At 45.5% G+C, this 144,179-nt stretch overlaps 1 long non-coding RNA gene across 2 annotated transcripts; it reads right to left on the bottom strand.

Moving 5' to 3' along the window:
* Positions 1 to 31,415: 31,415 nt before the first annotated feature.
* On the bottom strand, positions 31,416 to 123,412 carry LOC138448323 (uncharacterized). 2 transcript variants are annotated; one of them, XR_011260149.1, is made up of 5 exons: positions 123,225 to 123,412; positions 49,963 to 50,069; positions 48,574 to 48,637; positions 40,092 to 40,312; positions 31,416 to 35,123 (listed from the first exon to the last, which is right to left on the bottom strand). It is a non-coding gene; the product is annotated as an uncharacterized lncRNA (long non-coding RNA). The 2 variants fall into 2 exon arrangements; XR_011260152.1 differs by lacking the exon at positions 49,963 to 50,069.
* Between the last annotated feature and the right edge of the window lie 20,767 nt (positions 123,413 to 144,179).

Raw genomic sequence — 144,179 nt, 5'->3', positions numbered from 1 at the left:
TCTACTCGCTGTGCCACTTCACTGTAGCCGGTCAAGTGGCACAGCGAGTAGAGCGCTCGCTTTGACATCCGTGCACAGTTTGCTAACGCAGGTTCGAATCCCGGCACGGGCAAACTCAGCCTTTCATCCTTCCGTGGTCAATAAATGAGCACCACACACCGTGGGTAATAATAAGCAGCGCTGAGATACCTGACGGTTCTTAGCGCTATATAAATGCGAAAATATTATTATTTTATTATTAACATACTCCGTTGCACTATCTTTGCTAGCAAATAGTTTCACGCCCTAATAAATAAAATGAATATTTTTGATAAAGATCGGCTGGTGAGACTAATTTATGTTTTTTAAAACAGGTATGTTACCCCATTTTGCCAATGTCACGATTTTCAGACTCCAGCGGATGGATTTTTCAACTGCTAGGTGCAGCTCCATGTAAGCAACTTCATGACCCTCACCATTTTATGGGACAATCGCCAAGGACCAATATGCCCTTACGCAGTACTAGCGGCTAGAAGCAACATACCAACCATTATGGTGGTCTAATGCCTCGTTGTTGGAGCAACCTTCTGATTATCAGTGCAACCATTTACTGCTTTTATCATAAACCAACAGCCTATCTACCGCAAAGGAACAGCGCGTGGCTCAAAATAAACTTTTGCTGATCGACAGCAGAGACAATTGCAAATCCCTGAATATTCACTAAACATTTCATGTGAAATAAATGTACAATCCTGCTGTTTACTTTTAAACCACAGTTTCATATTCCGAATTGTGGCACACTGTGTTCTAAGCTGATCTAACACCCTCTGTACCGCAAAGGAACATCGCGTGACTCAACATGAACTTTTGCGGAGCGACAACAAAGACAAATGCAAATCGCTGAATATTCTCTAAACATTTGATGTCAAATAAATGTACTTTACAAAATTTACAATCTTGCTGTTTGCTTTTAAATCACAGTTTCATATTCCGAATTGTGGCGCGCTGTGTTGTGACATAATGTGTGTTGTCTTCCGGGTTCTGTGTAAAGTTGCGTAGGACTGGAGATGACTGGGCGCGTTTGATGACGCACCCTGTAACGTCACGGAGAGAGGCGGGGAATATGAATGCTTTCATAATGTCAGGTTTAGGGGCGGGAGATATGATTTAGTGTCGCAAAAGCAAGTCAGCCAGGTCAATAGCGCCAGTCATAGGATTATCACATAATGTCGGCGCACACCAGCCTGATTTATCGTTTCTTTAGTGGACAAAAAGTCGGGTGAGGCCCATAGGAAATTGACCTATCAGCGGACAAAAGGAGGGTTCGTAGAACACTTTCAACCTGACAACGAACAACACGAACAACGTTCTCAGAACACCCCCATTTTGTGTAATTGCAACCATTTCGGGACACCGCGAGTGTTCTTAGAACACATTCAACTTGACAGATTACAATACGGACAGCGTCCTCAGGACACCCCCAGTTTGTGTATTTACAAACATTAAAAACACTGCGAGTGTTTTTAGCTCAATTTTACCTTCCTTGCGAACAAAAAGGACACATACTCCGTCCTCTGAACACCCCACCATTTAGTTTATTTACAAAATGTCAGAACAGCCGTGTTCTCCGAGGACAGATCGAACACAACAAAAGCGTATAGCACATAAAAAAACAAAACATTGAACCTATCTCATACTCCCCCACCCTCCCCAAACACTCTTACACCACTAAATACAATTTTTAATCCAGGTTTCACCGCGCTGTACGCGGTCGACAGCGAATACAAGATGGCGGGCGCCACAGAAAATCTGATGCGCTCCACGCCCCACGCCCCACGCCATCAAATCAGCGAACACGTTGCATGTCTGCGGACATGACGCAAGCCCATGGGCCAATTGGGGCGCTGTCCGCGGAGCGAACAGGGAAATCCGTCCGCGAAGCAAACACAGATATCACTAATTTTTTTGCCTTACATTTTGGTCATTTAAAAAAAAAAACTACTGGACGGATTTACACCAAATACGCAAAAGCACGCTTTCGGGACCAAGCCGCCGCTCCTGCAGCGGTTCGGGCTGTAGCCGTGCGCAAAGTTTTTTCCCATTATGTCTATAGGAAAAAACAAAAGTTTTGGGACCCCCCCTATAACTTTGCCCCCCCTGTACCAAATTTCTCCAAACTTTGCAAAAAAATTCAGACTGGTCCATATACTTCTTTTGCAAAGGTTGGTGAGGATTCGTCCAGAGGGAGCTAAGTTATAAGCCACCCAAAAAGTGCTCTTCCTATGGAAACACCAACTTAACCATAACTACATGGACGCTACGGCGTCCATGTAATACCTCGGCGGCACCGCCTGCACTATTCACTACATATAGCTAGCCTTATGATTACTTTGTCTACTTGTGTTACTGCATCTGTACAATTGTAAAATGGTTTTCAGTTTCTTCCATGCTCTTTACATGTGTGATCTTTCGTTCTGCACGTAAAGAGTCCCTCGATTCTTTATTTCGTCATCAGGTTCTATATGATCTATTAATCTTCTTTCTTGTCATCCCTTCTGAGGTGTGTCACTTTCTTCATGTGACGCCACCAGTCTCTTCTTTCATCCGTCTTCACATGCTCTTCAGGGATTCTTCCCAAGAGACTGTCAGCACTTTGTGGCTACATAAAGAATGGTCTCCTTAATGGATACCTTGCTTTGAAGGCTGCTTGTGTTATAGGCATCCTTACAGGTGTCGCCTTTGTCGTTATTTCCGGTTCCCAACAGATTGGCAATTTAGGGGCGTGTCTTCGGGTAGAGGCTTTTGGCTCTTCCTCTACACTGGCAATACTGGCTTGCTGTAAGGTCTCTAATGCCTACTGCAGCAGGCGGAACAAAACACATTTTTTCCCTGCCTACAGCCCGATCCAGTGCAACTGCCCAGAGGCTCCGTGCTGATTGTGGGTTTAGCCGGCATCTTAGAAAAAAAACATGGCTACCGCTGCTTGTCCAAGCAACCAGGCTCCGTGCAGAGCCAGGTTGCGTTCTTGTTTGTGAGGCCACCTGCATTTTGCCTCTTATTTATCCACCAGAAAATGCACTAGGTGATAGCTTTCAGGGCACCAGGCTGACTGCTGTGCCTGTGGTGCCCTCTCTTCCCGGGTGGCCTTCCCCATTGATGTCCCACGTGTGGTGCCATGTCACGTCACTCGGTCTGCCCTGGCGCCACGGAACTCGCCTATGTTACAAAAGATGAGCGCCTACAGGGGCATTGTCTTGCTATTGGGGGAGGAGTGTGCCTTCCTGGTGCCCTCCTGAAGACACCTGCCCATCTCCGAGCGCTTAATGCCTGGGCCCTCTAACTTCCTGCCCTGTGGCCTCCAGGGTCCCAGGACCTTTGCAGTCTTTGCAGTTGAATAACATTCCTCTCACAGTGCTTCCTTTTCCACATGCGCTTATTTTATTGACGCATATTTGAAAAGATGAGCTATGAAAAGGGCCTAGCACAGTAACATTATTTCCTAATCAAGGGAACAGAGGATAGCACAGGGGCAACGCACTGGTCTTGGAAGCAAGATCATGCAGACCAACAGAGGTTCGAATCCCGTATCCGTGCTTAGAAACCGAATTCAGGTACAGTATTAGGCTCATTATAAAAAAATAAATAAATAAATAAAATCAGGGGGAAATATATAGCCTTGTAGTTTCGTCCATGTCGTGACATCAGTGGCCTGTACCCCTCTCCAGTCCTGCCCTAGTTTTGTCACCATTGCTGGGGATGTGGCAGGCTAATTAATGGAGCACAATCCGTGGTGGGCTGACCTAATGAAAGTCTGGATATGTCCCTGTAGGCATCATGGGCCTCTTTTCTGTGGACACTCAATGGGCCTCATTACAAGTATGGCGGTACGGTAACAGCGGTGCCGGTAAGCTATCAGCACCGTTGCTACCGTACCACCATACTACGAGTTGTATGCACCAGCGCATCTGAGCTCCATTCCCATTGAGCCCTATCGGGCTCAAATGGGAATGGGGAGTTCCACATTACCGGCACCCGCGAAAGGGCAATTACTGGGTCCGCCAAGGTCGGCATGACCCGGTAATTGCCCATTCACGGGTGCCGGTAAAAACACAGGTTTGGCGGCAGCCGTGCCTGTTTTACAGGCACGGCCCCCGCCAAACTCCTAATTAGGCCCAATGTCTTATATTGCTGCATACAGCAGACACACTTTGATTATTTTTTTGCTTGAATGCTGTCAAAGGGGGCCACTTAGAAGAACAAAAAAATCTTGGGCCTCTATCCACAGCCCGGTCCACTCCAAGTGCTTTTTCACAGTACAAATAGGAACAATTGGGTAAAAGTGCCTGATGCCTGCGGCCTTTTGGCTCTTAATAAATAAATAAATAAAATTCCATAGAATTTACAAGCAGTTCTTAAAAAGAACACACAGGTAAATGAGCGGCACAGGGTGCTAGCCAGCTCTTGAAAGAGTGCACATGCCTTGCAGTTATGCGCCCTTGCCCCAGCGCATGCCCAGCAAAACAAAAAGGTGATGACTGAAGGTTTTGAATTAATAATAACTGCTGGCGCAGGTCTGGGCAACCATCCAGACCATTGTTTTTCAGTCTGCCAGGCCATTATAGAAGGGGAAAGACCATATGCATATCAGGCTTGGTCCCACCCCAAAAGGGGCAGTCCAGCCCAAACTGCAAGGTCACATCCTTTCTGCACGAGACCACAAGCATCCCCAGACATGTTTCGGCCTTGATGGGTGTCATCAGTGAGGAGTAGCTTGGGTCTCTATACCAGCAGGCTCGGGACAAATGTCTGGGCACTGCCATCCCACTCGGGTGACATAAGCAAAACAAAAAGGTGACGGCTGAAAGGTTTTTCATTAATAATAACAGCTGGCGCAGGTCTGGGCAACCCTCCAGACCATTGTTTTTCAGCTTGCCAAGCCATTACAGAAGGGGAAATACCATATGCAAATCAAGCTTGGTGCCACCCCAGAAGAGGTCTAAGCATGTCTGGGGATGCTTGTGGTCTCATGCAGAAGGGATGTGACAAAGCAGTTCGGGCTGGACTGCCCCTTTTGGGGTGGGACCAAGCCTTGTTTGCATATGGTCTTTCAGCAAAGAACAATGGTCTGGAGGGTTGCCCAGAGCAATGCCAGAGGCTAAGATTCTAAACCTTCCAGCTATCACTCCTTTTGTTTTGCCCTAGCTCATGCCCAGGCAGTTTTTACACAAAAAAGTTGCCCAGGACAAAACAAAAGAACACACCGGCATCTTGCAAACATGCATGTCTACGTGAACCATTCCATTCTAGACATGTGTGTCAAGATCAGCTTTTGTTTGCATTCTGGGACTTGTAGTCCTGGATGTATAATGACACATCCTGGCCCAAAGTCCCACCAGGCAAGGTAAATACTATGACTGGGTTACAATCTCTAAAATGGAATTGGGTATGTATGCTGCGCATGTGGAAATCCTGAACGTAAATCTCTCCTCAACCGCATGCAATTCTTCTGATGTAATTGATTTTTAAGTGAAAGTTGTCAGTAGGCAACAATATAGACCCTGATATTACATTCAGGAATTCGTTTCCATTATCTCATGTTTATGTAAATATCTAAATGAAGGGCACTTGTGTTGATTTGGCTGCCATTGAAGCGTCCATTACTGCTGTGTAATCTTTTTCCAACCATTAGAAACGTTTTTTTGTTGCCATATTAGGTGAGTACTTGGGCAAATGATAATATGTTAACTTGTCCAATACAGCGCACCGTTACCTTTGACAATGTCTCCAGGCACTCAGGTGGCTCTGTAATGAAGAGGGCGGGTGGGATAGTCGGGGAAGAGGGATAGGATAGAAGTTGTGCTCTTCCGTTGATGCTTGATGAACCAGGAGGAACTGGCGTCCTGTGCGAGTAGGTTTTCTAAGTGAGTTGCACTGGCTTGTATGCAGAGGGTTTAAGGCCCATTGTCGGGGATTGTTTGTTGTTTGCAAATGTTTGTTATGTTGGATGTGTGTTTTGCGTGTAGTTTGGCTGGTCCGTATGGTGTGTGTGTGGTACTGGGAGGTACAGAGGAGCAAGGGGTGGTTAGTTCATTGGCTACTCTCAGTGTTTCTGAAGTCTGATGCCTTGGTTACCTTCACAATGCTTCTGAGTTCTTATACCTAGGCTACCTGCCATGACTCTTCTAAGTGGAATACATTGGCTAATTTTCACATATCAAATTGCAATACGTTGGCTACCTCTGCAACTTCCCTTAGGCGCAATACATAGGCTGGTTTCACAGCTCTTCTAAGTGCTACACATTGGCTACCCTCAAAAAGTCTTCTGAGTATAATACATCAGCTGCCCTCAGATTACATCTAAGTCCGGTGTATATGCTGTCCTCATGAATCTATCGTGTGCGATGCATGGGCTGGACTTCACCATTCTTCAGGTGCAACACATTGGCCACCCTCAACCACCTCCAATTGCAATACATTGGCGATCCTCAAATTTTCATCTAAGTGAGGTGTCTGTGCTATCCTAACTCTATTCTGTGCGACACAAGGGCTAACCTTTTACTTCTGAATGCAATACATTGGCTAACCTTCACATTATTGCTAAATGTAATACATGGGCTAACCTTCACATTACTTCGGAATGCAATACATGGGCTAACCTTCACATTACTTCTAAATGCAATACAGCAGCAAATCCAAGAGCACAGTGTAGGACAACATAATTTTAAGAGTAGGTGGTAGTAATGCAGGAGTGGTTGGGTTTTATCAGCGGAAATAATGGCTGTGCTCCCCCTGTACCACTTACCTGAGTTGTTGCTGTAGGATGTTCCATCAAGCTTCCATGTGCGAACAGGGACACACTGGATGGCTGCTGCCCTAGGAGCTGCCCTTTGCCTTTGGCCCTTGGCTGCCTGCAATGGGGGAGCCGTAGAAGAGTTCTTCCTGGTCACATGGGAGAGGCCCCAGCCAATCCCAAACAGGCTGGGCGGGAGGAGGGGAGGCAGGACCAAGGAAGCCTATGTGTGCCGGTGCACCGAAGCTCTGTTCAAGAAAAGAAAATACAAGAATGCACCAGAAGTGCTCTCTTTCTTACCAATGTTCTTGCGCCAGCGGATGCTGCAGGCCGAATGGGCTTGAAGGTTCGGAGTGCAGGGGTAAGGCTCCGGGCCTTCCGAGTTCTTTCTGGTCATATGGGAGTGGCCCCAACCAATCTTTACCAGGCTGGGCAGTAGCAGGGGAGGCGGGAAGAAGGAAGCCTTTGTGTGCCGTGCACTGAGGCTCTGTTTCTTTTTGTAATACTTGGGTGTGAGTATATGGAGTTATAAGGGCAACCTTGGCATATGGTGAGAATACCAAAGTACAGGGTGCCTATATCTGGAAAGTGGGAGGAGTACCTGGGCCTATGCTGGACATAGGGGTCTAATGGAGGAAGTACCTGGGCATATCATTTCAACATCTAGCAAATAGTGCCCATTGCTGGAATAACATGAAAGTACATGGGCACATTTTAACATTAGGTGGTGAAAATCTGAGGCCTGTCTGATTTAGAAATCATGTTTTAGAGGGCATTCCGAAGACTGGAACATGTAGTGGTCTGCCAAGGAACTCACCTGGGAACAAAAATAATGCATATTATGAAAAGACTGATGTCCACTAATCTGTGTATGGTGCAATACATCCTCAAGAGTGACATCTTGACATGGCCATGCCTCAACCTGACCTTGTGGGCAAAGCTTCACAGTTGATCCCCAACATCCTTTATCTTCTGCACGCACTACCAATGTCCCTCATGAAGGGAGACTTGGAGTGAGCAGAACATGTTGCATGAGCTTTCTAAGGAGCGAGGGGGAATGGCCTGACTGGGTATTAAAGAACATGATCCAGGATGGAGGGTTCAGTATGCCTAGCCTGTGGGGCTGCATCAGGCATTCGCCCTGGCATTGGCTGACTGTAGTGAAGAGTCCGATACAAGGTTTAAGTTTAACTTGAAGTTTTACCCAAACTACCCCTGCAGCGCCAGACCTCGCATCTAGCTCAATGGACAGGAGGATCCAACTGAATGGACTTTTAAGAGATACATTTGGTCTCACCACAGCTCCAGAATTTCCCAGGACTCTGTGCTACGATCAAGGCACCCATCACCATTGCCATTTGAGAAACAATTATCAACTTGATTACTCCTTCTGCCTCTGCTCCTTTCTGCCCTCTGTTTCTGTATCTCTGGCTCTTCTTTTTTGTTCTGTCTGTCCTGTTTGCTCTCTATGTCCGCGCTCCGAGGCCTTCGGGCATGTGGTGCGGTTTATACGCATTTTTAATAAATGCATGCATAAATAAATTAAAGAGACAATGAAAAAAAGAGAGGATGGGAGAGGGGCTGACAAAAACATAAGATATGATATGATATGGTATTTACATCCTTAGCGAACAAAAGCTCCAAATTCAGAAGGCAGACTCTGTCTTGTGCTTCTCTATAATCCACCCACTATATAGGGATACCATCCATCAAATTAAAAAAGGGGTGTGGTTTGCATAATGTGACTGGTGGCCATACCCCCTTTTGACCTGCCATTCATCAGAGGTCCAGGTCATGTGCCATTTGCCCCGCCCCTTTCTTTAAGGCAATTTTTTAAGGACGTGTTCAAGCTTGTGCCACACCCCTGATATTTAGGTCATGCGACTACGGGTATCAAGGTCACACATCTCCTTCTCTCCAAGCCTGCGGTAGGCAGGGCAATAGCCTATCAGCAGCCAGGCTGGGGCCAGGTCTGGGGAAAGACAAGGAATCCGATAAGAAGGGGTTATGGAGAGTATTAGCCACACGGACCAATCATTGTCTGGGACATGCCTGGGCATCATGCATACCCATTATCAACAGGGCACTCTGAAAAATATATTCCGTGTGTGCGAAAATGAACATTTAAAGCCAGCGTATTATGATAAAAAAATACATGGAGCCTGCTTAGCATCAAAACAATAAACATTAACTGGCCACCTTTCCAATCCCGCTGTTTGTCTGATTGGATTCGTTGGGTTAGAAAAGTCATATTGCGAGAGAAAAAAAAACATGAAATAGCCACAATCACTCTATCTGATTGGATTAGTTTACTAAACAGAGGCTAGGTCAGAGCAGTTTCTAAAACTCAGTAACACTAAAAGGTCAGCAACATGAGATGTGAACATTTTTAAGAAGACTCTCAGTGCCATCTAGTGGACATTGGGAGAAATGCAATAAAGCATACAGCGTCCCAACTGTGTTATTTAACCAGACATTCCTTTCAGGAACTCCTAGCTCTCCGTGCTGTAATCTTTTCACCACCTTCTTATGCCTCACTGAGAGGGGCCACCTCTCTGCACTTAACCTAGGCCTCTATTGGATGTGGCGCTCTTGTCCCCCTTCCCGGCACCCCCTGTTCTACGCACTTGCACGACCTTGACCTGAATGTTCTAGGCCTTGCAAGTCGATCTGTCAGGTCCTCCCTCCCTCTGTGTCCCCTCCCCATCTTGGTCGTGCTTGAAATACTCATGCATAGGCTCATTTATTGGATGACCAACCACCAAGCAATCTGAAATGTCACCAAGCCAGGGCTGTCGTTTATTGATCTGTATGCCCCCCCCCCATAAGGCGACCAGACGTCCTGGTTTTCCCGGGACAGTCTGGGGAAATCACCCTCAGTCCCGGGTCCCGGGAGTTTTTTCATTTTAGAAACCCCGTCTGGGGATGGCATGGCTGGGTGGCTACTTTCCGTATTTTGAAGTTGGGGGTTGGCAAGAACCCCCAACCTTTCAGGTTCAAGTCCCAACACTTATTGACTGTGCCACAGAGACTTGCTTGTACATGATTGTACAGCAAGCCATGTAATAGCAATCAGAGAAAACACTTGTTTTGAATTAGCATGCCAAGATTCACAGACAAAACTGCACAAATGAGATCATATACAGTTTATAGAAAGGAGAAGTGCTGGCTATTGTTTGATCATTTGGAATCTGCAAGGCCTAAGAATGACGACTGTATTCCCTTGTTCCCTTCCCGCTTTGAAGCGCTTTGAATCCCTTCACTTGTGTATAAGCACTTTACAAATAAACACAATTACAATGGTTATAGTCCTTTAGGCAGGAGATGGCCACAACTTCCTTTGCGTCTGTATCGTTTACTGTACACTGCTCTGTCATACGCTTAAATTGGTATCCTTGAGTAAACCCACCTCCCAATTCAGAGATCCTCACTGGATCACCTTTTTAAACATTTTAGGTTTCTTTTTTTTTACGAAAACCTTGAAAGGGTTTGCCACGCAATTAATGCACGATCAGTTGCCTCATTAGGAGCCATTTTGGTACTTGCCGTTATACGTCATGCATCTGTGAAAATCTCAGTATTGGTTAGTATTGCAACCACTAAAATAACACCATAATGTACTTTTTGAACGATGAAAACGCTTTACTATACATGTCTACCGTCGGTATGCAAAACGAAATACTAAATGTTGAAATTTTTTAGGCACGTTCTGTATGACTTGTTTAAAAACGCCTAACTTTATCAATCAAAGGCGGACACTAGTATCACCTTGATCAATGGCTTACTCCATGCTTGCATTTCCAGCAAATTCCTAATGTTTTTGGCCCATCGGTTCCACTTCGGCATGTCGTCGCCATTGAAGGGTTATGCAAAGATTCATTTCGGATCCTCCATGCCCTCTTCGATAGTGCTATTGTTCTCAGCTGCTTTCACACCCTCTGTGTGTAGGGAGGTGGGGGGGCTTCGGGGTTCTCCTGAGAAACCTCTACCTCTGCTTTATTGGTAGTCACATCTGTTTCCTCGTTTCCCATATCCTGATCCCAATAGCACATTTCGAAGGCACTGGAGGACTTCTATCACCCTGTTTCTAGCATCATGTTATACATCTATGGGACTCGACGGTGGATGGCAACCTGGCTCTGCTTTTTTCCTCTGGGACTCCTTTAGTTTCTGTGAAATGCGCTTCTGAAACATCGTGTTTTGTTTTAAAGACCTATGTTAGCATTAAAACTATGCTGGACAAACGTACTTTCTATACATTATTTATTTTAATTCTTGATGTAGCTGCAGCTCACCCGGAGGCCTCAAGGCGCACACAAAACAAACAAGACAGTGTTGTACGTGATTAAGAGGGACATAGCCCCTTTAAGAAGAGAGACACAGGGAGACGCGGGAAGAGGGCGGAATGGGAGGGGCGAGGGGGAAAACATCAGTTACCACGCAGGAGTGAATAAAGTTAGTTCACAGCAGACAAGGCTCCGTTTCGTGATTCGTATGAATGCATACGTATGACTGAGAGCCCAACACTGGCAACGAGGCCGACACAAACCTTCGTGTGACGGCAGAAGGGGAGGGCTGTGAGCCCAGCAGGTCTGAAGGGCCTGTGTGCCCTAATAGCGAGCAGAGGCCCGTGCGCCCTGCCGGTGGGCCCGTGTGCCTTGCAGCAGTCCAGGTGGGCCCATGCGCCTGACAGTAAGCAGAGGCCCGTGTGCCCTGCCGGTGGGCCCATGTGCCCCGCGAGTGTGTAGAGGTCCGTGTGCCCTACGGCTGTGCAGCGACCCGAAGTGGACCGCCTGCGGGCCTGTGCGCCCGACACCTTCTGTGCGGCTCGTGTGCCCCGTGAAGGGAGACCCAGCGCCTGCAGAGTCGCCAGAGAGGGAGAGGAGAAGACTGCGTCTGCGACGCCTATGACCACGCTGCAGGCCCAGCTGCCCAGTTGATCCATCCCGCCCACCCGCAGAGGACAGAAGAAATCACCCGACCGCCGCAGTCGCAACACGTCAAGTAAGGAGTTTAGGCGGGGGCTAGGAGTGAAAGAAACCCTGTGTCTCCCCAACGTGACAATCCAAAGTATACCAACAAAACTGAGTGAGGTTAACCCCGCGCCTCCCACCCAGTGACACTCAAAATAAAAGGAGGGAAACCCTGTGTCTCCCACAACGTGACATTTCAAAGTAATGAAATACTGGCCTACCACGATTAACCCCACGTCTCCCACCCAGTGAAACCTACTGAAAAAGAAAAAGCAAAGTGGGTGCACAAGAAACGTTGCCGGAACGCCACTGATAAAGGCCAAGACAAACTTCAAAGCATCCCACCCTACCAAACCAGCTAGTTGAAGCTGCCTAGGAGGAGGGCCACATCCTGGCACACTAAACAAGCGACCACAGCGCCCAAGTCACAGTTAATACCAGCGCCCACGTGCCAGCTACGCCACTGAAACACACCCGGCGGCGCCACCATATCGGCTCCAGATGCAGCAGACCCCAATGCCCAACCACCGTCACCAGGAGCACCCTCCTCTCACGCTAGCCTAATGAGGAGACCCGCGCCATTCACACTGAACCCACACCATGTCCAAGGTCAGCGATGGGAAGAGTGGGTGGAAGAATTAGAGGACTTTGTAGGTGCCATCGGCACACAAGAACCACCCAACATACTCAGCATTTTCGCCAACGTGGCAGGGAGAGAAATTAAAAACATCATACGCACGATTCCCCTACAGGACCGCACCACGTATGCGAAACTCCTACAGGCCATCAATGAAAAAATTGTCATCTCACCCAATCGCGACTTTGAGCGATACACTTTTAATCAATGTGGTCAACTCCCTCATGAATCGATAGGAGAATTCGTCATTCGCCTTCAAAGAAAGATAACGAAGTGCGACTTTGCCAACTTTAACGATGACGAAGCCATCAGGTTACGCATACTTGAAGGATGCATATCCTCGATGTTCTGGAAACACCTCCTAAAAAGCCCCTGTCCCTAAAAGAAGTACTGGACTTGGCCAGAGATTACGAAAGAGTGGATATCCGGGCAGCAGCCATTGAAAACCTTAAGAAGGGCGACATCATCGCAGCTGTGAACCCCTATGCCCGATACCCAGCCTCACAAAACAGAACAAACGCAAGATTCCCGACTCTACGGACACAAAGTGACCGCCAATGCTACCGCTGTGGATTCGAGTACCCACACAGAGGGCCATGCCCTGCCATCGGCCAACGCTGCCTGAGATGCGGAATGGAAAACCACTTCCAAGTGATGTGCAAGGAACAACTCCCCCAAGGAAGTTCAACACGCCAAAGGTCGGCCAACCGCACAATAGAGTCACACATAGAACAACACCGCCCTGCAGACAGGAATGCAACATCCCCCATGAACGCCTATCAACGCCCAAACACTGTAAGGGCTCTTGAAGGACTCCAGATCGAACCAGACAGGAAAGATCACGAACTATACGACATCTGCCAACGAAAATTAATGCAAATACTGAAACAAGGAGCGATATACAGGAGGGAGACCCTGTCCCCCCACAAACAGGACGTGGACCCGTATCCCAACTCCCCACCAAGATATCAGTTAGGGGAAAGCGAATATACCCAGTACCTACAAGGCGGCTACGACAGGGAGTACGTCCCCCTCCTTAGTGTTGACGTGGAAGACACTTGAGCTCCCAGAGTAACAATTCAAATGGGGAACACCAGAAACAAATTTGTCATTGACACAGGAGTGACGGTAAACGTCATGAATGAAGACCTATACCGTGATATCGCCCTCTCATACCCCCTACAAAAATCCAGGACACACATTTTCCAATGGGGAGCAGCCCTACCCATGACATCCAGAGGGTAATTTCAATGTGACCTACGACATCGTGACCTCATGGTAACCTCCACGATACATGTCATAAAGAGCCCATCCATCGGCCGCTGCCTCCTCAGTTACCGAACAGCTAGTGCCCTAGCACTGATTGACTTACGCTACGACCAATCGAAAATATTAGAGGGACACCCATCAACAAGAGGATCCATCATGGCGATAACAGACCGACCCCTCGTGAAAGGAGACCTCAAAGGCCAGTTCCCCAAATTATTTGAGGGAGTGGGAATGCTTAAGAACTCACCCATCAAACTGCACATCAACAACAACATCACACCGGTACCACAGCACCCCCGCAAAGTGGGTTTCCACCTTCAGGAACAAGTGTCAAAGGAGATCCAGCTCCTCCTCCTCAACGACATCATAGAGAAAGCAGAAGGACCAACACCATGGGTATCCCCAATAGTAATAGTGCCCAAAGACAACGGCCGCCTCCGCATATGTGTCGATATGCGCATCCCAAGCTAGTCTCGAAAAGAACATCCAGAGGATACAGTTTGAAATTCTCGTATTAAGGATTTTATTAAACCTAATACATTTCTTATTATGTGAGTTTAATCACAGTTTTATTTTTCACTCAAACAATTATTTATTTAACATAGCAGCAAAATTGTTTGGACTTGGACTCCTCACGTGATGTATTGCGCGTTACGCCGTATCTTTTTTTGGCGTCCTTACGTACCTTCCAGAGCGTGTCAAAATGAACACGTTAGCGCTCGATGTGTGCTCTTCACCCATCATCGGTAAAAAAGGAGCGTGACACTTAACGCCTGCGCGAGCTACACTGCAATATCAAAATTGACGGGAGAGCGCGGAAAAGGAGGGGGAACGAAAAAGAGAAATTTGGATCTAAATGGATCCTTATACTTCAGGGTATTTGGAAGAGAAAACTGGGGAGGATTAGTAATGAACCTCAGCTTACCCATAAAGCTAGATGTAATAGCTATAGGCAAAGAACCATTACCAAAGATTCAGGGAGTTTTAGCCAGATGTCTTTTTAAACACAGATCTTAAATGCTTAAACAATCATGTATGGTGATAGTATACCACCAATCTACATGATGGGAGCCCAGAATATGGGCATGTTAACTACCTGAATGCCAGGGTTCGATAGTATTAAGCCCCTCTGTCAATGTTTTTAAATTGAAAATCCATAATTGCTCTTTATAAGATAGATTTTTAGCAAACTGTGTCGAATTTTGACCAAATACCTTTTCTACACAAAACCATTCCATCTGGTCTGCTTTGTGGCCCATTTCCACATAGTGGATGACCATTGGAGCATTTAAGTTCCGTGTTTTTATCTTTGAGCGGTGTTCATTGATACGGGTGCTTAATTCCCGAGCGGTTTTTCCTATGTACATTTTTTTACAAGGACAGATAATTGCATAAATTACATTTTTACTTTTACATGTAGTAAAAGTACGAAGATCCCAATTTTTATTTGCCATGAAAAAATAAGTAGTCTTTTTAGAAAATTTGCACGCTACACAAGTGGTGCATGGAAAATGGCCGATAACTGGATTTTGATTGAAATCCCGAACATTAGGTGATTTCAAATGACTTCTGCTGGCCCGAGTAATTTGTTGTTTTAAATTCTTACTCTTTTTGAATGCAAAAAGAGGTTTTTGCAGTGTAGTGCCAGATACATTTAGGATGCGCCAGTTTTTTAATATAATGCCTTTAATGGTTTCACTGTGTTGGCAAAAAGTTGATACACAAACTAGTTCCTCTTTTTTCTTGACTTCGGTTTGGGTTGCAATAATGCCCCTTGATTTGTAAAACAAGCTCTTTTTCTGGATTGCTTTATAAGCCTTCTTGGATATCCCTGTTCCAAAAGTCTTTTCTCTAAGATCAAAGCATGTTTAGTAAAGTTATGAATGTCTGTACAGTTACGACAAAGCCGCAGAAACATACCATGCGGTAGGTTCCGCAAGAGACTAGCCGGGTGTTGGCTCTCATATTTTAGAGTAGTATTTCTTTCTGTTGCCTTTCTGTGTAATTCCGTATGGAGGAACCCCCCTTCGGAAAAGATGGACAAATCCAGAAAGGCAATTCTTGAGGTGGAATATTCGAAAGTAAAGTGAATGTCCACATCTACTTGATTTAGCCATTCTACAAAAGACAGCAGTGACTGCAATGATCCTTCCCAAATCATAAATATATCGTCGATGTATCGCCGATATATCATGATTTTTTCTTTGTATGGATTGGAAATATGTAGGATTTTCTCTTCCTCGAGTAAGGCCATAAAAATTATAGCCACGTTGGGAGCAAAGGTGCAACCCATGGCCGTACCCTTGCTTTTCAGGAAGAAGTCTTCCTTAAATTTGAAGAAGCTGTTGTTGAGAACCAATTGAGCTGCTTTACATAGAAATTCTGTTGGAACAGAGTGTGGAGGTGGTCGCTTGTCCAAAATCGTCATAAGACTTAAAATGGCCCTGTCTTGTGGTATATTAGTATATAGAGCCTCTATATCCAAGGAGACCAGTATTTGTGTAGATGGATCAAAGGGTTTTAGTTCAACAAGGTTGATTACATCCCGTGAGTCCAATAGGAATGTGGGGGTTGCCATGGCCAAAGGTTTTATAAAAAAATCAATATATTTGGATATGGGCTCCAATAGCGAACCACAACCGGAAACTATTGGCCGACCAGGAGGGTTTTCCATATTTTAATGAATTTTTGGCATAATGTAGAAAAGGGGCGTTCGTTCTTCTGAAGAGTTGATATACTCAGTTTCCTTTATTGAAAGGAACCCTGCATGATTACCTTCATCAGTAAGAGCCAAAATCTTTGCCTTAACTAATTTGGAAGGATCATTAGTGATTTTGGTATAGTGGCCTGGGATGGACAAGAGTCTCAACACTTCTTGATCGTATTTGGAGGCATCTCAGACCACTATCCCCCCTCCCTTGTCTGCAGCTTTTATCACTATCGAGCGATCCTCAGCTAATGTCTGAATTGCTTGAAATTCCTACAATTTCAGGTTGGGGCCCGATTGTGTCCTTGAGTAACGAATTACTTGTTCAATTTCTTTAAGGACCATTTTTTCAAAAATAATCACCTCTGGGGGAAGGTCATTAGAGTTGGGGGTAAAGGTAGAAGGTCTAGACAGCCCAGAAATATTCGGTTCTCTAGGAATCTCATTATTCAAAAAGTAGAAACGCAATCTCAGTTTTCTTAAAAAACCTTTTATTTCATTTATTATAGACATGGCACTAGGGTTCTGAGTTGGGACGAAGGAAAGCCCGCGTTCCAAAATAGAGATTTCTGCCGATGTTAAAACCCGTTAAGAAAGATTGAAAATGGGCAAAATATGGCTAGAGGTACTCTGTGGTTGGTTTTGATTTACCACCTGTATGCACGGTTGCGAGTCTGAAAGTCACGGTGCATCATACCCTGTCCTGGGGTGTTCTGCAAGGGCATATTGTGATTCATTCGGCCTCGGGGGGCATTTCTGCGGCCTCTCCGGCCGCCCCTTCCTCGAAAAGGGTTCTCACCCAGGGATTGGTTGTTGGAGTCATCATTACCTGAATTGCTGGATGATGTATCTGAAAAAGTCACCCATCTTTTTTTATTATTATTCCCATTGGCCCCCCCCCATTCCAATTAGCATTGCTCTTCCATACAGTTTGGCGATTAAAATCATCCGCCAAGTATGGATAGACTTGTTCCTTCTTAAAGAGGGAGACATCTTTCTTTAATTTTGCAGTCTTTTTTTCAATAGTTAAAGTTTTAAACTCTTGGAAGGATTTTTCTATCTGTTCCAATTTTTGTTTAGCCTCTGTAATTAAAGTGTTTGTTTGCCAGAAAGGTTTTTTCTTGTTCAGATAATGTTTCCAAAATTGTGGAGCTAACTCTTTGGGCAGTCGTGATAGTTAGGACTAGTAAGTCGCGGCTGCACTTTGTGGCCACCTGACTGAATGCTATTTTGTAGTCTTTGTCATCTAGGAAGAGACATGGAATGATTTTCACTTGCAGTCCCTGGGGGAATAATGCTAGATCTTAAATATTCTTTTAATATATGCCCATGCATTTCAGTGCGAAACTGTTTCTTTTTTAGCCTCAAAAGTGCCTCGCCCGAAGACCCTTGACTCTGTGTGGGTAGTTGTAGATTATCAAAAAAAGGAAGGACCTTCTGTGAGTTCTGAAATTTGGGCTTCCGTAAAGGAAATGGTATCTATTTTTGCCATGATCTAGAGCCACCAGCCTGAAATCCACCAAAAGACACCCAAAGTGCAATAAATGGAAAAAAAAAGAGACAAAATAAATTACAAATATTAATAACAGTACCCGAAATAGGGTATGGGCATAGTCATAAAAATAACCTGCACAGCCAAGGGCTGAATTAATATTTCTCTGAAAGGCACAGGAAACCCCACTCTCTGGAGGAGGGTATTAGCAACAGAAGCTAGTCTCGAAAAGAACATCCAGAGGATACAGTTTGAAATTCTCGTATTAAGGATTTTATTAAACCTAATACATTTCTTGTTATGTGAGTTTAATCACAGTTTTATTTTGCACTCAAACAATTATTTATTTAACATAGCAGCAAAATTGTTTAAAAACACATCATAATTCCATAAAATTCATACTCTTGAATCATTCACACATTTGTCCTCAGCCATACACCATACATCAGCCCATTCATACACAACATCAATAAGTACAAAGTAAAAACACATGAGAAACATCACAATTCATTCACAATCCAATTATTGTACAAAAAATTATTATATGTTGTAAAAAAACAACAACAAACAGAATGACCACAGTGATTCTTGTGGGTGGTCAGCAGTTCGGATAGGCAAAGAATGGAAGATCTTCACAAATAGCCTTATCCACACTTTCTCTACCGGTTTCGACTTTTTAACGTTTTTTGTGTTACGTCTTCATCAGGAGATAGTAATATATTTTCTAAAAATAAAACAAATATAAGAAACATAAATTTCCCTAAAGAAATATATGGACAGTGACAAAAGAAATGTAAAGAAGCGCAAATGTGTGAATACACCGTGCTTAAGTTTAAAGTAGAAAAATCTACTCCTATCCTGCTTATGGCCCCGAATGTATATATGCATCCGGGGTAAACAGAGGGCCTCATATAAGGAGTGCTACCAACCGAAATCGGTGTCCCCAGGCAAGGCAGGACTAGATCAGGACTCAAAACCCACCAAATGTGAATCATCAATTACTGCGTGCAAACAGTGGCATCCCATGTTGGAGAGTCCATCTAATTATGAGACAACCACAACTACTGACCTTGACCTATGCGCATCCCAAACACCGCCATCTAGAGGGAGAGGCACCCAGGCCCAAGCCTGGAAGACATGCTGATCAGGCTAAATCAGGCGAGATTCTTCTCGAAACTAGACCTCAATCACGGCTACCACCAGCTCGTCCTGGACCCAGAATCAAGACCCATCACCACCTTTGCAACCCATGATGGGCTATTTAGATACAAAAGACTACATTTTGGCATATCATCTGCTGCAGAGATTTTGCAAGAGACAATCAGACGCCTGATAGCGTCTGAAATGAATGCACTAAACTACAGTGATGACATTTTAATCTTCGGGAAGGATCAAGAACAGCATGACAAGGCCCTAATAGCCATCTGTAACATCCTCCAAGAAGCAGGATTGACGCTAAATGAACCCAAATGTGACATCAACAAGACCAGCCTCAAATTCTCCGGGCACATATTCTCCAACAAAGGAATAACCGCCGACCCAGACAAGATAAAGGCCATTACTGACCTCCACGCCCCCACGACGGCAGCAGAACTGCGCTCCTTCTTGGGCATGGCAGGATATTGCGCACGCTACCTTCCGAACTATGCCACAATAACTGACTCACTCTGCACCCTCCTGAAGAAGGATCAACCTTTCACCTGGCACGCACCTTGCCAAGCAGCATTCATGACCATAAAAGACAGCCTCACTAACAACCACCAGCTGGCATACTTTCATCCAGAGTGGCACACCATCATTACGGTTGATGCCAGTCCAGTAGGGCTCGGGGCAATCCTTGCCAAGACCGACGCCAAAGACAACGCCCACCATGCCGTGGTGGCATACATCAGCCGTGCCCTATTCCACACAGAAAGGGCCTACTCACAAGCGGAGAGGGAAAGCCTAGCTGCGGTATGGGCCTTCGAGAAGTATCACCACTTTATCATCGGCCGGATGTTCACCCTAGTGACAGATCATCAGGCACTCCTTTCAATATTTGGCAACCCCAAAACCAAGATGCCACCCCTCATAGAGCGATGGGGAATAAGACTACAAGAATACAACTACGTGATCATTCATAAACCTGGGGGAGACGCCAACCCAGCGGACTACCTGTCCAGACACCCCGCGAGGGACAAGGATGACACCCTGGCCCACGAGGCCACTAACTACATTTCTTACCTGTCCTCAAACTCCATGCCATCATTGATCTCAACTGCAACGTTGGAAGAAAGGAGCAAAGCTGACCCAATGATCAGAGCCGCTGTGTCTCTCACCCACTCTAACAAATGGAGAGAGCGCCAGAAAAGAGATAACGAGGGGGAGGAAGCAGACAAGAAGGAACTTGATCGGCTAGCCAAAGTACACGATGAACTAATAGCCACAGACCAAGGGATATTACTACGCCGCAAGAGACTAGTAGCCCCGAGAGACCTGAGGAAGACCCTGGTAACACTAGCACATGAGGGCCACAGGGGAATTGACAACACGAAACAAATCCTCAGGAACTACGTCTGGTTTCCATACATGGACGTGATAGTAGAAGACATGCTCATGCACTGCAGACCCTGCCAATTGGCAGCAAAGGGGCCAACCCCGAACCCCCTCCACATAACTACACTACCAACAAGACCCTGCAAAAGGTTGCAATGGACTTCTATGGACCCCTAGAAAAGGGGGGATACCTACTGGTGATAATAGATGAATATTCAAGGTTTCCTTTCATCAAGCAAATTCCTTCAACATCGTTCAAGGAAACAGCACCCATTGTAGACAAACTATTCAGCGAGTGGGGCATCCCAAACGTTGTCAAAACAGATAACGGATCCCCATTCCAAGGATGAGAATTTGCGAAGCTTGCAAACCACCAAGGATTCCACCACCAGAAGATTACATCACTCTGGCTCCAAGCCAACGGGATGGTGGAACGGTTCATGGCCACCATCAAACTGACCAGACAGAAAGCAGCAGCAGAGCAGACGCCCCACCCGCAGGCCATCTGCAGTATGCTCAGAAGCTACCGGAACACTCAACATGACGCAACGGGAAAGCGACCAGCTGAACTCATGGTGAAATACCAACCCCGAACACGCATTCCCCGATGGGAAGACTACACACCAGAAGAAGATACAGCCATCAGAGAACGAGACGCAGAAAAGAAGAGAAAAGCCAAACAGTGGGCCGACAAAAAGAGGAGAGCGAAGGAACACCAACTAGAAGTAGGGCAAACTGTTCTGGTCCAACAAACACAGCGCAAGAAAACAGACACGCGCTACAGCCCAGAACCTCGGGTCATCACAGCCATCAAAGGACCCATGGTCACAGTGACCGGAGAACCAGGAGACATCACCCGAAACTTCTCATTCTTCAAGAGACTATATCTCGAAGAACCAGAGGCAGAGGAGATTGCAGCGGAAAGTCCAAGTGAGGAAGAGGAAACAGAGCCCCCAGTGGAAGCTACTGGCGAAAGTAGGGAATCCCCAGGGAGACCTCCCAGAACAATAAAGAAACCAGTGAGACTCATTGAACAGATGTAACTGGACTTTTGTGTTAAGCACGGGGGAGGTGTTGTACGTGATTAAGAGGGACATAGCCCCTTTAAGAAGAGAGACACAGGGAGAAGCGGGAAGAGGGCGGAAGGGGAGGGGCGAGGCGGGAAAACGCATGTTACCACACAGGAGTGAATAAAGTTAGTTCACAGCAGACAAGGCTCCGTCTCGTGTTTTGTATGAATGCATACGTATGACTGAAAGCCCAACAGACAGTATACAGGTATGTCCTAGACGCTGGTTGCTCCGTCTGCCCAATCTTCCCACACCCACCATTTGTCAGAGTCCTCATCTTTCCCCCCAACATGCCTCCCAGCGCGGCTGCTAATTGATTGGACACACAGAGGAGGAGGAGGGGCATGACGTTGATATGAAGGGTAGCATAGCCATAATATCAATGGTGTGATACCACCTTGATCACGTCATTAACATTTAAAAAAAGACATTTTAGAAGGGGCATGGGGGACTAATGACGTATAACCTTGACCTTCGGTGTAGGTGAGGTCAGAACTGGTCATGACCACCCGTCACATTACGCAAACCACGCCTCTTTGTGAATTTGATGGAGGGTATATTTATATACTACCTATGTGGATGAGAGAAATTTTATGAAATTTCAGATGGTAATATTTCTCGTCCTCACACACCATTCCACCCACTTAGAAGTATAGTCAGCCAGTACTCTCATGCATATGTTGTATGTTCCAAGTGCTTCAAATGGCCTGACAATATCCATGGCCGCCTTGGGCCATAATGTTTTGGTGCTTTAACTATTTGAAGGGGCCGATATATGATTTGTTTGGTCTTGTTGCTCAAATCACAGGGACCATAATCTTACAAACTCTTCGGTGTCAGAACACTTGCCTGACCTCCAGTAATTATCTTGGTCCTGCTGTTATCTAGAGAAGGGTCTGAGAGCGAATTTTAGTCTGCAACTCTGTTGTCACAATTCTGCAGCACTGTGTGAAAAGATCTCTTTGTGCCCCATATCTGGCCGATCAACTGTCTCTATGGATAAGCTGCCAAAGCATCCTTTTCTCCATACATGTGCTGCTATGCCATCAGGCAATTTCTATTTTATTGCCACAGCAGAGCAACACCATACATTTCTATTTTGTATTGGCACAGACAAGTCACAAACAATTCGTAAATTGATGGCTGCAGGTGACTTATCAGAAATTACATTTCTCACCAGACGATTTTTTCAACATATTTGAGAAAGGCGGCCACACTACACTGATATTGAAAGCGATCTTCCCTTGAGACATACATATAAATATATATTCCCAACAATGCAAGTATATATTTCAATGGTAATTTTATAAGAGCTCTTACCCCTTCAACCCAATGATACACCTATATGTTCTTTTGTTATAGGCACTCTGTACTTTCAACATACTGCAGCCCCTGAAGAAAATCCCAGCAATCATACAGGGGACTGAAACGTGCCAGGCAGCTTTATAGGAATCTCCATCATACTCACCAGTGTTGGAATTATATACTATAGACCCTAAAATATTTTAAAGAACTTAGATTTATTTGTGCAGAAATTTTGTTTTTTCGGTTCAAGGTTGACACAGGGTGTTTGTGTAATTTTCAGATTTGTAATCATTTATTGGTGACATGTATTTGTGACTGTTGATGTCTATAACAATTAATAATTTGTCAGATATTACATAGTTACATGTATTTATTAAAATTATGTTGTAATCAGTATTATTGGGTAGAATTCCAATACTTACATGTCCTAAGGTATATTTTCTTTTCTCTAGGACATTTCTCAAAAGAAAGGGTAATCAACAGCAGGAGCTCTGTAATTACTAGGGTCGTCTGTTCATGATATTTAAGCTGCCTAAGCATGCCAGCCCCTTACCAGTTGTGCCCTGAACAGTTCAAACCTAACAGGAGAGGCTCAGGCCGATGGATTCGAATCTTTATTTTCACAGCGAGGCCTCTACTTGGGGGCAACACAGTATTAAGGGGCAGAAGCCAGAGACTTTGATGGCGGATCTTGATAAATGATATGATTCTTTGGGTCTGCAATGTTTAAAAGAGACCGAGAATGAAAGATTTTAAGTGTCTCTGCTTTACATGTAAATTGGCTGACAGGGAGAGAGAGGTAGGTACATGCAGCTTCATCTTCTTGAGGGTAGGTTGTAGTTGAACATTGGAAAAGTTGTTGGAATAACCGATCTTACCAAGCGCTTGCAGGCTTTCCCCTATCTCAGCCCTGTCTTTGGTCCCCTAACCAGGCTGTCTGTGCAGATGGTGGTTAGTGACTGAAAGAAGAGGGAAAGTCGGTGTGCAGAACTGGGTTTGGATGCAACTGACTCCCAGTGGAGGAAGATATCGGCTTCTGGCCAGAGGGCACATCTAGATCTATGACTGAAATGCACTAAACAGTGCACAGTTCATATTGGGCTCCTGTTAGAAAGCACCAGGCAGGGGTGGCTCATCCACAATGGGCGAGGGGGTGCCGACCTGCTCATACCTTCGCTCATTATGGAGGAGCAGCGGCTTACATTGTCAAAGGGAAATATAGTTTCCCTTTGGCAGTTTATGTTCTCCAGCACGCATGTTCAATGGACCATTCAAGGATGGGGGTCTTTTGCATGACCATTTATCAATGCAGGCTTGGGCACTGCATGTTTGAATGTGTGATGGGGCAGTGCTACACCTCCCCACACATTGAAATGGATCTGGGTGCTGACAATGTGGCGCTCCAGCTCCTGCACTAATGTTTGAACCAGCAAGCGCTCTATGCATCCTGTTTCCTGTTACTGTGCCCGTTGTGAAGGGGCCCGAGGAACAGGCCTTGTCAGGGGAAGGAAATCGCTTGACACGAGAAACCCCAGCGGGTGCTAGAGTGTGTGTGTGTGGTCGGCCACCGCCCAGCCCTCTTTACCTGTCCGGAGTGTGGCATGACAGCAAGCAGCTGGACGCCGAAGCCGCGGGCCCAGCAGAAGAAACCATTACAACAAGGGTGAACCGTCAAGAGCGCTGGTGTGGCTAGGAAACACGCTGGAGCCCGTGCTTACAAGAAGGAAGTCCACTAGCCCACCAGGGATTGTATTGTTAAAGAAAGACCTACAAGAAGGCAGCCCCCCTGCAGCCAAAGGTAATTGTTGTGCCATAACATAATTCTTCTGTTTGCAGGGCTTTTTCAATATTTTTGTAGAGCAAAAAAATCTACTAACTTTATAATTCAAAAGGGGACATTAGTAAATGGCTTAATGAATAGGTTACTCCCTACTTGCATCTCCAGCAAACTCAGAACCTTTCTGGTCCATAGTTTCCACATCAGGCATGTCATCACCATTAAGGGGTATGCAAAGATTTCTTCTAGCTCCTCCATTGTGAAAGGTGACAGGAACTTTAGTCTTGGTTCTGGTTCTGGAATTGTAATTCTCATGTCGCACATACGATTCTGTTGCCTTGTTGGTGACACTGATTGCTTACTTTCGTGAACAAAACCTAACAACGAAAAAGAAGTGTTCACTCAAGAATTTGCATCCACAACGTTTTGGTTTTTTAGAGGCAGCGACGTGTCCCGCTGTGGACCTTGGCTGATTATTCAGTGTGCACTGCCAGGCCACTCAGCGTGCAGTGATCCAACCAAGCTAGACCCATGGGCTGGACTCTTGCTCGCCTCTTACTATGAGTCCTCCGGCTCCCGCACATGTAAACATATCAACAGACAACCTGCAAACTGATTCAACAACATCTTTACAGATTGCATAACAGGTGAAGGAACTACAGTCCACACTGCAACTTTTCACAAAGCTGGCAAGATTTGGTGTTTTGTTACATACACATGTATCAATATACCAGGCATGTTTATGTGTGCTTGAGGGCTGTGGCAAGGAGGCCTGCAGCAATTTGAGTTGGGTGGGATGTCTCAGTCAACGTCCCGAATTTGAGGTTCCCAACTAAGAGCATGTGTGATGTGGCTACTTAAACATTGTGGCCCTGCGGTGTTCTCTCAGGGACGGCCTCCACAGCTCCTGTCTTTTTTACAGGACCATCAAGAGGGGGGGACAGCTGGGGCCAATCAAGCCCAGCCTTTCATATCAAAGGAGGCTTCAGGGGGGTTGGGAGGGCATGAGCATGCTTTGTTTCTTGTGCTTTGGTGGCCCGGTCGCCCCGGGACGGCTTTAGCATCCACACCACTGCCTCCCATTCTGTGTTGGTTTCGTCTTCTGGGCTGTTCTCACCTTATGAGCATCAAACTGGGCAGCACAATTCAATGTTTCACAGCCATCGTCTGGTTTTGCACTGTTCCATAACTTCAGTTTCAGAATGATGCTGAAACCCTACCTGGGGCTTCTTCATGGTGAAATGAGCGGCAGGAAAAATAAAAGGCGGAGTCCGGATTCCTCAAAGTGCCCCGTGAATCTGTGAGCGCCATCCCTTCAGCCTAATGGGCTGCAGGAAGGTAAAGGGAAGCACATTAACACTCAAAGTCACCACTACAACATTCCTCAAAGCGGTTCAGGAGATGTACAAGGTGTTATTAACCCTTACATGAAGTGACATGGTAACTTGCATGTGTATCTCTGTGTGAAGCCCTGTGGTGCGTGTATAAAATGTGTGGGTTGCTAAATGTAAAATGTCGGTCACGTTGGCAGTAGTGATGTATAGTTGGGACTGGCTAATTTGCAATAAGTCTGTAACATTAATGTGATACTGCATCCAAGAACGTTATCCAACTACAGGGTGTATTCCCGGGATCTGGCAGAGTTCATATTTATTCCCACAAATCTCAAAACGTAACTGTGTGCAGTAGAATTCTGACTCTATCCACTCACCATGTATTTGTGGCACTCCATCATGTTACATTCAATCTCAATTGAAGCAACACAAGATGACCCACACGTTACACGTAGTACAGGGTACGGCCTCATTTTAAAACATCCTTCTAGCATGCCATTATGACAACTAAACAAAAGGCGATTAGCCCATATGCTTTGGGGGCAAACTGAGTTCTGTTGCCAATGTTTTGCCTATAACCTTTCCCATTCCATTTGAAAGGACAATATCTGCTAATTAATCAAAGACTACCATAACATCCACCTGGCAGCAATGGCCATGGCGGTAGCATTTGAAAGCACTTCAAAAATACTCTCATAGGTGAAAGTCTTCCATCTTCAATCATTCCCAGCCCCTTTTGATCAATCTTTCAGGGTGGTCCCTAGTGATCCAACATCTTAACCAAGGCTCTTACTTCAGATCCCAATTCAAATAACTTGCTACAAATAGCTTCTATAACAAGAGCCAGTAATTAGCCGCACTGCCCTGGATGCCACTGAGCCCATGTTTCTAGCAGAGGCGCAGTTTGGGAACAGGCCACCCCATTTGACTCCAGACAAGGCAAGCAGGCTGATATTGGGGTACATTTCCTTTGGCTAGTTTAATATGTTTGCCTCTTGATGGATAAAGGAAGCATACAGTGACGTGCCACAGCATGACCGTTGCCATGCCATACAGATCCCCCATTTTGTTTGACTTGACACATGGCATGGTGTGATTATAGACCTCTGGCAGATATGTAGCGTTAGGTGTGGTGCATGTCAGGTGAAGGGCCCAGGTAACATCATAATCAATTCCTTTCTGTATGGCGAACACACAGCCTTCAAACATGTAGGAAGGCCCACAGGATAATTAAGCCTCACCGGATGACTCTCATCATGGACAGGCGTGCGTGCCTGATGGCATAAAAATAAACCTACACACACATGTCAGAATCCTGTGAGAAAAAAAAACTCTTCTTACCCTTGTCACTAAAACCTTCCATCAGTACGTGTCCTTCCTGTTTCCAATCATTTAACTTAATCCATCTTTCCACTATTATGTCATCATGCCCGGGATAAGGAAACATCACGAATCCAAGATCATTTGAATCTATCACACTGACCTCTGTGGCAGGTCGGAAGAAGCAGGCAGACCCTTAAAGCATATTTTTATAGGCGTTGCTTAAAATAATAGAGATAAGGCCCATCTTTCCCTATTGCTAGAGGGTTACCCCAGCCCATATAAATAACTAAAGGTGTTTGTCAGTCGTCAGAACATCTAAACATCAATATGCCCACAGTCCAAAACTAGTTCTAACTGACCCCACCACTACTTTAACTTAAATTATAATACGAGAATATCTGCCCTCGCTGGGTATTCTCCTAAGGACAAGCCTCTTCTTCAGTCAAAAGTTCTCTTGAGTAACATACCTTTAGTCTCTTGCCACCTTATGGGCAAGGTCTTGTAATTCTTTTACAATGCACTTGGGGTTCGGCTCCCCTCTTGGGACAGTTGCTTGCCATTTCTTTTTATCACTCTTTCTCGTAGTGTGATGCAAGCATATATGCCTTTCTGCTTCTTGTGACACAGGCCTTTTTCGGTTGGGTATCCTTTGTAGGGACCTGGCCTTCCCCCTCTCCTGTGATTGTTCAGTTAGATTATCTCTCCTCTTATTTGGTTCCCTAGACTTCATTTTCCATTCATATTAATGAACTTCTTCCTCTTCCCAGGGTGTTTGTGTCAAGTTCTTTATAACCCCTCTTTCAGGCTTATTCATTATTATATTTGTCACAGTCACAGATTTCCACTTCAATGGCTTTGTTTTTAGTATCTTCTCAATTTCACTGGGACCCATTTCTCCTGCTCCATAAGGATGCCCCGACGGCCTCCCGGTTCTCCCTGTTATCTCTGTATCTGCAGCAGAATGCTATTGTGCTCGGCACACACTTGGCTTCTCTACCTCTGGGTTTCGTGATTCTCCTTGTTCTCGCTGTCCAACCCTCGGTCCTCTCTCCTGTTGCGACTGGGTCTGGATGCGGGTCATGGAGTGTCTCCTGTGCTTCCCTACTAGGCTGTTTTGCCAGTGTTCGATGGGCATACGGCCCACCACAAAGTTGTCAGGATTACACCACAACTGGGATAGGAATGCCCTTCTCCTCACGCCCCTTCTGTTCAGAAATGTTGGGTCTCCAGCATTTCCCTCTGCTGCGTAGGACTCTTCTGAAAGTCTCTGGCTCCTTCGCTTCCCCTCCTCCAGGTGTCACGTTGTTAGGGGGCTTCCCCCAGTTTACGCTCTTCTCTCTGGCTCGGTGCTTCGCCTCTCCTTATCGTGTGCTCCTCGTTCAGCCTCCTCGTCTCTGTTAAATGAACATCTCATCTTAAAGAGACATATCCTCCGTCTTGGTCATAACGGGGCATTTTAGTTGTGTCTTCAGCCAAGTCTCTGGATCCTATAATATTCTTCAGATCTGATAGCCCCATATGTGCTACCATGGCAGATGGTCTAGGGAGTCCTTGTCCCCTAAGAGGGAGTCTCACCCAGTGAGGTCCCATTTGCCTAGACCCCCAGGGAGGGTCTTGTGGAGCAGGCTCACCGCCCTAGCCTCAATTGGCGATGCTCTCCCTTGGGTTGAAGGGATGAATACACTTGATTCGTCACACCTCACAAAGGCTCGTTCTCCAGTTCAATTGCAACAAAGTACAATATTTTCTATTTTTTTCCCCTTCAAGTTCCATGAGACAGTGGTTCTGAACCCCCCAATGGGAGAGAAAGCAAACGCCATTTTTCTTGTCCAGTGCTATTTCAGCACCAAATATATAAAATATCAAGTCCAGTCCTTTCCTCTTACAGAGCATAATGGCAGCCTTTGTTTTGTTTTCGGTCTTCACTCACTCAAACAGCCTTCACATGCTGCCCATGGGTTGGCTTCTCAAATCCAACCAGGCTTGCTATGGTTGTTTCAATCACACCTCAACGTGACCTGGTGTGAAATCATTGAATTCTTTCACTTGCTGTTTGAAGGGTCCATCCATTTTGCTTAATGGGCCCAGCATGTGGCCATATCTGGGATGAAATGTTCAGCTCATTGCTCAAACTAGCACCAAGTCTTTGTGCTTTACATTGCTCTGCTTAGGTCTTTTTTTCGGCAACGACTCTGATCATTTCTGGCACTGGGTTCGGTTGAGACAACCTTGCTGCTCTTTCATACATTCAAGCGGCACAGCTCTATGGGAGGAGGGCATACTTTGCTCACTGCAACCACCCCATGCTTCATTATCATCTCATGATGTACAATAAAAAGGTTTTAACCAGAGCCCAATTATTTGCAGCAGGCCCCTTTCCTGGTGAGATCCAATCTGATCAGACCGCTCCACAAGCCAGATACATGACACCACTTGATTTCCTAATTTTTGCCACGGGGCAAAGCAGCTGTTCGGCACAAATATTTCCGAAGGTCTCCACCTCCCCACCCCCGACTCAAAGGCCAGTTCTCCATTCCAACAATGTCAAAAGCAACAAAACACTCCCATCCATTCAGATCCAATGTTAGTTCATTTTGAGCCGTATGTTACTTGGCCAACTAACTTCAAAGTCAGTCTCAAATTGGGGGTGATCACCCAAAAGCCAATTCACCCAAAAAAACCTCTGGGCTTCAACTCTATAAAGCAGAGTGAACTGACCATCGCAATGACTTCATATGAACTTCTCCCTAAACCCAAACAAAAAGCACCTATTGTGTCTTGAACCATTTAACACTTTATAGTATTGGGGTGCTTCGCTCCAGTCACTATGAGTGAATTCCCTTTTATCTACAGAAATTAATAGCGGTCACTCTGACTTCTCCAAAACCCTTCGCAAACCCCACTCCATTGAAGAAAGCCGGACTCATTGACACATGCACACTCAAAACTATGCATGAAGATGTTCTAACTTTTCAATCAAACTCAAACCCATCTGGCAACTTAATATATAAGGGCTTGGGGAATATAACACACATCAGCACCCTGTAGGGGGGCGCCAGCCAATCAGAAGGCTCAGAACACTGTGTGATAAAAAAAAAAGAAAGAAACGTACCTTTCCTGTGTGGCCTGGCGCCAGCAGCGCCACTGTCCCCTCAGTCCGTTTTCCATGCTGATGACATCAAAGTCATTAACAAGGAAAACGGACTGATGGCTTCAGCAACAATGCGTGGCCCATTCGGGGCTGTGCAGGAAATGTACGTTTCTTTTTTTATTTTGTAAAAAATAGGAAAAAACATGAACTCCTGTTTAGGGAACTACACAGGTGCTAATGGCGATATGCCCCTCGGTGATGGGCCGACCCTGTAGCTAACAGCCCGCTACCCTCGGTAAGGAACCCTTGCTGCGCTCAGGCCCTTAACTTACGCAGCAGGACTTTACCAACAGGGTTGGCCCGCCACCTCGGGGCATATCGCCTCAATACATTTTTAAGCAATGTTGATTTCCTTATTTATGCTTCCTATGTTATTAAATACACACCCTATATTCCTTTCTTTAGGAACCACTGTGGCTTTTTCAGGTCCAATATAAGGTTTCCACACTGCAGACTTTTCCTCTCTCTCAGAAGGGTCGCTAGTAGGGTGTGGGGGGCTATAGCCCCGTTTCTTTTGGTTGTAGAGTCTCTCTAAAAAAAAAGACATTCAGTATAATAAAATATACAAAATCTCTTCAGGTCAAACCCTGCTGCACATTACAGCACACACATTCTGTCAATCCCAGATGGTTGTCATTACAAACATTTTCGGCTTGCGTTCCTATTGTATTTTGTTACAACAGCTAAGCCTTTCAGTTGCCCTTCTAGCACGGCAGGGAAAAACCGGTCTCCAGCCCCTGGCCCCATACCGCTCCCAACATTCAGAGTTACAATGAAACCTTGCACAGGCTGAGCTCTTGATAATGGATACCAAGTCAAAACGACAGTGGTCCAGCCCCACCATGGCCCTCCGCACCCTCCCGACCCCCCGGCTCAATATGACCATGACTGGCACTGCACCTAGGAAAATAGTCGGAGGTATGTCCCTCAACCTCTAATGTATACTTCTTTCTATGCTCAAGACTTCCTGGTTCGACCAGAAGAATCGCAGCCAAAATTCCCCCCTCGTCGACAATTGTTTTGTATCTTTATTTCCGAGTGACGATATTCTTAACAAACGCCCACACACAATGTTATGGTTACACTATTTTATTATAATCCTGAGTAATTGAGAAATAAAAATAGAAAACTGCATGAAATGAGGATGGTAGGCCTATGACCTTTTTGTGTTCTTTACTTAAGTTTGAGAGAACCTGGCAGAGATAAACAATTTAGGCAAACATGGTTGCAGGTCAGGCCGAACTTTAACAAGAGCTGCTCCAGGCGAGAGGTTCCTCTCTACACGCGTCCATTGTACACACATTTATACCTTCAGTTGATGGCAGTTAATATGTAACTGTAATATCCAAGGAAGCATCCAAGGACTTCAGGTAAGTGGAACACATGGAGCGGGAACAATCATCATGCATATAGGCAGGAAAGGAAACTACTTTATTAAGTTACAATGATAGGATCAGTAGCATACAGAAGAATATAAATGATACATCTTCACCGTTGAAGCTCCTATCCTGAAGTCCTGTCCAACGGACTTCTTTGGAATCTGGGCCTACCCAGATTCTACATTCCACTACATCTACTGATGTAATATATATAAAGAAAGGATGCTACTGTAACACATTGAAAAACGTCCCCTGCTGGAAGATGCGATCCCTTGGCAATTTAACAAAAGCATTCTGGGTTGGAACAATCCAACACTAATGCATTGCAATTGCTCCCACAATGTTATCAGGTCTTCCCAGGCAAACCGATGCATCAAAAGAAAAAAATAACTGCAAGAATAACAATACTTGCCCCTTCTTCATATGCGAAGTGAGCACAATAAAGACATTTGACTTTAGCTGAGCTGAGAGCACAAAAACATTCACTGTGCATTAATGCAAAGACCTGCTCTCAAATCTCAACTCTAGCCTTCATCCTCCTTGATCTTTCCTCTGCTTTCAACACGGTAAGCCACGCCATCCCGATCCATCGTCTCTGTGACAACCTGGCCATTGCGGATCAAGCCCTAGCCTGGTTGGCCGCCTTCCTGTATGATCAGCCCTCCCAGGTCCAACTGCGGTCCTTTCTCTCCACCAACTCTCTCTCCACATGTGGTGTTCCTCAGGGCTCTAACCTCTCCCCCTGGCTCGTCAACCTTTATTTGGCCCCTCTGGCCCATCTCATCTCTACCTTCTCTCCTAACTTTCAGTGTTATGCGGATGACACTCAGCCCTCCTTCAGGCTCCCCTCAGCCACCTCTACTCACTCATTCCTGATTGTCTATTCGCTATTTAGGAATGGAGTGCCTCTAACGATCTCTTCCTGAATGTCAGTAAGACTGAGATCCTTCTTATTGGGACCCCTGCTTCGCTTTCCCTTTGTCACTCTGGCCGCCCTCCTTGGGCCCTCTACCTGCGCCTTCCTGTGTGGCAAAAAAACATGGTGTCATCTTCGACTCCACCCTTTCCCTCTCTCCCCACATCACAGATGTTTCTAAGAAGTCCCACTACCAGCTGCACCTCCTCAGAGGTATTCTTCCTTTTCTCACTTTCCCCCAGAAGCTCACTGTCTCCAGATCCCTGGTTCTCTCTAGGCTGGACTACTGCAACAAAATCTAAATCTAAATCTGCCTATCTCTACTCTTCGCCCCCTGCAACTAATCGAGAACAGCACTGCAAGACTTGTCCTTGGCCTCAAGCCCAGGGATTGTATCTCTCCAGCCCTGAACTCTCTTCACTGGCTCCTGGTGGCTGCATGGATCAAGTTCAAGACCCTCTGCATTGTGCACAAGGCTTTCTGAGGCCAAGGACCCACTACATCCAACTCTTTCCCTAATTACCTCCCTCCCAGAGACCTTTGGTCATCTAGCTGCAATCCTCTGTGGATTAGACGCTACTCCAAGCAGAGAGTGTGGGGTAGATCTCTTTCCTTGGCAGGAGCATCCCTCTGTAATGGCCTCCCTGCCCCTCGTAGGCTTCTGCCTGATCTCCTTAAGTTCCAGGAAGATTCTCAAGACCAAACTTTTCTTTTCTTCATTCCCCCCGCTAATGCCCCCCTCTCTCGCATTAACTGGCTGCCCGGTCCCATCTGAGCTCCATGGGGCATCAGGCCCTCCTCACCCAGTATACCTCAGTACCAGGGGTGTGTATACCTACCAAGCCTGGTCTACCCCTGTTCTCACGCTTCACAAGTGGTCCTCACTCCCTGCTTCCCCTGGCACTTGCTCACCTGGCATCCCCTTAGCACTTGCCTAGCCCCATTGCCCCTCCTCCTCCTTCTCTCCCTGCACTTGTATACCTCATCTTGCCCTGCACCTCCCTCCCACCCTTGCATTTTCCCTTCTGTCCCGACCTACACCTCCTCTTACCCAGCACCCACCCTCCTTAAATTCTTGTTACTTCTCTTGCACGATCTGAATGACCTAGTAGGACCATTATTGTTTTTTGTTTCCTGTCCCCAGTTTTTTTGTCGTGTGACGCCTTGAAACACCATTGTATGTATAGACACTTTACGTATAACCAATAAAGAAATAAAATAAATTAAGTCTAACCTCGCTGGAAAGTAGGAATCATGATAAGGGGCTGCAGATTGCTATAGACCAAAGGTTTACATGCCACAGTGTTAGCCAACATTGAAATAAGGAGCGAAAGAATATGTCTTGCCAATGTGCACTATGAACATGAGCCTGTGACCTTGGCACATTTACATCTTACTGTGGAGGCACACATGTGGATGACAACTAGGCACGCCTGCATCAATGCAGAAATCAATATGATTGCTGGAATAGATATACACAGAAGCCCGTAAGCCTTTCAAAAGTCCACTCATTCGAGGCATGCTGGAATTTTAGTCATGCATACTTTTTTTTTCTTTTATTGTTGCTCAATGCACGTTTTGCCCTGGGTGCAACAGCCCACCCAGCCTGCTGCCAAAACCCCCTCCCTTCCCGGTCCGTCCACGCTGTATCTATATATTAACCCACAGCTTTTCATTCATCTGTTTCCATGGATCTGAATTTCATGCTGGAATCATCTCCATATGTCAAGTATGATTACTGAAATTAGCTTAATTGTGGGTAGCAAAAAGCTACTTAGCTAACAGCAATACATACTGAGCAGTTGTTGGGTACTAGGTGCATAGAGTACTGATCAAATAGGTTGCATGGCCCCAACAGTGAAATTATTTAACCAATTGATAGAATTGCCAAAGTCGTTGTATTGGGCTCAAGATGCAAAAGCCTGTTTTTCGGATGTGTATTCAAATTCTGTTTATTTCAGAAAAGAAGTAGCCCACTTTGGCCAAAAATAACTGCCCACACTATTAATTTGGCTTTATTTTCAGGCATTGCCCTTTTGAAGTATAGGGCAATCTGAGCCTGTCTGCACCTCATCTGGGGTCATCTTTGAAAGAATATGTAAACGTGGTACCAGGCGAGTTTATACTGTTTAAATGGAAGTACATATTTACATATGTGGGATACTTGAAATATTTTGCTGTTTTTCACTGTACAGCTTGCCATTATTATTGTTCATTTTTGTGGCATGTGTTCTCAAAATGAAACTCCCCCTGAAACACTTGTGTATAGGCGTATTATAAATGACATATCATATCATATATCATACCATATCACCCTGTGAACGCTGGATGAAGGGTTGCATTGTTATTTGTCCTTGCATCCACTGCACTAAAAATGTGTCCAATATCCACAAAGAATTGATAAGATTCACTATAATGAAAGCATACACCGGAAATGAGTTTCTATTACTGAGATCTTTCTTTTGAAGCGGTTGGTCATTCGTCACCTAGGGAGAATGGAAAAACAAGACACAATGTAAGCAAAGTTTGAAATAATATGTATGCAAGTGTGCTGTATGCTACATGATTGCTGTGACGGAAGAATGTTCAATTTGATGCAAATAATAGACATTGTACATGTTAATTGTAACTTAAATTGATAGTTAACATAAATATGCACTGTGTATGTACAATTATAAATTGGGTACTGAAATATATTTTTGCATTCTCTATTTTACATAGTTATACTGATGTGCGCCTGTCATGGATACAGTTTACCGGTCGACAGCTTCTTCAACCGTAATTGGACAATAATCATCAACAACGCATCTGTGGTAACCATCATCTGGGAAGATCGCCAGACACCAATCTGTCCTTTTGCGGTTCTAGTTATAAGGAGCAACATAGCGGCCTATACGTTCTGAAAACTTGCGATGTGAAAGTGTTGCGTTTGAAATTTAAGCCACTATGCATTCTCTGTAATGGAACGCCATGTGTATCAATCAGAAATCGGCGATGGAAGATAATAACTTTCAGAAGAATGCAAAGACTGGGATTAATCGATCGATGAATGGAATCAGCATTATAAGATCACCGTTCACAGTTAAACAAAAAATTAGAACAATGCGATGTTCACTAGCTATAACCTCTATTGGAAAAAGTAATGCATGTTTTTGTGACTTAATTATCCATTTTTAGCGTTATGTCAAAATTAAAAGTACTTGTTACGCTCCTGACTATTGCTGTTTTCTTCAAAATAAACAGCTTTTATCATTTTTGTGAAAAGAAACAAAAGTTTTGCTTCTATTGTCGATGTGTGTGTTTATGTTCCTGGTTCTGCGTTAGATAACGTTATGACGTTGGTGATGACAGGGTACGTTTGGCTACGCTGCTCACTAACGTCATTAAAATAGGTGGAGTTCATCAACGTTAGAGGCGGGTGAGCGGGTGATCTGAATTAGTGCCGCGAGGGGACTTGAACTTAGGGCGATGGATCAAATTATAAGATTAGCACAAGATGGTGTTACCCGACCAATCAAAGTGTGAAAGACTCGGGTAAGTTTCATTGTAATTTCTTTTAAGAATGATCGATGTATGCTCTGAAATACATGCCCGATCGATTGGGCCGATACAATTTCTGACCCAACTACCCCTTTAAGGTTGCTTAATTAGGGCCACTGCGGGATCCGTCTAGTGGCTACGTTTGTCTGAGGTTACTGAATATGCCTTTCCTTGAGTAGTACAACGATTTTGACAGTTCTATGAGCTATTGGCTTTGGAATTTGGGACGCAGGGGGTGGGGTGTATTTCTTAGGGCTTTGGAAGGCATAATAACGGTAGAGTACAATACTCCATGTTATGTTTCTTGGGATGAGCCACATGATCCATATTCCTGTGTTTATGTGTGAAATCCAAGGCACTGAAAATGTCATTATTAGGTTTTTTGGTAATGGATTGAGATGTCGGCATGTGTACTTGGTGTTCAGTTTGCAGTTTGGGAGCCTAATGCACTTACATCACATTACACACAATAGGCTTCTGTACTGTATAAATTAAGACAAATGTAAAATGTGCTGTCGTTTAGTTTTATTCAAATGATTATATATTATTGTAACGATCCAATACATTTACAACTGAGTGGATCCAAGTATCTTAGAAACCACTTAAACTTAATATTTAAAAAAACAACTTTGTTACTACAGGGAAGGTGAAGAATAGAGAGGAAAGGCCATATTTCCTTGTGATTTGTTCGGCTTTTTTAAATTGAGTGCGACTGAAATTACTTATCCATGCAAACGCCGTAGTTAAGAATATAAATCCAGTGAACTCTTAACACAATAACTTGATCAGGACTGGCATATTATCAGTTTGTTTTCTTAAAGCAAGTCGGGTGAAATTCAAATCTCAAAAGTTAACACATTCTGCAGTCTCATGGTGATCACACAAAACACTTAATTCCTCTGATCGCAAACCTAGATGGCACTATCTTATTAACCTGTGCCATCTTCTCAATTCAGTCTACCAGAAGCCAGCATAGTCAATAGTGAGGGATCATGGGAGTCGGAGTCCCAAATATCCAAAATATCTAGTGAGCCGCAGGCTGCCAAGCTGCTGCTATTTGGCATCCCTGAGATGCCCATCACCAGTAGTGCTCTGTTCATAGCTGTCATACGGCGTATTCAATCTTGGTGGTTGGGCCTTTTGCTAAGCTCCTCGCTTTTATAAGCAAGTCATCTGTTAACGGGGAAGTGCAGGCGGTGGCTGCTGAGGAATGTGGCTATGGATAGGGTCCATTGGAAGCGGCTGCAAGCCAGCTGGCAACCAGCCAGTCGCCTGTCTGCTGCCTGACGTTTCCCTCCTACCCCTCGTCAGAGAGGCTTTTGGTGAGGAGGAATGGGAATTATAAATGGTCTCTGCCAGCCCAAAACTGTTAACTGCCAAGTGTGGAAACATGCCGGACGTTTACTGGGAAATTACTATTTTATTGCTATGAATTCTATTACTTGTTGCAGGGCATATGGAGGTTGACAAAATACCTGTTATGTGATACGTAGAGGCTCGTTTTAGTTGTCGCTACACTTGTGTGGAGGTCTTCAAACTTTTGCTGGTCTTATGGCTGTTGTCCACACTCATTGCTTGGCGTATGGAGGCCGGCCATTTCACTTGGTGTGCAAATGGATAATAGCATTGCCGATTATTGGGCATATTGAATTTAGAAAAAGGTTTCTGTATAGTTGGGCAACATCATCAATACCTGCGAAATGTGGAGAACCTCTAACAGAATCTTTACATTAATTCTTCTGTTCTTATAAAGTTTACATCAATTGTACTGGCACAGATTGCTTTCTAAATATATCCTGTGAGTGGGGTTCCTCGAAACCCCCTCATCAAATCCCATTATGTTGATGACCGGCTTACCCAAAGTGCCTTTTAATGTACCATTTTTGTGAGAACTTCCTTGTTGGGTGGGTTTGAGTTCTAAGTAATTGGTCTTTTAATTCTTTCAGATTTTATTAATGTTACTGCTCCTCTTTTCTGTAAATACACAATTTGGGTCTATTTTTGCAGAAATTCGAAGTGTTTTTTGTAGTCATCTGGTATCCTGTGTGACTAGCTCAAGGCAGTTTCGTAAATGTATACACAGCCCCCACTGACATTAAAGAGCAACCATTTCTTGTATTTGGAAGGACACTGTCCTTGAAACTGGGGGATTTCTTTAATTTCATGAGGGAAGGACGGACAGTGGTTTTGACGCAAGTATTTTCTGTTTCATCCTCTCTAGACACAGACATTGAACATGGATCAGAACAAAGCTCTACCAAACTCTTCTCAGCCCAGCAGTCAATGGAGGCACAGCAGCAGCAGCTCACATCACAGAAGTATATTCATAAATTGCTATGCCATTTGTTGGCCTTTTTGTGATGACCAACCCATGCCCTATTGCATTTGGTTTCCTCATCCATATACACATTCCCAAACACCTATAGTTATTTATTCTATGTATTTGTTTGTATTGTGTCAAAAGCCCACGGGCATGGGGCACAGGGAATTTTAACACAATGGATACGAACGTGGAAGACGGGAGGGATAGACACAAAGAAAGAAGAAGCGGTTGACCAGAACACTGTCTAAAAGGGAAGTTGACCAATTACTTGAAAAGGAAGGTTTTCAGGGATTTTCCAAAAAGTGGGGATTTTCCTTCAATCTAAATCGCTGGAACAGACACCTGGAGTTGATTAGAGGAGTGTAGTGGTCTGCTTGGGTTATAACGAGCAATTAAAGATCTGAGATACGCAAGGGCGGCCTCAGAAACGCAACGATGGATCATGGTACATACTTTAAAGTTTATGCGTTCCTGTAAGTGCTCTGAGTTAATGGGCCTCATTACGAGGTAGGCGGCCACGGAATGAACAGTGCCGGTAAGGGACCGACACCGTTCATTCCGGGCCGCCCTATTACGAGGTCTGCAGCGGGTCCCGCTCTGGAACGCCTGGTCAGACCAGGCGTCCTTAGTGGGACCCGCTAGCAGACCAGGATGCTAACAACGGGCCCGTCATTAACGGGCCCGTTGTTAGCATCCTCCCCATTCCCAATGAGCCCTATGGGGCTCAAATGGGAATGGGGATGTACCGGGTCCAGGTCCCACAAAAGGGATTTACCGGGCCCTCCAAGGTCGGAATGGCCCGGTAAATCCCCTTTTGCAGGACCCGAACCTGGTACCCAATATGGGGGTAGCCATGCTGCTAAAAGCGGCATGGCTACCTCCATACTCGTAATGAGGCCCAATGTCTCTTAGGTGGGTTGTGTGACACCAATTGGTCTTGCAAGTCCAAACAAACTTCTAATAGCACTTGATATCAAGCAAAGGCTATAGGCAGGAGCTAAATAGCACCCATCCATTTTGATTCCTGAATGACTGCCCGACTGCCCTCCTCTCAGGCCAACGTGCTCCTCTGCAGTACAAACTCTGCACTTGGAGGTTCCTGCAATTTCAGATTTTCTATGGCTTTGTCTCCTCAGCAGTTCCTGCTTACCTGCATCATGTCCCCTTTTTGACCCTCTTGCCCACTCTTTAGCTTTGCCCACCATCCCTGTTTTACTCCTCATCGTTTCCTGACTCGCCTCATTCTTCCATGGCTGTTTCTCTGTTTAACAGATGCTATTTCATACTTTCCAATTCTTCCTCTCCCTGCTTTGGGGTCTCTCCTCACCCTCTCTCTAAGCTTGTTTGCTCTCTATGCTTCTATTTTCAACACCATCACTCGTAACTTTGTCAATCTGGCCTCTGACTGTTTTCCGATCAAAATGGTCTTCTTTCTGACCTTTGAAAACTATGAATGCTGAAAGTGCTCTTCTTTCTGTCCTTGTTTCTCCAGGTTCATCACTCGTGTTATCCCACAGTGCATGTACATTAAAACAATTAAAATATTCATCTATGCATTTAAGTTTTAGAAAGTGGGCGCGAGGTCAATTACCTGGCTTGTACAATGAGTAATTGCAGTGTTCAGATGGGTTTTCGGAGTCCGCTTCGTGGGAGGTTTCTGAGAGGCCACCGTAGTTGGTGAACAGGGTTATTGTCACTTAGATCTAGGCAGCCTCTATCAAGGAGCAGTAAAGCAAGACTTCAGGAACTCTGGCAGTGGTGTAATGCTACAGTGCCACAAACGGAGCACTCAAATTAGACCGAAGCTGTATGCTGGAACAGAAATGAAAAATAAATACACTTAAAAAAAAGTGATCCTGATACACTGTAGCTGATGGTGGTCACTCAGATGCTTGGAGACATGAAAAACTGCAGGTCGAACTGCAAACATAATAATCCAAATATTGCAAATGATGTTGACAAAAAATATATATATAAAAGGATATCACTTTTAAAGAGATAAAACACAACTCCAAAGTTCCACAATTAAAATCCAAAAATAACTAATTACAATTTGAAACTAAAATCAATCATAACATTTAAACTGGAATATTAAATATAAAAGTTTAAATTATAAACATTAAACATTTGAAAAGTAAATAAGAGGTCAAAGAATACTAAATGTTGTCCAACAAAATCACAATTCAAGAGACCAGAATCAAAACTGAGTTCCAAAACAGCAAATCAAAAAGGAAATGTTTGTTTGAAAAAAAAAAAAAAATCACACTTCCCCAATTCCTTTTTCGAATTACAATTTTGATATTCCGGCCGTGCTGTCTTTTGAGCAAAGGTCACTTCCCCTAAGAGAGAAGATGCACTGTTCCCATGCCGGCAATGCTTCAGAGTGGGGTTGAGGGTAGATTTTGAATAAATATATAGCATAGGGTCCCGGTTAATTCCTGTTATAGTGGGGCTCCACTTGGTCGAGTCCCTGGGGTGGAGGACTGGGTCCCAGGTTTGTAGTAGGCACCACTGGGAGTTCTATTTCAGGAGCAGGAGGGGCCATCACCTTCTTGGTATGGGTGCCGTGAACCTAGTACTTTACACCTTGCAGCTTCAGGGCAGTGTCTGTGGTCATAATCACAGTAAATGGTCCATTCCACTTGGGTCGTAAGCTATTTTCACGGGCAAAGTCCTTGAGCATCACTAGGTCTCCCTCCTGTATAGAATGTAGTTTCTGCTGGCCTGACATGGGTTGTGCCTCGCTGACCTGGCAGTAGATCTATCTCATGACAGAAGTAAGGTGTTTGAAATAATCCAGACCTGAATCATCAGTCAGTGCCAAAAGCAACCTGGTCACGGAGGGAGGAGCTGTAGCTGGCAGGGGCATTGTTCTTGCCATCATGATCGCAAATGGAGCAAATCCAGCAAAGCGGCTGGGCATACCTCTCATCTACATGAGGCTAAGGGGCAATGCATCTGGCCAACTTAGTCCTGTGTGTGTGTGCGCACTTTTGCCAGCTTGTAGCTCCCCATTCCTCCTTTCTTTTTTCCCCCACGCTTTGTGTTCTACATTGTCCCTTGGGTAGCCTGCAGTGTGTGTAGCAATGGTGTCAGTTTTGCTACAGGATCTTGTACATGAGAACTGGGGAGAAAGGTCTTGGGACACAGAACTTGCAACAGTGCGCAGACAAAAGGTTAGGGCAGCAGCAACAGGGTCAAGCGGAGTGCTGTAGTGGGCCAGAGGACACAGTGCACCACAATGATACAGGCACCTTAGATGTGATGTCCTCTGTTGCTACAGCTGTGACAGTCTGGCCAGACTCTGGGGCATCTGGGAACTCCCCAGCCTCAGTGCGCTGAAGGTGGCTCCTGTGTCCACCAACATCCTGGCACGCATGCCACCTACCTGTACTGTCACACAGGGGCCACTGGAAGGGAAATGGGTGGTTGTAATGGTAATGGGTTATTTATAACGCACTTAATACCCAGAGGTTTCTAAGCACGGACCCAGTGATCGAACTTGTGTTGCTCACGTCGTCTTCCTGCAAAGATGAGCGCGTTGCCCCTAAGCTATCCTCCCGAGTTATGGCGAGGAGTTGGGGTGCCAGGGGGACTTCCTCTGGGTCCAGTTCCCATCAAGATTGAGGGAACTGGAAGGGACTCTGGCCTGGCTGCTGCAGAAAGGTTGGCAAGGCGGTGCCAGAAGAGGCACCTTGGCTGTTTTTACTACTGGCTGGGAGATGAGCGGCAGTGGTCTGGAATCCAGCCTGTGGTTGTCCAGGCTGGGGCTCTGGCCTGGAACTGGCATTGTGATCTGGGAGTCTAGGCTGAGCGGGAAGGTGAAAGTAACCAGGTGGGCATGGTGCAGGAAGCTGCAATTTGCTGTGAACAGACAGAGCTGTGGCCTAGTTCTGCTGATGATGAGTCCGCTGAGGACAGTTGTACTTTCACTGGTCCCATTCCTTACAATAGGCGCACTGGTCCTCATGCACGCAGTGACCTAACTGGGACGTGCACCAGGCTGGAGGTGGATACTGGCTTGGGACATGCAGAGGCATGTACCAAAGGCTCTGATAGCCTCAGTACTGGGAGTTCAGAGGGGCCATCAGGGAGTGGTGAATGATTCCTCTTCTTCTTTCGCCACGAAATTCGTGCTGTCCTCTAGAAGCCCCATACTGGTCTCTATAGGGTGATAGTACAGAGGCTGATGCAGGAAAGGCATACCCCAAGAGGCAGGAACTAGGAAGGTAGCAGAATAGCTGGGTGGGGAGCAAGCACAGAAACATCTAGGACATCCTCTGGGGCAGAAGGGGTCACTGGGGGCAATACTAGGAACAGGCAGGTGTTACACCCATAACTGGGATAATTTCTCATTTTCTCTAGATTAGGCTGTTCTAGCTTCCTCTCTACGGTCACTTGTTGTTCCAGCCACTTTTTACTTGCCACAGACACACTCTTCAGGGACTACAATGTGTAGCACTGCCACTGCCTAACTGCTGAGTTCCCTTTCTCCCTTTTAAGAACCACAGGCACCGCAGCTAGGTGAGTCTCATCAAAAGAGCCTTCTAGGGGCCAGACCGGTAGGTTTTGACGCTTGGTCTGTTTATGCAATACTAGCATCCATCTGACAATGTGTGGGACATGCACTGTAGCCATGAGTGCCGCAGGGGAATCAGGGGAAAGGCTCACTGCCTGGCTTGCAGAATGTCCCATTCTGACAGGCAAAAAGGTGTTGTACACAAACTAAGATGTCATCTTCTCCAGACTTTTCTACTGTTCCTCCCTTTTCTTCGGTCTTCCCTCCTCTCACCTCTCCCCACTTAAATCTATCTACCATTCTGCCATCCGCTCCCTCTACCTTCTCTCACCCCTTAACCCCATCTCCTCTACTCTCATCTCTCTAGGCTGGCTTTCTTTTCACTCCCAACTTAAATTCAAATTCCTTTGTTTTATCTTCAAATCCCTCCATAGTCTTGCCCCCCCACCTAACCTCCCTTCTTACTCTCTACTCCCCCTCTCGTTCTCTTTGCTCTGCTATCTCTTCCTACTCTCCCCTCCTCCGCCTCCCTGCGCCTCCTCCCGTTTCTGCTCTTTCCAACTTATTGCTCTGTTCCACTGGAACCGCCTCCCCCTACCTATCCGCTCTTCTCCCTCCTACCCTACCTTTCACTCTTCTCTAAAATCTTACCTCTTCCACTCCCCCTAACACCTCTCACCCCCTCTTCCACTTCTCTACATCCTTGCCCTACCCCCTTCTTCTCCACCTCTTCGCCCTTTCCTCCCCTCCACTTCCCTTTCATACTACCTTCTGCTCTTACCAAATCTTATTCTTCCCTTTCCTCTTCCTCTCACCCTCCTGCTTCCCTCTAACTCCGCTGACATCTCCTCTCATCCCTCCTTTTCCCTCCCTTTCCTTTGTCACTCTACACTCCCTCCTCTCCCCAGCAATAATGTAAACCTTTCCTCGTCCATCGAGTTGTGATTCATTCATCATCTTATATTGTTGTACCTCCCACTCCCTCTTATTCCCTTGTCCCTCTCCCCTCCCTCCTACCAAGAATGTAAATGGTTCCTTTCACTTTTTCAATTTAAGTTTCAATTATTACCTGTTGTTTATTGTCTCTCCTCTATCCCTTGTCCCTCTCCGCTTCTTCCTCACATCAGCAATAATGTAAATTGTTCCTTATACTGTCTTCGAGTTGTGATTCAATTACCATCTTTAGCTTGTTGTATTTCTTCTAGTTCTTATGTACAGCACTTTGGATTAAAGGGCTATATAAATTCAATAAAATACAAATACAATCGCTCACAGGCACTCACAGGTGCTCAACTGGGCAAGGGGTTGGATGATAAACTGTTGCAGGACAGGGGGCACGGTAATGCCAAGCTACTGGTCCACTCCCAAAAGGAGTGTTAAGTACAATTCCCAGGCATCCCTGGTAAACTACACTCATTCAGGCAGGCAGGACAGGCAGGCATTCTGCACAAAAGAGTTCCAAGCAAAGATGATCTCTAGAGGCCCACTTTCGTGGGCCTAAAGAAATATGCGGTTCTCATGAACAGGATATGGACACAATAAAAATTGGTAAGTGCGTGAGGTTGGGCCCTGTGATAGCCTTGTCCAGGGACGTCATTTAGGGGTCGGCAGAGGTCGCTATTGCGACCTCTGAGGTCTTCCTTGTGACCTCTGTGGTCTCCCGTGCGACCTCTAAAAATAAAAAAAAAAAGACGTTCTAGTTCCAAGAAAATATTATCAGACAGTCCTAGAAGTAGCTCACTTACAAGTTGAGGAAGGGCATCTCGGAACGGAAAAGACTACTAGGAAAATTTTGGATAGATTCTACTGGCCAGGGGTAAACCAACAAGTGGTTAGGTTTTGTCAATCCTGCGAGGAATGTCAGAAGAAGAATAGAGCCAATACAATGAAAGTCCCATTACAACCTATGCCACTTGTTCTAGAACCTTTTAGTCGAATTGGACTCGATATTGTCGGTCCTATAGACCCCATGAGAAGAGGCCATAAATACATCCTCGTTGTGGTAGACTATGCCACTCGATACCCAGAAGCCTTTCCCTTATAAGCCACTAATACGCAACAGATATGCGACGTATTGATTCCCTTTATTGGACGAGTGGGGATTCCAAGAGAAATCGTCACAGACCGGGGATCAAACTTTATGTCCAATGTCTTGAAGCAAGTCTGTGATACCCTGAAAATTGAACATCTAAAGACAGCTGTTTACCATCCACAGACTGATGGATTAGTCGAACGCTATAATCAAACTATTAAGCAGATGCTAAGGAAGACAACCTCGCCAGAAAACAGGGACTGGGACAGGGTGTTGCTATGGATATTAATGACCCTAAGAAACACTCCCCAATCATCAACAGGATTCTCACCTTTCGAGTTACTGTTCGGAAGACCAGTAAGAACTTTATTAGATGTTCTGAAAGAAAATTGGGAGGAGCAACCAGATCGGGAACTAACTCTAACAGAATACGCTTCTCAGCTACAAGAACGAATCGAAAAACTACAGGCTACAGCTAGAGACAACCTTCTTCAAGCTCAATTGAATCAAGAAAGAAATTACAACCAAAAGGCCCAGTACGTACTTTTAAAACAGGGGATCAGGTGCTAGTCTTACTGCCCACCTTAGACAACAAGATGATGGTCAGCTGGAAGGGACCTTTTGAAATTCAGGAAGTCCTGTGGCCTTTAACGTATAAGGTGAAGCAACCGGGTAGTAGACTGTCTTGTCAGACCTATCATGTAAATTTGCTTAAAAAGTGGATACCTCCAGTGCAAAACATTGCTATGATCACTAATGAAGTACCACCAGAAGAAAACTTCCCACAAATTAAGGAGAGGATAGGTGTGGAAAGCTTAAACATCAACACCGAGTTGACAGCACTGCAGAAATCCGAACTGTCTCTCCTCTTACAAGAGTTTGCCGAGATATTCTCCTTACTTCCAGGAAGAACTAAACTGACTTGCCATCGAATAGATACTAAACCTGGGTCTATAGTAAGGCTCAGCCCTTACCGAATACCTGAGTCAAAGATAAAGGCCTTTAACCAGGAAGTACAGGAAATGTTAGATTTGGGAATCATCGAACCATCATATAGTGACTGGAGTTCACCGGTAGTCCTGGTTCCAAGGCCAGATGGCAGTGTGAGGTTCTGCATGGACTTCCGGAAATTGAATGACATTTCGAAATTTGATGCTTACCCTATGCCGCGTATAGAAGACCTGCTAAATAATCTAGGGAAGGCCAAGTTCCTGACCACCATTGATTTAACCAAGGGTTATTGGCAGATACCGTTATCACCGGTTGATAAGGAAAAGACGGCCTTTGCTACTCCTACCGGCCTATACCAGTTTACGGTGTTGCCCTTTGGTTTACATGGGGCACCTGCAACATTTCAAAGGTTGATGAATTACCTGATAAAAGGTCATGAAAATTACGTCGGAGCATATCTTGATGACATCATTATCTATAGTCACTCCTGGCAAGAACATCTGGTTCATCTAAGAAACATACTCGCGACTTTGAAAGGGGCTGGATTACACATAAACCCTAAGAAGACCTATGTAGCGACATTTCATACTAAATATTTGGGATACTATGTAGGCCAGGGAATGATTAAACCCCAAGAGGAGAAAGTGAAGGCTATCAAGCAGTTGAAGTTCCCGGAAACTCCAAAACAGGTACGGGCCTTTCTAGGATTTGTAGGGTACTATAGGAGGTTTATCCCGCATTTTTCTACTTTAGCTACTCCTCTAACAGATCTGCTGAAGAAGCCCACTTTACATAAGAAAGATTGGCAAACAGGTGAAACACTAAAAGCCTTTAATGCTTTAAAAGAGGCCCTGACCAGAAGAGCTGTTTTACACTGTCCAGACTTTAAGTCTCCATTTCTTCTTCAGACTGATGCATCAGGAACGGGACTCAGGGCAGTTCTTCTCCAGAACCAAGATGAAGTTGAAAGGCCAATACTATTCAACAGTCGGAAATTGTTACTGCACGAATTAAGTTACCCGACGATAGAAAAAGAGTGTTTGGCCGTCAAGTGGGCCATTGATGCTCTTAGATATTACCTGCTTGGCCGAGAGTTTACGCTAATTACAGATCATGCTCCATTGGTCTGGTTAGCCCGTAACAAAGACTCAAACCAGAGAGTGCTCAGGTGGTTTCTTTCCATCCAGCCCTTCTCCTTTAAAACTGTTCATAGACCTGGGAAGCTGCTGTCACAAGCTGATTATTTATCCAGAGCGGAAACCCTTCCCGAACGTAAGGGTTTAGTAGAGGGGGTGTGACGCTGTGCTTAGGCCTGGCAGACTCACGTTCATCATAATATTTAATGAAAGCATAAACCAGGAAGTCCTACCTGTATGGACTTTCCTCTAATGGCTTTTCGCTGTGCTGTTTTGGTTACCTAGGAGACCGGAGCTCGCACGGAGGAGGGAGAAAAGGACGGTTACAGCTGGGCATATTGAGCGGAGCCGAAGATGAACAGCTGTGCGGCAGACAAATAACTGGGGGTGAGCGAAGGAGTTAGTCGGATTCCTGCCGGCAGCCTGCTGACAGAGGTGCTGCGGAAAGGAGGAAGTCAGAACATAAATTGTAGCGAGCGTTATCGCGCAGTCCTGACATAGACCCGAAGGCTGTTGCTGAGACTTATGGTGACTGAAGGTACGATGAAAGCTTGAATGTAATGCGAAGCCGTTAAATAATGAGGCGATTGCTAACGCCTAACCTTGGCTGAAAACGCCATGCTGTCAGACGAGGACGGCCTTGATGAACTTTGTAACGAACGCCTTCTTGACGAGTAAGGGACGTGTGATGAGCCCCAGGCGACCGTGGTCGCTGTGAATATTTAATGAACTCAGCACCCTTACGCATATTTAATGATCTCAGCGCCGTTGCGCTTACTGAACAAAATTCTGCACCGTTGTGCTCATTTAATAAACTCAGCGCCATTGCGCTTATTTAACTAACTCAGTGCCGTTGCACACACAGTTACTAGAAGTTAATACTGAGAAGACGAGTGTTGTCGCCGCAGAAGATAGGAGCTAAAGCTCTGTTGCACCACGAACCGTTCAGCCGAATGTTGTAGAGTTACTGGACAAACTACGAATCCTGATTTAAATTGGAGCTGAAAATGTGGGGAAAGTATACAATCTGACAGGGACACTGAACCGAAGTATGACCTTGGGTTAGTGAAATAACAATATTGAAGAACCAGAGGGGATTTAACAGAAAAAATCTGTTAAACTGTTACACGTTAAACACAAAAGAGAAGTCGTTGGGAATCTACAACCTGAACCAAGATCCTAGTGTCATATACAAGTGTTTAATGGACAAGAACTTAAAGGAACAAAAGGAGCGGAGCAAAGGTTCGAAGAATAAAGTTACCAGAAGAGACAAGAGAAAAGAAAGAGAGAAAAAGAGTCAGAGCATAAGAGACAACTTTAGAGTCGGATAAAAAAAAAAACAATAGCACAGTCAGGAAAGGAATCTGTGAATAAGAAAAGGAAAAGATAAACAAATAAACCCTAAAGAACTTTATTAACTCATACCTGAACTTACCTTCAAGACATCCTGGTGCAGAAGTTGGAGAAGCCGAGAAAAGACGTATCCTTTTTCCAACAACCTAAAAGAGAGAGTGTTATGTTAATAAAAGAATTGGGTTCTCGTGGAAATCCATACAAAAAGTTTCTGTTGGCTCAGAGTTTTATTCATTTCATTCAGTTACATTGCTACAACTCATTAAAGGTTTATTTCAGGCACACTTCAGGGGGTGAGTCACTGATTTAGTATGTTCTTCTCAGTATGTTCAACTCAGACTTTCATCCTCCAGAGGTCGATAAATGAGTACCAACACAGGTTGGGTGATATTGGGTGTATATTTTTTCTACATAAAGCACTTAAGCGTAAGTGCTATATAATAACACATCATTATCATTTGGTCATGGACGTCTGCTTGCATTCACAGTAATTTGGTAATATGGGCCTATACACACTGATCTTAACGATACATATGGCGATCCATTCTTGTATGAAATGTACATCACATTATAGTGATATTGTAACCATATATTTCGTAGTGTACAAGGCTATGTGATGCCACTTCCTGTTTTGTCAATGGGTAAAAGGTCGTGTTCCATCGCTTCCCATGAAATCACTTTGCGGTGGGGTCACTTCCTGTGATGTCATCAGGAGTCAAGGGTCGTGTGATGTCACTTCCGCTACCCTTGGCATTTTAGTGAAATGACGTCCCTGGCCTTGTTCACTCCAAGTGAATGTCTAGGAGATGAGTTTGATACAGACTAGGTGGCTCTGGTACTAGTAAACTGAATTAGGCACCTCGGTGGGGTGAGGGCTCCAATCGCCAGACAAAGCAAAATGAAGGGTATCAAGGAACACTCCACAAAGTTATCCACAGGAGGACTTACTATTAAGTTGCCACCTCACCACTCTTTGCGCCCAGTTTCAGGCAAACTAGTAAACTGAATTAAGTGACATGTAGGGCGCTCTAAAACGAGGCTCAAAGCAGACCGGTCCCTAAGGTGAGCAATGATCCACAGCTACCCTTGTTCACCCTCCAGTATGGGCCTACAAGGTGACTTTGTTACGGGTTAGGTGACTCCGCTCACCTGGGGAACTCTCAGGGTTAAAACCGGACACTGGATAAAATTAGGGTTTGAGAATTGGAGGCTATAAATAGTTGGGTAGATTATCTAGAAAGCAACACCTACAGTCTGCCAGTACAATTGTGTGATGTTGTGTAGGTGTGCAGATCCTCCTCTGACAGTGGCAACGCTCCAGCGCCTGGCCACTGTGGGAGTGGGTCGTGGGTTGACTGGATTGGTACACTGACCTACCCTCAGTGTTACCACCCCCTAAGAGACTAGGGGCCCTCCCCTCAAGCTACAAGCTGGCAATGTCAGTGTGCTTGACTGATCTGGCAATGCTTACCTTACTACTTGATCCGGCAGACAGGCAGCTAGACACTGGTACAGCAGGCAGCATGGATTGCAGGTTCACCTTTTCTCTGGGACTGGTAGGTCTTGGTCCATAGATTGCTGGAACAGGGGAAAGTTAGAATCCATGTGGCTAGAAAGGGCTGTTGCTGAAGGCAGGAAATGGACAGAGGCGATGAGTGCAGGCCGCAGAACATGGGTGAGTTTAGTCAGAGAAGGTGCTCTTCAGGTTATCAGGGACCAAGACCCGGTTCTGTATCTGAGTCACAGGCACCAGAAAACTGGGGAAGTGTGGGAGACTCCAGTCAGAGCCACAGTTTTGGACCAGGGAGTCAACAGACCCAATGGGTGTGAGTTGTGTACATAGGCGGACTGGCCCCCACCCCCACTGGGAATAACAGGCAGGCTACACTGAAAAGTGGGAACACAATGAAGGCACCAAAGTCTTGGTAGAAACAAGGAACAGATTTATTACAGACAGAGGAGTAAACTCATTGCAAGCAGGATAAATTAGACACACTGAATTAGCTAGGCACACACACTGGCATGGAACCCGGGGCCTGGGGAGTACCCTTGGATGCAGGGGGGACACCAAGGGAGAAATGGAAAGGTTGGAGAGGAAATGGAATGAGTGGGCGGTTGGAGACAGAGGGCTAAGAGATGGGGGACAGAAAAAGAAAGGAAGGGAGAGAGGGGGTGCCCAATGAGAGTGGGGGTGCCCAGTGAGAGAGCACACACTGGGGCACACGAGGGAGAAAGAGAGAGGGAGAAAGAGAGACACAGAGACACAGACTGGGGGAAGCAGGGCAGAGAGGAGAAATAGAAAAGTTTGAGTAAGTGGGAGAAAATGAAGGGTAGACTGGGGTCAAGGGTACCTTAGATAGGAGATCTCTCTGCCCTCAACCCCCACAGTCAGCAGGCACCGCATCAGCCAAAAAAAGAGAGCCAGTCCTCTCTCCAGAGGCTTATATAAGGCTGTTGCTCTTGCTCATTCCAGGGCCAGCCCCTCACAGAGGAACACAACAATTGTGGTTTCCAGGGGAGATGGGTACACATTTTCAGGTAATTACAGGACGGAGGATAAGTGTACTTCTAGAGCCCGCCTCCACCCATTCCCACAATAGGGAAAACTAGATTCGGTGCGATTCCCAGGTCAGGGGAGTTGAAAATATAGAGTGCAGGGTAGTTGGAGCCCAGAGGGAAGGTTCATTGTAAGGTCAGAGGAGATGACATTATGAGGAGATTAAATTATAGAGTGCAGGGCAGTTGGGGCCAAAGGGGAGGTTAATTGTTGGGTGTCAGACAAGTGGCTTTCCAGAGCCGACCCACCCCCATGATGGACAACTATTTTTGCAGGGATCAAGAAGGGCAGGACAAAGAGAGATAGACATTACAGGTTTCAGGAAGGGTTGAAAGAGGACAGTCCCAGACTTAAATTGAACAACAGGTGGAACCAGTTCCAGGAGGGGGTGGAGTCCTTGGGGAAGGAGCATGCAGGGGACACAGAGCAAGGCAAGGTCTCACACACACTCTAAGGACGCAATGTCAATGATGGGCGATGTCCAGTGTGCCAGAAACTAAATACACCCACAGGGGACCATGCAAGTACTTGAGCATAAACAGCACAGAAACTGTAGTCTGGGGCGAAGATACAGTCATGTGCAGTGCAAGGTGGAAAATACATGTGGGAAACAGGAGATTCACAAATAGCTATTTCCACACACCCACAGTCAAAACCAAACCACACATTTTATATGCAGGAGCAATGCTGAAAATCCCAAGAGGGTTTGGGGGACAGACTCAGGGGAAGCAGGGTAGTCTGTCTTTTATGTGATATGATATGATATGGCATTTATAACACGCCTATACACAAGTGTTTCAATGTGGTTGGCCATCCCTGTTTTTCATCTTGAAAATGTGGTCACTCAAACACTGCACTGAAAAAAAACACGCTTAGCCCAGTACATCCACCACTTTCATGAGAGATTTCATGACAGGTTCTCTTGGAGACATTTTGGAAAATTGGGACCAGTGGTACAATTTGCAGCATGTACGGACTGATATTTTGACTGAAAAGCCATGAGTTTTACTGGCAGCTTTGTAGGGAGTTTAAGAAATATTTCAGTACTACAAAACCCAAACCGCAGATCTCTTCCCTGCTGCTTAGGTTTATGAGGTTTGGGGCCCATATTTTCTTTGCAATTCGTCCGCCTTCTGCATTTCTTACTGTCTTCTCCCCTGAAACTCCATTAGCCTGCCTCCAGCTTCTAACAACCGTGCATCAATGGAAAAGCATAGATCCGGTACACCTAGCGCAAGGTGATCCCTGGATATATATCAAACATGCTTTTGTTGATTAGGACTATCTACAGATATTGCTCGCTCACATTTGACAAACGTGTAATGCCTTTGATCGACACACTGTGGACATTCTCTTTTCTTTTATTCAATGCTGTTTTTATGGCCTAGCTCTGACGTTTGTAACTAGTGCAGAGATCGCAGGTTCCCCCTGCCGTGCATGGGCAGGCCATCTAGATCTGTTTTTTTTTTAATTCTTGGACTTGCAGTTTTCCTAAAGTTAAAATGGGAAAGAGAAAACTTCAAGGCCCTAAATTTAAGGGATGGCACGGGCGGCATTCTCGTGCGTGGCAACAGGGAATTTGAGCGCTCCTGGGATGGCCACCAGCCTCTGTAGCTATCAGCCTTCAATGCGGTCGACTGAAACATACAGACATCTTTTTGTATTTGGGTGGCGTCCATTTAAATTGGCGGTGTACCAAATAGCATTTAATTTTTTGGCCAAATAGCAAATAGTTCAGGTTTTTGGTCAAAGCTGGATAGTTGTTTTATTTAATCAATCTAGTTCCAAATTTGAAAATCACATCTTTTCTAAATAATTTAAAGCAGTCCTAATCTTGGTCATTTTGTTTTAGGGGATTCCTTTATTCAGGGAAACCACAAGGCAGACCTTAAAATGGCTGTTCTGGCCATGTAGGCTCTTTGCGACCCCAAGATGGCAGTCTCCCTGGTGTTTTGAACTTGTTCAGACCAGTTCTTGGCCCTGGGCAGTCCACTAAACCTCCTGTGGATATGGGCCTAGGTGTTTGGTGGTTTTTTAGGCCGACCTGGTTGGCTTGCTGCTAAAACCTTTGTTTAAAATCCCCTAATGGGATTGGTGGGCTGGCAAGCCCCTGTGACTGAAGAGATGTATAGAGGAAATCCTGTTCCTGAGTTTAGTGCTACTGTATTTTGGAATGGTAAGCAGGTCTGCTTACCCGCTCAAGGCTTTGTAGCCATTCCAACCATTACTGCATTTTTAGCCCCTCTTCTGGCCATACTGGCCGGATGCATTGTTCTGGATATGATTCCCGTTTGGGTCTTTAGCTGCTGGGTGTCATTCCTGAGATTTCCGCATCTTCTATGTGTGGTAGCACTTGAAAAAACCCAATTGATACAAGTCACCAAAAGTGCACAGGAGTTTTTCCAAGACATTTTTATGAAGCTGTTGCCCACAATATATGGCAGTATAAAAACACACTTTCATGCTGCCTGTGCCCATACATGCATATGCATTCTACACTGATCCATGCCAATGTTAAGTTTTACTTGGATTTGCCAATATGAAAATGCCATGGCACTGTAGGAAACATGCCCAGACTGGCTGCACCAATGTAGGCCAGTTTAGCCATATATTAACACTTATTAATTTGAAATTTGCTTTACGCCTGATGCCCAGTATCAAAATGCAATGCCACTGTAAGAATATTTGGCCAGACTGGCGCCATCTACTGCTCTTGTTGCCCAGTAGCCATGCCGCAGTAAGAGTATACATACACTGTCTGCACCCATGAAGGCCAGTCTAGCTATGTAAAGGAACTCATGTTTGCTTTACCTTTGATGCCCAGTAAAAAATACCCTGCCACAGTAAGAAAGTATAGCCTGACTAACTGTACCCATGTGTCCATCATGTGGTGGACCCACAACATGCCCAGTGCTCCTGGCACATTCTGTGGTACCTGGGAGAACGAAGACACCTCGTGAACCACAAAATCGGGCATTCCAGAGCACAGTGGACAAACCACTCATAGGACCAGCATAGCCTGCTCGTGATGTCATGCCAGCATTAAGGCTTGCCTGACAGAACAAGGAAGTGCTTCTCAACATTTCGCCATTTGCCTGTGAGTGGCGACTGCATGGTGTTTATTTACCTCAGTTTCTCCTGCTTTGTTGCTGGCCATCTCATGGATCTGCTATTTGCTTTTGGTGTGTCTGTGTTCTTGGGTAGGATTCGACCCCTGCTTCCTCTTAGAACTTCTTTTGGATTATCCTCACTTGGACTCTTGGAAACTGAGTTGTGTGCTTCTGCGTTTTGGATCTTGGACTTCCTTTGGACTTTGTTTTTGGATACACCTTTGAATTATAATTTCTCCTTGGATTGGTTGTTGTTCTCTCCCATGGTATTCCTGTAGCCTATGTCCTTGTGCCACCCGGGTCACAGCCATTTGAACTGTTACTTTTTTTGTTCTTGTGAATAGGTAAGAGGTGCTCTGGCCTATGGACTGTTTTTTTATCTGATTTACCATCACTATAGTAGGTGTTCTTCAGTCTTCTTACCATCACAAGGTGGCCAGTCGACAGGGAAATGGAGGCAGGGATTAGCACAACCTGTATCAGGTAGGCTGGCACCCTTTTGTTTTTTCTCCCCTTTCAGCTTATGGCGAGCATCCTTGTGGTATTTCTCCCTTCCTTCTATTTGGCTTCTCCAAGATTATGTGTTCTTTTCGGTGATCTTGTTGTGGTCGTAAGGAATGTCTGTCGTCCTCCTGGGTAGGGCTGGGTGATATGGACCTAAAGTTATATCTCAATATTCTTGGGCTGAATGGCGATATACGATTTATAACTCAATATTGTTTATCAGGGTTAAATGCTCAGGTATACACCGAAAACTACATGTGAGTTGTCACAATCACCTTTCTTTATAAGACATTGATCAAAATAAAGTGCAGATACAGGCTTCCTCTTCCTGTTTGAGAATACACACAGCTGTGTAAATATGAAAATGTAAATACAAAATGGTAGCATATGTAAAATTGGAGCTCTGCCACTGGGTCTCTTGACCATAGCCATCAGAGGAGTGTAAAGGGGTGCATCCATGTTCTCAGTGCTTGCTGTGACAAAAGCCTTGCTTGCAGCGCTTCCGCGGGTGTGCTCACCTGGAGAAGGCACAGAAACCCCCTATTTGGGAAAAAACAGTATGTCCTGTTTGTGAGATGATAGTAACTTGTCATGATGGTCACTACCTAAAAAATTCAATAGGTATGCTATGAACATCTTTATTATACATTAAATATGATGAGTTGTTGTACTGAATAAGAAAACCGAGACCACTACTTGATTGTGTTCGCTGCTCTTTTTCTGGCTGCCATTTTACCACAGCATGCATATATTCACATACACACATTGCGCATGGCGAACATCTAAAAACAAAGCCTGGAAACAAGAAATAAATGGAAAAGAAATTTAGAAACAATTTTTTTTTTTAAATAGCTTGCATTTAGAATAACTACTGTGCTCTGACTTCCCCAACATAGTTCAGCCCTTCATCAGTGGTGGCAGCAATTTGTGGGTCTAAAATGAAAACCACAAACATGTCTGTTAAAAGAGGATTCCTGAGAGAAACGCTCTAGTAGTCAACTAACCGCTTGTATAGAGTGTCACTGATCCCAGAATCCACTCTTTCCTCGTTTTTGAGGGCGTTGTTATACTTGGTTGAATTAATGTTCTCTGTTATGCCCACTAAGGTGATATAGAGTGTTACCAATTTTCAATGCAAGCCCAGAATGTCCAACCCCCACTGGGGAAGACTTATCCTAGTTGGCCAGGCATGGTCTTCGTGAGTGTATAGACGGTTGACTTTTGAAAGTATGTGGACCTTTCTTTGCAGCAAAAAGGCCCTGCAAACAGCCTTTGTAGATCAAGTTAATTAGAGTGAAAACTGAAGTTTTTTTTACATTTTTTAAAATGTATCTATATTTATATTGTGCCAACGCAAGCCCGTGGGCATCAGGGCGCTCACAAAAACAACAAATACACTTACTTACATGGCAAAAGAAATGAGGAGCAGTTGAAGGAATGCATCTTTCCTGGACTCAATATTAGATTAACAGTGGTCCTTACACAAAGTGCCTTTTACCTGTATGGGGGAGGAAGTCTGCAAGTGCCGGAACTGATTGCTGCAAAACAACATTGGGCTGTGGGATTGTGTAAATATGATGAAAGCCTGCAAGTGGGTGTCGCCAGTTCTGGGGGTCTTTCGCCTGGGGCGTGTGCGTGCGCGAGGGCCACATCTCTATCCCCCCAATTGCTGTCCCTTATTTCATAGCTAGTTCTCTCCCTATGGCACTACCTTCTCCAATCACTGTCTTCTTTTTGACACAGCCCTCCACTCCCTTTTCCTTCTACGTCTCTCTACCCTTTCAGCTGGGTTGTTGCTCGCTCTCCCTCCCACTCTCTAGAGCTCAGATACTCTTAATTGGTCCATGCTCTGTTCACACTCCGCTCTGCTTCATTGTCTCGCTTCTGACACTTTACTGCTCCTTCCACATCTATTTTAATTGCTTCCCACAGGTGAATTCTTATGATTTTAGAGAAGCATCACAGGCAAAGTAAACGAGGAAAGTCCAGAAAAAAGTCTTCTAATTAAAAAAGAAAAATTGTGCAATTAGATGTGTGGTTTTTTACTGTACACCAATGGTCTGTAAACTGCGGCTTTCCCGATCTTTATGGATAACAACTTGCATGATCCCGCCCCATTGAGAACAATGGCACGTGCAAATTGGAGTTGTAGTCTAAAACATCTGCAAGCTAAAGGTTGCAGACCCCATGCTGTAGACCTTGCAGGAGCATTCTATCCATCTAACCTTCAGAACGCACGGAACAGCATCTTTGTTCTCCCGTAAGCCCAGAACGCTTCCTGCATCTCCTTTGTACCACCAACACAGATCAGCCTTTTCCTGTTCAAAAACCCAAAGTATTCTCCATATCAATGCCTTTTTGCCTGACTCGTGACCGCTTCTTTCTTATTTTTCCTTTTGGGCGCATCCTGGAATCCTGCAGGCACACTGGCTAGCCTCATGCATCTCGTGAAGGGCATCATACCTGCAAAGTTTGGCCTAGAGAAGCTACTACCTGAATCGGATAATTGGGAAGTTGAAGGTACGACATAAGGCCTCTATTTTCAACTGGATCCATCTCAAACCTTTATATTTCTGTTAACCTATACGTTTAATTCCCAACTTACACCCTGCGTGTGAATGTGCATAGATATCTTGAAAAAAACGTTGTTAAAGGAATGTTATGGTTGCAAGGAAAAATCGAAAAGCCATAGATGTGCGCTAGTTATGGTAAGTCAAGCAACTAACTATAATTCACTCCACCACCACACACTGCTTATATCCACACACCTGACATTACTGATGACATCACATATGGCATCATCAGTCTGTAGAGATCCTGATAGCAAGTGCTTAATGGAGGTTTGGTTTAGGGTATTGCAGCCAACATATGCAGGGTGATAGGTGGGCCTCTCGCAAACTAAGCCGATTTCCCCCAAATGTACTTCTGGTTTGACAAACAGCCTACTGAAGTTCTGTTGAGAAAAAAAGAAAACAGCAACTTTAAAATACACTACCATAGGCAATAGCTACGGTGCGAAGCCCAGAAGAAGAACGTGGCTTATATGGTGTAATCGGCAGTAGAATTCTTCGTCTACACCTATTGGAACCTGGAGTCAAAGACTAAGGGGGTAATTCATAGAATTCAGCGCACAAGTGGCGCACGCGGCTGGTGCACAGTGTGCACGTGCGAATCTCTGCGCCAGCCGCGTGCGCTAAAATCCATTTCCGCGCACAGTGTATTCATGGATTTTAGCTACCAAAGCCAGACGTGGCGCACAGTGGCGCAGCAACCCTGCAGCAGTGCCAGTTACGCCCCCAAGAATGCCCCTCACGCAAGGAAAAGCCATCAAAATCCCCAAACCAGCGCAAAGGGCTGCGATAACCCTGGACCAGTATACAGGGCAGCCACACAGCACACGGCAAGCGGGGAACGTGTATTACTGGGGTTCGCGGGAAGTTTTACACGCGAAAGGGCCCTGTGCGAGTGGGGTACGTGTATTCCTGAGGTGCGCGGGAAGTTTCACACGTGATTGGCCCTGTGCGAGTGGGGTACGTGCATTCCTAGGGTGCGCGGGAAGTATCACACGCGATTGGCACTGTGCGAGTGGGGTACATGCATTCTTGGGGTGCGTGGGAAGTTTCACACACGATTGGCCCTGTGCGAGTGGGGTATGTGCATTCCTGGGGTGCGCGGGAAGTTTCACCCGCGATTGACCGTGTGCGAGTGGGGTACGTGTATTCTTGGGGTGCGCGGGAAGTTTCACATGCGAAAGGGCCTGTGCGAGTGGGGTACGTGTATTCCTGGGGTTCGTGGGAAGTATCACACACGATTGGCCCTGTGCGAGTGGCATACGTGTATTCCTGGGGTGCGCGGGAAGTTACACACGCGAAAGGGCCTGTGCGAGTGGGGTACGTGTATTCCTGGGGTGCGCGGGAAGTTTCACACGTGATTGGCCCTGTGCGAGTGGGGTATGTGTATTCCTGGGGTGCGCGGGAAGTTTCACACGCGATTGGCCCTGTGCGAGTGGGGTACATGTATTCCTGGGGTGCGCAGGAAGTTTCACACACGAAAGGGCCTGTGCGAGTGGGGTGCGTGTATTCCTGGGGTGCGCAGGAAGTTTCACACGCGATTGGCCCTGTGCGAGTGGGGTACGTGTATTCCTGGGGTGCGCGAGAAGTTTCACACACGCAAGGGCCTGTGCGAGTGGGGTACGTGTATTCCTGGGGTGCGCGGGAAGTTTCACACGCGAGTGGCCCTGTTTGAGTGGGGTACGTGTATTCCTGGGGTGCACGGGAAGTTTCAAACACGATTGGTCCTGTGCGAGTGGGGTACGTGTATTCCTGGGGTGCGCGGGAAGTTTCACATGTGATTGGCCCTGTGCGAGTGGGGTACATGTATTCCTGGGGTGCGCGGGAAGTTTCACACGCGAAAGGGCCTGTGCGAGTGGGGTACGTGTATTCCTGGGGTTCGCGGGAAGTATCACATGCGATTGGCCTTGTGCGAGTGGGGTACATGTATTCCTGGGGTGCGCGGGAAGTTTCACACGCGATTGGCCCTGTGCGAGTGGGGTACGTGTATTCCTGGGGTGCGTGGGAAGTTTCACACACGATTTTGCTGTCAGAGCTTGGTACGTGAATTTCGGGTGTGCGCGGGGAGTCCTACACGTGAATTGGCCCACACCACAGGGGACTACCCTGCACCCCTGGTCATGTCCTGCAGGCAGCCCATCCACCATGGGCATGCCCTCCAGCCAAGCCACATGTCAGCTTGCACTACCAATCACCAACTCATGTCCCCCTGCACTCCCACCCCCCAGCAGTCAGGGGCACCTTCCAGCAGGCCCCCACTCATGTCCCCCTGCACTCCCACCCCCCAGCAGTGAGGGGCACCTGCCAGCAGCCACCCACTCATGTCCCACTCATGTCCCCCTGCACCCCCACCCCCCAGCAGTCAGGGGCACCTGCCAGCAGGCCCCCACTCATGTCCCCTTGCACCCCCACCCCCCACCAGTCAGGGGCACTTTCCAGCAGGCCCCCACTCCTGTCCCCTTGCACCCCCACCCCCTACCAGTCAGGGGCACCTTCCAGCAGGCCCCCACTCATGTCCCCCTGCACCCCCACCCCCCAGCAGTCTGGGGCACCTGCCAGCAGGCCCCCACTCATGTCCCACTCATGTCCCCCTGCACCCCCACCCCCAGCAGTCAGGGGCACCTGCCAGCAGGCCCCCACTCATGTCCCACTCATGTCCCCCTGCACCCCCACCCCCCAGCAGTCAGGGGCACCTGCCAGCAGGGCCCCACTCATGTCCCCCTGCACCCCCACCCCCAGCAGTCAGGAGCACCTGCCAGCAGGCCCCCACTCTTGTCCCACTCATGTCCCCCTGCACCCCGACCCCCCAGCAGTCAGGGGCACCTGCCAGCAGGCCCCCACTCATGTCCCCCTGCACCCCCATCCCCCAGCAGGGAGGGGCACCTGCCAGCAGGCACCCACTCATGTCCCCCAGCACCCCCACCCCCAGCAGTGAGGGGCACCTGCCAGCAGGCCCCCACTCATGTCCCCCCCTACACAAAATAAAGAAGCACAATCATGGCCCATTTCAACACCAAAAAACCACATCACGCCACCCCATTCTTGAGACGCAATGATTTCCCAATCCACCCCACACTGACATGCCTATCTCAAGACACAAACCAAAAGTCAACTATGTACATCAACACATGTCCGTCACACAGATACACTGGTTGACATTGATTGTGTAAACCCACATTTTCACATGCATCAACCCAATGAGCGAATCCCACACATGGAGCTAAAATATGAAAATGTATTATGTACAAAAATAAATAAATGAAATGAAATCATACAAAAATAGCACACATGAAATGAAAAGCATGTGCAAAAGATGAGTGAATGAAAATTATAACCAATGCAAAAAAATTTGAAAGAAAAACAGTCCAAACTCTCCCTCCACCAATGTAAATCCAAAGGAAAGGTAAAAAAAATTCCATTGCTTCATGTCCATAATGAAAAAAAATAATAAAATACTCCATGATCAAACTATTCACAATCCATTGTCCAAAAGAAAAATCCATGAATCCATGTGCAAAATCAAAAAAACATATCAAATCAATCCATTGTCCAACTATGTAAAGGGTCCATGAGCCCAACCAAACAAATTAAACCTACCTAAGAAACTACCTAAAAATAAAACTATATACAAATGTGTGTGGCATTGTCCATTGACCACAAATAAACGGAAAAGGAAAAGGAAACCTAACTCTAAAAACTATTTACAATGGCAGCGGGCTAGTCCGACGGCTCACTTCCCGATTTCCCGGGCCAGGGCATCATCGAACTACTGCTCGATGTCCCGGATGCGGTCCTCTTCCATGGCCCCGAGGGTTCGCAGGGACGATGACATGTGGACCTCCAGGTCCCTGCGTATTGCCTCGAGGCACTCGGCCCGCCTCAGAGCCCTACGCATGGAGTTCTCCGCCCTGACCATTGTGAGCCGTGCCTCTTCTGCCCGCTGCCGCTCCGAATCTATAGCATGGCCTAACCGCTGCCACACGGAAGACACTTCCAGTCCTGGGTCCTCCTGCCCTCTGGGCGATGCCTTCCCCTCCGATGTTGAAGGCCCCGAGCCATCATGGCTCCCACCTTGTTGCTGCTGCTGCTGTGCCTCTGCCTGTGCCCTGGCTCTTGCTGCCTGCACATCCTCCTCCGGCTGGGGTGCAGTTGTTGAGGTAGCCACCCCTGCTGGACGTCCGACTCCCGAATGTGGCAGGGATGTGTCCTCCACCAGCCTGGCCGCAGGGTAGGAGGCAGCTCCACAGGGTACCCAGGTGATATATGGGTGGGAAGATGGCATGGAGGACGACTGGCGCATAGGGGGTTCAGGTGAGGAGGGGGTCGGAACAAGGTCCAGCAAACGTAGGTCAACGCGGTCAACGAGGCATTCGAGATGACGTGCAGTGTCCTCACGAAAACACTGCAGGTCACCTCGCATGCCCCGTTGACGCAATGCCATCCCACTCAGGACAGGCTCAACCCGGTCCCGGATAGCCACGTCCGCAGGGAGAGGAAGGCCAGTTGTTGTGAGCGGATCCCCTCCCTGAAAATGGGTCTGGACGTAAGCATCCCTGCTGGTGCAGGATGACGCAGTCACAGGATCGGGGACAGGATTACACACAGGCACCTCCGCGGTGGCCTGTGCTGCCTCCTGTCCCTGCCCCTGCACTGCACCACTAGCACAATGGAATCCCCACCTCCAGACCCCATGTCTGTCCCTTGCACGGCCTCCTCTACCAAACCCCCCACCAACCTGGATGACTCCGTGCCATCTTCCTCCGTCGGACCCTGTGGGGTCTCAGCTGCCCCTTCTGCTACCGAGGAGTCCAACTCCGACCTCTGCCTCTTGGACCTACCCTCAGCAGCTGCGGCCTGGGACGCGGCACCGGACTCCTCACTCCCTGATGAGATGACAACCTGGGAGGGGAGCCGGGCCTTGCATCTCCAGCTGGTGGTGCAATCCCTGCCGCTGTGCTCCACAGCACCCTCTCCGCCCTCTTCATCAGTCGACGCTGCAGACAGGGAGAGATAGAACACAGGCATCAGGGCACTGTACATTGGACTGATACACGCATGACAGTTGTACATGAGTGGCATTGTCAAACTTCAGACACGGCATCACACTGCACGACACACATGTCATTTTTACTCACACACATGAGCATTTCCACAGAAATATTGCACCAGGCAGCACCATCCATACACATACAACAGCATGTACAGCCAAAGGTGAACCTGACATCACATGAAACACTGGCAGTGCACTAGATAGACATGCACACACGCCACCACACTTACATGCATGTCTACATCTCCTCCAACTGTCGCAGTGATGAGAAAGCCATACATGCCACATCTGACATTCAGCCTTCTACATATCAGTGCCAGGTGCATCCATGTTGCATCACAGTTGCACACTTGTCAAATACACACACATGCACATGTACACAGTGCAGATACATGCATTATGAACCACCATCCATGCCACAACCATGCCAATGTATATACACAGAAATTCAAACATGTGTGCTCCCACACCTGGATTTGCCCAGCATGCTTACCAACACATACACCATCAATGTGTTTCACACCTGAGAGGACTCACATGTGGCAGCCTCACGCCCATGTTCATACACATCCCTACATGGCCCGACAAAAACACATATGCCACCTACACACTACTGGCACACTACGAAACGCACAGCGTCCAATCACCATGAATGTACACTTATCGCTCGACTTCAGACGGGTCTGCCTCTCAAGGATCTGGACGTAGAGCGCTGGGCATATGCGTTCCAGGACCCTCATTTGGTGGTCCGACAGCTGGCCCCGGCGCCCCTTGGCATCCACTGCCTTCGAGAGTCGCCGGCCTTGTTGAGGGTCCTGGACCTCAAGTCCTCCCAGTGCTTCTTGACATGATGTAAGTCGCGGACTGCCACCCCCTCCGCGTTGATGGCAGTCACAATGTCCATCCAGATCCTGGTCCGTCCTTCATAGTCGGCGCGCAAACTTCCAAAGAGGGCATCATACTGCCCCAGGACTTGCTCCACCAGGACACCAACTTCCCTGGCACTGAAGCTAGTGGCCCTCTGCCTCTCTGGCTGGGGGTTGCCAGTGGTGCCAGATGGTGTTGTGCCCAACATGGCAACCCCAGAAGCAGGAGTGGGTGGGCAACTGGGTCCTGGGGCTGGGCTGTGGAGCGATGGAATCCCAGTCGGGAGTCTTTGGTTCCAGCAGGGGTGGTCACAGCAACTGCACCCCTGGCTGACGTGCAGGCAGCAAATATCAGGGCACGTGGGCAGCAGGCAGTCAGGCAGCAGCAGATGGCAGGTGGGAGCATGCTCGGGGCTCTGGGGGGCAGTAAATCGGCCTTCTGGGCAGGAGCGTGGTCTTCCGTGTGTTTTCGCGTGGCCAGCTTGATACAGAGTGATTTGGCACGTGAAGAAATAGCACATCAGCGTGTAATTGGAGGAAAGGCCCTTACCGCGTAAGCGCGTCAGCACACGTACGCGTTTTCATTGGCGTTTTCTTGTCGGTTCACACGCGATTACTTCACAGCGTTTCTAGTTCGTACTCCCTGTTACCTCTGACAGCTCTTTTCTGATTTTTTGCTGAGCCTGTTTCCTCAAACAGCGTTCACTTCTTCTTTTGTCCTGTCTCCTCAGACAGCGTACAATTCTTCTTTTGGCGGGGGTGTTGCCAACGCGCACACGTGCATATTTTTCACGTTCTTTTTCCACGCAGACGGTGAGTCGCGCACGTATTTAACAACTGTGCTTGCCCCGTGTGTCGCGTACCCCTTCAGAGGTCATTGTAGGCTGCGTGTTTTACACGTACGCTTATTTCTGTGTTTCTGGGTGCCACAGCGTAGTGCGGGTTCATTATTTCACGCATGTGGTCTACGAGGGGTTGCGTGCACGTTATTCTTTTATTTTGGGCTACCTGTGCGTTGTGTGACCCGTCATCTTCCCCCAGGGGTCACAGACAGCCTTGTTAGAGCACTAGGGTACAAATTCCATCTAGTACCCTACCCCTTTCACTCCCAATTGCCCAGGACAATAGTTTACTGCAAATCCCATACGCACAACAACATCAGTGCCATGGTTGGGAGGCGACCAAGCGGTAAGGGAGGCAAAGGTGGCCGACCTTTAAGCGGGGGCATGGTGGGCGTGGTAGGGGACGTGGCCAGGATTTGCAGGGTGCCCCTATACCCCCATGTGTGGAGGACCAATCAGGGACACTCATGCTCCCCCCATGTTTGAGGGAAACGTGGCTGACACCATCCCAGCTCAGCCCCTGTTGGACCAGCCCATGGTGGCACCTGACCTGGCACAGGGTGACTCCCAGGCTGACTTCCAGGTCAGCAAGTCTAGGCCACGTGTGGCGGTGCAAGTTGTTGTCACCAAGCCACATGGATCTGGGGCAGCTATGTCATTTGCTGCCCCAAGTATGCAGGGTGGGGAGGCTGCAGGGGCAGAAGCAGCTCCATCCCCCCCAGCTCTGACTCTCCCTGCCAGGACAGTGTCGGTCCAAGTCCATCAAACTGACGTTCCCCCTGCCAACATTACCCTGCAACCAATGCCTGCACCAAGACCTATGGTCATTGTGCATTCCCACACTCCTACTACCCAGTCCACCGGTGCTTCTGCCCCTACTGACCAGAGTGGCGCAAGCCACTCTGGCTCCGCTCCACCTTTAAAGAAGAGGAAGAAGGGTGTTCTGGCACGACAGGCTGAGACCCATGACACGGCTACACACTCCGGCACATCAAGGAAGCCTTGCTTTATTGACGCGGAACTTGATGCACTTGTGTCCTATGTGTCGGCACATAGCCATGAAATGCTGGTGACGGCAGGGTCCAAGACCAGATCATTGCCGACCGCATAAGTGCCCTTGGATTTGTGAGGCGCACAGCTGATGATTGCTACAAGCGGTGGAATGACCTGAAAAGCAGAGCAAAGAACAAGCTGGCCTCAAATCATGCAGCTAATCTGGTGACTGGCGGTGGGTCTCCACCACAGGACAACAAACTCACTGAACATGAGTCTGTTGCTGGGGCCTTCGTCACAGAGGAACAGATCCAAGGTGTGGGAGAACTATCTGATTACGATGCATTGTCCGGTGAGTGCCCTTGCATGTGTGTGTAATCCATGTGTATGTTGTTTGGGTGACGGGTTCAGATTGAGTGTCAGGTGAGGGTGTGTGCACCTGAGTGGTATGGGTCACCCATGTGCTTCCTCCCATACATTCACGTGCCTTGGATTTGGGTATGACTGTATCCCTTCTGGCCACAGTTGCCTATTAAGCCCACGTTTGTGCACTTTACATTGAACTGTTGTCTTGCAACTACATTGGTCTGATTCAGTAAGTGTTCAATCATGCTGATTGTTTGCACTCTGCCCTTTTTGCTAGACAATTTTATGCCCTATTGCGACATATGTGATATGCTTCGGTCATTTTTTACAGGCCACACTGGGGCACTATTATTACCTGGTTATGTTAATGATTACACCATTCAGGCTGATGGAGTATTGGCCTGCATAAAAATTATTCTAAGGGGCTGTTTGCATGTGCAACATGACAGATGTTTCCTGTGATGTCAAAGTGACCAACCATTGGTCAGCCCACAATGACTGTATTTTTGGACACAGGATGTGTTTCAGTGTGTGGCACACACATATTTTGAAGCAATATTCAGCATTAATCTTCTCATCATGTCGATGTCACATGGATGTGTGACAGTACTCAATCACTGACATATTGCTGTAGTTTATTACTTTACTGTGGCTATGCTACATGACATCTGTGTGCTGCCATGTGTCATTTCTGTGTGTTGGACATGCCACTCACAGCCCGATGTGTGATGGCAGTGCTACCCAACATGCTACAAATGTATTGCTTTTCCATCTTGCTCTCCCCAGTGTCTGCCTTTTTGACTCCACTTCCAACTCTTTGACAGTGCATGCATGGCAGGGTTATAGTCATGTGGGACATGTGTTGATCATGTACTGGATCTGTGGCTTGTCACGGCCTATGTGTGTGCTATGGTGCTAATGCCTGTTTCCATTTGTTGTCTTTCATGTTTTTGCAGGTGATGACGCACTTGATGCTGTTGAGGTTGAGGAGATGGTGCAGACCCCGGAGGAATCTCTGGCACGACCAGGCACCAGTGGGGGATGTGGTGTGGTGGTGGGTGAGAACCCAATGTTACTGCAGACCATACTCTCCAGGGGTGTCTCTGGGTGCACCTCCCCAGACCTCTATTCGGGTGCTGAATCGGATAATGAGACTTATGTGCCGTCGCAGGTAAGTGTTTCTGGCAGGGATTCTGTCCTGTCCAACCCACCTGCACCAGGAGGAGAACCCTCTATGGGGATGTCAGTGTTGGTAGGTGCGCCTTTGGCGCTTACGGATGCAGGGTCACACTCCACAGCATCTGATCCTGTTCCTGGGCCAGCAGATCAGAGGGGAAATGCAGTCCTGCAGCCACAGGCAGTGCCAGTACAGCAAGGTGCAGATCGCCTTGCCCCAAACAGGTGTGGCGCCTGTCGACGCGGTGGTCGTGTGCCACCAGGCAATACTGTATGGGAAAACTCCATGTACGGTATTGCAACCCAACAGGCAGCATCAGTAGAAATGATGGCTCAGGCAATGGAGACGGTGGACACTTCCATTCTGCCCCCTGAAAGGCAGATGGAGCAACAACAGCAGGCAACAGACTCCATTTGCCAATCACACAGGGAAGACATGTTGGCGTCCAACAGGGACAGACGGGCGGCACTGGAGACTCTGCGCCAATCGATATCAATAGAGTCCCAGGCCCACAGGGAAGCCCTAAGGGAAGAACTACATACCCTCCGGCAGACTCTGGTTGCACTTGAAGCTTCCAGTAATTTAAGGGCAGAACAGCAGCTGGAGCAGCTCACACGTTCGCTCTCAGCTGAGTTGCATGCAACACGTGAGGAGATCCGGGCATCACGCGAGGCCATGCGTGCAGAAATGCAGGCAACCCGTGATGTGCTGCATGGGGATCTCTGCACTTTAATCCTCCAGAATCAGATCTTCCAGACCCGCATGCTTGCTGCCATGGAGGAGCATACCAGAGCTATGCATGGGCTGCCTCCCATAGTGCCCCCACCTCCTGATGCAGCAGCAGAGGATGAGCAGAGCGACAGCAGTTCTCCCACAATGGCATAGCCGTGCAGGCCATGAGCCCAAGGAGTTTTTTTTCTCGCAACATCCACCCAGGTGGGTGCTGGTGTGCACCCTGTCCTCGAACATCCTGGGTGGCCTCCTCCACCCCCCTGGCTCCCACATGGCCATTTTTTTTATTTTTATTTTTATTTTTACAGTGTGTTGCCTTGTATGGCTCCCGTGGGAATCCACTGTATTCCGGCTGGGCACATGCAGGCTTGTCCTGAGTTTGGGTTAGATTCTTGGGTTCGTGAGACACACACCCCTCCTGCTTCCCGTTTCCATGGGCTTGCAAAGGGTGTGACCAAGTGACATTGAATTACACAGTGACGTTGGGCTCCCATGAGCTGTGTGGGCAGTCTGTAGTCAATACTGTGTAGACATCCCTAGTGGATATTGTTGTTGTATTGTACACTGCATGGTGTATTGATATGTGCTTGTGCATCTATGCCTTCCTCCTAATTTGCAGGTTCCTTCCTCATGTCTTCACAAGGCCGTCTACTTTGCAGATGCAGTTCATGTTGTATGCAGTACACTGAGACATTTGCGTGGCAGCAACACTCTACAGTTGGAAGGGGTCGATTTGCTGGCGTATTCAGGTTGTAAGACTTGCACTACTTTGATTTTGTACTGTCATATTTTGCCACTTTTTCATCCTGTGTTTCTGTATTGTGTTGCTGGTAAGTATTTGTTTATGTGTGCTGTTTCTTATTGATTACTGGGAGAATATTGTCTGCGGCCTGTTTCCATTTGGACAGTGCACTTTGTGACACTTGTGTCATGTGTTGTGCATTCATTTGTTTGCTTTCACATTGCATGACATGCCATGGTGTGTTGGGTAGCTGAGATGGGGAGGGGTTGGGTGACATGGCACTAGTTTCATGTTGTATTTTGCAAGGGGGTAGTCATTCATGCAGCATGAATATGTGTGTCTTTTTTTATCACACATCATTGGTTGTCTTTAAGTAGGTAGGGATGCACACAATGTAGCACTTCCAGGTGACCAATCTCAGACTGGTATGGTAGTGACAGTTGACTGTCCCTTATGTCATCATCACTGATTGTCAGCTGGTATGTTCCAGGGCTGTGTGCACTCTGCAGGGGTGTGATTTTAGGTGAAGTAATTAGCCACCAGCTGCGTACGGGCTGCCTCACCACGTGCCCTTTTCCCTCCCATGCGCAGCGGGTGTGCATGTGGTTGGGGATGTCGGGGCACCACCATGTCCACTGGCAGGCCCCGGCGTGTTGCAACGTTGTGCAGGACACATGCTGCCACTATGATCCTGCACACTACTGGGGGATCGTATAGTAGCTACCCACCAGAACGGTCAAGGAAGCGAAAGCGTGGCTTGAGCACTCCGAATGTGCACTCCACTATGCCCCAGGTTGCAATATGGGCTGTGTTGTATCTTACCTCGGGTGGCGTGGTGGGGTTCCGAATTGGCGTCATCATGTGGGTGCTCAGAGGGTAGGCACTGTCCCCTGGGGAGGTGATGATGGGTATCATTAGTGGGGTTGTGACATTACTCAGTATGTGACATGCATGCATGTGCAGAGGCATGTATACTCACCAAGCAGCCATGTATCGCCATGCCGCCCAGCTTCTAGGTCCCGGTTTAGGGTTGACATTCTGTAAATGAAACTGTCGTGGGTGGACCCTGGATAGTTGGCATATACTGAGGTGATGATTCCCTTGGCATCACATACTACCTGGACGTTGATGGAATGCCAGTGCATGCGGTTTCTGTAGATGTGCTCAGATGCCCTGGGGGGACGTAGAGCCACATGGGTGCAATCAATGGCACCTAGCACTTTGGGGAATTGTGCCACCCCGTTAAAAATCCTGGACGGCAGCCTGCCTTTCTGCAGGTGTTCTGGGCAGGTATATGTGCCTGCGGACTGATGGGCGTGCAGTCATGATGGCCAACACCTGGTGTAGGCAGCGTGACTGCGTGGCCTGTGACACCCCCCCCCCCACTATAGCAGTTGTCCGCTGAAATGATCCAGTGGCCAAGAAGTGCAGTACATTGAGGACCTTCTCCAGGGGGCTGAGTGCTTGGGAGCACAGGGTGGTGATGTGAGGTCATCCTCCCACTTACTGACCAGGTCGAGTATTATGTGAGTTGGAAACCTGTACCTCCCATACACCTGGTCATCAGGCATCCCAAAAAGGCTGGTTCTGGGTATAAAAATTCTGGGCCTGACTATCCTCCTCCTCCTCCTGCGGAATCCCACGACCACTGTTCTGCCTACTTCTGCTAGGAACGGTATATTCATCCTGGCGTCTGAGCTTGTTTGTTGTTTGCGCGTACTTTTATGCTGCGCGGGTCCACATACGCCTGCTTTCTGCTGGCGTACGTGTTTCCGGATTAGCGCGTCTTCTTTGGCGCATGCGTTAGCCCCGTTCGATTCCATGAATACGTGTTTTGAACGTGCGTGTGGGCGTTCCGCGCATTTGCCTCCTGTACTTCCCCCGTGACGCCCACATTTTCATGTGTTGTTCCCCATTGCGCGTGTCACGCCCCCTGTTCCGCCTACTTTTGTTGTGTGCGCCGCGCTATGTGCGATTTCGCTGTGCGCGTAGCGCATGCTGTTTGGAGAAGTGTGCGCCAGCGTGCGCCTTGCAGAATTTTGGCGCACATCCTGGGATTTACACGTGCACGGAATTCCATGAATCGCTGTGCGCGGGTTTCGATGCGATTTTCGCACTTGCGCTGCGATTCGCATGCTTTTGCACGCCTGCGCCGAAAATTTCAGCGCACATTAATTCCATGAATCGGCCTGTAAATATATATCAAGTACTGGGCACAGGTCTAGAGATGTACTTGGAGCATTCGTGCACACGAAAGTGATGCTCGGTTAGGTAACATCTGATAGGATATAAAGGAAAAATGTATACGATGGCCAGAGCATGAGCCATAGTGTTGGCGGAATTTCTGATATAGAAAAAGCATATATTTTTTAAAATATTGCACTATACTTATTATGTGTCCAGTGATTTGGCTCTGGCAATTCTGACCATTTGCCATGGCTGCAAGTCATTCCTTGGACATCAATGCCATACCCACTTTATGCCAATTTGTTATAGAAACAGATGTTTGGGTTAACGACAAATTTGCAAAAGCACGCTTATGTTACCAAGTCACTGCTCCTCACAATGTTTTGCTTTAAATCCATCCAACTTTTTGGGCTACAGGCAGACAGAAAATGACAGAATTTCTTTTCAATGTTCAAATGTGTGTGTGTGTACGCCCATGACTTTCAATAATATTGCAATCATATATTCTCTGAATAAATAGGTTATTCAACCTCATACAAACAGGGCTAATTTATAAGATCACGTGTGAGTTTTAGCACAGGGAAATAACCTATAAATAATATTAAGCGCAGCTAACTATTCAGTCATCAAATGTAAATGACACACGTACAATACACGTCATAAGCAATCCGCCCACAAGGGAATATGTCTGGGAATCAAATAGAAATGTTACAGGGAATGCTTTAAGTGCCATGTATGTTGCAGCAAACTTATAAATACGAATGAACATATTGAATAGCACTTAGTGATGTTTATGTCAACATTAAGTAATCAGTCACTCAATGTTAAATCCCAGTGTATTCAAACCCTCCAAAATGGCGGTATGTGTATATTAGACCTTTTGGTTCAAACATGCCAGCAACTACAAGTCCAGAAACAAAGATGACGAACCAAAAATGTCAAGCATTTTCTCTATAAACAGTAAAGTCCTCTGTCTGTCACTTTTACACCAGACGAAGCCCGAGCATGGTGAAACGTGTTGTGTTTTTTCTGCTGCCCTCCTGTGTCCAAATGAAGATGTAAATAAAGGACTATTGGTGAATAGTGTACCATGCCTGGGATATGGATTTGTCCTTTGTACTAAATGTGTGATTCTACATGCCGTAGTGCCGCCATGCTCAAGACTGAGCTTCAGTCTACCTCTCTTCTTTACAATATGTATATATATTCAATGAAAAAACTTTGTTAAAGGGACATTATGGTTAAGTTGCACTAAAAAAACCTATGAAATTCATTGAAAAAACGTTGATAAAGGGACGTTATAGTTAAGTTGCACTAAAAAAACCTATGAAATTCATTGAAAAAATGTTGATAAAGGGACGTTATGGTTAAAAGTAAAACCGAAAAAAACCTCAGAAATTCACCAGATATGGTAAGCTAAGCAACCATAACACGCACCACCACAGTGCACTGCTAAGACTAACACCCAGGATATCAAAGATGACATCACAAATGACATTGATGACATCACATATCTGGCCCACTTGTTTTTGTTCACTGACATATCTAGGCCAGGTGGTTTTGTTCACTGACAGTCAGAATATTAAAAATTGAAAACGTGCTATATATCTAGATGTTAACCTTGTCATATGTTCTTAAAGGACTTTCCTTAGGATTTAGTCTCAGATGATGCTGCACATACATGGGGAAATAAGCAGGCCTCAAATACACAATTCATTTGTATACATGAAGATAAACTTTAATGTTATAAACATTTTCTGATGATGCTGTTTCTTTCTTCCTTACTTTAGTTTCCCTGTATGTGCCTCTAATTTGTATGCATTGTGGTTCTTCATATGTATTGTTTGTACTAGCACAAGTGCAGTTAGTCTTGAATTGTTATTACATGTTTAACATTACTCAAAACTCGTATAAGGTAGCATTCATTATTGTACTTTCCAAAATTACAAGATTATTAATATTGTACTTCTATGGTGCATGCTGCAGCCATTCCCTATGTTTATATATGATTAGGTTACTTTATTAACAACAACACTCTGTAACCTGTGCAACTACAAGCTGAAAGTATTCTTGTTTCCTCCTGTTCTCCTGCGCCCTGATACCCTTGGGTCTGGCATGCATTACAAATAAATAAACAAACAAACACACTCCAATACAATGTTGTTTAAATGAGTACATTCTTTAATACATTAAGTAGTTCACGATAGGTCTCCCGATCACCCCAGAAATCTTGTTACCAACTTTATAAACACGACCCCTTAATCTCACATGTGATGTCAACAGTGATGTCATCAATGACATTTGTGATGTCATCTTTGATGTCCTTGGTGTTAGTCTTAGCAGTAAATAAATACATCGAAAAACAACAAAAGAAATGTTCCTTTAGGAACCACCTTTCACAGTTAAAAACAGAATTAAAAAAAAACGTATAGACTCCATCTACTTTACATTTTTCAGTAAAGTATATAGACTCAATAAGATTTTCCAACATTTCCATTAGCATTTTGTGTTATGCTAATGGGAATATTGTGGCGTTCATCCAAGTTATGCAAGCGAAGCGAGGGCGGATAACGAGGTCTCCGGACCATTATCTCCCCATTCCAGCCCCTGCAATGGGGGATGAAGGCCATTAGCACCCCAGGTTTCCAAAGCAGGAACCTGGGGTGCTAAAAAAAATGGATTTTTGTTCCTACACCTTCGGCGTCCTGGTGTAGCAAGGAAAATCCTTTTCCAAGATGACCACCATGAAAATGGAAGGCGGGGTTCCATACAGGCCCCCTCTTCGCTTTCCATGGCAGCTGCAGAAGGCGAAGAGAGAACACTATGACCATATTACTGTGAGCACATTTTTCTTCCCTTTCAAACCTATAGCATTTTCGAATAACTTTACCACAAAGCCGGTCCCAGGTGGACATGGCCACTTTAACCCCTTGTGATTTCCCTCGTGGTCATGGGTAGTAGTCAGATTGTCCGGATCATGGCCTTATTCCATGACCCAGAACATGTGGCCACTGCCCATGGCCAAAGGCTACACCTCAGTCACCAAAGGTATATCACTTTTTTTTGTACTTACATTATGACACTTGTCAAAAAATAAAACACAGACACATTTGATTTAAGGTCCTTGCCAATGCTCCTTACATAAGTTTGCTGGAAATCCACCCATGTTTTATTTTTTCAAAAGTGTCAAATGTATGCACATACAATAGTCATATAACTTTGCCCCACTTGACAAAATCGATTCAGACTTTACGAAAACATGTATATCTAGATCTAACATCTTTTTGCAAACATTTGTGTAGATTCATCAAATGGTACCTAATTTATAAGCCTTTACAATATTTTGGGACCCGCCTCTAATTTTGCCCCCACTTGACAAAATCCATTCAGACTTTACAAAAACATTTATATCTAGATGTAAAATCTTTTTGAAAACCTTTGTGCAGATTTGTCAAATTGCACCACATTTATAAGACTTTACAATATTTTCAGACCCCCATCTAACTTTGCCCCCTCTTCACCAAATCCCACCAAACTTTGCTAAAAACATTCATACCTAGATCTATAATCATTCTGCCAACTTATGTATAGATTCGTCAAATGGCACCTCATCTATAAGCTTTTACAATATTTAGGGACCACCCCTCTAATTTTGCCCCCTCGTGACAGAATCCCACCAGACTGTGCAAACCCATTCTGAAACAGTTTAAGAATATAATTGCAAAATTTCATGCAGTTTCATTAAATGGCACCAAAGTTATAAGGCATCCAAGAACTGCTTTTCACCAACCCTGTAATGCAGAGCTGTCTGCGAACTTCACAGGACCGTTCGTGAACATCCGGACTGTTCGCGTACTTTTACGGTGAAAAACGCCAGTTTTTTTGCTTCTTGCGGCCATATCCCATCCTCATCCCCTCTTAACTCCCCAGTGATTATTTGATAAGTTTGATAAGTGCAATGTTGTGTTTTTTAATATGGTTTTACCACGATGTCCATGGACTCTGGCCACTGCTGTGAATCCAAGATGGCGGGCGTTTCCAAAAATCTGACGCACTTAATACTTTTCACCATCCAATCAGTGGGTGCGTTTGAAATCTGCGAACACCACGTTGCCTTCCAAGCCAATCAGAGTCCAGTCCGCGGACCGAACAGGGAAATGAGTCTGTGGACCGCACACAGATATCGCACTTTTTTTAACTTACTTTTTGGTCATTTAAAAAAAAAACAACTGGACGCATTTACACCAAATTAACAAAAGCTCGCTTTCGGGATCAAGCTGCCACTCCTGCCGTCAATTTGGTGAAAATCTGTCCAGCGGTTTGGGCTGCAGGCGTGAGCAAAGTTTTTTTCCCATTATGTCTATGGAAAAAACAAATATTTGGGACACCCCCTACAACATTTCCGCCCCTTGACGAAACCTCGCCAAACCTAGCAAACATATTCAGAGCGGGCCATATACTTTTTTTTGCAAAGTTTGGTGAGGATTCGTCCACGGGGAGCGAAGTTATAAGCCGCCCAAAAAGTGGTCTTCCTATGAGTTGAGCAACCTAACCATAACTACTGGGCTGCTACCGCACGCCCAGTAATTACACGACCCGTGGTAGCAGCTGTGTAGTTATGGTTAAGTTGCAAAACTCATAGGAAGAGCACTTTTTGGACAGCTTATAACTTTGTTCCCGCTGGAGGAATTCTCACCAAACTTTCCCAAAAAAGTATATGGGCGGCTCTGAATTTGTTCGCCAAGTTGGGTGAGGTTTTGTGCGGGGGGAGGGTAAAGTTATAGGGGGGGACCCCAACATTTCTTTTTCCCATAGACTGGCTGGACAGGCTGAACGGCTGGACGGATTTTCACCAAATTTGCAGCAGGGGCTTGGTCCAGAAAGCGTACTTTTGTGTGTTTGGTGGAAATTGAACCAGTACTTTGTTGCAAAGTACTAAAAAGTACATCCGGAAAAATTAGTGATATCTGCGTCCCCTCCATGGACCAATTTCCCTGTTCGCTCCATGGACTGAAGTGTCATTCCGTCACGGTACGGCGTGGTGTCAGAGAACTTTGGACGTGTCCGCTGGTTGGCTGGAGGGAAGTGTGGTGTGCATTAACATTTTTTAGGAAAGCCGCCATGGTGTATTAGGGGGATAGTGCAGCAGGGGAAGGGTCTGCCAAATGTACCGAATGGAATGTGTTGACGGCAATAAGGGAGGGAACGGGTGGGAGAGTGAAAAGTTGTTCATGTGACAGATGTAGGTAGGTGGTGGAAGAAGACGGAGGTGAGTGCGTGTGAAGTTGCGGGTAACTAGGCAGGCAAGTACTTTGTGTGATGATTGGAGGCAGGTGCTGTAACGGCCCGATAGCTTCTGCTGCAAGCTGTTTACGTTGACCTCCTTCCGCTGTGAGTGGTGGCAGGTAATTTTTAGAAGGGGAATCAATTGCTCAGGTCATAGGTTGGGTGGGAGCGTGGGTGGCTGTGCTATGCGGATGGAATGCGGTAGTTGGGGACATGGTGGCATGGATGGGTGAATGAATTCGCCTTAGGTCTGTGGAAGGATTACAGTATTGGGTGCATGGGTGAAGGCAGTGCACCGTACGCCATACACTGAAGAGCCTAGGGCTTTAGCATACCCACCAAAGTCACGCCAGTGTGGGTGTGCATCCGGTACAGGGTGGTGTGTGCATAGTGCAATGTGTGCATATTGGTTGCAGTAGGCCAGTGTTAAAAACCAAATGTGGGTTTTATGGCAGCAACACAATACCTTGGTAATGGAAGTGGGGACGGCCATAGTATGTGCATGAAAGTGCACAGGGGTGCAGGACACAGTATTTTCTTTGTACATTACAGTACCTGCTGCAATTTGTTGCTGCATACTTCTGAAGCACAGGTTGCTGCGTAGTGCTGCTGTCAGTGCTGTGCCATTATGTACCAGTAAGAGTGTTGAAGGTGTACACTGTTGGGTAAATGGGCAAAGACCATAGGCCATAGGTCATGTAGTGAAAACAGTAGGACTGCAGCACATACAAGGCAGTAATACATTTTGGATTCTGCAGCAGCTAGAGGGTAGTGACCTACAAACAGTGGGGTTAAAGGAAATTCTTCACACATATAGAGCAAGAGAAGTGAACTGCCATGTCTGCATGTTTGCTGTTGCAGGTGAGGGCACTTGTACAGCATGGTAAATGTTTTCATGTGTACTTGCCAATGGCACGGGTAAATGTCATACAGTGTGGGAACTGGGTGCAGGGTTTGCATATTGTTAGTATGGCAGAGGATACGGTAGAAGTGCACCTTGATTGTGCTTGGTTAGTATGCTGCATGCTGAATAGTTGAAGTACAGCAATGTTGTGCAAAAAGTTGTGATGCGGTTGATAGTGTCACAATGCTTTGTGAATGGCTGTGGTTAGGGGTACTTGAGGCTCCAGTGTGTTTGTGCATTGTGCAGATAGCGACCTGTGTTCCCAAATGGGTGCAGTGTCGAGGGTGAGTATGTGATTGCTGGATGCGTGTGGGGTAGGAGTGGTGGTGGCATTGGTGTATATGTGGATTGGCATAATTGCTGAAAAGGTGAAATGCATGTTGCCATTACGTTGCAGTGTGTGTGTGGAAGGGCTGGCCTATTGGGTGTAATAGAGCAGCAGAAGTGAGCTCCCATGCGTGCATGGTTGGTTTTGCAGGTGAGGGCAAGGTAAGAAGATGGTAAAGGTTGTCATCTGCACTTGCCGATGGTGATGTGAAAAGTCTTGCTGTGTCGGCACTGGGTCCTGGGTTTACATTCTGTTAGTATGGAAGATGATACGGCAGAAGTGCACCTTCAATGTCCTGAAGATGTATGCTGGGTGGTGATTTCTTGACGTAGGGTCAATGTTGTGCAAAGGTTGGGGCTAGCTTGTTAGTGATGGAGTACTTTGTGGATGGGTGCGGGTAGAGTTGGTGGAGGCAGTGTTATGTTTGTGGATGCTGCTAATTGCCATCTGTTTTCGTGCATGGGTGCTGGATGGTGTGAGCGAGTTGGGTTGAAGTGCCACTACGTATGGATGTTTGTGCACAATGTTAGCTGCCTACATGGTCGCATGGATGGACTCCTAGTGTAGGGCTGAGTGTTGGAAAGGGTGGAGCATTGTGTGCATGCCAAAAGGTGTGCTGGGCCGCCACAAGATGATTGCGGATGCTACAATAGGACATGCAGTAGGAAAAATGTGTGGTTGAAGAGCCTATGGAAACAAAGGGAACGTGTTCTCAGGGTCTTTCACGGGAAGTATGGAGTTGTGTACAGAAATCATAGTGTGCAATGCCGAGGGTAACCATGTGATTGGTGTAGGTGTTTTTGAAGAAATCACACTCTCGAATAGGCGCCACAAATAGAATGTTGGAAAAAAGAAGTGCAAAGGTGAGAAGTATTGTGTGTGCTTTATTGGGGCGTGGCCCTAGCTGTACCTGCGCAAACGTACATGCCACATCATGCCCTTGTTAGCATGGAGCCTTCGCAAATGGAACCATGGGAATTCTCCAATGAGAATTGGAGGGTGTGGTTCACCGGAAGGGCCTGTGTCATATTTATTCTAATTTGGATGCTTTGAGGTTGGGAGACATGGACAGAGCGTGAGTTCTTATAGTCAGTGACACTTTTGTGTGCGATTTGCACAAATATGCAGTAGAAAGAGGCTTCGATAGTGACTTTTAGTTAGAAGAAGTGCAGGCTTTCTGGGGCACAGTGTACAATTGGGTTTTCGGTTGCATGGATCTCCTTTGCAAATGTGTGGCCTCTGTTGGTACAGTAGATGTGGTGGTCGTACATTTTGGAGGACTACATTTGGGCCACATGCCGTGCTCACATTTGCTTGCTAACTTAAAGAAGTTGATGACAGATGTGATGCAAATATTTCCAACTGCCAAGGTGATTTTCTCCTCCATTACACCAAGAGGACAATGGGAGCAGGCCGGTGTATTTTGTCCACAGCCAGAGGTCAGGAGTTGTTGGATAAACAGTACCATGTGCGACCTTATGTGCAGGGCTGGAATGTTGTGCACTAACTATGACAGCATTGCAAAACAGAAAGATGTCCAGTGATTCCAAGGAAATGGCATTTTTTTCACTTCGATTGGGAATGCTTTTGTGTTTGCTACTCTGCACGATGCACTGGAGAGAATCCTGTAGACATGTAAGAAAAGCGTTAATCTACTGTTGACAAAAATGTGTGGAGGCGAAGCAAACAGACACTGAGCAAAAGAGAGAAAAAGAAGAAGAATAATGTATGAATGCACGTACATAAGGAACACACTACAACAAAAAGAAAAGTGACTTTAGAGACATTCCTAAAGACACACTCCCCACTGCTGTGTTACATTTCCCCCAACCCCTTACCCCCCCAACCTCTCGACCCAGCCAAAGAACCCGTGAACCCCCTTCCCCTCAACTTTCTTGCACAGTACTGCCATGCATGCTGCATAATTTTGAGGATTACACGTGGCACATCCAACTGTTTTTACGCTGACAGTTACAGCATTGGCACTGTGGAGGCTAAGCCAGTGGGCAATGTGGTTGCTGGTTGTGGTGTGTACCCAAACACTGACAGAAGGACTGTTTGTACAGTTCAATGTAGGAGGCTATAGTGCCGGTGTGCATGGTAAGGGGCATGCATACTGTTTGTGTGCATGTACGGCATGCAGTTGCTTAATGTTGCTAATATACATTCCTTGGTGCTTTTGTTGGGATCACTTTTCCGACATTTGTAGTGCATGCATTACAACAGCAAGACCTTATTGTGGTGTTTAAAAGCTACCTGGTAGGCCTCATGTTGTTACGTATGCAGTGTGTGCATTCTATCATATCATGCACTATGGTATTTTGTGCCATTTCTATTGCGCCTACATACAAGTGTGTGAAGGCGCACTGAGGAAAGGGAGGTGGAACGGAAGCCACATAGACACATTTTTTCCTGTAGAATAGCTGACATTGAGAATGTGCAAGTGAATGGGAAGGGGGAGGCCAAAGTGCAGTACATGCGAACAATACCAAATACAAATGCATGCACCTACGGCCTGTGCTGGAAAGTACAAGGATAAGTGTACACATGAAGTGGTGCCTGGAGTGTGAGGGTTGTAGAGAGCAGTTCCCAAACTGCGGGGTTTGGCAGAAGGTCAGTGTAGGGGTGCTAATGTGGGGAGGGTGGTGGGCTGGACCACAGATAATAGGGTGGGTAGGAAAGAAGTGAACACTACTTTTCAGCCAGGAAGTGTGCAGGGGAGAGAAGGCGAAAAAGAAGGAGCGCATGTAAAGGTTTTCAGGTACTTTCAAAGCTCATGATCTTTCCCCTGAAGGTCTATGGACACAGAGAGCCTGTTGCACAGGGAAGCAAGAGCAAAAGAAAGACATCTACCACAATATGGTTGTGTGCAGAAGGAACTGATCCGGAGGGAGTAGGAGGCGGATGAGGGAGGAGCTGGAGCAAGCTCATACGTAGGAAATGAGAGTGCAAGCTATTGTGGTGCCAGGGACCAGAAGGCATTCTGTGTAATGCACAGGGCTTTCATTTTATTGTTCGCAGCCACTGGGACCTATAGCAGATATTGTACTCCACCAGAGATACAATTCCTGCTGTTGAGGTGAAATTGTGCACTCCATTTACAGATGATTTGCTGACGAGTCACAGTGGAAGTTGACACATTTAAAAAGAGCCTGTGGCAACAGGGAAGTGTACAAGGCACCACAGCCCTGCAGACACTGACCTTTTGGGTAAGTGACTGTACGTTGCAAACATACATTCAGTGATGCCTTTAGTGGCTTTTTGGTACAAGCTATGTAGTTGGTGGGTTAGTGGGGATCAATTTTTCTACCATTGTTGGATGGAAACAACAGAGTTCCTGTTTCGCTAATGTAGTTTATGAAATGGGTAAATGAGAACGTTGCAAGCACATACAAACAAATTGACACTTCAGGGTAGCAGATGGAAAGAACGTCAGTATGCTTTGGCAACTCATACTGGAGGCAGACATCGTGCACCGCAGCACTTATTTCAGAGTTGTGCACATACTGCCAAAAACATTTTCACACCTTTCTTTTGTGGTCATGGTGCTTATGTGGATGAATGTGCGTGTATAATCCTGGAATGTTTCAATGAATGTTCCACTGGACGTGCTTTCGAAAAACAGCAACACGTGCAGGCTGACATTGTAACGGTCACAATTAAGTCTTGTGGAGGACTGACACTATAGGATGCTGAAGTCTTGGAGGACATTGTTGGATGCGTGTGAGTGCTTAGCAATATGTAATAAGGGCGTGGTGGGGTGAGGATATTGGAGAGGGAAGAGGGACTGTTGATGATTAACTGGGGGGCAGCTCTCACGATACTTTGCGAGGTGCGCGTGCTAAATTGTGCACTTCTAAACATGCTGGCCAATGGAAATGCGATTGTTGCAATTGACCAATCAGGTGCATAGAGTATGCTTCACAGGAAAGGACGGCCATATTTTCTTTCATTGCTTTGTGCAGTGCCGCTGGCGGAGATGGCGAGATGGACAGTTTTTATGGTGGGTGATCGCTTTGTGGTAGATCGGCTACAGTATGCCGTTGAAAGAGGACTTAATGGGAATTTGAATTTGGACGAAGTGGAGGCTTTGTGGTGCGGTGTGCCTGTCCGTACTTTCAACGATTTGCTTGCAGAATGTCATCGAACGGCCACTTTGGGTAACGTACATGGTGTGGTAGTGCACTTTGGAGCTTTGCTTGTGGGTTCCATAGCTTGTGCAAGTGTGTACCAAGTACTCAAAAAGATGATGAAAAAAGTGCAATGCATGTTTGCCACTGCGAAGGTGCTTTTCTCATGTATACCACCAAATCTAGCTTATAACTATTCCAATGCATGTTGTCGGCAGCCAGAGGTGGGAAGGCGTCTTATCAACATTGGTTATCGATATGTGCAGCTTCTCAATGTAAACGGCATTGCATTGTTGCCCAGTGGCAATGACATTTGGTTTTCCAATCTGCAAGCTGCACTGAAGAGGCTACTCTAAGAATGTGAGGTGTCATGCAACAAATAAAAACAATTAAAAAGCGTGCAAAAAGAGTTGTTACTTTGGAAGGTGTTTTACAAAAACAAATGCCTTTCTTAAGAGCCACCACTACAAAGGACATCCCCTACCCTGGTTGACACTTCTTCCTCTACTCCCATGTGCACACACCTGCTGAGGTCCGTTGTCATCGCGACAGTCGCAGGGTTGTACGTGTAAAATACGCCCTTTTTGCACATGGCCATCTCATATTTCGGACTGTGGAGGACACGAGATTGGCCAGTTAGCTTTCAGGGTGTGGAGTGCAAGCACAGACTGTGGTATACGATACATTTGTTGACCTACATCCATATGGCGAGCTTATGAGTGCATGTTGTACCAGCCACAGCATATGCTTTGTGGGAGAAATGCACATACGTTACTTGACAGTGAATGGAAACCAGAGTCCAGTGGGAGTTATGTGTACAGTGTATCATGTGATAGCTTTTGGTTTGTCTGTGTGAGACTTTGGTGACGCTCCATCCCGACGACATTATTGTTGTTGATTGCGGAGGGACAAATGCATACTATGTAACATGATTTTTACTGGCCTTTCTGCTGAGGAAGGCAGTAGGCCAGGTAATGGTTGTGTTTGCAAACTCCACCATAATTTTGTATCCCAATATGCAGACACTCATGTAGGCGCGTTATTTTTTATGTGGCCTGGAAATGGAGAAACTGTGGTAAATGGTGAAGAAGTGTATTTCTGCCTTTCTACAACTTGTGCAATTGCCATACTGTACAAATGGGAATGTATGCTTTCACAGCATGAACAGTTTTTCCCACAAGTAGCATTCCAGGTGATATTACTGCATTTCCGAAATCTGTACCCTCTGTACACATTGCCTTGCTACGCTTTTTGCAAGTACATCAGTAATGTTTGTGGTTCCTGTTCCACATTTGCGCTCTTGCAAATGCACTGCAACACGCACAACCATCTGTTTGAACAGCCACCCATTTCTACTAGATTCCATTGCAGCGTTTTCCTCAGTACTACGGTTCCTTCCATGTATCACACAATTGTGTGGAGGTTATAAGATGTGTGTTGCCCTGCCTTCCTTCATTGCGACTTATATTGTGACAGTCTGAAACAAGGTTTATATGATAATGAGGCACAAAAAAGATTCCTAAAGGGATGTTATGGCGAAGGTCTGGTACTGCAAAGGTAGAATCATTTGTAAATGCATTATGCGCAAGCTACGTTATGCTTACCGTGCACTACTAAACACATATGCAATTGACTAGCAAAACATGTCATAACTGGGCCATTATCGTTGAGTTACACTAGCAAAAACCTATGCGCTTCAATGGAAAAACGTTGTTACATGGACATTATGGTTACAGGTCATACTGAAACACACCCGAAATTCGGCAATTATTGTAGGCTAAGAAAGCAGAACACGCGCCACCAGTGTGCACTGAAAGGACTAACACTCATGACATCAAAGATGCCATCACAAATGTCATTGATGCCATCACTGATGACATCACTTGTGTGCCTTCCCTTTTTTTGTTAACTGACATTAGCGGGTCAGATGCTTTTCTTCAATACCAGTCAGGAAGTAACAAATGAAAAGGCACTCTATCTTTGTGGGCAACACCCTTCTGATATGTTCTTGCACTACTTTTCTCAGGGTTCACTCATATCATATGATACATATACATATAGGGGAAGAAGAAAGCGTAAAACACAACAATCATTTCTGTGCTTGAAGGTAATCAGTTATATTATGAACATTTTCTGGTAATACTGCTCTTTGTTTGCCTACTTTAAATTCTTTTTACATCCTCATGTTTGTATGCATTGTGGTGTCTTAATGTGTTCTGTGTAGTAATGCAATTATGAATTTAGCAAGGCAATGGTATATATATATATATATATATATATATATATATATATATATATATATATATATATATATATATAAATAACATTTGTGAAGGAAAGTTGTAACACTTCAAAAAAAACCCATCCACAACATGTAGAAAATAAACCCTGCACACACGACCAAACCGCTTGCTACAAAAAACGTATTTTATTGCATTTCAAAAAATCTCGTGCAACCAACACTGCGTAATGGTATAAAAGCTGCAGACATAATGACCATGCCTCCCTTGCTGACAATCAGGTAAAAAGAACACTCACCCCACCAGGGTGGAAACCGCCACGCGTTCCGCTTGATTAACAAGCTTCCTCAGGATATTTACTTCCCAAATACGTGAAAACACATTACTTTTATAAACAGGAAACGGGTCAGCATCGGTATTAAGCTCCTCCCATTTGCTTTTAAGTTCCCGATCATGTGATTGCAAAAGGCTGTGGTGGTAAACTCACAAATTTGCGGCCATCTTTGAATGAATTCAAAGTGACTAAATTTCGATTGGCGCTTATCCCATATCAGCAAATGCTATAATGGAAAAATGAATAGAAAGCGCGGGAGAAGACGCATACCAGATGCTATACCCTATTTCCTGACAAAACATTAAAAACAATAATGATGTGTTGCTGAGCGCCAGTGCGCTAAAATGTCATTAAATGGTTTGGTTTCATCTTACATGATGAAAACCACAAACCATTGCACTCCATGGTGTGGAGTGTCCTCAACCGAAGCCAGAGAAAAGTGCAGCGCATTCCGCTGTTCCCTCAAATTATGTCACATGACCTTCCTATACACGTAACATTTGCTAAAAAAGAACTGCACGCTAGTAGTACACAAGCAACACAAACTGTAATAGTTTTCAAAGAACTCAACTGGTTTGACCTCACATGTGCAAAATAAATGCCTAAGTAAACAGCAAACCGGAAACTGTATGGTGCATATATAGCAGCAATGATTCCCCCCTTAAAGGACGAATACTCTTAATAAAGTGCCAGTGCATCATCATAGAGTCACGACATGTCACATAAGCATATTTAGTGGCCCAGGTCGGCAGTAAAAAATATATATATATATATAAACAATATATATATATAAAATCGAAAAGTGCATGGTGCATATTCAACAGCAATTACTCTGAGAACAGATCTTGCTTAGTAAAGTGCCAGTGCATCTTCATAGATTCAAACATATCACATGAGTGTACATAATAGCATCCATTAGTTCAAGAGCATGCAGATGCAACAGTGTATCTACAAATGTCATAATATGTAGTTGTTATAAAAACACAAACATCTCCGGGTCAATGTTTAGTCCCAGGGGCCTCAGTGTGCCAAATTTACAGATTAATGTGGCTTCTAACTGCCGCAGTTTTAGCTCTCGATTCCCCAGTATTTTGTGTACTGGGATATGGGCAAGCCCCACAAATGTCATAGCATTGACATCACCTTTATGTTTTTCAATAAAGTGCCCCGTAAGGGGATTAGTGAGGTCCCTGTTTTTGATAGCTCTATAGTGTTGAAGTATACGCAGTTTAAGGGCTCCTATAGTTGATCCAATGTAGTGTAACCCGCATTCACATGTGATTGCATAAACTACAAATTTTGTAGTACAGGTAATTTTATGCTTATGTCTCCATTTCAGACCATTACAGCTTATAAATGTTTTTTTTGTGACAAAATTGCACATTTTACAGTTAGCACATTTGCGGAACCCACCTACCTCTTGTGTCATGAAATGACTTTCACTCATGTTAGTGTCTGTGATGACCATGCTAGGGGATAGAATGTTTTTGAGAGTAGGGGCTTTGCGATAAGCAACACCAGGGCCAGTACCTAATACTTTAGTAAGGTCTGGATCTGATAGAAGTACCTTCCAGTGTTTTCTCATTATCTGTTTGATATTATTAGCCTGATGGTTAAAATTGGTGATGAATCTGATATCATCATTCTTCTTGATTACTTGCTTTTTAAACAGATCCATTCTGTTGGTCTGTTTAGCTTTATCAAAGCAATCAGCTACAACCATCCTTTTGTAACCCCAATTAACAAATCTTTGGCCTATATGTAGGGCTTCTTCATTGTAATTTAATTCTGTACTACAAGCCCTCTTCGCTCTCAAGAATTCTCCATAGGGAATCGAGTTCTTGAGGGTAGTAGGGTGATGGCTCCGGGCATGGAGCGTGGAGTTAGAGCTAGTTTCTTTACGAAAAAGTTTAGTATTCAGTGTGTTGTTGATCACAGTAAATCTAACATCTAGGAAGATCAATTCCTTTTTGTTAACAACAGATGTAAGTTCAAGATTCAAATTGTTCTCATTAAGTATATTGACATAGGTGAGTAATAGATCTTCAGTCCCATCCCATATCAAGAAGAGATCGTCTATAAAGCGGTACCAAACCACTATATGTTCAGTGAATCTTTCTTTTTCTTCAGCCCATGCTATCTGCGACTCCCACCACCCCATATATAGGTTGGCGTAGGTCGGTGCCATACATGAACCCATGGCCATGCCTTGAGTTTGCTTATATATGGAGGCCTCGTGCAGAAAATAATTATGTTCTAAACAAAACCGCAGCATGTTCAAAAGCATATCATTATGTTGTTTGTAACTGATGGATCTCGTGTCTAGGTAAAATTTACATGCCTGAATACCTGCCTCATGCTTGATAGACGTATACAATGAAACCACATCCAGGGATACCAGCAAATACCCTGGTTCCCAATTGATGTCATGTAGTTTCATAAGCAGGTCTGAGGTGTCTTGTATATGTGAACTAAGTCTGATCACAAATGGCTGCAAGAAATGGTCTAAAAATTTGAGGTGTTTTCGAGAAGGCTACCCACTGAGGATTCTATGGGACGTCCTGGGGGGTCTACAAGACTCTTATGAATTTTGGGATTAAAATACATTAATGGGGTAACTGGAAATGGGTTTTTAAGATACCAGTATTCCTCATCACTGATCAGTTCATCGTCACACCATTTACGTAACATAGAAAAGTATATGGTCTATGTTTCCATTAGTACTCGGTTATCTACCACCACATAGTTCTCAGTCATATTGAGTTGCCTATTGGCTTCTCTCTTATAGTTAACGCTGTCCATGACAACTATTCCACCCCCCTTATCGGAGGGGCGTATGACTATGGAATGATCATTTTTCAAGTTCTCCAGCGCTTTATATTGCATGAATTTCAAATTTCTGGAGGCTGGCAGTATATGACCGGACAGTTTTTTCAAGTCTTGCATGACAAGATTCTCAAACGTGTCTATCGGTCCACATGCAATATTAGGGCAGAAGATCGATCTAGGTTTGAGATGGCTGGGACAGGCCATGTCCGTAGTTATCCCAAATTGCTCTTCCAATATAGAATTGCCGTAAATTTGTGTCATCTCTATTTCCAGTCCCATTGGCTGTTCCAAGTCGGCTAGACAGATTAAACTGGTCATATCTTTACCTGTTAAGGGAGATACTTCTTCTCTCTGCATGTCCTTATATCTAGGTCCCTCATTGACCCTGGTTGCATAAAATTTAGTCAGTTAAAGTTTTCTGAGGAATTTATAGAGGTCCAACCTAGTGGCCGTATAGTCATAGCTGTATGTGGGACTGAAGGAGAGGCCTAGAGATAGTACTGCTGTCTCATCCTTAGATAGAGTTCTGTTCAAGATGTTGAAGATCTTTATTTGTAGGCTTTCTGGCCTCTCGGCCTCCCCCTCGGTTTGTTTCCAGAGCATGTGATCACGCTGGGAGGGTTGTTTGTGTTGGCATCCCCTCCTTGTCTTGTTTTTCCTGCTTTGCCCATGGTACCTCTTCCTTGTCCGGACGGCTGGCCTCTCCCTCTCTTTTCCATTCTGCTGTCTAGGTGCAGTAATTTGAATTCTTCTAAAAAAGTTGAGCCTTTTTGATGAAGACCCCTCTGTTTCTGAAATTTCCACATCGGAACTACTAGGTTCTTATGGTGCGATAGCTGGAGGATGGTTATTTGTAGCAATTTGTTCCAGTCTACTTTTGATGGGGTCATCAAAGCGTTTGGCGAACGTGTATATTCTACCTTGTTCATAGTCCAAACGGTCACGTTTAAATGTATGTTGCTTTCTCATCCGGATTTCCCCCTCATGCCTTTCCAAATTTTCTTCAACTCTAGACATACGTTTTTTACATTCATTTCCATCTTCTGATGAGAAGAGTTGCTCTTCCATTTCTTCTATGTCTTTCAGGAGCTTGATTCTGTCCAATTTGGCATATTTTATAAGGCTTTCAATCATTTTAAAGGAACACTGATTAGTATGTTGCGTCCATTCCTCTATCAGCCTAGGAGCAATGTCCTCAAAAGTGGGGATTGTGAGGATTCTCAGCCCTCTCGGAATGCACTGAACCTCCAAATAAGTTTGAAGTGTCATTGCCTCCCACCATTTGGAAATTTCTTTTTTCTTTATTTTTTCAAGTTTGTCCATTTTTTGCTGTACCGTAAGGCTTGCCGGCAGGCTATTATCTTCAATTGCCACAGTGGCTGCTTGATCATGTTTGAACAGGATTTGCGCTGCTGCTCTTCTCTTGGCTTCAACCTGATCTGCCATTGTGCCTCTTCTACAAATTGTAGGGCTGGCACAATCATAGGGGTTGGTTGCAGAGGCAAGCGGTTATAAAACAGGGCTGGGTAGGATGAGATGTATATAATCCTCCCAAAAACACTCTCACTCCACCCCACAAGGCGACTGAGGTGCGGCCAGTTGGTCTCCCCAATTCCAGTATATATTATATGAGAAAATCTCCCAATATTTCTGGAACTTCTATTCCAGGAATGGGGGCTACACCACAACCAATGATAAAAGCTGCACTGCAGCTGGATAATAGATGTAATATCCAAAGTTGTGGGAGGCAGCAGCTAATGGCTATACAAAAAAAAACTGATATGCCAAAAATAGTGCTCAGCCTTCACGAGCTGGTGCTAGGGACAGAAATCTTGGCCGGATTTCTAAATATGCATAAATACACATGTGTGAAGGAAAGTTGTAACACTTCAAAAAAAAAACAACCACAACATGTAGAAAATAAACCCTGCACACACGACCAAACCGCTTGCTACAAAAAACGTTTTTTATTGCATTTCAAAAAATCTCATGCAACCAACACTGCCTAATGGCTTAAAAGGGGCAGACATAATGACCATGCCTCCCTTGCTGACAATCAGGTAAAAAGAACACTCACCCCACCAGGGTGGAAACCGCCACGCGTTCCGCTTGATTAACAAGCTCCCTCAGGCTATTTACTTCCCAAATACGTGAAAACACATTACTTTTATAAACAGGAAACGGGTCAGCATCGGTATTAAGCTCCTCCCATTTGCTTTTAAGTTCCCGATCATGTGAGTGCAAAAGGCTGTGGTGGTAAACTCACAAATTTGCGGCCATCTTTGAATGAATTCAAAGTGACTAAATTTCGATTGGCGCTTATCCCATATCAGCAAATGCTATAATGGAAAAATGAATAGAAAGCGCGGGAGAAGACGCATACCAGATGCTATACCCTATTTCCTGACAAAACATTAAAAACAATAATGATGTGTTGCTGAGCGCCAGTGCGCTAAAATGTCATTAAATGGTTTGGTTTCATCTTACATGATGAAAACCACAAACCATTGCACTCCATGGTGTGGAGTGTCCTCAACCGAAGCCAGAGAAAAGTGCAGCGCATTCCTCTGTTCCCTCAAATTATGTCACATGACCTTCCTATACACGTAACATTTGCTAAAAAAGAACTGCACGCTAGTAGTACAAGAGCAGCACAAACTGTAATAGTTTTCAAAGAACTCAACTGGTTTGACCTCACATGTGCAAAATAAATGCCTAAGTAAACAGCAAACCGGAAACTGTATGGTGCATATATAGCAGCAATGATTCCCCCCTTAAAGGACGAATACTCTTAATAAAGTGCCAGTGCATCATCATAGAGTCACGACATGTCACATAAGCATATTTAGTGGCCCAGGTCGGCAGTAAAAAATATATATATATAAACAATATATATATATAAAATCGAAAAGTGCATGGTGCATATTCAACAGCAATTACTCTGAGAACAGATCTTGCTTAGTAAAGTGCCAGTGCATCTTCATAGATTCAAACATATCACATGAGTGTACATAATAGCATCCATTAGTTCAAGAGCATGCAGATGCAACAGTGTATCTACAAATGTCATAATATGTAGTTGTTATAAAAACACAAACATCTCCGGGTCAATGTTTAGTCCCAGGGGCCTCAGTGTGTCAAATTTACAGATTAATGTGGCTTCTAACTGCCGCAGTTTTAGCTCTCGATTCCCCAGTCTTTTGTGTACTGGGATATGGGCAAGCCCCACAAATGTCATAGCATTGACATCACCTTTATGTTTTTCAATAAAGTGCACCGTAAGGGGATTAGTGAGGTCCCTGTTTTTGATAGCTCTATAGTGTTGAAGTATACGCAGTTTAAGGGCTCCTATAGTTGATCCAATGTAGTGTAACCCGCATTCACATCTGATTGCATAAACTACAAATTTTGTAGTACAGGTAATTTTATATTTATGTCTCCATTTCAGACCATTACAGCCTATAAGTGGTTTATTTGCGACAAAATTGCATATTTTACAGTTAGCACATTTGCAGAACCCACCTACCTCTTGTGTCATGAAATGACTTTCACTCATGTTAGTGTCTGTGATGACCATGCTAGGGGATAGAATGTTTTTGAGAGTAGGGGCTTTGCGATAAGCAACACTAGGGCCAGTACCTAATACTTTAGTAAGGTCTGGATCTGATAGAAGTACCTTCCAGTGTTTTCTCATTATCTGTTTGATATTATTAGCCTGATGGTTAAAATTGGTGATGAATCTGATATCATCATTCTTCTTGATTACTTGCTTTTTAAACAGATCCATTCTGTTGGTCTGTTTAGCTTTATCAAAGCAATCAGCTACAACCTTCCTTTTGTAACCCCGATTAACAAATCTTTGGCCTATATGTAGGGCTTCTTCATTGTAATTTAATTCTGTACTACAAGCTCTCTTCGCTCTCAAGAATTCTCCATAGGGAATCGAGTTCTTGAGGGTAGTAGGGTGATGGCTCCGGGCATGGAGCGTGGAGTTAGAGCTAGTTTCTTTACAAAAAAGTTTAGTATTCAGTGTGTTGTATATATCATGGCCTGTGGTAGCGCCCATGTAGTTATGGTTCAGTTGCTGAACTCATATGAATAGCACTTTTTGGGCAGTTTATAACTTCGCTCACCCGGACGAATCCTCAACAAACGTTGCAAAAAAAATATATAGGCCACTGTCAATTTTTTTGAAAGGTTTGGTGAGGTTTTGTCAAGGGGCGCAAAAATAGAGGGGGTTGCCAAAATATTGCAAAGGCTTACACATATGGTGCCAGTTGATGATTGTACAGAAACATTTGCAAAAAAAATCTTACTTGTACATTGAAATGTTTTTGTAAAGTGTGAATCGATTTTGTCCAGTGGGCGCTAGGTTACATGACTATTGTATGTGCATACATTTCACAGTTTTCAAGAAATAAAACATGGGTACATTTACAGCAAACTTCTGTAAGGAGGAATGGGAATGGCCTTAAAGCATGGTGTTGCAAAGGTGGCCGTGTTTCATTTTTTCACAAGTGTCATAATGGAGGTACAAACAATAGTGACCTACCTTTCGTGCCTGAGATGTAGCTTGTGCCGATGGGCAGTGGGCACATTTTCTGGGTGATGGAATCAGGTCATGATCTGGGTAATCTGCCTACTGGCCTTGCTTACGAGGGACAACACATGGGGGTCAAGTGGCCATGTCCACCTGGGACTGGCTTTGTGGTAAAGTAATTGGACAATGGCATAGGTTTGAAGGGGAAGAAAAATGTGCTTTAATATGGACATATGGTTCTCTCTTTGCCTTCTGCAGCCTGCCATGGAAGGTGAACAGGGTGCCTGTATGGAACCCCGCTTTCCCTTTCCATGGTGACCATCTTGTAAAATCCTTTTTTTTTAGCACCCCGGGTTCCTGCTTTGAGAACCGGGGCTGCTAATGGCCTTCTACTCCTATCGCAGGGGTTGGAATGGGGGGATATTGGCCCACAGACGTCATTATCCAGCCTTGCTTCCCTTGGGCAGATAACCTGGGCTGCCGGGCTGGTATCCACTGTACCAGTCCCTGCAATGGGGCATCAACGCCACATTATTGCCATTAGCATAACACAAAATGCTAAAGGAAATGTTGGAAAATTTACCCTTGGAAAAGTCTATCTACTTTACTGAGAAATGTAACGTAGATGGAGTCTAGCACGAACACAGCCCATTGACTTGTTCTTGGGTGGATGGCCCCTGGGAGAGTCTCAACCAAGTCTTTAGCTCACTGTTCTTTTCACAGAGAAGAAATATCCCCACATATCAGTCTTTGTCCTGCCCAGGGGCAGTCCAGCACCGAAATGCTAGGCAATTCTCCTTTGAACAAGAGTACCACAGCAACCCCATGCACGTGTTTCAGCCTAGTTGGGAATCATCAGTGAGGTGAAGCTGTGTCTCTCTGAGAGCAGTGAGCAAGGGGTTCACGTCTGGAGTGCCCTGCTAACTTAGGGTGAAACCCAAAGTTACTTGGTATGCAAAACATTTTATTTTTTTGGCGGGAGACATTAGTACGAAGGGTGGGTAGGGAAAAGAGGGAAGAGGCACTCAGCACTAATATGGAGGGGCAGGTGGAGAGGGGAGGATGTTGCACATGTGTCACTTCTAAGGTAGGGGGCAGTGTTTCTCATGCTCCTTGATTACCTCTTCAAAAGCACTTCTGATTTGCTTCCCTCTGTACAATGTTGTCTTCTAGTATATTCAGAGGACTGTTGTCTTAAATCTTAAAAAGATATGCAACAAGAGCCTCTTTTATTGCTTGCACGGTAGGTGGTGGGATTTAGTGTCCCACACAGGTAGGCTGCATGGTTACAGTATGGGTTGACGAAGATGAGGTGGAGGAAGATAGGCTCCTACTTGCTAAGAAAGGAACAACCTTTCTTAGAGCATTGCGCTCATTGGATTTGGCGTGGCAGCACATGGAGGTAGTCACGTAGGAGTACTGTCCGGGAAGTCTGGGACTGAGTACAAAGTTCCACTCAGTGGATGTCACTTTGGTAGCTTTAACCTTTGGTACATTCCCAACGATGGTAAAGAACTGCCATGCCCATGATTCTCTGTGGGTGCTACAGGTAGGCACTTCCTCTACCGCCTCCTCTTGGTTCTCTTCATTGTCTTTGGGAGTACAGCGCTTTTTCTTGTGAAAGTCCTCCAACTGCGGGTAGTGGTCGCTCTTGGGAAGGGAGGATGGCAATAGCTGATGGCATTTTTAAGATAAATAGCACTTTTGCTACAGTTCTTCCAAGTATGCACTGTGTACTACATTGTTAATGCATACTGAGTAACAATAGGTGTAGGTGCCGTGCAAGGGAAACTTTGAAGTTCAAACTTCCTAGGTCACTAGAAATGTCAGTTCCCAACTGTCTGTGAAGGACGGATCTGATCGCGAACTGCAGACGGGTTGCCAGCGTATGCTCAGTTGGCAGTGTCCGGAAGGTCCGTGATGAAGTCAGATGTTTGTGGATGGCTCCAGACGCAAAATCAGTTGAAAAACTTGGAAAACATGTATATAAGTGTTAAAAATGATGCAACAAGGTGGGAAATGGCAGAGCTTTAAGGTAAAACAAACATGGCTACTTTGGGTAAGTATGTTATTAGTAGGTTGTAGAAAAATAGCATGCACTGGGAAAAACCCATGAAATTCACTGAAAAAAAACTTTGTTAAAGGGACGTTATGGTTAAGTTGCACTATTAAAAACCTATGCCATTCAATGACAAAGGTATGTAAAAGGGACGTTATGGTTCAGTTGCAGTAATAAAACCCTATCAAATTGATTGAAAAAGCATTATTAAAGGGACGTTATGGTTACGTTGCCGTAGCAAATACCTATCCTCTTTACAGAAAACGCTATGCTACAGCAATGTTCTGCTTACTGTCCCCTACTAAAAACCTATGAAATTCACTAACAAAAACATAGTTAAAGGAAGATTCTGGTTAAATTGCACTAGCAAACGCCTATGAAATTGTATGGAAAAATTTTCCTACAGGGACGTTATGGTTACAGGTAAAGCCGAACGCCCCCTCCCCCCCGAAATTCCACAGTTATGGTAAGCTAAGCAATGATAACTCGTGGCATCAGTGTGCACTGCAAGGACTAACACCCATGACATCAAAGATGCCATCACAAATCTACCGCTCTAGAACAGTTTCATTTTAAAATAGTGTGGGGTGAAGTTGAAACTCGCATTTTCAAGGCACGGCACTGAACGTTTCCCTAAACAGCAGGCGATGTGCACTAGTGTGCGGTGCGCCAAAACATCCCGTCGCCGAATCGGCAAAGCACGGGGCATGAGCGGGGTGGGGGGGAGGGGAGAGACACCCGGGGAATGAGCGGGGGTGGGCAGCGGGAGGGATAGAGACACGGGGCATGAGCGGGGGGTGGGCGGCGGGAGGGATAGAGACACGGGGCATGAGCGGGGGGTGGACGGCGTGAGGGATAGACATACAGGGGGTCGGGGGGTGTGGTGTGGGGGAGGGGAGAGACACACGGGGCATGAGCAGGGGTGGGGGGAGGGGAGAGACACACGGGGCATGAGCGGGGGTGGGGGGAGGGATGAGAGACACATGGGGCATGAGCGGGGGTGGGGGGGAGAGACACCCGGGGCATGAGCGGGAGGGAGAGAGACACACGGGGCATGAGCGGGGGGTGGGCGGGAGGGGGAGAGACACACGGGGCATGAGCGGGTGTGGGGGGGAGGGGGAGAGACACACGGGGCATGAGCGGGAGAGGGAGAGACACACGGGCATGAGCGGGGGGTGGGCGGGAGGGGGAGAGACACACGGGGCATGAGCGGGGGGTGGGCGGGAGGGGGAGAGACACATGGGGCATGAGCGGGGGGTGGGTGGGAGGGGGAGAGACTCACCGATCATGAGCGGGGGTGGGGGGGAGGGAGAGAGACACACGGGGCATGAGCGGGGGATGGGGGAGGGAGAGTGACACACAGGGCATGAGCGGGGGGTGGGGCGTTGAGGAGGGAGAGAGACACACGGGGCATGAGCGGGGGGTGGGCAGGAGGACGAGAGACACATGGGGCATGAGCGGGGGGTGGGCAGGAGGGGGAGAGACACACGGGGCATGAGCGGGGGTGGAGGGAGGGAGAGAGACACACGGGGCATGAGCGGGGGGTGGGGGGAGGGAGAGAGACACACGGGGCATGAGCGGAGGGTGTGGGGGAGGGAGAGAGACACACGGGGCATGAGCGGGGGGTGGGCGGGAGGGGGAGAGACACACGATGTATGAGCGGGGGAGGGGGGAGGGTAGAGAGACACACAGCGTTCATGTGCAGGCGGCAGATCCCGCTCCTCGGCCCTCCACTGGCCACCGAGTGCCGATGGCGTGAGCGGGGGGCTGGAAGAACAGGGGAGACACGGAGCATGAGTGGCGGTGGGGGGGACAAGAAGGACACACGGGGCATGAGCGGGGGTGGGAGGAACAGGAGACAGACACGGGCGGACTTACTGTGCAGGCGGCAGATCCCGCTCCTGCTGACAAAGCCTCTCATGCGAGGAACAAAGATGGCGGGCGTCTCTGAAGCCAGACACACTGCGCGCTTTCACTGCATCCAATGAGAGAGCAGGTCAGATGTCCGCGGACATCACGCAAGCTGCTTGCCCAATCACTGTCCTGTCCGCGGAGCGAACAGGGAAGTTTGTCCGCGAAGCGAACACAGATATCATTAATTTTTTTCACTTACATTTTTTTTTTTTTTTTAAAACTACTGGACGGATTTACACCAAATAAAGCAAAGCCTGCTTTCGGGATCAAGCCGCCACTCCTGCAGCAAATTTGGTGTAAATCCGTCCAGCGGTTTGGGCTGTAGGCGTGAGCAAAGTTTTTTCCCATTATGTCTATGGGAAAAAACAAAAGTTTTGGGACCCCCCTATAACTTTTCGTCCCCTGGACGAATCCTCACCAAACTTTGCAATTCAGAGTGGGCCATATACTTTTTTTGCAAAGTTTGGCGAGGATTCGCCTAGGGAGAGCGAAGTTATAAGCCGCCCAAAAAGTGCTCTTCCTATGAAAACACCAACTTAACCATAACTACATGGCCACTACTGTGGCCATGTAATTGTAGAGCGGCGTGGAACTTATAAACCATTGACTTTTGCAAACATTCTATTGCTAATAACGTTTCACTCACTGGACCGATCTGGCTGGAAGTTTCCAGAAACCTTGCCAGGCACGAGATCCTCCACGCTAGGAAATGTAGTGCAAAGGTTACCAAGCCCATTTCTTTTCCCATAGAGCAAAAGGTGCTTCGTTTGAACAGACACAGAGTGGAAATCACTTGACAGAATTTGCAACAAATCAGAAAGTTGGGCACCAAGCGATGCAGGTTTTCCTTTTTTTGGTTTGGTGTAAATCCATCCAGAAATTTGTAAAAAATGTGATCGAGATGTGGGGAGTCCCCGGCACCAAAAGTATGATATAGCTTGCAGGATGCTGTCTTTGAAGCTGAGGCAGTATTCTTTCCAAAGGAACATTCCAGTGCCAACTTTGGTTTTCATAAGAATTACGTTTTAATAGTAATGGAGAAAAGAAATAATGCACACAATCTGTTTTATTTTTAAAGTGGTGCACTGAGGGAGACATGAAAGGCAGCTGAGACTTTAAGAGCAGATAAAACTGCAGTTGTAAAAACATATTTTTCTGACAAGTTTGGTGCTCGGGACTGTGCGTCTGCCTCTCATTTTACAAGCCTCTTCACATCAAAAGGCTACACAATCTCTGAGCTTTACTGGAATAAGTAAACCAGCCTTTGGTCCATGTTGTCTACCGCACAATAGAAACAACTGTATCTGTGATAAATACAATATGACACTCCTTTTGGTGGTATGCATTTAGTGATGTGCATTCCACAAGAAGTGTCATGGGCAGGCAGCTCATTACCCCGCCTCACTCTTTCTCATCCCAGTGCCCTATTAGTGCTCCATGACGCCACCCCTCTCGTCCTCATTGCCCTGTCTTTCTGTTCCTCATCCGGGTACCTCATTAGTACTTCATTACCCAACCTGACGTCAGCGGTGGACTAGGAACCAAAAGAGGTCCTGAAATTTCAATGTGGTCCCATATTAAATATTTCCAAGCCCAACCCTTTTACTATGAGAACATTCAGAAATAAAATAGGTTACCACACAACAGAGCCCTAGGTGCAGATGCCTGCCGGGAAATCTCCAGCGGTCCCTGTAGGCCAGTCCACCCTTGATTTACGATTGTCCCCCTGTCTCAATTGCAGAGGCGCGCACCCCCTGTTGATCCACTGGGCGTGCATCCTCTGTTAGAGCCCCTCTTCCTTATTCCATTTCCTCCTCGTTTGCCTCTTTGGATGGCCAAGAGGAGTACGGACGGCCAAAGACCATGCCCGGGGCAAAGTAGCCATTGGCCATAGGACATATCCCAGGGCCCATGGCCCTGCAACGAGGGAAACCCATGGTGCACCGCTTAGAAACAATCTGATAACTTTGCATATGACATGATATGATATGATAGTTTATTTATATAGCACCTATACACAATGGGCCTCATTACGACCCTGGCGGAGTGGGTTTACGGCAGCGGTATTCGCGGCGGACCCGTCCGCCCTACTACGAGTTCCCGTAGCGCCATGGAGCGTTTTCCGCCTGGTTTTTCCGGGCGGAGAAATCCATGGCGCTACGGGACCTTGTTGTTAATTACGCCACCGTATTTTACGGTGGCGTAATTAACGCCTTCCCCACTCCCATTATACCCTATGGGGCAAAAATGGGAATGGGGAAGGGTAAAATGGGGAATGGGGATTTACCGCCCCGCCAAGGTCGGAATGGGGCGGAAAATCCGCCAACCCCCATGGCGCTATCGGCAGCTTTCCGCCGTGCTCCATGGTGCATTTTGCACCACGATTTCCGCCAGGGTCGTAATGAGGGCCAATGTGTTTAAAAGTGCTTCAAGGCAAGGGAGGGAACAAGGGAAAATACAATGACATTCTTACAGGCCATGAACAGTAAGGATGTGAAATTAACTATCGTACTCGGCCTGACGACAGTTCAGATAGTGCAGGAGCTAAGACATAGATAAGGAAGGTAGGGGGAGAGTGATGGAAACAGACAGGCGACTAACGTACTAGGCCTGATGACATTTCTGGTAGAGCCGGAGAAAACAAGAGGTGAGGGAGAGGGGTGCAGAAAGGTAGGGGACGACTTTTCAGATAGTGCTGGAGGGAGGGTGGGGAAGAAAAAACCAGTAAGGGGAGAGGGGAGGAGACAGACGAGGTTGCTATCATACTAGGTCCAGGGACAATTCTGATAGAGTAAGTGCATACATAGAAGAAAGTAAGGGGAGGAGATAGGAAAAGCGAGAAGGGAAAGGAGGTGAGAACAGAGAGTTAGCAGTCAAAAGAGTGGAGAAGCAAGAGGGGAGAGTAAATACAATTGCAGAAGTCAGTAGTAACACATAATGTTGCAAGCCAATATCAATTATATCAAATGAAAAACTATAGTGCTGCAGGTGGAATCCAATATAGTATAACAACCCTTTAAATTCAGTGACAAATTGTGGTATAACAGTTAAGGTTCATGAGGTCACTGCAACGAAAAACCCTTGGAATTCAATGGACAAAGTTTAGTTAAAGTGACGTTAAGGTGCCTGTTTAATGCAACAAAAAAACAGAATTCAGCAGATGTTGAAAGCTATAACTCATTAACTCTGAGCTGCCCTATTGTGCTGGCCAAGAGCATATTGATGACATGACTGATGTCATTGATATTACCAACCTAGAGCATACTGATGACATCATAAATTCCATCACTTATGATCTCACTGTAAAGTAAATGTAAGTATGAAAAGATCACTGGGCCTCATTACGAGTTTGCCCCAAAACTGGCGGTAATTCCGTTGTGGCGGAATTAGTGTTACCGCAAGTGGATCTGCGGGATTACCGCTATATCACAACCCGGCGGACGCACGCACACCCCACTGGCACTAACAGGCACTGAAGATGGGAAAATCCACCAATAGTCAGCGGAATTACCGTTACCAGACAACCTTTAAGCAGAAAATCTGCCAGCAGAAAAAGGAAGTATGGTGGCAGCCATTTTGAAAAATGTAATCCACTGTAAATCACCAGAAGTGATTGCCATCTAAGCCTACAACACACCCTGAACATGTCCTCAGGCAAAGGCAAAGGGAAGGTGACAGAAATGCGGAAATGAAAGACAAAATTCAGTGAGCTGGAGCTCACTTTGCTGGCCGAGGAGGTGGTGGCCAATGTTGACGAGCTGTATTGGCCACGCCACAGAAAGATGTCCCCCCAGCGCAATACGGCCAAATGGACCGAGATAAGGGACATGGTGGCTGCCGTCGGAAACCACCTACAGGACATGGATGAGATATGTAAGCAGTGGAACAGCTTGAGGAGAATGGCGCAGATGCTCATCAACACCAACTACAGGGACACAGTGGCCACAGTCAGCGGCAGTGTGACCCCACTACAGCTCACGCCACAGGAGGATATGGTCAAAAGCATCCTCCACATGTATGGCCAGGAGGCCATGGATACTGCAGATCCGGAAGCCAGCTGCCACAAAGATCCTGGTGAGTACATGATTAAGTGGATCATGTCCCACATGCACAATAACCACAATGAAATGGCAACAGGCAGAATTGCAGTAACCCAGCCAATGCAGGAACAACAAGTTAAACACATTGGTACAGTGCAAGGATGGGCTTGGTAGCGTCAACGCCATCCAAGACACACCATTAGCAAGGACATGGGCCACATGTAGGACATACACAATCACCATGGCACCGTAAGCCCCATGAACATTCACCCATGTACAAGGTATACAGCAACCGTTTTGTGGAAACAAGTCCAACAACCTCCTAACATGACACCCGCCAATGACCCGCCTCAAACTACACAAATGGCATACACACAGCAGCTGCAGATGTTGGGGTGACACACACACGGAAACACAACAAGGCACTAGCGGGAAGGCCTCAGCACTGAGTGCTTCCCAATCGAAGTCTCACCAACACTACCCTGGCTAGCAGGGCATCCCTCATGTGACAGGAGAACAGGACAGCAACATACCAGCCCTGCATTGGCACACATTTCCTTGCACAGTCAGCAAGTACATGCCAAAACGGCCCAGACAAGGCCCACATACACAACACAACATGTGACAAACATACAGCAGAATGATGTCACTTATTCCATCAAACTGCTTGTCACATGCAGTAGGACACCCGGGGGTGGTGTGTCACTGTGACTCCAGTGCACATTGCGTACTCTGCATGTGAGCACAACCTACAACCAACCAACAAGTCCAATTGATGCACTGTTTACTGTCTGTTGACAGACACGCAAGACACCCAGGACCCCATGGAGGACACCAGTGGGACCGGCACACATGGAGAACCAAGGGCAGGGACTGTTGCAAGGCATGCACACCCATGGAGGACAGACCCCAGAAGGAGACCTCCAGTGCGCCCCAGTCCAAGGGCCATGCAGCTCGCACAACTGGGGATACCAGCACACCAGCCACTGTCGTGTCAGTGAAAGAGCAATCCTCCACGGACACCGGCACCACACCCGATGTTACAGCAGCATGTGACACTGGCGCCTCTGGGTCCTCCTTCCCAGCTGCCCCTGTGAGTGGTATGTCTCAGAGGTTATCCCCCCTATCCGGTCACTCGACCATGCAGTCCTCTCCCTGCCCCTTGTCTTATCGCCATGCCCTCAATTGGCTCAACACTGAGGGCAATGATCCACAGGCAGACGACGGTGACATGCATGTTGAGCAGGCGTCAAGCCACCAGGAAAGGCACCACCATGCATCACCAAGACCAATGCAACAACAAGCCATGGATGACATTTAGGAGGGGCTGAGGCAGATGGAGCGGCGTCAGAATGCAATTGAGCGACTGGTGGTGCGCCAACAGACTGACGCACAAGCACTGCATGATGTGGTGCTCAATGCCTCCAGGAGGGTATCCAGTGTCCTGGACCGACTGTGCTGCTGTGGGGACTGCGTGCACCACCCTCATGAGCAGAAGGGTACATGAGTTCTGTGCCCAAATATCGGCCACCAACAAAAATATCTCTAGGGCCATCACCTTCACCCTGCAGCATGTCCGGGGCAGTGAACTATGCAGTTCCATGTCAGACACCCCTATAAGGAGGTCTCGGCGCTGTACCTCATGTGATGGTACTCCCATGTCAATGGGTGCCCAGAGGAGGCGGCAATGGACAAGTGTCACACTGAATTCAGGGGTATCATGTTGTGGATGAGGGTGGGGGTGGGGATCATGTTGGGGATGTGTTTCATGTTGGGTATGAGGGTGGGGCTGTGTTTCATGTTGGGGATGAGAGTGAGGGTGGGTATCATGTTGGGGATGTTTTACACTTGTGCAATTAATGACAGACTTGGAGCTATGCTTGTATGTCCCTTCTTGCGTGCATGTGATTCCTACTATACTGCAAATGCACAATGGTGCGCAGCATGTGTACATCGATGTGACCATCAATGGTTGCATTACAGATTTTGTCACTCCAGCCAGCCATCCCTTCCCTACACCCGCTCGCTGTCTGTCAGCACTGTGCCTGGGGGCATTGGGTCTTTTTTGTCTCCTAGTGGTGGCATGTCCTCATCAGAGGGTAGGGGGTCCTTTCACCTGAGCAAGATATTGTGCAACATGCATCACAGACACACTATTGCATTGCCCGGCATGTACTGGTCCAGTGTTTTGGTGGCTGATATGTGCAGATTGGGAGGGCAGGTCCTGCATGTACAGTGCCTTGACAGGGCATGCATTGTGCGGTTGTTGTATTGTCCCCGTCTTCACATTTCATTCCATTGGTGCTGCAGTATCATTCAGTGTGATGACACTTGTACTCACCCAGTCCCAAGTCTGTTACCCTCTGTTGCTCTCCATGTGTATGGGCAGTGCAGGGTTTTTATCTGCTTGTCAGTTGGGGAGTGGGCCATGACCCGGGGGATGGGTTCTCGCATTGCATGGCGTCTCCTCCTCCACCTCTTCCTCCTCTTTGCTTCCTGTACCTTAATGTTCATGCCTGTGCAACTCAGTGAGGGGTGGGGGCATCAGTGTGTCCCTGTTTGCCACAGTTGCTGGCAGCAGGGTGTTGGGTAATGTGTTTTGAGGTAGGTGCGCCCCTTTTGTGCTACTTCTGAGTGGTTCTGGTGCACCTGTGCCTTGATTCCTGACACCTGTATGTATTTACCTCCACGTTTTTTTGTGGAGGTAACTTTGCTGTGTTTTTTGCTGAATTACCGCCGATTTTTGGAGGTAATTTTGCTGATTTCGTATCGGAAATGGATATTTGTTTTTTGGAGGTACAACCACCAAGGTAATTAGGAAATGCTGCAAGGGGTACTACCGCCGATTTTTCAGTAGGTCATGATTTGGCAAAGTGGTAAAGTTGGTGGTAACAGAGTTACTGCCAATTTGACCACTTACCGCCTTACTAAGGTCTTTATTTACAGACATCTGAGAAACATTCTACAGTTAAATATTTAGTGCATTATACCAAAGAAATAATGTACCCATTCAGTATGTCCTGCCTTTCATAATGTACCTCCAAGAGCCAGAGAAACTGCAATTTGCTGTAAAAGTAGAAGAAAGAGTCCAAGCTTTAGTACACATATGTATCATCTTCCGATATCCTAACAACCTATCTTACTGACAAACATGTAAATATAATTCCTCAAGATTGACCTTTACCTGTCAGCTTACCCTAGAGTTACAATTTTACATGGTATGGGTTATGATCTTCTTGGAGGAACAGACAGATGTGAAATGAAATAGAAAACAAGGAGATTTGGTAATCTGTTCCCTCGCATTTACGTTGCTATCATTCTGTGGTATGCCGCAAGTCCTAGTTACAGTTCCCACATCTTTCATCACTATGCTTTGAAAGAGTATGGTGTGGACTTAAACATGTGGCTTTGTCCATACAGACTACCTTTTGACATATCGTAAAGGCTGAAGTTACTACTTTCAAAATCATTTGAGTTTGTAATTTAGTAGAAATGGCTTTCATGAAAAATGCAACTGTTTAAAAACAGAGATTCAACACAAATGCATACATACAATTTATCTGATTCGGAGATCCTTATCTGTTACTATCTGACTCACGGCTGTGCAAGTTTTATGGCTAAAAAGTAATATTAATTTGAAGTATGAAGTAGACATGAGTTTAAGACAGAAAAGGTGCTTGAGTCGCTCTATATATTTTGTAGTAGCATTTTATTATTTAAACATTGCATTGTTCTCACTTGTGATTTGTGCTACCAATGATACCATGAATGATATCAGTGGTGTAATCGGTGATATAATCAGTGTGGTACGTCACGTTATGTTGAGATCACCCTTAACCTGGGGAGTTCCTTCCCATCCCCAATCAAGGAGCACTGCAATACTCGCCTATGTTTTTTGTATCGCTGGCCTTACTGAAGACTCATATAGACTCACACAAATCTCCCCCGTGTCTACAGTGAGTGAAGAACCAGGACAGGGTATAGGAAATATATTTGTACTAGCCATACCCCACAGTGTTGCCCGGGGCTGTAGCTGGCATGCACATGGGGCTCTGCTATCTATAGCCTTGTGTATGCTATATTGTGTCCTAATTGCCTATTTTTTAAAAAATCACAAAATGGGCAAACTCCTGGAATCGCCTATAGTGATAGCACAGTTACAGAACCCGCTCCACCATTGTGCAGGGTGAATGGGTGGGATTGGTAAATTTTCACTGTTGCCAGTACACCACAGACTGATATGCCGACCTTGGGGCAAAATTTCAGGCAACCAACTGTTATGGGGCTGGAGCCATCCCCGAACATACAAACACACTTTCACAAATATATATATAGATTTATTTGAAAGATAGGGAATGGAGATTACACTAAAATGTCACACGTCACCTTCTTTGTGGCTCACAATTAAACTTCTTGGTACACAAATCATGCAAGTTGGTTGGGAAAACACACATTACAATACTTCACTATATACAGATTTCACTTCAAGAAATCATCAAACTGGTCAATGAACAAAAGCAATTGACATATGTCGTGCTGTGCAATTTCAATTTTCCTTTGCACTTAAAAGGCTAGCAGTTTGGTTTATAGATTGATACAAATGCATATGGCAATTAGGATTTCACCCACACTTTTGGTTTAAAATAAACACAGGGTCATTTAGCGGTTTGTTGTCAGACCCCCCTCACTGAAAGGTCTGTGTTGGGGAAGTTGGACAGCAAAAATTAGGATGATTTGGGAATTTTGGATTTCAGACCTCCTCCACGTAAAGACCTGTGTTAGCGGGAGCTGGGACAGTAACATTTTGGGATGATTGAAGAATTTTTGATTTTCACACAATTTTTTGATTTTGCTTTGTTAAGTTAGAATTTTAACAAAATGTACCCTATGGTGTTCTCTCAAGGGGAACTCATTAAATTAATATTTTTAGTTAAATAGGCTAAGGATCTACCCAGTTTTGCCCCCACCACTCACTATGAGGGGAAAGGATTAAAGCCAAGCAGATTACCCCACCTTTGGTTTCAATTGGCCCAATTCTACTTACATTGAAAGCCTCTGTTTAAAGTTCAGGAAAACTAGTTGCATTTCAGGACCCTTTTGTAGAACAGAGCAAGGGCTTGGTCACCCCACTCTCAAAGATGGTCCCAGCTCTTCACCATAGGACTCAGACAGCTTGTAGGCCTCCCAACTGTAGACAGCTCCGCCCAGATACAATCTAAACAATTTTCTCTGATGTTTCCTTCTGGCTGTCAGGTGGTAATTTTCAGCAGTTCTCCCCTTTCCTCATGGTGCATCAACTTTATATACCAGTGATAACACCATCAAGATTTCATTACTGGGCAATGCCCTGCAAGAATTCTTGCAACCAGATTGTACAGTTACCCTTTTCTCTACCCCCAAGTCCAGCCTCTCTCTAAGGATTGGTTTAAGAGTCTGAAGCAGACATATGGCGATTCCCATTTGTAATCCCCTTTTGTTTTCATGTCAACTTTTGGCATAAATCTAGTTATGTGTCAAAATCGTTGTGATTTACTAGTAACTTCCATAATATATATATTTCAGAGGCTTGTGGATCTGCTTAGATCACATGCTATGCATAGTCCGACATCTAGTGGTAGCCGCAGAGTATTACATTTTTTGTTTTCAAAACTCGAAAAGGTACGTCGACAGGGCATGCCAGTAATACTATCTCTAGTGTGACTTGCACTGTACCCGTAGTCCTTCATGCATCGAGGTCCATCAGATTGTTTTCTTACGCCATTGTAGTCGGACGCATATCGCGGAGTTCCTTCTAGACTGAGAAAAAGTTTAAAGTTAGACTTTCTTTCTGTCCTTTCAATTGCTGTACACCTCAAGATCTCTGACAACGGCATTCGGGGGCAAGACCATCCGTTGACGGCAACGACTCCCGTCTTGATGAACTTTGTCTGTGGCCTACCTAGCCACCTTTGCCTCCGTAGGGACCACACCAAAAAAACAGTGCAAGTCTTGCAAACTATTTAGGGCAAGAACCGAAAAACTAAATGCAAGGCCCACCACGCCATGCAGGCCAAGGCCGCCATGGATGTCGAGGGAGCCTCCAGCGATGGCAGTGTCCCTGTCCTAAATTACACCAAGGGTGATCAGGATCCACTGCATTCCCACATGCAAACCCCCGACTCCAACAGGCAGGCCGGCGGTTCTACTACAGAGACAACACCCGGTGGCTCAAGCACCTCCATGGCACGCTACACCAAGCACATCCCCAATGGGCAACAGTCGACCACGTTGTCGACCAATAAGCCACATGCAGTGTCAAAGGGAAGGTCTGAACATTCCCTGCCTTCTGGGCCATCACAGTCACGATCACCACATGACAGACCCCCGAAACAGACGCCATAGTCAGTTTCCAACAACGCATCCAAATCTGTAAAGTCCTTGGGTTCTGGCGACCGCGCGTGGAAAGGCGCGTTGACGGCCCTTGCAAAAAGCTCACAAATTAGCGACTTAATTAAAAAACATGTCCCTGACACCCTACTGAAGGCCAGAACATCGAAAAACTCAAAACCCTCGACGCACCAAGCCTCAAAATCACACAGTTCAAAGGGTAGGGATTATTCTATCCCTGAGGACACCATTCCAGGGGCAATGCATCACAAACAGCCCCCTGCTCCACAGACTCTGTCTATGCCTGCTCCCTCAGTGTTGCCAAGCTCCTCCCAATGGGCCCCAGAACAGTTTCATAGGGTCATGAGGAGAATGTCTAGTTTTGTAAATTTCTTTGATCAACACACAGATCAACTCCCCAACCGTCAGGGCCCCCATCATGGGCGAAGCAGCTAGTAAACAGCCCCACACCAAAAGGGCCCGCCTGGATGGTACACAAACGAATACCTTGTCATATCAAGACGTGGCCCAGGCCACATATTATTACGACATTCAAGGCTCACAAGACCCTAGTTCATTTACAGACCCAGAAGACCAAGGGGACACAGGGGACTTAGACCAATACTATGTTGATGACGACGATGAGGTATACATCATCTAATCCCCAGACCACACAGACCAACCAGTGGCTGATTCCCCGGTGGACAACCAGCTGCAGTACAATGACCTGCTCTTAAAGGCTGCAGAACACTTTAAGATAGATAAAAAGGAAGCTCAAGTCGATACAGACTTTTTAGAGGACAACCTTGGGTATAAGAGATCTGCAGCACAGTTCATCCCACTGCTTCTATCTGTCCAGGGCTGTCAACCGATGCATTGAAAGAATGTTCAGATCACCCTCATCTGCCCCATTGTACATTAGGGGCAGCTAAAGCCTGACTCTATAGTAGTCACCACCACCACAAGAAAGAGAGCAGGAACACCCTTAGCCTCTGCCAAAGCCTCTCGTGACAAGGAGAGTAAGAAAATCTATGCCCTAGGCAAGAAAGTAGCTTCCTCCACTACCTATCAAGTGAGAATAGCTAACAACACTACACTATTATCCAGCTATAATTGCCACAAGTGGGACACTATTGCTGAAGGGAAACAAGTAGCAAGCTGCATTCTTAAAAATAACTTAGATGCAGCAGACAATGTGGGGCAAATTGTGGCAGAAGGCACCCTCACCAAACGCAATGCATTGCTTCGTCAATCGGGTTTCAAATTGGAGAACCTGGCTACCCTTTTAAACATGCCCATCGAGCCCAACGGATTATTCGGCAAAGTGGTTGAGGATGCACTTAAAAGTGCACATGAGGAATACGACACCCTCAAATCCCTAGGACAACTCACTAACAAACACTTTGTGCAGCGGGGAGGTTCAAATATACACCGGTTTAGAGGACAGAACTCCCAGCGGTCCTCCAATTACAACCTGGGTGGGCAGAGGTCATCCTGGGGTTCTCCACAGGGGCAGCCCTCCCAACAGAATTTTCAAAGGAGCCAAAGAAGGTCCAGAAGTAGAGGCAGATCCTCCTCCTCAAGAGGGGGCTCCACCCCTCCTAAGCAATGACCAACCCGCACATTCCTTTCGAGTAGGAGGTTGTATTTCGCACGGAACCCACGCATGGGAGGGGATCACGTCGGACAAGTGGGTACTTTCCACTGTGGCAGTGGGCTATTAAATAGAGCTTATACATACACTAGCCAATCACACGCCAAGATAAAGACAAACTACACAGGAAGAACAACACATCCTGTTAGAAGACGTCAAAGCACTGCTACTAAAGGACGTCTTAGAAATCGTCCCAGCAAACCAGGTAAACAAGGGTATTTATTCAATGTACTTCCTGATGCCAAAAAAAGACCTAACAGTGCGCCCTGTCCTGGACCTGCGCCCTGCGAACACCTATGTCAAGCCACAATAATTCCCCATGACAACGCTATAGGAAGAAATCCCACTGCTAAAACAGGGGGACTACATGGCAACCTTGGACATGAAAGATGCCTGCACTTCAAAATACCAAACCAACACTACCAATTCAAGGTGCTACCCTTCGGCATAGCCTCCGCTCCAATGGTATTCACCAGGGTACTAGCGGTAGTGGCAGCACACCTACACAGAGAATGAATCCCAGAGTCCCTTATCTGGACGACTGACTGATAACAGGGTAATCCTCCCATATCTGCAAGCAAAATACCCCAAAACAATCAATTTCCTGTTCCAATTTGGGTTCTCAATCAACGAGAAAAAATCAAGTCTCGTTCTAAGCAAGACAAAACAGTTCTTAGGAGCTGTCATAAATACAGAAGAGTGCAAAACATACATACTGCTGCACATTCCTCAGTATCTAGCCGGTCGCCAAATAACCGTACGCAAAGCAACGTGCTTGCTCGGGATAATGGCTTCATGCATTTACCTGGTCCCGGATGCATGGTTGCACATGCGCCCAATGCAAGAATGGTTAGCGAACAGTGGTCTCAGGCAAGCAGTCAGTGGGATGATCTAGTGGTTGTTTCGCTCACCCCAGTTGAAGCACTACGCTGGTGGACAAAGGAAAATCTATTGAAGGGAAAACCTTTTCACAACCCTACAGTGCAAGTGATTGTCACAACAGACGCATCTCTCACTGGGTGGGGAGCCCATTACCTTCACCACAGAGTGCATGGACTGTTGACCCATATCACAGCCCAAAATCACATAAAACCTTTAGAGCTACTAGCAGTGCTCAAAGCCCTACAGGCTTTCCAGGTGCATCTGTCAGGCCAAACAGTACAAATCCTCACAGATAGCACCACTGGCATGTTTTACATAAACAAGCAGGGAGGCACACACTCTCCAGGTCTGTCCTGGCTAGCACAAAAAATGTGTAAGTGGGCACTCAAGCGGAACATGTTCCTAGTGTCGCAACATGTTACAGTGGAACTCATTCTCTTGCAGACTCATTAAGCAGAGATCCTCTACCCGAAGAGCACGAGTGGCAGCTCAGCAGAAACATTTCAGCTGATATTTTCTCCCTCTGGGGCTATCATCCCTTAGACTTGTTCACCACAAGCCAAAACACACAATGCCCAGACTTCGCATCCAGGTTTCCCCAACCCGGAGCAAGGGGAACGCCCTGTGGATGAGCTGGTCAGGGAAATGTGAATACGCTTTTCCCCACAACACTGCTGCTGAGCAGGATAGTGAACGAAATGCACCAGGAACAAGTGATGCTGATTCTGGTTGCTTCTATGTGGGTGAGACGACTTTGGTTCGCTCATCTGCGCAAACTGACGATGTGCAATCCAATCAAACTCCTGTGCTCCTCCAACATGCTCACCCAACATGGAGGACAATGTTACACCCACATCCGAAATCCAAGAACTTGGCAGCTTGGCTCCTGAAGTCATATAGTTTTGCCATTTAAAACTACCTCAGGTGTATGGAAATCCTCAAGGAGGCACACAAACCAAACACCAGACACTGTTATTTTAAAAAATTGAAAAGATTTGTAATATGGTGCCAGTCAAAAAAGGTTAACCCAACCGAATGTACTCCTTCACACATTCTTCATTACATGTTCCGCTTACTAGACTCTGGTCTAGTATTCAACTATATCAAGGCTCACCTAGCGGCTCTATCTGCGTACACCACTTCTCAAAGCAAGGAATCCTGGTGGAAAGTCTCTATCATTAAGGCATTCATGGACGGAGTAAAAAGGCTTCAAACCTGCCTCTAAGGTGGGATCTAAATGTGGTACTCGCAAAGCTCATAGGGCCCACCTTTGAGCCTATGCATAAATGCAGCCTTAAACACCTAGCACATAAAACAGCTTTTCTGGTGGCCATCATCTCCATAAGAATTAACTACAAGCTTTGTCAGTGGTAGACCCTTTCTTTATTATCCACAAAGACCAGTTGGTACTAAGAACACACCCTAAGCTTTCACCTAAGTTCATATCTAAGTTACATGTCAACTAGTCCATTGAAGTACCCGCTTTCTTTCAAAATCCTTCAAGCTTACCTGAGAAAATCTTCCATACACTAGCTGCAAGAAGGATGGTTATTTACTATGGAAACAAAAGAAAACCTGGTACCTTCTAAAGATTTTATAAAGGCTTACTGAAGTGGGTGTGTACATGAATGTCTGATGTGTTGGTTCACACCCACCAGACCTCTACCACAATGCTTGACCTTCTCAATCCCGCCAGTGCAGCCCCCTGCGAGCGAATGCCCACAAGTGCAATCTGCCATTGATACTGGAGGGGGGATGGGTGAGGATGGGGCGAGAGTGATAGACCCAGAGCAATGTTCAAGGGACACATACATATGTTGATTGCAGGGACAGGGTCTTCAAAGGGGAGTCTGGAGACACCGGGTCTGCGGTGGCCATGTGGACAATGGTCACAGTGCGGAAGATGCCTTTGAGGTGTGCATGGTGTTTGACACCTTGAGCCTTCCCATCCACCCAGCCCTCTTGCGAGCACATGGTCACAGGTGCGAACTGCCATTGATACTGGAGGAGGGGTGGATTAGGATGAGGCGAGAGCGATATGCCAATATATGTATTATTGCACACCAATATGTTATGATACTCTTATATGCTTGGACGTGTAGTGGACTTACAAAACATTTCTGACAACTGTTCAGCTTGAATTGTTTTTTATTTTTGTATTTAGTTTGGTAAGGTGGATGTCAATGACACTACAAATTATACTGCTGCGGTTGAGGTACTGGCTGCATGAATCCACGGTATTGTCCGCTGTCACTGGGGAATTCATCATTAATGGCTCGAACCACACAGGCAGGCATTACTCTTCAGATGCGAAATCCCAGTCTTCCATGAATCCACCGTGTAAATGCGCGATATGCCACAAGTGTGTACCACCTGTGTAAGAGATACAGATATAGTGTACTGGAATGAACCCAACTATTTTTTTATTTTATTTGCACTACCTTGTAAAATGTACGTCATTGTTTTGATTTAAAACGTACCCTTTCGTACAACGTATTGACATGATAAGATAGGATATTTTATTTATTTCACACTCATACACAACTGTTTCAGTGCTCATTGACAGTACTTGTGATTTCAAGTACGGATCACTTACAAATGTGAACGCACATTAAAGAAAAACAAGTTTTGGAGATACTTCAAAGTTAAAAAAATGTAATTGTTTGGTCAATAAATCTAAAGTGGAACACTTTAGCTTCATTTTACAATGAGTAAATTATTCAATTTACAGGACAGGAAGCAGGGGAGGAGTCCGAAACTGGGAGGGTGGCCTAAAAGGACAGCCACCCCCCACAAGTTTGAATGTTGCATGACTGTTGATTGGTTGGGTTCCTGGATACAAGGCAAAGGTCCCGAGACAAAAGGCAAGTAGAGCACTGGAACAGAAGAACCGAAGAAGAAGATGACAAAGACGCCTGCAGCACCTTCCAGTGACCAGTGAAGCCTGTTAAAGTACCGCTGCTGTCCTGACCCCGTTTTTGAATCGACATGGATGGTCCAAAGAGAATGATTTCCTCCCATGGACTAGTAGAATGAACCAGACCTAAGACGACATGCAAATTGAGCTATCCCATGATCTGCTGCGAACTTCCTGGGCTGCAAACGGCCAATACTGTGGGCCCTGCGACCACTTTTCAGTGCATCATCTACCCGTGAACGAATTCTCACAAACCTTTGGTGGACTCCTTCAGGACCTCCAGAAGGAAGAATACCCTCCTCAAAATCACCTGACCAGAGTGCAGGACTGAGTAAGCGAGGTGAATCTTTTGGATGAGAACCGTTCCCCCTTGGAGCCTGTGAAAAGGTGCCAAAACCTCAGACCGACGTTGGAGCATAAGGAACCCTTTGCTCTGAGACGTTTCTCTCGACTGCTGGTGCAACAAGCCTTCCAGGGTCCCTGCTTTTCATCACCATGATCAAGGAACAGGAGACCGGGTCCACCACTGCTGCACTGTGAAAAAATCCAGCAGCATCTTCTTCACAGATCTTCAGGTATTGTAGGATTTATGGTAGTACATACCTCAAATGATTCTGTCGCTCCTTTGCTGCTGGAGGGCTGATTCTGGTGTTTGGGTGTTCACCCATACCGTTTGCACAGGGCCTAACACGTGTGCCCCCTTAGGGAGCTTTCCCAAGGCCCCTGAAACCATTTTGACCCACAAAAGCATTTTACTTACTTGTAAAAGAAGAATCCTCTGGAAATGTGCCTTTTCTGCATCTGTGTCTTATCTGCTTGCTTGTCCTCCAATCTGACTTTGAAGAGCTAAAGCCTTAATGCCTCTGAAAAGGAGTACAAGTCTTTTAAAGTACCGACCTGCTATTGTTGGTGTTGAATACCCTTTTTATTCCTACAACAGAACATTTTCTGAGTTGCTATAACAAGTGATTTCACTTACCTTGAACTGCGTTCATTAACTGTACAAATCTTAACTTACGGTTTACTTACCTGAAGTATTGCATTGATTTTCTATTGAGTTTATTAGTTGGAAATAGTACTTACTTACCTGAATTATTTTATCCTTGTGTACATAAAATATATAACTATTCTACTATAACTACAAGTGTTTAAGTGTTTCTTTGGGCCTATGTATTTACTGAGTTCATTGTACTTACCTACAGTAACTCACATCTCTCTCCTAAAATGAGCCTGGCTGCTCTTCCATACTACCAAAGCTTTGAGTGGTACAGACTTATATTAGAAGTTGGGGCTCTGTATTCCAAGGGTTAGTTTTATAAAGTCTTACCACAGGTAGACATTAGGAAAACTCTGCTAACAGAGACTTCCAAGATGGTGGCAAATACTGTACTTGAATTTAACTCCTCCCTAATGCTTATTATAGAGAATTAACACATGCCCAAAGTTATCCAATCCCTAAGTGAAGCTGATTCCCAGCAAGTAAGGTCAGAGTAATTTAAAAGTAGGTAATAATCAATTGAAAACCTGGGTTCAAACGGAAATGGGGATCAACCTTTTGAAACATGAAGTGAAAATACAGCTCCTCTCTGAGGTATAAGAAGGGAGGGAAATGTCCAGTGTGTGAAAGGATCCCGGAAGGGGTAGACTCTTCTACCTCCGCTCCCTTGCCCCAAGGGGATGTCAGAGGGAGGAACATTCGAACAGAATGAAGGCTGATAAAGCAATGGACCGTTCTGGAAAATACTGCATTCCTTTAACCCGAGATTTATCTTCAAGAGTGAAACCTGGCAGAGAAGATTGCAGCAAGAAATGAAACCCATACCTCTGCACGTCGAGAAAATGTGGGGTCCACAGTCCATGCCCTCCACCTTCAATCCTGAGGAACAAGAGCAAGTCCTCTGACAGGATGGCAGCTAAAATATTGGATGCCTGATGAGGACCCAGATAAGGGAAAAGAAATACCTATCTCAGCCTGCTGAGTACGCAGGAGGTCTATGCAGGACCTACCAGGTCCCAGACAGAGAAGAGACCTGGTGAAAAATATGCCAAGATTTCTGTAGAAAGCTGTAACAAAAGCTGGAGGATTGAAAATTGAGGTTTAATAAAAGGCCTAGTGAAAACTCTGAACCTGTGTCTGATGGAAGAGCTCATAAGATCATAAGAAGCTGAAACCAAAAGATCAGAGAGCTGGTAACACATCTTCCCCTACACTGGATATGGATATTTAACTAGAATCTAGCGAGAAAGACATTTTGTAACACATGGAGAAGCTGAAAACCCAGGCGGTTCCCTTGCAGCGGAAGAAGGCGTTCTGAACCAAGGAAATTCCAACAATTTTTCCTGATGGAGTGGCAAACAACAGACACCACTTAGGTCAGCAAGCAGTCCATAAATACTTTACCGGGGCTGTTGGGAAAGGGAAAGGATGCCAAGGAGAAAACAGAGCCCTGCAACTGAGACCTTTCCCACCAAGCTCCATCTGCCCGGTTGTGAGAGCGTAAGCAACACTTCCTGGACCTTCTGCTGTACCGGAGTACAGCCATTGCTTTGTTGTGCCCACCGTCTCCTCCGGTGTGAACACCGGCATCTCCATTGCTAAGCAAGGCTTGAGCCATACCTCCTTGCCTCAGTTTCATCCGGTTCACCAGGTTTGACTTCAGTATTACATCCGGCATTGGCAAAACCAGCACAAGTCAGACCTCGCTGTCTGCGGGGTCCGTGGCCCATAGTTATCTGCCATTGACTGCTGGACGCTGAAAGAGAGTGGATACTCCATCTGCTTGGTTGTGATCCCTCTCTTGCACCAAACTTTCATTCTATCTCTCTTCTACCTTATGATTCCAAATTACTTGTGTGCCATGTCTATTCTCTAGTCTCTACTTTTGTGTCCAAAACTTCGATTCTTCCCCGGTATCAATCAGGTTTCCGTCCCCTGCATTCCACTGAAACAGCCCTTCTATCAGTTTTAAATACTTTACTCAACAGAACGCTACTCAAAGCACTTCTCTTTCCTTATCTTATTAGATCTATCCGCTGCATTTCACTATGTTTATTGCTCACTTTTACTAGCTTCTCTTTCATCTTTTTTTTTTCCTGTCTCTGTTCTTTCCTGGTTTAGATCCTATCTGTCTCAACAGACATTTTCATTTTAATGGGGAGGGAAAACTTTGGATTCTTTTCCTCTTGCTCATGGTGTCCCAGAAGGATCGGTTCTCGGTCCTTTTCTTTTTTCTATTTAAACTTCCCCCTTGGCTGAAGTTATTTCTTCCTTTGTTTATAACATCATTTCTTTGCTGATGATACTCAGCTTTTTCTGTCTTTCTCCTCTTTTTCAGCTGATATATACAATCAGCTATCCTCTTGCTTACTGGCCACTAGATCCTGGATGTCTTCTTATTATCTTACACTTAATACTGCTAAAACTGAAGTACCTTTCTTCCACTCTAAAACCATTCCCTCAGCCTTACCTCTTCTTTATATATCATTTCCTCCCTCCCAGCTTCCAATCTCATCTTCTGTCTGTAATCTGGGACTTTACTTTGATACTGCCCTATACTTTAAACACCACATTTCAATATGATTGCACACCTGTTGCTATCATCTATTTAATATAAGTCTGTTTCTTCTTGACCTTTGATGCTACCAAAGTACTGATGTCTTCTTTAATTGTGTCATGCTTATTTTATGGCTCTACTGCACTCTTTGGTCTTCCACTTACACAACTTGTCCCTCTGCAATCTGTCTTTAATGCCTCTATTTGCGCACTTTACTGTCTGGCTTCACGTGATTCCATCTCTTCTGCCCTTCTTACTCTTGGCTAGCTCTCTTTTCAAGCTCAATTTAAATTCAACTTGTTATGTCTTGTCTTTAAATTGATTTATGGTCTTGCTCCTGATTATCTCATCCCGTTGGTTTCATTCTATACTCTTTCTCGTTCTCTTCGCTCTAGTTCTCAATTTCGTCTTGTAGTGCCACTTCCTCCTTGTGCGCAGTCACGTTTTCACACATTTACTCATCTTGCTCCTTTACACTCGAACAAACGCTCTTCCTCTTTCTCTACGTTCTATCTCTGTCTACTCAGTGTTTCATAAATCGCTGAAATCCCATCTACTTCAGCAGAGTTGATAACAGGCTGATTCTGCTCAAACTCCATACTATTGTACTGCTTTTATTGTGTTGATGCTATGTACAGCGCTTTGAATTAAGGCACTATATAAACCTCAAATAAATATAAATACAAATACAAAATGTGCATTAGTTTAGGGACATGCTGTATAAGGATAGGTTGGACATTTGGTTAGGCTATCCTTGTAACCTTTTGGTTATTAGACAAGGGGAGCCAAAGTCTCAAAACTTGTTAAGTTTAGGTTTTGATATTTCCATTAGCCATTGTTTGAAACCCTAAGAGATCCTTTTAGAAGGGAGAAACCCTAACCAGACTCACACATTTATTTAGTTTCCCTGTCCTTCACTTCATTATTTCATATTAAATGTACGTTCTTAGTTAATCCCCTAAAATTGGTAGGGTGACTCCAACACTACCCTATATAGAGTGCCGGTTTTATAAAAGCTGGGAAGCTATCCGAGCCCTGTCTCCCTGCTCGCCCTACCCCATTCACTCTCACAAATAGCCTGTCAAAACTTTAATAAGCACATATGTGTATCACCACAACATACACTATTAATTAGAGAGGAATCCCGGTAGTTATTTGGCCACCTTAGACGTGGGACCAAATGACTACTCTGTCTATACCCGGGAAGGGAAAACACATCAATATATTAAGAGACAGAGCTCCAAAACAGGTTGCACAAAACAATTAGGTTCCTAAAAAAAGTATATAAACTTTAATTAAGTACACATAAAGAGGTTCTGATTCACACAACTAATAATAATCGTCATAAATTCCTATGCATAATATCTGTTAAGATCAACATATAAAAACACAAGGATTTCGTCAATTCCAATCAAATGGTAAGGTAGCAAAGGGTATAAAGTGATTCAGTTTCTGATCGTTGTTCGATAACACAAGTTGTTGTATTCCTGTATACATCCAGGAAATTGTCTCGACATGTTTCTGTTCTTAGGAAGTTTACTCAGAGAACCTTCATCAGGAGGATTGTCAAAATCATGAAAATCCAAATTAAAATCATAAACTGTTTCGTAAGTAGGACAGTATAGTGTACATGTGCAACCTGTAGATTAAAAGAAAAATGGACAGATAAGGAGCTAGCAGATAGCTAAGGTACATCTGTCATATTCCCCAAAGGGTGAATAAGAGAACCAGACGTTGAGTTTTTGTTACCTTTCGTGGTGCTCGTGGGGGCTCACAACATAAGTGAATAGGCTTTTAGTCAGATATGGAATAGCTGAGGACCTGTAATAAATACATGAAAAACCTGAATCAGTGTTTTTCAAATGAGCTCAAAGCCAGTGTTTGAGAAATTCTGTCGTTACAGATAGAAGTGATAAGAAAGTAAGGTAATTACAATGGGCTCACCAGAATGTAAATAAGTCTGTAATCCGTGCGTAGAGACGCAGCAGAATAGGGAGCGGCCCTTGGTTAGTCTGTCTAAGATACAGACTAACCAAGTACGAGGTAGCTTAGCGTTTCCCCGGTTTCTTTGGTGGTGGCAAGACTCTGTGTCCTCTCTCTAGGCTATGAGAGTGAAATATAACCGTGTACAGAGAGTGCTCCACTCACAAGCTATTCTCCGTTCTTTGTTGTAGAGACTACATTGGTCTTTTTACTAAGAATTATCTACCAATGCTAGTGGCCTCTGTTTTTTCGAATAGAGCCATACAAAGGGCCGCTCCCTATTCTGCTGCGTCTCTATGCACGGATTACAGACTTATTTACATTCAGGTGAGCCCATTTTAATTACCTTACTTTCTTATCAGTTCTATCTGTAACGACAGCATTTCTCGAACACTGGCTTTGAGCTCATTTGAAAAACACTGATTCAGTACACTATACTGTCCTACTTATGAAACAGTTTATGATTTTAATTTGGATTTTCGTGATTTTGACAACCCTCCTGATGAACGTTCTCTGAGTAAACTTCCTAAGAACAGGAACATGTCGAGACAATTTCCTGGATGTATACAGGAATACAACTTGTGTTATCGAACAATGATCAGAAACTGAATTACACTGCCAGTTGTTTGCTGAATGTACTTTATACCCTTTGCTACCTACCATTTGATTAGAATTGACGAAATCCTTGTTTTTTTATATGTTGATCTTAACAGATATTATGTATAGGAATTTATGACGATTATTATTAGTTGTGTGAATCAGAACCTCCTTATGTGTACTAAATTAAAGTTTACATACGGTTTTTTAGGATCCTAATTGTTTTGTGCAACCCGTTTTTGAGCTCTGTCTCTTAATATATTGATGTGTCACCACAACATACACCAACAATACACCAAGATGCATAGAAAACCTATATTCTTAAAAATGCACATCACTTCTCAATACTTTTTTTTATTGTTTTAGCTGATAAATCAACTTTTACAATATTTAAAACTTTACATTTTATAATATTCACAGTTTAAACACAGAAGAAAGTAGAAGTAGAAAATACACTTTAAAACAGAATTTTGGTATGACTTAAAATGTACAATTCATCAAACTCATGTATAAACACAGGAGTAGTCATAAAAACTGCGTCTTCTATTTAGACATAGCATGTAACAATCAATCTCCTGAGTATTTTTAAAACCACTTGACTCTAACAACCTAGTTTCAGTGCATGCAGAAATTAGAGGACAGCAATTTGAATTGTAGTCCGATGACCAGAAAATAAAATTTGCAAGAGCTGATCGTAAGTGATCGTTAAATATTCAGATTTCCATTTTTTGAAGTGCAAAGAGCATAGATCCTGAAGCATCTCACATCTAATAATCAAATGCTGTAAAGTTTCTTTGCTTCCTTTATGTAGGCAAAATCGACAAACATTTTTGCCTTTTGTTAACTGTCCTTGCTTATTTAAAATGTCTCTAGTGGGCCACAAGTCAAACCTTAAACGAAGAAAATCTAGCTTGTGTGATACAGAGGCTGCCTGTATTAAGGTTCAACAGTGCTATACGTTTTATCTTGGAATGGATTATTTTAAAAATTATTGTATTTCAGACATCTCTCCCTCGTTTGCATCCAATCGTGTTGGAATAACTTGGTTTTTGCATTATTGGGGTTTTCTACTAAGATTTGTATCGAGATATCACCTTGAGCAGTGTTTGAATCACCAGGTTCATCCATGTTTTAACAAATGTATGAGTTGATGTATACATAAATTGTGACAATATACTTATTAACATTCTTGACTCTGGTGCTAACAGACACTTCCTAAACAATGAGATTACTTGCCACAGGTATCTACAATGCAAGGAGATTAATCCCAGTTCATATCGGATCCATACAACTGGTACGCATTTGGGGAGGTTTAACACAAGCTTCCAGTAACGCCCTTCAAGTTTTTACATCAAGATTTCAGAAAATTTAAGTTTTGTATCTGCTTCGTATAGTAATATCAGAGTGATATTTTGGTCTAATAAAAGTTATGAGAGGAGAAAGAGAAAATGTCCCATGTTTTGCCTGGATTAACATTGATTGAGATATCCCTGTGGACACCTTAGTTTCCAGATTCGTCAAGTAAGGTCTATCATTTCTGTACTGTTAGGCAGTATCAAGCAGAGTTTTTTTGCAAAAAACTGTTTTTGTGACTACTTGTTCCCTTTTTATTGTTACATATTAGCACCTTTGTTTTACTCACATTAATTGACAATAGATTCTGGTCAACATACACTGATAAAGCATCTAGTAGTCGCTGGAGACCCTGTGGTGTGACATCAACACTAGGTCATCCGCATAAAATAGTGCTGGCACCTGATGTTCATTAAGCTTCGGGGCACCACTATCAATGTCCTGAAATCCATCACTCATGTCTGATATGAAGAAATTAAAGATGGCCGAGGCAAGTATGCATCCTTGCCTCAGCCCACTAAAAGTTTCAATAAATGGTGTCAAATCACCCATAATAGAAATTCTAGCCTCTAATTTTGTGCCTGTATGAAGGGACTGAATCAATGCAAGAATGGTTGAGGGACAATTTGCTTTCTTCAATTTTTCTGATAAGATCTCTCTCAAAACCGAGTCAAAGGCAGCCTGAAAGTCTACAAATGTCACGTAGAGAAATGTTGACTTTGGATAGCTCTAATAGTCAACAAATTAACTGATGTGCAAAACCCGGGCACAAATTCACTTTGAAATGGATTGCAGTGAAAGTTTGTTATTGCCCACTGGTTGAGATCTCTGAGAATGAATCTAGACAAAAGCTTACCCGGGGCATCAAGAAGGGCGATCGGTCGATAGTTGACAGGGCATGACAGATCGCCCTTCTTGAATATGCAAACAATTATAGAGTGCCACCATAAGTCAGGGACGATTCCCGGAGTGAGGACATGTTGAAATATATTACTATGTATTAAGGCCCAATTCCGGGGATGCTGTTTAAGCATCTTGTTGTTAAGACCGTCAGACCACAGAGCTCTCAAATTACTTGATCTCATTATGTAATGTAAAATGTCCTCTTCATTCATATTAATTTGATAAGATGTCATGGGATTTGCATTGTTTATCTTGACATCGGTCTTTGGTCTAGAATGCATTTCAGTGTAATGTTGAATCCACTGCTCCTGAGTGACGCCATTGATTTTTATCGGACGTTGAGTATTATGATTAGCTATATTTAAGTATCTGCATATTTGTGCCGAATTATTTTCCTGTAGTGCCTTCAACATTAATTCACCATCTAACTGGTAGAGGAAAGCTTTCCTTAATTTGTCTCCAGTTGTTATACTTGCATTTTATAGATCTTAATAGCACAGACCTCTCTAACGGGGGCCTTAGCAGGGCATTTCTCTTCAGAAGTCTCAACTCTCTTTACTGATTCTGAAATGCATGATCAAATGTGTGTCTCTTTTTGAAAATATGCCCTGCATTTACACATGAGTGGATTTTAAATAACTGCATGGCATTAATATATTTGTCACTTGATGTATGAGCATCAGTTTGTGTTGTTTGTAACTTCATTATATTATCATTGAATAGATTAAGAGAGTTGGAATCCCAGAAGAAGCATGTCCGTGCATTGTTCACCTGTAAGCATTTGGAATAGCAATTTCATGTTGGTGGTTTCACCGTCATGTCAAAATTACACCGAGACAAAAGGAGCCCATGATCACTATGCTGTTGTTGACCACTTCAAAATGCACAATTTTGGAGTACGTTATGGAATCAACATAGACATAATCTATGATGGAGTGACTTTTTCCTCTACACCATGTGGGGGCAGGAGGCACATCTCCCTCGATTGTGCCATTTAACACATATAATTGCCATCTATCCATGAAGGTTGTCCATGTTTCAACTGCAGGATTTTGTTTGTTTTTATTTTTGTTGTCAGCTAAACATTGCAAGTTCAAATCTCCTGCGATTATGGTGTTAGCAATTTCGGCAGTGTCACTAATCATATTCAGAAGTGATTCAAGCTCATGAAAGAATTTTTGATCAGTCAGAGCAGCCAGATTTCTATACATATTAATCAGTTTGATTACCCCCCTGGATAATTAATCTTAACCAACTGCAAGTGTAAATTTGGTGACACCCAAGGATATAGTTTTAGGCGTGCATCATTTTTGGTAACCACCATAAGGCCTGAAGTTGGGCGACCTTTGTTCTTGCTTGAGGCCGAAATGAGGTTAACACTGTGATCTATCCACACCCGCTGCTTAACTAACCAAGTTTCTTGTAGCACCAGGATGTCAATATTATCAATTGAACTTGCACTTTCGTTAAAAAGATGAACGTGGCCCTGTGTGTTCCAACTGGTCAGCAGGATGATTTTATTCAAGATTGGAGCACTTAGCTAACACTTGGTGCTCCCACTCCATTGATCCAAAGATGTCTTAGATAGATTCAAACTATTATTAGTTGAAGCGTACAGCTCATTATTATACCACCGACGTCCGGGATCATGTTCAGTGTTACTAGGACCACCTTCAATAGCAGGCAGATTGAATATTGTCGGGTCCAGAATCAAAATGAATCCCAATCTGAAGAATTCCATTTTGGCCAACCATAAGGTGTTTCTAACCAGACCCGATCGTATCCACATCCTAACTAGTTAAGTCTTTGTCATTCAGGAATTCTACTTGGTCTATATCAGAGGATATAATATATTCTAATTGTGGTATATCATCAATTATGGCTAATATGTTGAAACAACAGAGATCATAAGGTTCAAATGGAGCAGGACGGCATTTCATTATCAAACGATGAAGGTGACTTGCATTTTTAGAAAGAGTTGTCACTGAATTATAGCCAACAGAGAAGTCTGCAACAGGCGGGGCAACTAGTTGGTACTGTGCCATGTTATTATCCGCTGTATGTTTATTTACTTTATTTTCTATCTGCGGCATGCTAATTTTTGGATTCTTGTATTTTTGTATTTCATCTCTTATTTGAGGTAAGAGAGTTTCAGTTAGGACTATTTCAAAATCCTTCTTAGGGCCTCATTACGACCCTGGCGGTAAGGGGTTAACGCCAGCGTTAGCTGCGCCGACCCCTTACCGCCAATTACGAGGTCCCCTAGCGCCATGGTGCTTTTAACACCTGCTTTTAGCAGGTGTTAAAATCCATGGCGCTAAGGGACCATGGAGTTAATTACGCCACCGTAATTTACGGTGGCGTAATTAACGCCTTCCCCACTCCCATTATGCCCTATGGGGCAAAAATGGGAATGGGGAAGGGTAAATGGGGATTGGGGACTTACCGCCCCGCCTAGGTCGGAATGGGGCGGTAAGTCCGCCAACCACCATGGCGTAAACGTAGTTTACGCCATGGTGGTAAAGTCACGGCCCAGGCGGTAACTTACCGCCTGGGTCGTAATGAGGCCCTTAGTCTTTGGTCCTAGAGGTGCAGCTTGTGTGTTAAGAGTTATGCTTGGCATCACCAGAGTTTCCCCATGAATTCTTTGGTCCTCTTCGATATTAGTGACCAAATCGTCCGAGGGTTGATAAATAACTGGCTGTTTTTTCTTGAAATCATGGCTCGCATTGATACCACCGGTCATATTTTTAGACTTAGCTACTACCGCAGAGCTAGCGATTTCATTTTGGGTCTTAGGAATCTGAATTTTCTGTACAAATTGTCTTGTTTGCGTTGAGGATGCAGGTTTGCTAGCTTTTTCATTTTTAGATTTTTTATTATTAACTAATGCCGGTTTTTGGAGGCATTTAGATTTACTCCTTGCATTTTCTAAGTTGAATATTGGATGCAGCACCAACGAAGGCAGTCCCACTATATCATCTTGCAGCGTTACCCCGGTGTCTTTACTATAAACTGCTGCACCATTAATATTACTAGCGGGTGCTGGAATAGCTAACACCTCAGCTCGCATTATATGCGGTATAGTAGGCAAGGAAGGGACCAAGTTATCAGCTTGCGCACTGGTGTGCTGAGATTTGCGTTATGATTTTTAGACAATATGTTTAGAGTCATACTCATTATGCATTGTCATGTTTGTTTATTTCTTTTGTTTTGTCTGCATATCATGCATCCACTTTACTATCTGATCAATGTGTATTGATTGTTTTGTGATTTTCGAATCCAGTGTCTCAAAGAGTTTGATTAATGAATGGATAGTCGAATTCATAGCTATCAATTTCACTTCTAACAAAGGAGGTTGTAAAATATGCATTTCATTAGTAGGAGGCAGTAAAAGTGGCTCACTGTGAGGTAGATCACTTTTTCGCAGTGTAGGTCGCATAAAAGATAGCTCTAGTGAGTCACGGTTAAATGTTGCAAATATGTCCGGAGACTGGGACAGGGATCTGATATTGTTTAGTAAATCAGAAATCTGTAAAACAGAAGGGAGGACAAAGTCTGCATTAATATCTAAATTGTCTGCATGAGGGCCTATGATCAAAGTATGTTGTAACGGCTGCTCAGGATCAGACATGTTTTCAGATGCAGATACATCTAATATCGAGATTTCTCTCATTAAAAAAGTGTCAGTAATTACAGGGTTAACTGATTGAGAATATTGGTCTGTATCAGAATCATTAACTATTATGGTTACATTGTTCTCGTTTGCAGGTAGCACGGAATCTGTGACTGTATCAGAACAAGCCACTGTTATTCGCTTGACTTCCGTCAGTGTAGCAAAAAAAAACAGGACTCACAATTTCAGATGGCATAGTGAAGCAATCAGCTTCGGAAGATACAGAAGTTATCTCCGCGCGCTATACAAAACTCGCGGATGTCTATATTGGCTGATTTACTTCTAAGAATTCCACTCGACTTTTTAGTACTTTTTGCAGAAGTGGTAGGTATCTTGGCAGCGCCATCCCTAGATGCGGCAGCTGCTCGTGTGACCACCCTGCACGGCACCATGTTTACTTGTAAGGAGTGTAAGTGAGCCTGCATGAACTATAAGGTAATTAATAAATATTGGAATCAAATTAGCTCAAGTATGTATTTTGAAATTTTAAACAGTGATGAGCACTCTGCTCGCTGGTCGCATCGCACCGAAGCAGCAAATCAGCCTACCTCAGACTTTCTCCTGACTTCCTGAATGCGCGCGTGCAATGTGCGTGTCCTTGGGAGTTTTAGGAAGTGAGGTAGGCTGGGAGGAGCACGCAGAGGCGGAGTTGCTGTGGACAATGATCCCAATTCACTGAAGAAAGTTCAAAGAAACACGCCAGTCGCACACCAGTAGTCACGCCAGTAGGGGGATGTGTTCTCTGGAACAAAATAAAGGAAAGAAGTGTCAACTCTTGTCATTCAAGTGCCTTACTACATGGCCATGTGGTCGCTGCCAATGATAATATAAATCCAATCCATATGCATGAAGTCAAACAGGGCTCCAAACAGGGATCCAAGCAGCAGAGCAGCCTACCTCAGACTTCCTGCTGATTTCCCGAATGCGCACGTGCAATGCGCGTGTCCTTGGGAGTTGTAGGAAGTGAGGTAGGCTGGGAGGAGCACACAGAGGCGGAGTTGCCGTGAACAATGAGCTCAATTTACTCAAGAAAGTTCAAAGAAATATGCCAGTTGCACACCAGTAGTCACTCCAGTAGGGGGATGCGTTCTCTCAGACTTCCTCCTAACTTCCCGAATTAATACTTAAACAGTAGTCCTACAATACATGTTAAATAACATAAAAACATACACCCATGTATACACAAAGAACGATCTCACAAAGGCATAGGGGGTCATTACGAGTTTGGCGGTAAGGGGTTAACGGCGCAGGTAAAGGTGCCGGAGCCGTCAACCCCTTACCGCCTCATTACGAATTCTGCTCGCGGGACCCGCTAAGGACGCCTGGTAAAACCACATTGTTAACGCCTGGTAAAACCAGGTGTCCTTACTGGGTCCCGCGAGCAGACCAGGGTGCTAATAACGGGCCCCTTTATTAACAGGCCCGTGGTTAGCACCCTCCCCATTCCCATTGAGCCCTATCGGGGCTCGAATGGGAATGGGGATGGGTTCCTCGAATGAGGAATTACCAGGCCCTCCAAGGTCGGAATGGCCCGGTATTTCCTCATTCAAGGAACCCAGACCCGGTATCCCGTATGGGGGTAGCCATGCCGCTAATAGCGGCATGGTTACCTCCATACTCGGAATGACCCCCAAACACTTACTGCCCCTTTCACGATACCTTCAGCACCAACCTATAACTAACGTTCAGATGTTATGTTATGTACTTGTGATATATACTGTGTGCTGCTGCCATGCGCCTGGACTTCAAGAGAAGTGGGTGGGTTAGGTTAGTGGATCATGAGGGGAAAATGCAAGATTGCTTTGCTGGTGTGTTAATATGTGCGAACAGGAAGTACCCTGAACACTGTGTAGGTCTGTTTCTAGGCGTCATGTGTCAAGAGGAATTTGTGTCTAGAGGTGACCTTTTGTCCCCATGAAGCAAGGATGCATTGGCCAGGACTGTGATATCGAAGCTACTTGTATAGGTGTAGTGTTCAGTTGGCTGTCTCTTGGGAAGGTTTTTTAGTTGCTGCATGAGAGTGGCCTATGTGATATCCTAGGAGGCTGAGAAGACCAGTCCTAGGTGGTTAGTGGAGGGTCTGGTGGGCAACTTGGAGCATTTATCTGCGTAAACATGACGACCTTTTAGTAGTGGTGCACTTTGGTTAAGGTACTTGTAATGTAATGTAATGTAATGTAATAGAATTTATAAAGCGCGAACGAAGACCTGGAGGCATCAAGGTGCTAACGGCGAGAACATCACCGGAGAGGAGAGAGAGGCAGACACCATTTAAAACAGAATGTGACAATTGCCTCATTACGGGTTTGGCGGTAGCTGTGCTGTTAAAAACGGTGCGACTGCTGCCAAACTCGTGATTTTACTGGCACCCGCCAATGGGGACGAACGTGGGTGTTCCGACTTTGGCAGAACTGGTCCGTCCCCATTGTCGCGTGCCGGTAATATGGAACTCCCCATTCCAATTTGAGCCCCATAGGGCTCAGTGGGAATGGGGAGGTCGGATGCACCAACACCGTTTATAACGGTGCCTGTGCTTCTGACATGCTGCGCTCACGGGTGCCGCTCTACCCGCACAACTCGCAGTCTGCCGGTCCGGATGCAATGGCACCGGCAAGCTTACCGGTGCCATTGTATCCGGACCGGCAGACTCGTAATGACCCCACAATGTCTTGCAGCATGCTGATGTGGGTAGGTATCTCTTGCAGTGGACAGTGTACAGTGACTTGTCCTTTATGAGAATGAGGGAACATGGAGAGTAGTGAAGACAAAGTGGGCATGTGGCACTCAGCAACAAGTAGACCTAAGGTGAGCATAATTTCCAGGAGGGAGTTCAGTAGGGATGTCAGAGAAAGCAGAGTCCTAGTGGTATCACTAGGAACAATTCTGCATGCTACAATATCTAGGAGTTAGTCAAGGGAATTATATTGAGCAACCGGGATAAAATGGCAGTAGGGCATTCGTTAACTGGGACCGCTGCTGATCAGCGAGCCAGTAAAGACCCCAGAGAATAGTAGAAATGTGATCCCATTTGTCTATAACAGACGGTCAAGAAGCAGCATTCTGAATTATCTTAAGGCACCTGAGATAATCGGAAATACCAAATTAGCAATGATTGCCAACACTCATTACAAGTTTGCCGGTCCGGGAACTACGGTACCAGTAAGCTTGCCAGTACCGTAGTTCCTGGACCGGCAAACTACGAGTTCTGCCCGCGGGTGCCTTCACGGCCGTCTGACCTGGCGGCCGTAAAGGCACCCGCGAGCAGACCATGTCGGATGCACCAGCACCATTATTAACAGTGCCGGTGCATCCGACCGCGCCATTCCCATTGAGCCCTGTGGGGCCGAATGGAAATGGGTAGCATCTTTTTATCCGACGCTTGTGAATGGGCAAATACCTGGTCCGGTGGTGTCATAATGATCCCGTAATTGCCCATTCGCAGGTGCCGGAAATTATTGCAAGTTTGGCGGCAGCCTGCGGGTTTTACTGGCAAGGCTACCGCCAAACTTGTAATGAGGCCGACTTCATTCAAAAGGGAGTTAAACGAGTACCTTGTGTAGCAACTTCAATTGACATAATCCTACATTTTCCACCCAGAACCTGGAAGGAAAATGGCTAATGGATAGGGCAGAAACGAAGAGCCCCAGAGGTCTGCTACCTCTAATAGTAAGCACATTAGTTAAATCTAAACCATATTTAAGCCACTTGGTGCCTGTTAGGGGGAATATATATATATATATTGATAAGGAGGGCGGACTGACTGACAGTCCAAAAATAGCAGCAGCACTCAGGCAATGAAAGATGACACCAAGGCAAATCCCAGATGGGAAAATCCGCTGCAAAACAGTCCTTTATTTTTCATATTTCCATGGACAGGAGGGCAGCAGAAAATGCAAAGCAAATGACAACGCGTTTCATCATTGCGGGCTTCGTCGGTAGTGGCTGTGTAGTTATGGTTAAGTTGCTAATCCCATAGGAAGAGCACTTTTTGGGCGGCTTATAACTTCGCTCTCCCTGGACGAATCCTCACCAAACTTTGCAAAAAAGTATATGGCCCACTCTGAATTTTTTTGCAAAGTTTGGTGAGGTTTGGTCCAGGGGGGAAAGATATAGGGGGTCCCAAAATGTCTTTTTTTCCCATAGACTGAATGGGGGAAAAACTTTGCGCATGCCTACAGCTCAAACCGCTGGACGAATTTTCACCAAATTTGGTGAAAATCCATCCAGTAGTTTTTTTAAATGATCAAAAAGTAGGTCTAAAAAAATTAGGTATATCTATGTCCGCTCCACGGACACACTTCCCTGTTCACTCCGCGGGCAAGATAACGATTGGCTAATCGGTCGCGTCATGTCCGCAGACATGTGACGCGTTCGCTCATTGGATAGTGAAGAGCGTGAAGTGCGTCAGATTGTTCCGATGCGCCCGCCATCTTGGATCCGTGTTTTGGTGTCCGTGGACATCGCCGCAAAAACATATTAAAAAACACAACATTGCACTTGTTAAACTTATCAAATACTGTCTGGGGAGGTGAGGGTTGATGAGGATGGGATATGGCATCAAGAAGCAAAAAAGTGTTTTTTTTTTTTCACGAAAGTCATACTGTACATTTGGAGGTGTTCCACAATATAATGTGCGTAAAGCACAGGCGAAGGACTAATGTGTCTGTGTTAAAATGTATTTAAAATAATAATGGAGTCAGATTGCCACCCCCTAGAGTCTTGCATTTGAAGCAGCCACCTGCAGTGTTTGATGGAAACAGCGGCCCTGCACGTGTATGAGAATACGAGTTCTCATGGATGCATTGAGCCATGTTGTTGCAAAGTGAGAATGTATTTAGATTCTGAGTGAAGGTCACCAGCTTTGATTTGTTGGTTGCGAGCTAAGGAAGCCCACGCATGGGACACAAAGTATAAGGTTCAATTGTTTTTTGACCTTGAGAGAAAGGGAATATTCTGTAAGGAATGCAGTGAGAGGAGGTTTGTAATAATGAACATTTGATAAGGTTATGTATTCCAAAAGTGTGTAAGGAACATGTAAATTCAGTTCATGAAGAATCTTTGGTGCGAGCGCATTGAGCGTTACTGTCTGATTCAGTGATGTCATCAATGGCATTTGTGATGTCATCTTTGATGTCCTGGGTGTTAGTCTTAGCAATGCAGGGTGGTGGCGTGAGTTATGGGTGCTTAGCTTACCATAACTGGCGAATTACAGGGGGTTTTCGGTTTTACTTGGAACCTTAACGTCCCTTTAACAATGTTTTTTCACTGAATTTCATAGGTTTTTAGTAGCACAACTTAACCATAACGTCCCTTTAACAACGTTTTTTTACTGAATATATATATATATATATTGCTACTGGCCAGAGGGAGTTTTTCTGTTTGAGTTGCTGCCTCTCCAAGTGATAGAATGGCCAAAGCAGTCAAAGTAACCCTGCAGAAGAAGTGAACTGGTTTAAATACTAGGATTATTAAGTCCACACAATACATCTGTAAACCTCTATTCTTTATATAATAAAGTTGTGCATAGGAATTGTTTCAAAATATAGAGGTAAGTAAACATTCAAAATAACACTGCAGAATAAGGATGAAAATATATATAGAAAGTGGTTGCATATATAGACTGTTCACACAGGTCAGAGGTCCAAATAGACTTATTCAAAAGATGCACAGGCCCTAAAACACAATGGGCCTCATTACGACCCAGACGGAGGACCATGGTGCTATTAGCACCATGGTCCATGCCGGTGTCCGCCATGGCGGAATGGGGAATTACCACCCCATTCCAAGGTTGGCGGGGCGGTAATTCCCCATGCTGCCATGGCCCTTCCCCATTCCCATTTTTGCCCCATAGGGCTCAATGGGAATGGGGAAGACGCTAAGTACGGTGCCGCAAATTGCGGCACCGTACTTAGCACCAAGGTCCCTTTGCGGGTCCCTACTTTAACGGCTGGTAAAACCAACCATTAAGGTCGGGTCCCGCAAAGGGACCTCGTAATTAGGCGCTAATAGGTTAACGGCGCCTCAGCCTTTTACGGTGCCTTTAACCCATTAGCGCCTGGGTCGTAATGAGGCCCAATGACCCAACTCCTGCCTCCCGCCCCCCAAGTCCCAGTGGGCCCATAAGAAACAATACACCAATGCTATCATATAGCACTATGTAAAGAGACTTTACACGGGGCCCTGAATGCAGTTTGAACTCGAGTAAAACCCCAATAGGGATAAGAGGACTCCTCACCAGAAACAGCCCAGCGTAAGTGCTGCATTCCCCAAACCTCAGGACAGGAGCTTGCAGAGTTGAGTGATCACCAGCAAGTAAGGTTGCAGTTCAGTTCTGGATGCAATAGCCCAACACTGGATCTCTAATAAACGTGGATGAACATAACAAACCTTCAAAGCTGAGAAGTGTTAGGCAATAATTGATGTAGTAACCATGTGGGAGACTACACAACACTTGTCCTCCTGGGATTAGGTAACCCACCTTTTGGTATAGGCCTGTACTACACAGGTTGGTAGTGTGACTGAGCAGCCAGGCTTATCTCAAGAGAGGTAAATGTGAGCTGTAGAGCTGTAGCAATGAAATCCACAAAAACAAGTAACCAAGTAACACTTACACTCAAGGTTTGTAGTTATAAACGATAATTTATTTATTCAACAGCAGTTTTTAAATAAGCATTCTTTAAAAAGGGCAATGTATGTAACAATCAAATATACTTTAAAATACTTTTCCAGCATCAACATAAAGCTAGTAGATACTCTTTAGAGATGTTTTTCACACACTTCCTACACACTGAGGTGACTTGACTAACTAGGACAGTAATTGCATTTATATATCACCAGTACACTTTGTAGATTCTGGGGTTGGTAGAAAGGAATGGTTAAGGGAAGGAAAAAAGTTAAACAGGTTCTCAGAGCATGTGAGCACTTAAATCTTCCAATGAAGTCTAGAAGTCTAGATGAAAACCTTTCCCAACAATAATAGTTTAAAACCAAGTAATCACCTCTGAGAGACAGTAAATATCAAATTCAAGTGGATTAGAAGAAGAGTCTGCAGGGAGCCAGGACAGCCAAAGTCAATTGGAGCACAGTCTATGGAGCTGAGGCACTTCTTAGATAATAAAGTCTTGCACAAAGTTAGAGAGTTTGTTGAAGAAAAATCACTGTTGGGTCACAAGCTGTTACAGTTGTGAAGGGTAGAGCTGAAAACAACTCTAGCAAAGTAGCTAATGCAAGTCTCAACTGAGAAGAGCAAAGCTAAAGACAATGAGGTAAATATCGCAAGTCAGAACAGTACCTTTGGTTAGAAGAGTGGTCCAGCTGGCTTCTGTCTGGTTGCACTGATGCAGATCCTGGGTTCCTGGGCTTCAGTCATGGGGACAAGAGGGAGGACATCTGGAGGACTCCTGCTGCAGCAATTCGGAGGTCGGCGGCAGATACGGGCTCTTTTCAGATCAGCGGCACTTAGCGATTTCAGCGCTCGGTAAACAACAACACTGTGGATCATGGACACAGGTTGGGCTTCCTTCACTCCTTGATTCCTACACACTGGTGAGGGCACTCAAGCTCTGGTCCTCCTGCTTCTGGGGGGTCCTGGAAAGACTCCTGAAGCTTCTGGCTGGCTTGCAGATGTTGCACTCGACTACAGATTTCTCGACCCCAGTCACTCGGTTCCTGCAGCAGCAAAGAAGTACAGCCAGTCAGGAGGATGGTCCAGTAGAGTTCTTCTCAGGGTTAGTTGGTCCGACTAACCCAAGGGAAGAAGTGGTCCCTTCTAGAGCTTCTCTCGTCAATCAGAAAAAAGAGTTTCAGCACAGCAGCAGGACTTCACCGGGCAATTCAAAGGTCCAGGAGGATTCAGCAAGCTTTGTTCATGGTTTCTTCATCAGGTTGTTCTTCCCAGTGGTCGACTCTGTCTTCAGTCCCAAAACCCTCGCCTTTTAAGCAGGTTTCTCCCATTCATGCACAGTCTAGCTGTCACTCAAACAGCAGGGTGGCTGTCCTGAAAGAACAGCCAGCCTGTCAATCAAGACTGGGTGCATTCAGGCATTCCTAAAGACAAAGGAAGGGGAGTTTCGGGAACCTCCCTCACTTCCTGCCCATCAAGACACACTGGAGCTAGAGGCGGGTTTCAGGACTGAAGACCGCCAAAGGCAAAACAAAATGAAGAAGGGCTCAAACCTGTCTTGGCATGCAGAGTAAACCCCAAGAAAGACCTCACAACCAGAAAAAGGCAAAAAAAGAAGACCAGGGCCATTTTGACAAAATGGTCACCCATGGGTGCTATACTGCAGCTGAAGATTCAGCCTACAATAGAAAAGCGCAATGATAGGAAAATTAAACCACTGCCACCAGCCATTTAAAGTAGTGAGGGTAACATAAAAAATGTTACATGAGTTTGTAGGAAAAGGGGCTACTAAGTAACCCTCCAGCACTACACATACAATGGTGTGTGCTGGACCTAAAAGAGAAATGGTAGGTAAAGTCAATTTCACTTTACTGTTCTTGGGAACAGTAGTTCACACAAGAAAAGGCACTTAAAATGTATGAGAAATCTAAAGGATTTCTCTGTGACACTGCACTGAAGGTGCTGTGTGTCACCATCCAAAAAGTAGGTGCCTATGGAGTTTGTCAGTTTCCAAAAACGAAGGAAACACATAATCCAAATCAGGTCAAAACACACGAGGGAGTGAGAAGAAGGGCTTACTCACTCCAGGGTTAAAATTAAAAAGTCCTAAAGTGCAGCAAAAGAGCTCGGGATCTCTAAGGTTGAAGGGAATTAGCACAGAAATGAGAATTCTCCCTAACAGGCTGTACTCTGGTCAGTTAGCTCAACCAGGCTACCCTCATGCATGGCAACTAGCTGTTTCTAGTCTCACTCGCCCTCTGTCTCATGCAAACGCCTCTTTATTGATCCATCCGAACACGTCCTCATGCACAACCGGTATATGCTCTTCGTCCACTTTATTCTTCCCTCATCTCAGTTTCTAAATGCAAATTCAGACCTGCCTCCATAAATACCGAGCTTAACCAAGTCAGGTCCTCCTTCCAGGCACTCTCAACCTCCAGCCGACTCCATTGAGAAGGCATTCCATGATTTAAATCAAGCACTCATAACTTCGTTTGAGCACAGTTATACTGTGTGCCCCTTCACCCCCTCCTGCCTGCATACCTCCTTGCCATCCAACAATTAAGAACGAATATGAGCCTCTACTACCACCTTTAATGCAAAACCTTTTCCCCCAGCTCTCCTCACCACTTACAAAGAATCTCTGTACACATGACCCTCTTTCCACAGCTCTAATAAATCATGCAGCTCCACTGTCCTCTCTTCTCTCTGTGTGCACCCTTGCAAGCTCTCCAGGTCTCCCCATTCCATGCTTGCCCCCACCTCATCCCCTCAGCATTCATTCTGCTCTTTTGAGGGATCACTTTGCATGTCACTTCTCTACTAAAATCTGTGACACTCTTTCTAGCTTCCTTTGCCTCTCTCCTTCTCTTTGTGGAATGCCATGAACCCTGTGACCATCCTTACTCCCCCTCCAGTCCAGGTTCTGCAGCCATCATTGCATGGAAACTGCCCCACCCCCTTGCCCCACCCTCCTCATTACTGCACATCACTCCCACCTTCCCTCTATATTTCTCCTGGATCTTTCCACTTCCTTCAGTACTGTTTAAAACTCATCCCTCCTCCTGATCCTTGCATCTCGGTTTCCATGACACAGCACTTGTCTGGATTACTTTCTACTTCACTGGTCACTCCTTTTCCATCTCCCGGAATGCCAAAGCATCCCCTGCAACCCCTCTACAAGTTGAGGTCAGTGAATGGTTTGTCCTCAGTACTCTCTACGCCTGGGACCTTGGCAAGCTCATCCCCTTTGGGTTCTTTGATCATCTCTTTGACAATGTCAGACAGATCTTCATTGCCTTAATTTCCTATACCCCACAGCTTCCCTCCCGCACTACTGACTGCCTCTCCCGACTTGGTAGCACTTGTATGTCTGATATTCGGTTAATCTATAGTGGGCAAATATATGCCATAGCCTCTAATGCCTCACCCATCCTTTTCTCTCTTCGTTCCCTCTGACAGCCCTCCTCATACCAACCACAGTCTCTTCATCCTCCTAAAATGCTCCCCCAATTCCATGCCCTCCCTGTGCCTCCTCTCACTTCCATACCTTCACACTTCTCACTGGATCCCCCTCCCCCCTGGTAGTGTCTAGTCCACTCCGCCAGGCTTTGAAATGGCCCTAAAAAAGCATCATGACCCCTGACCTTGAAAATGATATACCTCTTCCTGCCATTATCTCCCATCTCCTAGACATAGATGTATATTATACGTATGAGACTTCTTATTGGATGCAAATACTACATCCCCTAAATAGTATATGTATGTTTGCTCTTGTAGTGTTAATGTTGCCCCGTTTCCTCTCTACTGCACCTGTTTAATGTGCTTACCCCTAACCCACTTGTACTATTGTATGGATGATTGTACAGAATCATTGCTTATGAACTGGTAACGTTCTACACTGTGTTATATAAATAAATGTTACAACTATTGTAAGGCACCCAGACACAGGACTGCCCAGTAATCCTTATTCACGTATGTACAGCACTTCTTCGCAAAGCTCTCCTGGATGTCCAAATTAATAGAATATAGAAAATAAAAATGAATTGCCTGTGGACCAACTCCCCATCTTATTCTAATGCTCTGCTCCATGTTTCATTATTAAACTGCTGCAAATCCTATCCTCTCCGTGCCATAATTGTCGTTCATTGGTGCTCAAGTCTTGCCAGAAGCTTTATTTGTTGCTAATTATTTTCAAGAATAACTGTAGCACTTCAATCCACTCATGAGAGCTTCCAGAGGATATAGTAGTAGCTTCTCCTGTACGTGTATAGGCACACCTTCAAATACTATGGGGTAGACTTTACTATATGGTTCCTTAACACTTCCTGAGGGATAGGGTTACTTGGGCCATGCATAGCTTCCTGTGAGCCAGGGTGATTAGGGCATGATTTTGGTCTGTAACCCCATGCTTAAACTACTGAATTTTACATGTGTATTAGTGTCAGCCAATGCATCTCTCGCTGTAAGTCAGAGGTTCGTATTCTGACAGTGTGCTCAATTCTTCACCACTGATTTCATTTGTGTTGCCTCAAACTCTTGCAAATCATGCACACTCCTATGGTATATGCTCTAGCTTCCAAAGAGCACACGTGTACACGGTTTCTTATATGACTTTGAGAGACAATTTTGTGACATGGAAAGCAATGAGATGAAAACACGTGTATCAATGAGGTGGAATTCCTGAGCCAAAGCAAGTGAGAAATTCCTTCTAGTCAATTTTCAAAACTATTTTATGTCCAGAATACAGTCTACTTTCTTCAATGTGACTCTGTGAGTCACACTACATTATTTGTATGAAAGCAGTATACATTGCTTTTCTGTTTGCAAAAGGCACACATACTTATATATCTAGTAAACACAAATATGTTTACAAAACAGTTAAGGTTATTCTAACAAAATCTAAAGTGGAAATTGCAAAGTTAAGGTGCAAAGCGTACATAGCATTATAATTACTACACACCCACAAATGCAACCATAAAACTACACCTATAAACACTCACTTCCATACCACTACAAATCCAAGCTGAACGCTCACTTAAGGTATGGTGTTGATGTAACCTGCTTAATGCTTGAAGAGTGTTAAGGTTGGATTTGTAGCAGTACAGAGTTGATGATTATAGTTGCAGGTTGCATTATATGTATTCATTCTCGTATTATGTACTCAGTTTTGTACCTTGATTTAATTTCCACTGTTTGTAGACTTCAGTTTTTGTTACCAGTTAAGTAACCTTAACTGTTTTGTAAAAAGGAATTTTGTACTTGATAGTTTGCTTATATTATGGTGTATGTTGCATAGCATATGGCTGGGTATTGTATGTATATGGCATAGCAGTGTATTATAGCATGATGTTAGTGTAGGGTGTAAAAGTGTGTGGCATAACAGGATGTATTGTAAGACTGTGTGGTGCAATGGAGTGCTGTGTGATGAATGCACACATGTACATTTTGTACATTTACACACACTTTGTATATGAGATGTACATGTATTGTACATATGACTGTGTTGCATGTATATGTGTGTGAGTGTATTATGGAATGAGTTAAAGCGTGTGACTTAATAGCACGTGGCATAAGGCTGTGATGTAACAATGTGTTGCCTAATGTAGGTATACTTGTTCATTTTGTACATTCACACGTACATGATCAGTTTGTGTATGAAATGTATTTTGGTGTATATGACTTTTAGAGATCGTACACTTATGGTTTGCTCACCATGGTGTACAGAGGACTTCGGTGTGTGTCTACGTGTGCATTTATGTATATGTTAGTTCTCCTTTGTGATCTAAAGACCAATTTGCTGCAAGGGAACCTACTGGTTCCTTTGATAACAGCTGTTCATGAAAAATAAATCTTTTAGCAGAGAGTGATTAAAAAGACTTGTTAAAAGTAACAACCAAATACTTCAGCAATAACGCATATGTAGTTTCGCCTGCATCGCGTGGCACATGTTGACAATCTTCCTTAAATAAGAGGTGGAAAAGGTGCCTCAAGAAGCTCACTTTTGAGTGAAACAGATGTAGGCTGGATTATTTACTATTCACTAAAAGTGTAATTATTTAAATTAACTTCAATTAGCTACTCATGTTGATTTATAGGATACGAATTGACCAAAATGTGAAAAGTAACATGGCAGATCACATGACCACTTTCAACTATTCATATTTCTCCAAGGCTACATTGTGTACAGGGTCTTTTCTTGTAATAGTCCAGCAGCTACTTCAATATCAGACTACCAGTATTACAGCGCCAGGTCATAAGCAGATCTATAACACTCAGCTTTATCTTCTTGGTATTTTTTGTGTATTTTCAGGATTCAAGCAACGTGTACTTGTAAGCCATATAATATGATTTTTTGCTTGGGAGTATGGCTGTTGTACATATATGGTGCATGAATATTGGTGTGTAAGGTATCTGTGTGTGCTGTAAAAGTATGTGGCACCCTTGGATGTGGAAACAAAGCACAATCACCACACACAAATGGATACGCCAGACACAAGGTTCTGTTCCCAAAATCTAGGGTTTATTGCAATACAAAATTAGTCCCAGTTGGCCAAACGGTCCCATGCCCCGCGACGTGTGTCTAACAGACCTCGGGGGACGCAAGAGAGTGAGAGACGTTCATCAGTTACATATATACAAAAAGAGCACCTTCCAATCAGCAATGACACAGTATGACACATCCGATGCCGCCCCCAATTCATTTCCCTTTGAATTAGAGGCGATGATTGACCATTGTGACAAATATGACACCTTAGACCACCATATCTAGTAACGGGTTGCAATCTCCAATTTTACAGACACCATTCTTTATTTGCGAGAACACAGCGTTTCTGTTTTCATGGGCAAGCTGTGCATAGGAGACTGGCACATACCAGGCCTCACTATCTCTTAGTTTCGATTCTCGCTCTAGAGGTCAGCCCGCTCTCCAGGGCCTCATTGTGCTCAGAAAGGGGGGCCGTAAAAAAGAACATAATTCAACTCTTTAAATACTAGTTTCATACATTGCTATTCTTTCAGGAGACTCGCTGGCATTCGTGTACTGATTAAAATGCCTTGCTCCCTGCCTTCAAGCATATGTGAGGGAGGGAATCGGGCATTTCTGTCTGGCTTTCCAGTGTAATGTTTCAACATGTTTCTTAGCCTTGGGTCATTGAAGCGAAATAATATCTACAGCAAAGCAGTTTTACATGAGGCAAAGTGGCAACGTTAGAGAGAGCAGAGAGAAAACAAAATGGCAATTCTGGTCATCTTAAAATGGCCTCACTCTAGTTGAACTAATAGCTACGTAGTAACTAATGAGTATCCTAATACTGTAAATGAGGCGATTGGTCTTCGGCCAACCAATTAATCATGCATTTCCTTCCGCCCAAGGGGTGTATAGTATTTCTGGACTGACAAACCCTCCTCTTGGCCGTATGCCAAATGCCTCATCCATACATTTCATCCTCGTCCGACCAAGTACTTGGATCAGATTCGGAATCTGATTCAAATTCTGACTCGTATACACTTGTTGTCTCCTCCTTATTATTATCAATGTCGATTGCCATGAATTCTTTAATGGTTTTAGATTAATTACTATTGTGAGTGCTTGATTTAGTAATGTTTTTTCGTTCCATCATTTGTACACATTCTTCACTAATTTCAGTACATACTATAGGGAGACAATGTATGCAACCACAACATGTCACGAATATTCCTAGGATTGCTACTAGAATTGCAAATAGCTTCCATCCCCAGGATCGTAACACTTCCCAAAACGAGGAGCTTATGTTCAATTCCCAGCCTCCTTCAGGGGGGTGGAGATCCGAACTTAATACATGCAATTTTCTTATCGCCTCAAAAATCGTGTGGGAGGAGTCACTTACAAAAACGCAACACGCTGATCCCACGATTTTGCAAACACCGCCGCGATCAACTAAGATTATATCAAGGGCCATTCTATTTTGCAGTGTCATCAATCTAATTCCTTTCTCTTCAAGAGTCATATTATATAATATATCAGTGGTTCCATTTATTGTTTCTTCCAATATCCTAGACAGTCGTCTTATGTTATAAGAGTTTATCACCTGGCCCCAAAATGGTATGAATGATTTTGCTATGTCCCCTACAATCAACCTGTCTTCAATATTACAGCGAGGTTGTGACCTGGTCAATTTGGTTATGTCTGATGTTTTTAAAAGAAACACCCCAGGAAACAGAAATCCCAAATAACACATGCCTCCCCAGTTCCTAGGTAACCAAGGATATGCTTTTTTTCCACATATGAAATACACAGGATCTCTCACATATATTGGTTCCACTTCTTTATCAAGGAATGCTATGTTCCTGCATCTGGTAAATGTTCCTACCTGGAAAGAACCCTTTTTCTTTAAACAGAATGGGACAGAATGAGGGTTATAATTCACTGTATATGAAGGGAGTTCCGCATCCTTATTCCCCTGTGGGTTCATGTGGAACGTGATAGCAGAAGTTTTATAAGGTACAGACAATCTATCCTGTGGCATTATTGCTGGTGTAATTAATCGTCTTTTATGGAACATGGAGCAACCCACCGGTTTCATAATCACTTCCTCAAATTCATTCATGTTTGTTTTATCTATTTGACCAGTTTAACTTTCGTTCCATTTTCCATAGTATAAGGCACTTAGAGAAGCATAACATGCAGAAGTTAAGGGCAGGGACTGTACATACCATCCTATTCCCTGACCACCATGCTGCGGCAGGTGGGCACAAACCCAACAATTATTTTTTTCTTAGGATTGAGTGTGTCATATTCATTATTAACAGCAATGTGTTGTTCCCATACTCTTCCCTATGTTTCTCTTCCATTGGGGACAAGGTATAGGAAATCACATGGACTGGGCTTTCCGTTGTGGAAATGTTCATAATAGGCAAAAGTACTTCAAGAGGGTGCATTTCTTCTAGGTACCATAATACTGATATGGTCAATATTGGGGCTAATATACTCATTATACACATTATTATGGTTAAACCCAACATACAATTCTTTCGACCATGTCCTTTTTTCACCTTACTATGTACTGCGTTTAACTCGCTATCAGCATTGGTGCAGGAGGGGGCATTTGCTGGTTCCGACATTCTTCTCTCGTCCTTCTTCTTCTGCTGTGCTTGTCGTGAATATCTTTTGTTCATGTGCTTCTCAGGATGTTGAAAGAGTTCAATCAATGTCTACAGTCTTTCTATGCCTGCTTGCTGTCTGCCTGGATTGCTTATTCATTTGTCAAGGCCTCCGTGCATTTTGCACATTGCTCTAGAATTTCAGAGCAGCTGCCTTTGTACCACGTGCACCCCGCTTGTTCGCTCGGGTTCCTGACACATGGATTTAGCACCGAGGAGTTGCGTTTGGTGAACTGTCTGACTTGCACAACTCTTACGCCACCCTCCTCTAGGCCTGCGATTCCCACTTCATCCAAAAATAGGAAACAGAGGCAAGAAAATCACAAAGAGATGAAAATGTGATCACTCCTTTTTTCTGCTGCGCAGGTTGTACTGATTTGCTCCTGGTATCGTGTGATCGACAAATAGTGCGGGTGCACTTCCGGTCTCAAGCTTGGAGTCAGCCTGGGGCACAATGGCAGATGATGATGGGTGCCCAGGCGACAATGCAGGCTGCGGCGCAACAGAAGATGGTGGGCGCCACAGAGGTATGCGCTTGATGTCTGCCAGCAGGGGTGCAGAATCTGCTGGACAACGTTGAGGCACTCTTTGCCCTTCTGCTTTTATGGCAATCTCATTAGGCTTTGTTTCAGGATCAGGCAGCTTCTGTGGCAAGAGATTGGCAATGGCATTTTTCATTTCTGGAACCGCTGCTGTCTCTTTCTGGTCTTTGTCCCGATCAGTTGACGTGTCAAATGGCGATGGGACTTTCTTGGCGTGCATGGCATGAATCCACGCCTTCCGTCCACCCACGCGTATCGCTGTCTGCGTGGTCAGGAGTATTTGATACGGCCCACGCCACCTGGGTGCCAGCGATGTTTTCCGTTCATAGTTTCTGATCAATACACAGGTTCCTGGCTCCAATGCATGTCCTGGGCCAGTGTACCTCACCGGTAATGCCTCCTGCACCTGCTGATGAATCAAACACAGTTTTTGTTTACTAACAAATTACAATAAATGCTGAGTACAGGGTATTCTACCTCTCTCATTCTCTTCAGCTGAGGTGCGCACCACACATTCGCTGGTCTCCCCATTATGATTTCATATGGAGAGAGCCCAGTTCTGGCCTGCACTGATGTTCGCATACACAGTAACGCTATTGGTAATGCATCTACCCAACTTAATTTGCTGTCTGCACAGATCTTACTGATTTTGGACTTCAAGATTCCGTTGTGGCGTTCAATAAGACCGGACGACATCGGATGTCTCAAACAATGGAATCGTTTATCGATCTGTAACCCTGCACAAATCTGCAGTATCACTGCGCCTACAAAATGCGGACCATTGTCCGACCATATGACACGAGGCAGACCGAAGCGAGGGAAATACTCTTTCCGCATTACTTTCGCCGTGCTCATGGCTGTGCAGTCTTTCAATGGATATGCTTCCACCCATTTGCTGAATGCACATATGATCACCAAAACATACTTCAGATTTTGGCATCTCTCCATTTCTATGAAGTCAAAGTGAATCACTTCGAATGGCATAGAGGGAGGTCCAAAACTTCCTGTTGAAGTGTCCGTTCCCTTTCCCACATTGTGCTGTAGGCATGTAATGCAGTTTTGTACCAGCCTCTCGGCATTCTTTTTTATAAGTGGATTTTCCCAGACCGTGGCTAAATGTTGGACTATTTTCTTCGCACAGATGTGTGTGGGACTGTGAGCCATTATAACCATTGCGTTTACATACGCATTTGGCAGCATCCAATTCCCACTTTTCTTGTCCACCCAGCAACCCTCCAAATCCAGTTCTGCAGAGCCCTTGGCCCATCCCTGTATTTCGTCGGCGGTAGCTTCCGCTTGCATCTCTTTAACAGTTGCAATTCCATTCTCTATCATGCAGGGCACTTCCTCCGATTGTACTGTAAACATGTTTGTATTCAAATCAGTGGCAGTCTGTTTTGCAATTTTGTCTGCAAATGTGTTTCCTTCGCCCACTTTACATGTCACCTTTTTATGCACCTCGCATTTCACTATTGCCAGGTGCTTTGGACACATAAGTGCAGACACCCTCCACAGCCCAGGATCAGCTCATCAGAGCTGCCGCACCGTGCCACGAGGCACGAAGAGGATCGCAGTCCAGTCAGGCCCCCACGAGCCCCCGCCAGCACCTTTGTGCTGCCCACCCCTCCCAGAGGAACTCTTCACCACCCCATCGGCCACCCCTCACCCAGAAGCGGCCCGGGTCGCGCTCCAGCAACGCGTCGATTTCGAAAAAAAAAAAAAAGAAAACAAAATGTCGGGCGCGATGCGGCGCCAGATCGAGGCTCGGCATCCTGGTTGCTAAGCAACTGTGCTTCATAGCACACAACATCCGCCGGCAGGCGGAAGAGCCGGCCACATTCAAAGGCCATTCTAAGGCCCTGTTTGCCCCTCTGCATACAGTCTCCATCAGCCAGGTGGCGTGGGCAGGAGCCCCCACCCTCCACAGCCCAGGATCAGCTCATCAGAGCTGCCGCACCGTGCCACGAGGCACGAAGAGGATCGCAGTCCAGTCAGGCCCCCACGAGCCCCCGCCAGCACCTTTGTGCTGCCCACCCCTCCCAGAGGAACTCTTCACCACCCCATTGGCCACCCCTCACCCAGAAGCGGCCCGGGTCGCGCTCCAGCAACGCGCCGATTTCGAAAAAAAAAAAAAAAGAAAACAAAATGTCGGGCGCGATGCGGCGCCAGAGCGAGGCTCGGCATCCTGGTTGCTAAGCAACCGTGCTTCATAGCACACAACATCCGCCGGCAGGCGGAAGAGCCGGCCACATTCAAAGGCCATTCTAAGGCCCTGTTTGCCCCTCTGCATACAGTCTCCATCAGCCAGGTGGCGTGGGCAGGAGCCCCCACCCTCCACAGCCCAGGATCAGCTCATCAGAGCTGCCGCACCGTGCCACGAGGCACGAAGAGGATCGCAGTCCAGTCAGGCCCCCACGAGCCCCCGCCAGCACCTTTGTGCTGCCCACCCCTCCCAGAGGAACTCTTCACCACCCCATCGGCCACCCCTCACCCAGAAGCGGCCCGGGTCGCGCTCCAGCAACGCGCCGATTTCGAAAAAAAAAAAAAAAAGAAAACAAAATGTCGGGCGCGATGCGGCGCCAGAGCGAGGCTCGGCATCCTAGTTGCTAAGCAACCGTGCTTCATAGCACACAACATCCGCCGGCAGGCGGAAGAGCCGGCCACATTCAAAGGCCATTCTAAGGCCCTGTTTGCCCCTGTTCGCCGCTTACGGCGCGTGGCGAGTTCCCATATTATACATTTATGACCCTCTGATGCCCCAGGACAATACATGGGCTTACACCGTGGAACGCAGCGGTTGAGCAGGAGCTCATGACATCGCAGAAGTAGCGGACTTGGCTAGGAAACCTTCCGGGATCAGATACCTGGTAAGCGCTGCCACATTGCGCTATTCTTTATCTTTGTTTGTGCTGGTCATCCAGCCTCAAATCTGCCTCACTATGGTATAAATGCACTCAAGTGCTCCGAGTTGCCCTATAAAGGCCCTAGGCAACGTGCACATGCATGCGTCTTGTATTCTCTTGTGACATTCAAGGCCCGTCAGCCACTGTCTCACTCTCATGCTCATTGCCTTACCCCGCACCCACCTTGCCACCCTCTTGCCCTCCACTTCCAGCCTCGCACTCAAATACTTTGATGTACTCCCGCCAACTTACAACCCCATTGCATATGAGTTGTGTGGTGCCCCATGATCGCCCCCAGACCACACTTGAACTGTGTTGTGCCCTATGGTCGCCCCCAGACCGCATTTGAACTGTGTTGTGCCTTATGGTCGCCTCCAGACCACATTTGAACTGCGTTGTGCCTTATGGTCGCCTCCAGACCACATTTGAACTGTGTTGTGCCTTATGGTCGCCCCCAGACCACTCTTGAACTGTGTTGTGCCCTATGGTCGCCCCCAGACCACATTTGAACTGTGTTGTGCCCTATGGTCGCCCCCAGACCACATTTGAACTGCGTTGTGCCTTATGGTCGCCTCCAGACCACATTTGAACTGTGTTGTGCCCTATGGTCGCCCCCAGACCGCATCTGACTTGTTGTGTGCCTACCGTATGTCACCAATGCCTCATACTCGCCAATTTCCCGCAAGTCGCCCCTGCCATAGCATGCTTTCCTACCTCTTCGCAATCATGTTCCCCTTCTGTGTCATGCAAAGTAACATACCCTGCAATGGCAATAGCTACATAGCCTATAAAAACGGTCTAGCCAGGCCGGCTTGCCCAAGACATTACCCCATTATATGCCCCACACCTTTCTTGCCTACCACTCCTGCCTTCCTCCCAGTCTCACAATCCGCCTCTCCGACCCATTACCACGCATACTCTTCTGATGTCCCGGCTACTAATCACCTAGATACCTCCAAGCGGAACCCTACCAATATAAGTACCTCAAGCCCCACCTCTGGTCCCAGTACCTCTACAACTGCTGACCTTACTGTCTCTAGAACCACCACCCTCACCCCTATTGATCGGAACAAAAGACTTGGTGCCAGAACCCACCATAAGACCAGCATACCCCTAGTTAAGCGACCCTGCAAGACTATCAATCACACTGCAATACCTAGCAATTCCACCCTTTCTACTCCTAAAGGAGCTCTCCTAAATGTTAGATCACTAGTCGCCCATTCCATAGAAGTAGCCGACATCATTCTAACAAACAATTTGGACTTTCTTGCTGTTACTGAAACTTGGTTGCATGATGCTGCAGGACCATCTCTCACCCTAGCTATACCAGACAACTATACCATCCTCAGAGCAGATAGACCTAACGCACAAGGAGGCGGTGTAGCTATCATCTTCAAGTCCTCGCTTAATATTAGACTAGCCTTGTCTCCCCCACTTAAATCATGTGAACATCTCACATTCAAATTACAAACGTCCCCTAAGAACACCATTACGATGCACTTAATTTACAGACCCCCGGGCCCACCAGGCTCCTTTGAGGAAGACATCACCTCACTAGTTGCCGAAAGCTCCAAACTTTCAGCACAAATGATTATACTTGGAGACTTCAATCTTGGGTTTAATGACCCCCTCGATGTCCCAGCCACTGCCCTGGCCACAGCATTAGAGGAGCATGGCCTCCAACAATTCTGCTCCAAACCTACCCATTCGAAGGGCAGAATCCTTGATTGGGTAACCGCCCTTAACTGCAACATTACCATGAAGGATCCCATACAGCTCTTATGGACTGACCATCATTTCCTCCCATTTGACATTAACACTAGCAGCCTAGTGCATAACAAGCCTGTTACCGCACCAGCCTGCCTAACTAGGAAAAAGAGTAACATCACAGCGGAAGCCTTAATACCCTTGGTAACCCCTATCCTGAACGCACTACCAGCCACAACCGACCTGAACCAATTGGTCAACGTCTACAATAATTCCATGGCCATAGCTGTTGACACTATTGCCCCACTAAAAATGCGCAAAGGGAAACCAAAAGCGCACCTGAATACATGGTACACCCCAGAACTTAAATCCCTCCGGCAACAAAAAAGTAAACTTGAAGCACTATGGAAATCAGCGCCCTCAGCAATGAACAGAACGAATCTCACTAATATCTCCACTTTCTACAAAAATGAGATTATACGCGCAAAGAAAGAATCGCTCAACTCCAGGATCTCGGAGGCAAGCTCCAGCTCAAAGGAGCTCTTTAAGATCCTAAAGGAACTAGAAAACCCCATTCCTCCCACGGAT

This window comes from Ambystoma mexicanum, chromosome 1p (assembly GCF_040938575.1).
Source record: "Ambystoma mexicanum isolate Mex_15411 chromosome 1p, UKY_AmexF1_1, whole genome shotgun sequence".
NCBI lineage: Eukaryota > Metazoa > Chordata > Amphibia > Caudata > Ambystomatidae > Ambystoma > Ambystoma mexicanum.
The sequence above is the reverse complement of the archived record's forward strand: the minus strand, read 5'-3'. Positions and strand labels throughout refer to the sequence as shown.